This window comes from Notamacropus eugenii, chromosome 5 (assembly GCF_028372415.1).
Source record: "Notamacropus eugenii isolate mMacEug1 chromosome 5, mMacEug1.pri_v2, whole genome shotgun sequence".
Lineage (NCBI taxonomy): Eukaryota > Metazoa > Chordata > Mammalia > Diprotodontia > Macropodidae > Notamacropus > Notamacropus eugenii.
The window spans coordinates 452,782,353-452,926,531 of NC_092876.1; the positions used below are offsets into that span (position 1 = coordinate 452,782,353).

The following is a 144,179-nucleotide window of genomic DNA, read 5'->3' on the forward strand; positions in this document are numbered from 1 at the left end:
GGCCAATTCATTGATTTGCTCTTTCTCTCTTTTATTGATGTAGAGATATAAATTTTCCCCTAAGTACTGCTTTGTCTATATTCCGTGAATTCTTGGATGCTGTCCCATTTTCATAATTATCTTTAATGAAATGATTGCTTCTATGATTTTTTCTTTGACTCACTCATTCTTTAGGGTTAAGTTATTTAGTTTCCTATTGGTTTTTATTCTGTGTTTAAATAGACTCTTTATTGAATATATTTTTCTTGCATCATTGTCAGAAAAATATATTTATTACTTTTATTTTTCTGCATTTGTGAAATTGTTGTGCCCTAATACATGATTAATTTTTGTGAAGGTGTCATTCACAGATAAGAAATAGGTATTCTCATTTCTATTCCCATGTAATATTCTCCAGAGGCCTATCACATCTAACTTTTCTAAAATTCTATTCATTTTCTTAACTTTTTTTTTGTTTAGTTTATGTTTAGATTCATCTAGGTCTGAGTGGGATAACTGAGATCCCCCACTACTATAGTTTTATTGTCTATATCCTTCTGTAACTCATTTAACTTTCCCTTTAAGAATTTAGATGCTATGCCATTTGGTTCCTATTCAGTAATGATATTAATTCATTATCTATGGTATCTTTGAGTAAAATGTGGTTTTCCTATTTCTCTTTTTTAATTAGGTCTATTTTTGGTTTTGCTTAGTCTGAGCAACCCCTGCCTTTTTTAGTTTTGCCCTCCAAAATGGTGGCTTCTAAATCTTGTGTGATTCTGACTATGACTCCATGGTACCTGAATTGTCTTTTTAGTTGCTTGCAATGTTTCTTCTTTGACTTAGGAGTTCTGAATTTTGGCTATAACATTCCTGGAAGTTTTCACTTGGGGATTTCTTTCAAGAGATGACTGGTAAATTCTTTCAATTTCTACTTTGCTCTCTGGTTCTAAGATACCTGGGTAGTTTTTCTTCACAATTTCTCAAAATATGAGCCTAGTCTAGGTTCTTTTTGTTTGTTTGTTTATGTCTTTCAGAGAGACCAATAAATCTTACATAAGCTCCTCTCAATCTTTGTTCCAGATGACTTGGTTTTTTCTCTCAGATATTTCATATTTTCCTCTACTTTTTTCAGTCTTTTAAATTTGTTTGATTATTTCTTGACGTCTCAAGAAGATATCAGCTTTCAATTGGCCAATCCTAATTTTTGAGGAGCTTTTCTTCTTCAGTAAGGTTTTGTATTTTTGTATTTGTTATCTCCTTTCATAACTTTCTTGGTTAGTTCTCATTTCTTTTCCTAGTTTTTTTCTACCACTTTTACTTGGTTTTTTTTTTCTTTTTGCTCTCTTTTAAATCTCTTTTTTAGCTCTTGCTTTAGCTCTTCTAGGGAGTCTTGCTGGGCTTGTGTCCAATTTGCATTGTTCTTTGAGGCTTTGCTTATAGTTTACAAGTCACTATCTTCTACTGAGTTTCTGTCTTAAGTTTCTCTATCACCATAATAGCTCTTTAGGGCCCCATTCCTTTTCTTCTTCATTGTTCCAGTTTGCTTCTTGACTTTGGAATGCATATTAGTGTTGGGCTCTGATCTTTTCTGGTTAGGGGATGGGGAAAATGTCTGGCCTGAGCTTCTGTATTCACAGCTCAGTCTGAGTTCCTGAAAGTTTTCTGTGCTTTCAAAGTTGTGTGATCCAAGGAGAGGTCTATTTACAGCTCTTCTGGTCTTAGAGCTGCATGTTCCTGATACAGATTTAGGTCTATTAGCCTTATGTGTAATTGAATTTCCATAGACTGTTGTTAGACTCAGTCATTAGCCCTTAGTGTTTGGTAGCTTATCTTACTAAGTAATCTTCAGGATCTTCCTGAGACAATTCAAATGGTATAGTGGTTTGGTTTTCTGGCTTGGAGCTGATAGACTGTCCAGGTTTCACAGGTATACAACAGTATAATCAGCATGATGGCCCTATTAGACCTTCAGTTTGGTATGTATCCAGATACCACTTTTCTCCCATACTTTCTTTCCAAACGCTGAGTTAGTTCCGACAGTATGTTCTTTCCCCTCATCATCTATGTGGACAGCCCTGAAGAGTGTACTGCCAGAATAAATGAACTTATCCACAGCATTTAAAATCTCTCTAGTTACTGAGACCAATGGTTCTACCTACAGATGGTGTGGTGCTGGCTGGTAGAGAACCTGTTATCTTGGTATTGATTGTCAAGCCAAAATTAGCTCAGACAGCAGAGAATCAATCCCTACTCTGCTGCATCTCAGCTTCAGATGCTATACCGGGTGCACTATCACCTTTGAACAAAAAAGTAAAGAATTGACAAGAGTCCCACCTCACCCCCCATTGCTTCATAAAAAGAGAAGAGACCACACTGTAGTAGAAGACCAGCAGATGGTAGCAGAGAGCAGCAGCTGCCCCAGAAATTCCCAGCTGATGGATGCAGCTGAGACACAGCTCAGAGCAGTCAACATGGCAAAGTGACTACAGCAGCAGAGCACCCCAGTTAGACAGAGAAAATAGCTCACTTGGTGATGTGAAAAGACATTAACAACTTCTTGGTGAGACAGGTAAGTATTTGACCAGGTTACATATTGTTTCCTTAGCCATACATATCCCCTGAAGGAATGAAGCATGGCAGAGGGAGCTGTAACTGGAATCAGAGAGCTGGGTTTCTATATTGGTTCTTCCACTTACTACCTATAGGATCTTGGAAAGTTATTTAACCTCTCGAGGGCTTAGTAAGTTTCCCTTCCAATTCTAAATCTATGGTTCATTACTTATATCATCTTTCACAGTGGAAGGGTGGTAGGTAGACTGAGGGAAAGTTATACCCCTTAGTGTATGAGGGAAATCTTTGTAATTTTTTTAAATGCTGATTGATTTAAATATCTTTTGCCCTGAACTAATGTGTCCTCTGATTGGCTAGTAAAAAAACACACACACATCAATGGGAGCTCATAAGTGATGCTCTCCCACATCTATAATGTGGCTTGAACCTGGAGTAGTTTTTAGGGCAGATCATATTGCAAGAGAGAGTTTCAGATGTCACATATGCTATGACAAACTTTAGATTGTCTTTTTTCACATAAGCTATGTATACACTGATAATAGGAGTATAGTATAAGTGCTGTTAAAATGGGTTAATAGAGGAAGAAAGAGGGGAAAGAAGACACAGAATAGGGGCAGAAGACATATGGAAGGGATGTCATTAAGGTAGAAATGAAAGAACTTAACAATTGATTGGATATTGGGGGTGAGAGAGTGAGGAACTGAAGATGTCACTTAGGTTGTGAGCCTGGGTGACTAGGATAGTGGTACTGTCTATAGTAATAGGGAAGGTAATGGTGGCAGGGAGAAGATAAGGACCTCAATTTTGAACATGTTGTCTATGGGACAAAAAAGTCTGAGATGTCCAAAAGGCAGCTAGAAATTCAAAGCTAGACATCAGGAAAGAGGTTGGGGCTGGACAAATAGACTGAGAATCAACTGCATAGAGATGACAATTGAACACATGGGAAGGTGAAAAAGCAGGGAAGCTATCAAAAGGGGAAAATAAAGACAACGGAAAATGGAAGGAGGAAAGAGAAAAGGAAAAGAGTTGAGAAAGTCAAAGTGTTAGATTAAAGTTTTTGTGAAACTTCTGTCTCCTGGTTTTCCTCTTACCTGTACGATAACACTTCCTCTCTCTCCTTTCCTGGATCTTCATCCAGGTCATGTTTGCAAATCATGAGTGTCCCCTAAAACTCTGTCCTGGACCCTTTTTTCTTCTCGTGCTATACTATTTCACTCGTTAATCTCATCGGCTCCCATGGATCCAATTATCATCATATGGCATACAAGTTCCAATGTGCTCTAGTTTTGAAGCACTTCTTGGCTGTGATTCTCAGGACAGAGACTAGATTTCCTGGTCACTGGTGACAGAAATAAATCAGAAAATGAAATTTGAGTCCTGGCACTTACTAGCTTAGAACATGAGCAAGGAATTTAACTTCTCTGATTCTCTGTATCTTCAATGGTTCAATGAGAAAAATAGTATGTATAATTGTAGTGTACTTGTAGTAAGAAATATAATACGAATGAGTGCCAGTTTTTTCATGTGTAATTCAGAGATACTGGTGACTCTTCTGAGAGGAACAGAGGCCAGTCAGCTCTCTAATCCTCCAGCAGGAAAAGAGTGCATGACCCTGAGAGCCAAGATCAGTCTGAACAACACACATGCCTCTTTGGGCTGAATTTTTTCAGGTCCAAAGCTTATGCTAACAACACTATCACCTGTGACACAGTATACACAAAATGGGAAAGGGGGAAAAGTAGAGAAATAATGATACTTTAAAAATAAAATGAAGTAATAAGTGAATTCTATAGGCATTCATCATGCCTTTTTTCCTTTAATACTTATTTTTTTTAACCACTAAAAAAGCGTACCTTCTTTTGCAGATATTTTCTTTTGCTTTCAGTCCTGGGATCTCAGGCAAATAAATGTATGCTATCCCCATGTAACAGAGAATAAATGGAATGACTCATTTGTTGCCTTCTCACAGGCTAGTGTTCCAAGAAGAAAAAATACTAGTACCACCTACTTCAATGCAAATAAGTACAAAAAACACTTCATAGACCTTTAAATGCTATAATGTATCTCCCCTAAAGGCTCACTGCAATGATTCTAGGCTTTTTTTGGGTGATGATGATAAAACATGAACTCTGCCAAGTCCTCCCAATCTGAAAAAGACTTTTATGGACCAGTGATGGATTATATGCCAGCCACCTGAGGCCCAAGCTAGCAAACTGTGGAGAAGCTCATCAGCCTTGTTTTCAGGTGGAATTTTTTGGTCACGGTCACTTTAGAAGGCGGTGTAAGTTACAATGAACATCAGAGGCAAGTGACAGTGCAATGGATAGAGTGTTGGGCCTTGAGTTGAGAAGTTCTGATTTCAAATCTAGCCTTAGACACTTTCTAGAGGTTCGACTCTGGGAAAGTCACTTAATCTGTTTCCTTATCTGTAAAACGGGGATAATAATGCATTCACTTCCTAGGGTTGTTATGAGAATCAAATGAGATCTTTTAAAAGTTCTAAGTATAACGCCTAGCACATTGTCGATGCTATATACCTATTCTCTTTCTTTCCCCTTCCCCAGATCAACTGAAATAGGCATTGGTGGAGGAACGTTCTTGAATTGTAAAGGTATTAGCATTACCAACCTCACAATCATTCTGACTGCTGCCTCGGTGCCATTTGGTTGGATGCATGGTGAAAGTCATTTGAGAAAAGCTGGTAATCAGCAAAGTAAAAACGATGCCTTCATTCTCTTCAGCCAAAGAGTGAAGGTGAGAGAAAAGTGCAGCAAATAGGAATTAAGGGGGAAACACGTTTAAAGCAACTAGAACCAAAGTCATGGCTCAGAAGAAAAATGTCACTGAATTCTACCTATGAGAAATCATACATATGTAAACATTAATATTTATGTTCCTGGCTTGAAGAAGGAAACATTTGAAAGTCTCAGTCTTTTATTTAATAATATTGCCCTTGTAAGATTATTTTTAGAACATGAATTCAAACATATATAGTCCATCTGGCAGAGTGGATTAAAGCAGCTGCAGTCAGGAAGACTTCAGTTCAAGTCTCAGTTGTGACACACACTGGCTCTGTGATCCTGGGAAAAGGGACTTAACATTTTAGTTCTCAGCCCCCATCCCCAAGAATCCCTAAGATTCTAAATTGCAGAACAATTGCCCATCTTTGCTGATGGTTCATTCAACAGTTTATTCAACCTGTACCAATGAAATCACAGGTTTCAATTCAAGCACACTGCATTCCATGTTGCAGGCTATATCTTTCTAAATCCATACAACTGAAGTCTTCCCCTAAGGTGTAGTCTCATTCCGACAGTCTTCCCTCAAAAACGTTCAGCAGCTCCCCATACCTACAGATTAAAACACAAACTCCTTACTTACCTCATGTTATTCTCCTTTGCGAATTCAATATTCTAGAAAAACTGTACCAGCTGTCCCTTGAACTCAACATTCTATCTCCACCACCTTGACATCTATACATGCCTAGAAAGTATTTTTACCTCATTCATCTCCACATCTTACAATTCTTGTCTTCTGTCAAGGCTCAGCTCACATACTACCTACTGCACTGAAACCTTCTGAGTCCCCCAACTGTTAGAGCTCCCCTTCCCTCCTCAGTTTTTTTTGTATTGCACTTGAAAACACGCTGTATCCACAGCTCCTTCCTTTTTGCTCCCTCCTTCCCCCTACTATAAAATTTCTTGGGCCAAAGGCTGTCATCTCCATATTCCCAGGTGCTTAGAATGTTTATTTTTGGTTTTCACCTGTGATTTCATTTGTGTGGAACTCCTGATCAAGAAACTTTCTCCACTAATGTGACTGCCATTTGTCTTCGAGGCCAGGGAGCACTCTGCTGGTAGGTGATTTGGACTTGGTGCTACTATTTCAAAGGCAGGACTTGGACCCAAATATTCTTTACCCCAAGTTCTATCCATTACATCATACTGCCTCTTTCTGTAGACACTTAAATATTTAACTGAATTCGTACTGACCATCTATAGAGGGAGGAGAAAAGTAAAGCTGAGATGTGACAAAAGGGGGAAGAATTCCAATGAATGCTGGTGGTCAGACCACTTATTGTGCCCCTACCATAGGAATTCATCATCCTAGAACCTTTTAATGCTTCAGATTTTCTGCCCTTAAAGATTTGGGGGTGAATAGAAAATCCAACAGTATTAGTTTTTCAGAACAAGCAAATGAAAATATGGAAAGTAGACTCTACACTTTGAACAAAAACACAGAGAAAGCAATTAGCAAATATCGAAAAGAATAAGACCAAGGTATATTTAAATGAAGAATTCTGCAAATGTTGAATACAGGACTACAAAACTTCAAGGATCAGCAATCCCAGCACGGGTAATCACTGCACTTACAACGATCACTCCTCCTCTGTCACTTAATAAGGTTATTATGTTTGAAAAATTCATCACCAGCAGGCCAACCTGGTGAAAAGCCTTCTTTGAAATTAGGTGGGTCCTCCTCAGATAGCTTTCATTACTGGAACCATGGATGTATTAACTACACAATTAAAGGCCATTTGGAATATTTAAGCTAAGTCTCCAGATTCTCTACACTTGACGAGAACTTTTCCAACCAGTTTCTTAGGTCATCACAATGTAAAGGCCTGTATTTGACAAGGTTCATCTCCCATCTCAATTTGTCTACCTGATACATAGGAAAAACTAGGAGGCTAAGTGGATAGGAAAGGTCATTGAGAGGATTCTATAATTTTGGAGATCTGCCCTCAAATTAAAAAATTAAGTAATTTGCTATACACCTACACTTCGTGGGCATGTTGTGGAAACTAAAATTCTATGTTGTATATGCAAAGTACAAAAGATGTCTTAGTGCTGTCACACAATACTTACTGGATTATTAAAATGGTTCATTTTTACCAAGTTAGGAATGGAACCCTTACCCTCTCAGCTTTGGAGTTAAGAACCAAATTACTTCACTTTGTTTGATCAGACACAAATACGTCTTTACCCACAGCCAACACTCTACTAGAATAGCTTAAAACAAAATAGGAATTTATTTACAAACAATAGCAAAGCTGTCAAAAGAACAAGAACAATATGTAACAAATTCAAGAATGACTTTATAAACAAAACAGACGATATATACATGATGGAACACAAAGTAACATAAACCAAAAGGGCAACCTTTACCTTGACTTTACCTAAACAATTCCAAGAGGTGGAAAGCATGTCTTATTTAAGTACCCCTATGGCAGTAAAAAAATAAAACACAAAAGCTTTGTCTCTTTTACTTAGTTGACCTTTAAGGAATGTAACATATTGGGGGGGGAGGGGGGGTAGGTAAAATTTATGAAATGAAAGAGATGATAAACTTTTGATGGACATCTTATTGGACTTTTACCATTCAAATCATACAGGGTAAGCATGTGGTTTAAACTTGGCAAGGTATGTATGTTTCACCTCTACTTCCTCATTCTAATGTTTTGCAATACTTTCCCTTCTAGATCCCACACAATGAAATGTCAGGCTAGTGATCCTAATTTTCTACCAGTGCTCTAATGTTGCTTTTCCTTTCAAAATTAAGGGGGAAAATAACAGCTGTTAATGATACCCAAAGGACAAAGAGAGAAATAGACAACGTACAGACTCAAGAGATGGCTAGATCCATTTGTCAGCTGCCTTATTAAAATCAATTAGCTGAATCCTGGATTGCTATGGTTTTTATATTTGATTCACAACTTCAAATAAGTTAACAATGACTATATTTTGTTCCATTTAACTGTTTCAGATGGTAGTTTCGATTATAAAACAGGTTTTTTACCTGAAGAATTATTTTCTCCATCATCAGACAGATAATGGGTCAGATAAACAAGATTCAATGACTACTTTATATCAAAAAATGACTACATTTATTTACTAAACTAGTCATTGACTAATTCTGTCACCTTAAGCCTATCCCATCAAGGTTGCTATTGGGACTCCTGCTTCAAACTGGACAATGACCAGTTAGTCCTCTATTTAGACTAGTCATTTGAAAGAGTGAAAAACATGTTGTGGAATGTTTTTCAGCCATGGACGTAATGAAGGCTCATGAAATTAGACACTGATTCAATATGTTGTGAATTTATGACCAAAAAAAAAAAAAAAAGATTCTAAATGCTCTTGAACACAGCTTTATGGACACTGTGGCACTAGGTCTATACGATATTTTTCTTCTCTTTATCTTTTCCTCTCAATGGCTGCTAATGAAACAAAAAGACTCACAAATGAATTTCAAGGACATACTCATTAAAGATCTCACCAATTACCTCAAATTTTATAAAATGTAACTTGCAAAATCACAGAACTCAGGGATTCTCAGTATTTGCATTTGTGTCAAAAATTCAAAGCAATGACATTTTGCATTCCAGTACTGCACAAAATGAGTTAAGAAATGGGGAAATGAAAATAATCCACTGTATTTTGTTTATTAGGTTTACAAAATCTGTACATTTTTCTTAAGAAAAAGCATTAACTTAGTACTGGTATCAAATAGACTAAACATTCATTAACAGGAAAATATTCTGATTTTTATTTTTGCACGTTATTCTCAAGTACACAATTACAATAATGTCACACTTCCCTATATGATTTTCTTTTTATGTATTTTACTTTTTTACAAAGTGTACAGAGGGAGGGACATACAATATTTAATAGGATATTTCTACAGAACAATAACTTATATTATGTCCTTGTAAAAATCTGTACCTCTTTAAAACATTAACTGAAACATCCATTTTATAGCATTTGCTAAGCAAATTGTTTTAAGAATTAAAACTATCCTGTAACTAATGTCAGTACATAACAATAACTACAATTTCATTTTCTCTTTATACAGACGAATACATTTTACAAAATCCACTTGACCAAACCCTTAATTACCTTTTAAAGGTTTCAATATTGTGCTTTAAAAAAAAAATTGTGTATGATTCCAGACTATGTAAGAGAAATACAAAGTGTGTAAAGTGTTGTGTTCTTTATCTTTCAGTTTATTTAAAAAAATATAGTTAAAATGGCTACTTTTATACTAATTTCATTTTTACAGCATGTTCTTTCAGTTCTTTTATAATGTTTAAAAGAAAGTCAAGATTAACAGGGGAAACTTTAAAAAAAGATTGTAATGAAAATATTAACATTTAGTTTTCAAGGACAATACTAGACATCAATGGACTGCACAACCATATGTAACCAATGAAATGTATTATGTGGGGCAATGTATTATGAAGGACATTAAAGTACCAGAAAACATATCTTAGCTTTGATTACCATCAGTCCAACTTCATAGCAGCCTGAAGCACGTAACTTACAAGTAAACATATCTAACATCCTGGGGATTTGTCAAATACTTTGAAAAATGTAGTATTCTACACAATTCTGAATCCAAATACTGGGGCTAAGAGGAAGGATGATAAAAGGTGAAAATCAGAAAGCAAAGACAGGACAGAGCAGTATGACAGTAACAGGCAGCACTGGTATCCGACTTAAGAGTGTAGCAGGCAAAGCAATGGGAAGAGGCATTTGAAACTTCCAAGAAAATGCCAGAAACAGAAGGGAATTAAAATAAATGGCAGTAGCCATTTCTGGGTACTTTTATGTATTTCCCTCCCCCACCTCAAAAATCCATATTAATTTCAAGCAAATTTAGGATAAAAATGTCTGGAATCTACTATCTATTCTATCCTTGCTTACTTAGATTGATTTAGACTGGTTTAAAAACTTCAGTGGCGAGGAAAGACAAAACAACGAAAGGCTTGCTAATCGATACAAGGCCTTAGTTTCTCTTTCTGTATACTTAAAAATGCTGTAATCTCCAAATCTGTGCTGACTAAGGTGTTGAACCATTTACACTTTCACCCACTGCGGTTGTTTAAGGTACAATAACTTGAACTTGCTACATTTGTATAGTAATCACTTATAGAGATCTATAGCTCCTCCTGCCTACTCTTCATACTCTCAGCTTGGTGAGACAGATACATAGTGTTCTCTCAAGCTGCTTATATCACAGAACTGAATTTAGTCATGTATGGATAATAATGACTTTTCTGGAATAATATGAAGCTGAAATATCATGAAAACATTCTATTTAGAAATGTATCATTTCTATTTCACAATTATTAAAGATATTTTAATGAAAATACCTTTATTCTTTCAAAAATACTACTGTATGTATTTTCTTTCTACTCCTTTACCTGAGGTCTCTTCTCTAAATAGTATGTTTTACAAAATGGTCTATCAAGTACATCCCTGGATTTTTCACAAATTAAAGTGAATTAAGTACTTTTTAGTGAGAAATTTTAAACAGCCATTGTCTAAGGATGTGTGTGTATAAACGTGTAAAATAAATAATACACAGAGATATACGCATACATAAACTTTGGGGTACACTTACAGGTAGTTGCAGACTATTCTATGAGCCATAGGAATGATCTCTCTCAAATTCCAAAAGTCTCTCAGTACTGTTTCATTTGAAGTACACAACCATTCCAAGACAAAACAAGCACAGGTGGAGTAGCAGACATAATAGTAATGAGCAAAAATCCTCAGTATGTCTTTTTAAAAGTTTGTTGTGCTGACAAAAGATGTAAATGCTCCAAAAGAGCCCCAAACAATTGTTCTGCTAGAAATGAAAGTTTAAAAACAACCGCAGCTTTTTCATTCAGTAATGTTACAGACTTAAAAGCTTAAATGTAAAGTTCTGTTGTCACGTGATCTTAAGAGAGTAAACAAGACAAGTAAATGAGTTCTGTATTATGACAGCTAGATCTGACAATAAAATCTCCCATATATATTTATATATGTATATATATATATTAGATGTGTCTATGACAATTTCATCATGAGAAAATGCAAATTACCTTTAAAATCTGTGACACAAATGAGTCAACATGAACATTTTGCGAGTTACCAATCTTAAATTATCTTTAGTTAAATGGTATTAGGTGAGTACCAACAAGGTAAGCCAGGTAAATATTTAAATAAATATAAAAACTGCTAGGATTGAAAGATTCAGTATAGAGGCAGGGATTACTTTATTAAATGCAACTTTATTGTTGCCATCTTTTCCTCATTTATTAAACAAACTGAAGAGAATCCAGAACACGCTATTGAACAAAATGTAAAAAAAAAAAAAAAAACAAAACCAACTAGAAGCAATAATCCTATTTGTATACAGCATAAATCAATGCACAGTATTTTTTTGTAATCACAACTGATTGGCTTTAAAATGAATTGACTGTCTCAAGGCCAATATTCTTTACAGTTCCACTCTACAGAAGTCAGTGAAATAATTTTTATGGCAGTCCAACATCTTTATGATGTCGCATGATGTGCTGGTTCTTTTCTGAGGGTCTTCGAAACCCTTTCTTGCAGTACTCACACCGATGGGGATAGTCTTTTGTATGAATGGAAATAACATGCCGCTTAAAGCCTGAGGCATCTGTAGTGCTATACTCGCAGTACTCACACTGGTAAACCTTCCTGCCGCTATGCGTCTTCATATGTTTTTTGAGCTCATTTTGCTGCCTGAACCCCTTCCTACATCTCTTACACCTAAACGGAAGATCCTTTGTGTGAACAGAGAGAATGTGGCGACTGAGCACGAATGGGTCTGCAATCTTAAAGTCACAATGTCTACACTGGTGCATTTTTTTACCCTTGTGGGCAGCCACATGTTTCTTGAGTTCTGAAGGCCGATGGAAGCCTTTATCACACATGTCACACTTGTGGGGGTAGTCCTTTGTGTGAACTGAAATTATGTGTCGTTTCAAATCACTTGAGTTCGAGCTCTTGTGGTCACAATGCAAACACTGATGTGTTTTGCTTTCTTGGTGGATAAGAGCATGCTGCTGCACTTCTTTGGTATCTGAGAAAGTCAGAAGACAAATCTCACACTTGAATGGCATCTCTTTACTATGTTTAGTCTTTACATGAGTTTTCAAGTTAGAAGAGTCAGCAGACCTATATTCGCAGTACTGGCACTGGTATGGCTTCTCACCAGTATGGATACGCATGTGTTTCTTGAGCTCTGACGGGTGACGGAAACCTTTGCCACATTCCACACAAATATGAGGGAAGTTCTTGCTGTGGACAGCCAGAAGATGACGGTTCAATAACCCTTGTTCAGCTGTCTCATAATCGCAAAATTTACACTTGTGCATTTTGTTGGCTCCCTTTTCCTTATGCACCATTTTGTGAGTAAACAAAGCTCCGGCATGAGAGAAATGCTTCCCACATTCGTCGCATTCAATCGCCTTTTCGGTTTTGTTGGTCAGCTTGTGGCTCTCCAGGTGGTTGTGTAAACTAATTTTTTTATTAGTAGTGTAATCACAGTCTGTGCATCGATATTTTTTCTTGGTAAGGTGCTCTGGATGGTTTTTCATATGCCTCTTCAAGAATCCTCTAGATTTAAACTTCTTTCCACAAATCATGCAAGGATAGACAGTCAACGGATGACCATCAGGGCCAATAATTATTGCTAAGGAGGAAGAAAAAAGAAAAGAAAATATGATGAACACCAAAACAAAGATTTCTTTGAGAGCATTTAAATTATATGTTCTACAGATTATTAGACAAGTAAATGTAAATTACATTTAATATATCTTTTCTACAACTCTTCAACACTCAGACGTCCTCATCAGAAGAGTCATGTCTGTATCCATGCACACCATCCTTTCTTCCACTGAGTATTATTCCATACTACTTCACCAAATATTGCCCTACTATCTCCCAAAGATAAATGTCATCAGCTCAAAATAGCAAACGAAGCTATCTTAATGCTGAGATCTACAATATCAGATCAAATCACAAAAGAAAAAAATAACATACTCTTTTCCCACAAAAATGTCACTTAAACTGGACTTAACATAGAGCTGAAATAAAGACAAAATATTTCTGTAAAGAAATTATACTGAATGTCACTACGATACTTAAAAGACTGTCACAACGTGGCTTCTCGTTTTTTCTTTTAAATAGACTATGTTATAAACTTGGCCCAGAAGAGAAGAGAAAATGCAGCTCTCCCCATCCCTCTTTATAGAACTGTGGAACTATGGGTGGCACAGTTTTACTACACTGTGTTCCCCCTTCACTTAAAAAAAAAAAGAAACCTCTACTATAAAGGATATGCCTGCTAGATATGTGACCAGAAATATACATGATATAAAAACAAAAAAATTATCAATAAGTTTCTTAAAAATAGTGGTATCATGGTGGGGATGGGGGAAAAGTTTTCATCTGAATTAGAATCAGTCAAGTTAATAATCCTCATTTCTCTCCACATCTTGAAGTTATCTTGCATTTTCAAATTTAACAGGCCTTGTGGCACCCCAGCTTAAAAAGTATCGCAACATAGTACTAAGTTCTACATCACACCCTTCCTTTCACCCAAGGCATGACTGTCAAATCCCCAGAGAGTGAACACTGCACTAATGATGCTAACTCCTCACCTGTTTGGTACTGCCTGGAATCAGGTCTTCTCCTCTTCTTTGGTTTTTGTTTTGCCAGTCTGCCAAGTCCAGCAGACTCATCTATGTGCAAGAGGGCACTTGCAGTGCCATTCCGGTTTTCAATTCCATCAGTATTATTACCTAACAATGCGCATTAAAAACAAAATTATACAGTATTATCACTTTGAAGACTATTTGCATTATGGATTCTTTATTAATAACAACATTGCAAAAACAGCCATGATCCTCATGAATGACAGAAATTCCCCATCCTAAGCAATGAGTTTTAGAAAAAAATTTTTTTTGGTGATGGGGGTCTAGGAAACTCCTAGTTGTCAATTTAAAAAAACACATTACAGCATTTTGCCCCATGGAATCCCTTGTTGTCTCCCAAAATTGTAAAGCCACGGGGCAGATATTATCAAGATGGAAATTTTCAGCTTGGAAGTCTGTGTACTTCTTGCAGTACTTCCTTCTACGTAATATAGACATGAAGGAAATTCCTGTTAAAAATAGAGACAAAAAGTAGACTTTATAATCTTCCTCTATTCTTGCTGAAATTAAACAACCTTTATAGGCACTGGTATTTTAGCTTTCTGGGACTTACACCACAAAGAGGATTCTTTGAATGTGCAGATGTTTTAGAAAAAGCACCAGCTTTTTGTTGTTCCCAAGACTTGAAAAGTTTTCCTGTGACTTACCATAGGCCGCTGCCCACGCTATTGGCATGAAAGTTTTTATTTCAGTGTCATCAATTTGTTGTTCATGGGCCACTGCTGCATCTTCCTCACCAACAATCACTTCCATATAAACTTCATCAGCAATTTCTGCAACGTCTAAAAAATAAAGACACATGTATTAATAACATTTTTCCATAGGCAGATCTCTAAATATCTATAGCAAGGCAGGCTAAATATGGGACAAGAATAAGCACTGGAATGAAAATCTGAAGGCACAGGTTCTACTTCTCAATCACCGCCAACAGCTTGTCCTGTGCCTGAAGTGAAGTCACTTTGCTTCTCCAGACCTCAAGGAGCTGGACCGGATGACTACAGAGATCCTTTAGCTAGTATTAACACTGTATGAGGGTGACCATAACTAATGTCTCTTTCCTCCTCTATCAGTCTATGTGTCTAAATCAAAGATAATGACATTTTTTTTTCATTTTAATAGTTACTACATCCATAAAGAAAAAAAGTCAAATGACAATCATCACCTGGTCTTTTTATAGGTCTGCTACCCTCCGTAAAACCTTAGGCACACAAAGAAGTTTCATAGGGCACCTTTATTTTCTAGCTTTTAAAGTCACATAAGTTTTTCTACAACTACTGTTGCCATTACTATCAAATATCAAATGAATTTTAAAAGTCCTACAAATTATATAAAATTTTCTCCCACAAAAAGGCCACCTACTTACTTAGATCTTCATCTTCTTGCTGGGAGTCATTGACAGTCATGTAAACCATCTTTTCTCTTGGAACACGAATACTGCTACTCTGATCAAGTAGTCCAACTCCATGATCATTCTCAGGTTCGCTCTCCACAATATCCACTGTACCACCTAGTGGAAATGATCAGAGAACAAACAATTTATTTTCAAATTTCACATCTAATTAGTTATAGTATTACACTGGAATGTTTTGTTCAAAGCACTGTCCTTTCACTGAAACTATTTCATAGAAAAAAACATACAAAGACAGACAAGATTTAAGAAGTTGGGTTAAGATATATAGCATAAGGTAAGCATTTCATCTCACCTAAATCATCTTCTCCGGGATCAGCCTTAAAAATATAAACTTTGATGACTTCAGGACAAGTGCCATCTACTTTACACGGGTCGATTTCAGATTCAGCGTCCATGGTGATTTCAGAAGAGACATCGTGTTCTATCTTCCCAGCATCATCCACTACAAAGTACAATTGTAAAACAGGACAAGTAAAAAGTAGGTTTCAGTGAAACTGGTAATAAGAGAATCACAAATGGAAAAGATGTGGCTCTGTGGAAAACTGAAAATGGAAAAAAATACCTAGCCTACACACACACACACACACACACACACACACACACACACAAAATGGTAAATGTAACAAAAAAACTACTTTTGTAATAGTTAACACTAATACTACATACCCATCACAACTTGTTCATTTCTACAGAAAGAATGCAGCAATGAAGTGAGGAAAAACAAAACTATTTCCCTAAGTCTTATTCATAACCATTTGGTAAAACTTGCTTTTGACTATTATTAACAGGGCCTGAATAAAACATACTGTGGAAAATTAAATTGTTTACAATATTAAACAGTTAAACAAAATTCAGTTTATTAGAGTACAAGTAACATTAATATCATCATATAATATGGTACCAAAATTCTTTAGAGTCTTAACAAAAACCATGACAAAAGCACATTTATTTAGGTAAATTCTTGTTGTACTTAATATAAACCAAGTAAATAAAGACTGATCTTGTACAACATCTAAATAAAACATGAGAAAAAATATTCTTATGCATCACCATGGTATAAAGGGGACCATCAGTCTTCAAGGAGATCCTAGTGAATCATAGTCTAGAAAGGTTTCATGTATGGAGAAGAGATTGAGAATTTATACTCTGAAAAACACTAGCAAAATTCATAAATGCTATTCACCAGAAGACTGGCCATTAGGTGATAATTTGGCTTTAGGATTACAGGAATTCATAAAAAGCACGTGTGTTTTTCCTCAGTTATGAAGGATGTATGATCTCTGTTGTTGGAAGAAGAACTCACCCCAGTGAAATCAATGGCTCTTTGGAACTATTTAAGCAAATACGTTAGCTATAGTTATATAGTTAGTTACATATGCCAGAGGGAAAATCTGCTCAATTTTTAAAAAAATCATTGCCTTAGAGGCATATTGAACAAAGCTAAATATCATTTCCTAATTTGATGCGTTTGCCCACTTACTTTTAACTGATCTGAGATCTTTCCAATACCAGTGCTACAACTCCTTCCATCAGTACAAATCCATCCCTACCTTTGTATCCTACGAGATTCTCGTCCATGATCTTACCTAAATCCACTGCAGTCTTTTAATATTTTGTAGGTATCAGCAAAACCATTGAGAACAATCTGCTTGCTCCTGCCACTAGACTAAGCCATCTGTTTTTCCAGTCATATGTGTGGCGATTGTTTTCTACATCCTTTTGGCATGCAAGTCTCTGTTAGTGACAGGATGTAGCCTATTTATATACCTACCATGCGCTTCTCCACTGCCCTCTGCATCAGTTGCAATTCTGATTCCTTGCAGACAATAGTGCTCTATGATTTGCAGCTACATAGCAACAGCAGAAGAATACAGGTGCTCAAAATGTAAGCTTTTGCAACAAGAAGCAGCTTAAAATCACTGGAAACACCAAGCAATTTCCCAAATGCAATTCAACCTGTTTTCCTCTCTAACTCTAGACTCAGCTTACTCTTCTTCAGTTCCTGCCCAAGATGAATATAATGATAGAATTCAAGGGATATTTATCCAACTTCATATATAATCTGAGGAACATCGTTTCTTTATGAACCAATGGGCCAATTTCTTCTCATTGAAGAGAGAAGACCTACCGTATTCTGCGGCCTGATCAATCAGTATAGTGTCATCTTCTAACAAAAAGCACCTAGAAGACCTCGACAGGAGCACAGACTCTTCTCTTTGACCTCTACAAAGACAGAGCCAATATCTCTAGGGAATGTCTCCATCTTATGCCTCAGAGGGCCTTTAAGGTTGGCTTTTGCACTAGTTAAATGATCCACAATTAATACTAGTATTTTCTTTTTACTGTTATATGTGCGCACAATGACATTGCATGGTCGATGTGACCACCAAAATGATATGCTGTCAAGAGAGATCCCAGAACCCCATTGCCAACGCAGGCAATCTTGTGCAGTCAGCCGATATTCACGACCACTACCGCAGCTCCCAAAGAAGACTCACGGTGTGTCCGCACGCAGGAGCCTGGGAGTCTGAATGCAGATGGAAACAGACTATTTGCTCTCTTTTTCTTTTGTCGTTTTACTTCTTCTTTCTCGTGGTTCCTCCCATTGTTTCTAATTCTTCTTTATACCATGACTAATCTGAAAATATGTTTAATATGAATGAGCCTGCATCAGATTGCATGCCATCTTGGAGAAGGGGAAGGAAGGCAAGGGGGGGAAATTTAAAACTCAAAATCTTATGTAAGTAAATGTTGAAAACTAAAAAGAAATAATTTTTTTTTTTAAATTAACTTTGTAACAACTGGAATTATATTTTCAAAAAAAAAAACTGGAGGTGCACCCCCAGGTACTCAAAGTGTTCAGGGGAGACTCGATGACCTCTTAGGCCCCCAACTCTGGAATTCTATGAACCTAGGAAACAATACAAACAGATCTTGTACCTTCAGTCAGCTGCGTGAGACTATGAAGATGTGATCTTCGTAGATTTCTCCTATGTGTTATTTGGTTGGGTTGCGGCTTTACTTTAGGTTTCTTTATTGAGTTATATTAAGGTCCAAATGTGGTGAGGGGGACCACCCAACCTACAAAAGCACAGAGCTTGTCAATCTGTTTCATTTCAAGCCTATTTCCTGTCCTTCATCTAGTTTTGGTTTATAAACGTTTTGGTGATTATATGACTTTATATCTCACAACAAAAGCTTTTGGTAGGCTCATTTTCTCCTCTGCTACTTTCCATTCTTTTGTGAGATAAAACTCTTTAAAATCTCTCATCATTCTATTGATTCACTGATCCTACAGGATTACAGATCTAGAGCTAGGGCATTTTGCAGATGAGAAAAATGAGACTTAGGGGGCTTAATAACTTGTCCAGTGTCACACACAAGAGCAGTCCTACCCTCCTAATTGCTTTGTAATTGGGCTAGCCCCTCAAACCAAGCTAATGTGTCTCTCTAGTAAAGATATCAAATTATATGGCTGGCTGAGGTCGTTTCCAAGCCCTCCTGGCTTTCTTATGGCAACTACTTTATACCAACTGAGCTTCTCTGAGAAACAGAGAGATCACAGTTACTGTCCTTATTTTAATACATCTCCCATTTTTCAGAATCAACAACTTGCATATAAGAATAGTCAGAATTCTTCTATACAATGCTCCTTCCCTGTTCATTTCCCCCTCTAGTCTGTTCTAACTTTTATCTCTTCTCTAGCCAGCTGACAATCCAACAAAACACTGCCAGTTGATTCTGAAATGACCGTGTCAGTAACCAGTCATTCCCTTTCTGTTAAAATATAGCCAATTTCATTTTTTAAATGACAGTATTTAGTGCCTCTCATATACAGGGCCAGGAAATTATAATTTTCTTGAAAAAATTATCGAGGGTACACTGAAGCGTCTGAGAAACCCAGGCCTCGTGAATTTCAGGATTAAGAAAGACCAAAACATTTCCTAACACAGTTGTTGATGTCATAGAGTCCACCCTCATAACGAAGTCATCACGTGGGCATGCACGAGGTGACTTGGTCTGGAGGATCTTGCCAAGTTCTGCACGTATTTTTTCTCCCTCTCCGACCCCCAATAGCAGATACTGGTGTATAAGCTATAATTATTGCTGTCATCTTCTTATTACATTCATCATGAACAAATCAATTGGTGATATAACCAAGCACCTCATGAACATATTTCTTGGTGCCTTTGAGCATATGGTGAAAGTAATGCTTCATCACCTATCCAAGGAAAATTTGAAAAGTCCTTCCATTTAGTTCTAACTTCCCTGGGTCTTCTGGATTTGTTTAGAGCAAGAACATCAAAATGGATATATTTTAGTTCCTTTAACAGTTTATCAATTTGTTGGTTAGTGACAAAGATGCCATACTCAGCAGCATCAACTCTTAAATTAACGTTTGCAGACAGTCTAAAAACTTTATACCCCATAGGAGGTGGCACTTGAACTTACAAGGAAGCTAAGGATTCTACAGAATGAATTAAAGTTGAGGAGGGAATGCATTTCAGGAATGGGGGGATAGTCTGTACAAAGGAAGGGAGAGAGGAGATGAAATGCTAAATTTTGGAAACAGTAAGTGAACCAATATGGACAGAGCATAGCATTTGAAGGAAAGTAAATATGCACTAATGAGACTGGAAGGGTACCAGTATAAAGTCAAACAGAGGCTATGCCTCTGCCCAAATAGTAAAAATGATAATACTACAAAAGTTATTATAACTTTAATGCTATATCAATCAAATTACTTAAGAGATACTTTACAGAACTCAATAAAATAAAATTCATTTTGAAAAACAAAGTCTGGAATATCAAGGGAAATAATGAGAAGTAGAAATGAAGCAGGGAACAGCACTTTCAGACCTCAAACCATATTATAAAGCAGTAGTCATCAAAAAATTTTGTATTGGTTTAAAAATATGTCAAAAGAACAAACCAGACAAAGGAAAATCAGAAATAATGGAAATCAATGTTTGATAAACTGGAAAATGTAAATTACTTAGGAAAGAAAAATCTACTTGATAAATAAAACTCCTGGGGCAACTGGAGGTATTCTGGCAGAAATTAGGCTTCAATCAACAGCTTAAACCAAATTCTAAATGGCCACATGAACTTAATATTAAAAATTATACCATAGAAACTCGGAAGAGAAGCAGTTCATTTGCTTTCACAGCTATGGGTAAAAGATGTATTCTTAACCAAACAAGAAACAGAAAATTTAAAAAGAGAAGTTACATAAAAAGGGTGCCCCCCCACCCCTCACATACACACAGCCATTCCTTAATAGTTAAGTTGTTAAAGGATATATACATTTCAAGAGAAGAATTTCAAACTATTAACCATATAAAAGAACATTCAAAATCACTAATAAAAGAAATGTAAATCCAAACAACCTGAGGTTTTGACCTTACATGCACAGCAAACTGACAAAAATGGGAATTTTGCTCCATGTTGGAATTTGTTTTTTTATGTTCCTAGAGGCTATATGATGCTCCAGATGCATAGAAGTAAAGTTAGTTAGACTTATCCTTACAAATATCAATGAGAGTTATGTGGAAGATAAATGGAAAGACTGAAAAAACAATTACGTAGCTATTCCAAGTACGATCCACTGGACAGCTCCCTCCAAGTCAGCATCATTCATTCATGACTATGCTTTGAGTACAGCCATACAGCCAGTTTTGAATCCACCTAATTGCACATCAGGCCACATTTGCACAAAATCACACATTTTGTCCACAAAGAGATCAGGAAAGACTAGCTAATGCTTTCCTAAAACTTTCATAAACTAACTAACCTACAGAATGTGTGGTAAACCTGTCAAAAAAGGAAATCAGATTAGTATGGCATGATCTGATATGGATGAAATCATGATCACTACTTCCTTTTCGAGTCTGATAACATTCAAATTTTTGTCAGGAATCAGTTATCTTTACCAGTTTCTCATTTATGGACTCATTTGGGGGGAGGGAAGAAAATGGAGACAATCTTTATCCTCTCCAGTCTGTAACTCTATAATCAAAGATCATGCAGTGGTGGCTCAGCAATTACACCTTCTAGTTCTCTCAGGTTACTACCCTTAAAAGTACTCAGACCTGGGTAGGGCTAACTAGTATTAGCCCTAAGCTATCTGCTAGCCCTGCTGGTGAACTCGTACTTCAAAGTAGCTTTACAAGGAAAACTTTTTTCAACTGAAAAACATAATTATCCTAGAATTTTCAGAGCCTACTTACAGATGGACAAAGTCATTTTTTTCCTAATTTTTCCAAAATAATTTTTATACCTTCAGTGAAAGAGTATTTGCAAATCAGAGGCTTACCTGAGGATAGTAAAGCTCCTCTCTCACCAGACAACGACTAAGGGCTTGATCTAAGAACATCGGGTAATATTTTCCTCATCTTTTGTTCCTGCCAAAGTCAATCCACTCACTGAAGCAGGGTTTTATCCAGAATGCCAACGTTATCACAAAGGGCGTGTCACAGATGCTACATTAAATACTGCTTCTGCTGAAATTCTCACAAAACACAAACATGAGGGGGAAATCATGACTCTTGCCCGGGGACCAGAGTTCAAGTACTACCACCAGTACAGCCTTCTGCAAGTCTCAGTTTCCCAAAGCATCCATCTCCTCATCGATGAGGCAAAGGATATGATGGTGGGGTCTGAGGTCCCTTTTGGGTCACATCTATGCTTCTATGGATAGTCTTGGGAAAACTGTTGCCTAGTATTCTCTCTAAAGAAGTATAATTTTTCTAATTGTAATTGAGAGAATTCATATGTGGCAGCTTATGCCTTCACAAAATACACACTCACATATACTTAGAACTCACACCACATCAACAAAAGTAATGTAGCATTTATAGTTTGATGCTAACTAGAAGGTTAAGGTGGAATATCACTGTATTAACAACACAGAAATAACATAATATTTTAATGATTCTAAGAAGTCAATGGACACTAAAAATGAGAACCCATTCAAGTCCTCTGTTTCACACCATCTATAACAAGATTCCTGTCAATAGCTACTACTATATTAACAAATAATTCCTGTCCCTAATAATAAGATCTTAAGTCTGCAAAAAAGGATAAAAATTATAAAATATACTCTGTATCCTAAGGCAAATTAGCATGCTTTAGAAAGATTTCCATCAAGAACCATTATAATTGAGAGATTTAGGTTAATTAAAATATTAAATAATGTTCAGTTTTCTGGATGTCTCATTTATACAGAACACCCCAGCAGTCCTACTTTCTGAAAAATAAGGTATCATTTTAATAGGAATGAGCTGCTTAGATCTCTTCTTATCCTAAAAGTCTAAATTACAATACAGTTTGAAGTTCTGAAGGTACTTCTCCACATTGCTAAGTAAGTAAATACATTTACTAGGAACTACATAGATTAAAAAAATAAACAAACCTTGTTATCTTCAAGGGAACAAATCTCAATTATTAACTCAGTATATCTGTGGAAAACACACTAACTAGAATCAGAGGTAAACTACAGAATTTATTTCTTTTCCTACTGAATGGGCGTTACAGGGAAAATTTCCTAAAAGCTAAAGGGTCAGGGAATCCTTTACCTAAATGGCGCCTAATACTCCTTCCAAATCTATCTTAGGCTATGAAACGATTCACTTAACCGTATTATGCCAACAGATTAAAGAGTTTTATCCATTAAGTTCCAAATTATTCCATTTTATTATTCCAATATTATTATTCCATCCATGAATTTTCAAGCTTATCACTTTAATGCCAAATATCCACTATATTTTACATTAATTTGATTTACACACATATATCCTAATAGGAGAACACATTTCAATTTACATGAGACCACATTACAATTTAGTTTCAGGACAACTTCTACCAAATCAAATCTGGATTTATAATCACAATTGGTAACAGTCAAAATCTCAACTTTCCCAATTTTCCCAAATTCCCAATTCTCCATTAGCTGCTAAGCATCTCAAACTAGAGCTCAATGCTTTCAGTTAACTCACTTTCAAAAATTCATAGTGACACTGTCACATTCACATTCTACTCTTTTGGGTCCCATGAAGTTCTAAAAATTGGAGAGTACCCTTCTAATAGTCTTTTAAGGACTTAGTACATGACATTCTGGAACTTTTTACAAGTCCTCGAAATTAGTGACTTAATGTCTGACACCTCCTGTCCAATCCCTTTGTGCAAGGTTAAAAACCTCCAATTAATGTCACTGAAGAAATGAAAACTGCCTAGATCTTTATAAATTGCTTCATTAACAACAATACAACTTTTCTGCAGTCCCTAATTAATTTATCCCACAGAATGCAGAAGTATACTGCATTAATAAAAGCATGGCCTTAAAAATTACAGGAATAAGTTATCTATATTGTCTGGAGAAATTAAAAAAACCTTCAGAAACTATGCAAAAACAAGTTATCAATAAAGAACTTTTTCAAAAACTCAAAAACCTCACAAATTCTGGGAAAAGGAAAAGCATGGGAAAGAAAATTTAGTTCAAGTAAACGACAATAAAAGTTCTATATAACTTGAAGTATCAACTTGCCCTAGGAAAGTACTGTTAAGACAAATTCTCACAAATTGATCTAGGAAGATTAGGCTCTTCCCTGTGAGAAACTTCACACAAAACACAATATTCCTAAAAACAAGGTTCCATTTTCATCTCACATTTCTGAAACTGATAAAGATAACAAAAGGGGGAAATGAAGTCAATTGTGGGAGAGGTTTTGAGATGAAAGGCACAAAGGTGATATACTTAGCAGAGGTGCCTGGGCAGTATGTAGATTTATTTTTTGTTTCACTATACTTATTTGTTCTAGAGAAAGGTTTTTTGGGGAGTGGGTAGGGTGGGAATAGGTGGGTAGTTATAGAGATGCCAAAGGAAGCTAAATTGATCTCCCAAAAAACTCTGAAGTAACTTCCAATCAATGAAGTTACAGAATTTTGGGGTATCCTCCAATAAGCACATACTATTCTTCCTAAATGTACTCATAAAGTTTTCAGTTCATTTATAGCAACTTATTTATACTAATAAGAATTCTTATTCCTGTTCTCAAATCCAAAAAAAGAAACAAATGGCAGACTGATCATGAATGACATGTAGGTAGGTATCCTTTTCAAAAACTTTCTGGAATAAAACCACTGGCTGCCAATAAGCAGAATCAAGGGTCTTACTAATTTGTTTGACTGTGTTTTGATAAACATTGAACAACTTCATGATACTAAAACCTCTATATACCAAATATAGTTTTATTTATGAAAAAAATCTTGATTTCTTATGCATGGTAAACTACAGAATTTATTTCTTTTCCTACTGAATGGGCGTTACAGGGAAAATTTCCTAAAAGCTAAAGGGTCAGGGAATCCTTTACCTAAATGGCGCCTAATACTCCTTCCAAATCTATCTTAGGCTATGAAACGATTCACTTAACCGTATTATGCCAACAGATTAAAGAGTTTTATCCATTAAGTTCCAAAACTAACAGAGAAACAAGACTGAAGTACCAAAAGCTATTGAGAATTAAAGATCAATCAGAGGTGAGCATAAAGCGGTTCTGAAGTTAAAAAGAGGGGATATGGGATGTGACTTACATACCATTTTCCAGGTATCCTATAAAGAAAAATATGCTACCAGAATCCCCAGGATCCTTCTATTAGCGCTGATAATGGAATGAGATCTGTCATAAACCTTCTTTGCTAAAAACTATCCACAAATCCTTTTAATTTTTTAATTAACTTTTGTCAAATGTTTTAGAAAATGCCCCAGTCTGTTTTGTGATAATACTAAAAGACAAAAGTGGCATACTAATAAAAAGTGTTTTTATTTCCAGGCATAGCTGCCCCGCCCCCCCTTTACGTAAATCAAATCTATAAAACCTTGGCTTCGCAAAACATAAACTAGAATGTCATGATTTCTTTTATAAAAAGATTCATGACACTATTTCCTTAAATAAATGTCTTCCATTTTAAATATAAAAATTCAACTTACATATACCTTTTTGGAAACAATTGTATTTGACTGCAGTCTTCTCCATATATATCTATATCTATCTGTATATATTTATATGTGTATATGCACACACACATAGCTAGAATTTAAGGTGTGCAAAGTTCTTTAACATATTTTATCTCATTTTGATCCTTACAAAAACCCTGTGAAGTAGGCATTACTATTATTAGCCAGCCTCCCTCCACTCCCATTTTACAGATGAGGAAACTGGGTGAGAGAAATTCATAATTTGTCCAGGATCACACAGTTAGTAAAATGTCTGGTGTGGGATTCAAAATCAGGTCTTCTTAGCTCTAAACCCAGTGCTCTATCAATTCACCAAGATGTCTTTATATAGTTCTTAAAGTGACAATTTTGGGAGAAGAAAGTAATGCACTGGTTTGATAGAAATTAGATTTAGAATGCATTTTACCCACACACAACACAAAATAATCCAAATGAATTATTTGTCCTAAAAAAAGAAAAGATGACATAATAAAGAAATTAGGGAACAAAAGAGGTATGTACGCTTTACTACCATGGCTATGGGAGTATATTCTTCAACAAAGGGCAGAAGTGATCAAAAAGGTGAAAATAAGACAATTTTGATTAAATAAAATTTAAAAGCCTTTTTGCATGAACAAAATCAATTTGCTAGAAGAGATGTTGTGGGGAGGGAAATCTCTGCATTAGATACCTGGGAAAAGTCATATAAAGAGCTGACACAGAGAGATATACAGAGAACTGATATAAATGTGCAAGATCAAGTGCCATTCTCCAATAAATGTGGCCAGTAATTATGAACGGCTTCAAATGAAAAAATGCAAATTATCAACAACCATATGAAAGTCTGCTCCAAATCCCAAATAACACAAAACACAAGTAACACAAAAACAACTGAGTTTTACTTCAGACCCATAAAAATGGTCAAAATAATTAAGACCAGGAATAATGATGTTGAAGGGGCTATAGGAAGACAGACACACTAATATATTGCTGGTAGATTTGAACTGATTGAACCATTCTGGAAAGCAATTTGGAATTATCTGAGGAAAGTCACTAACTAAATAACTGACTTTTGGTCTATCGAACACTACTGTATAAACGTCACAAGCAGCTCAATATTATAAACAACAAAATATTCATAGCTGCACTCTTGGTGGTAACAAAAATATTACAACTAAAATGAGACTAATCATTTGGGAAATGACTTTAAAAAGTGGCATAAAAATGTGTGTTAATATTTTAAAAATTCAAAGAAGAGACTCGAAGTGATACAGACTAAAGAAGAGCAAGAGAATAAAGTAATATTATAATAATGTTAAATTGTAACACTAAAAAAAGTTGAACTTAAGTGAACTGTAATAAACAATCCTAGAAAAATGATACAAAAATATCATTTTCCTCCTTTCCCTAGAGAGGTAGAGACTGTCACACCCAGTTGCTAGGTAGAATATTCTTTGTTAGAAGGAAGGAAGGATTCAATGGGGCTGAGAGGACAGATATAAAAAGAATAACTGGATTAAAAACAAAACAGCAAGCATTTTATATTTTTAAAAAGTGGTCAGAGGCATTTAAAATACATGAAGTTATTCTGTTTTAGAATGTCATTTCATTTATTACAACCTTTTCTATAGAATATGGTTATTAATAATTTTGTAAAGTTTCAGTAAAGGGGGGGAGGGAAGGCAGTATTTTAACAATACATGCACTAACAGTGGCTGCATGCCCAAATCTCAAAATACATATATTTGTGAGAATGGCAGAAGATATTTAAATGGAAATGGAACAATCCATCTTTTCTTCTATATTTATTTGTGAAACCTAAGTTTTAATTACCAAGGCCCAGAAAACAATAAAATGGTTTTCCAAATGAAATCCAAGAATTTTAGAATTGTTCAATTTGAAAAATGTCACCAGAAGTAGTTATTAAATGAATATTATAGCTATTGCCTATATCCAGAGTATAAGCTACTTTATACTTCACGGAGAGAAGAAATAGGTTAACAAGTTTCTCCTAAAGACAAATACCATCCATTAGGAAACCATAAAAAATATTTTAAAGTATTATTTGAACAAAATAGGATAAAATTTATAAGTCATTCTATTTGAGAATAATGGCCATGTCTACTGATAGCTACACATCTACAAACCATCAAGAATCAAGTTTGAAACAAGAGAACCACTCAGAAAGAAAATGAAATATATGACTCAGATTTGGAAAAACTAACCTAACACTTTAAACAACAGAAAATAGTATAATATTTTCCTAAGGATGTTAGCATTAGTTTAGAAACTAGCAATATACTTCATATAGCAATTACCGAGCACCTCCAGTCCAAACCTAATTAACCTTGGCAGTTTTCTGATGTGGTCACAGCAGTCGCGCTGTAAAATGGAATTCAATGGTGGTTAAAATCTACTCTATGATCTTGTCCTCAGATTCAGAAATTTCCTAGGGTACACCACAGCATAAATACCTGAAGTCTTCCCTAATGCAGACATATACCTACTACTACCAACAGGAATGAAATAAAATCAGATCAACCTTTACAGAGTTGTGAGTAGGTATGTTTGTTGGGGGAAGAAGATGAGGATGATGATGATAAAGCACTGTTTATTCAGGCTGAAGTACACTAGCAGTAGGTTGACACAGCTGGGGAGAGACTGCTGAGGATGTGCCTGTAATTCTACTCCAGAATTAAGAATGGTGTTCAGGGAATTTAACTGAGGACACTGTATGGCTGCTAGTATCCCAACAGTTTGAGTATTACTTTGGAGCATGAGATGAAGGGAGAACTCGTGGCTCTGGAACATGCCTGGAGCTAGGCATGTCACCTTGAAGGATTCAGGTGCTGATCAAATTTCCAGGAGAAGTGTGTATTCTACTTGTAGGGAACAGTAGCTAAGAAATGATTCTGGTCTCTTTTTTTTTTCCTCTTCAGAAGCACCAGAAGTTGCTAGTGCAAACCATCAGAGGAGGAAACCCTGACTATGGTACAAGCCTCCACATCTGATGACGCCATGCTTTTATCCGGGATTAGAAACCTGTTTCCAATGCAAGAGATAAAACAGAAGGCATTAGCCCCCAACAAGGGTATTTCATAACATCAGTCACCTCTGACAAAAATGGGAAGGAGTTATCTGAACGGTAGTCATGTCTCTCCTCCCAGCTCTGCCGATTACCAGCACGGAAATTAAATGAACAGATGACTGGACAAGCAACTAAGAAAACAAATTTGGCTCTTTGTTTACACAAACTGCTAAGAGATAATTGGTTAGTCAATGTCATACTTCCACCTCTGCCCAAAAAAACCATTGTTTTAGTAATCAGGTTAATTTTCCATGGAAATTAAAGAAATCCAAAAAGAAAAGCTTGAAAAAAATGAATTCTGAATATTCACACTGATGCAATCTCCTAGGAAACTAATCTGTTCCAAGAAACCTATTCTAATTTAACAGCTGACAGATAAAATAACGATTGCCAGTGGCAACGATTCTTTTCAAAGGGAGAGCTACACTTGAATATTTCTTCTGATCAATATAATGCTTAAAATTTTTTTCAAAGTAATTACTGCACCCTTTCCATTTAAAAGAACAGGATCCAGAAAGAGATTTACTCCAAAAGTATTCCAAAATTTCAAAGAATACGGGATTAAAGTCAAGAATACAAATACCAATTAAGATTACAGAAGGAAAAAGAAAACAGCGTCATCAAATAATAAAAAGGAGCCAGGAAACAAAATAAAATCAAGATATAAAGAGATTTGGTTGGATACCTGAAGTGATTTTTCTCAGTTTAACTATGAATGAAAATAGGCATCTTTTCAAAACACACAGTTCTAAGAGGCAAACTAGGTAATTGAGAATTTAAGTTGTTATACTGAATACATATAAATGGATATAGCACAATTACCAATACCTGTACTTCAAGAACCCATAAATCGTTGGTGTGGGTATTATCTTCAATGACTCCAATCATAACCCTTCTGAAAATGTCATATACAGTACAGGAAAGCTGCTATGGCCAAAAAAAATTCACTGCCCTGTGACTACCATGGCGACAAGTCTCTCTAAACTTACCAACACTGTTCCTGTAACAGAAAACATACACAATCCATCACCAGGCCCACACTGAAAGGCTTTAGTAACCACCACAGCCTCTACTATTCTAGCACAGCCCTTGAGAATCCAGGGTGATCATGGGAGAATAACTTTAACAGGCCAGAAACTTCAAGTATCAAGTTGGATAATGTGGGCTCAAATCCTAGTTCTATGACTTACTATTATTTTCTGTAATTCAGTCATTTTTCAGACATGTCCAACCCTGCAGGACCACATTTGGGTTTTTCTTGGCAAAGTTGCTGGAGTGGTTTGCCATTTCCTTCTCCAGCTCTTTTAACAGTTGAAGAAACTGAGGCAAACAGGATTGAGTGACTTGCCCAGGGTCACACAGCTAAAAAAGTGAGGTCAGAAGAGTATTCCTGACTCCAGGCTCGGTACTCCATCCACTCTGCCACCTAGCTGCCCACTTACCACTACTACACGTAAGATAATCGGAAGTCATTTACTTCACCATGATCTTTAAGTTTCCTTCCAAGGCATAACAACAAAGTAAAAAAAGCAATTTTTTTAAAGCAAAGGAAAATAAATTATCTATGGATTCTATTTAGGAAATTATGTTGATAAGTATTCTTAAAGAGATAAAAAAAAGGGAGGAGGATAGTGTGGATAGGAGGATAGCAGAAAGAATACTGGCTTGGCCATTTCCCATTTTTGTGATGTCATTTAACTTTCATGGGCCCTGGTGTGCCTCTAGAGGGGCCTCTAAAGTCCTCTTCCAGCCGGAGGTTAGTTATTTAGAACTTTACAGTATATTTTTGACAAAGTTCCTTCCATACCGACGGCTTAGGGGAAAAAATACCATGGGATTGTTTTGTTCTGTCACTTAACAGGGAACTGGTTTAAAGACAGGAAAACAAGGAAGAGTTAAGTGGGCATGTCTCTGGAAGAAGCGTTAACAGTGAGGTCTCCTAGGGATTGGTGGCAAACCTAGCTGAACATTTTTTATAAATAATCTGAAAGACAGGGTTAGGTACCCTGTGAACTCACCAAAGTCAGAGGCCTGAAAGAATCAAATCAATAGATTTAAAAAGCTGGAAGACTTTTAAAAAATCTCCATGTCAAGAAAAAAGGAAGCAAATGAGTATGTACATAGTTTTAGGGGAAAATAGCCTGCTATGCTTTGGATATGGACTTTTAGTTATCCTTTATGACCAACAGATGGTATCTCCAAAAAAAGCTATTCCTGTAGACATCAGTCAAGCAACATTTTGACTCCACAGGTTTAAGAAATATGCTACTACAGGCTTAAGAAAAATCAACAAAATCATGGGGATCACTAGGAGAGGCAATGGAAACCAAATAAAAATAAATCTGCAACATTTTGTTCAAATTTTTATGACCCACACTTGCATTACCAGATCACAAAATATAGGATTTGAGAGAGTTGATATGGTAGAAGAAAGAAAACTGAAATGATAAAAAAATGGTTTTGGGAAAGGGAAGTTCTCATGAGAAAAGATTAAAAATTTGGGTTTTTCACTCTGGAAAGATAAGACTGACCTGGATTATTACGGGGGGCAATAAAATCCTGAATACTATTTATTAATCTAACTGAAACAGCTGGATGATATTACAGAGGGCTGGGTTTAGAGTCAGGCGCATCACTACATGTCTGGCCCTGGGCATACCATACCATCTCGCTCAGCCTCAGTTTCTCCATCTATTAAGTGGAGATAATAATAGCCTGGTTATCTTGAGGATTAAATAAGAAAATAGATGCAAAACCATTTGTAAAGCTTAACGCACTACAAAAATAGCTATCATTAATATGGTAAAAATGGATTCAATGTTTGTCAAATTCTAGTTTCCCGGAATTAGGAAGTACATCATCCAGCTTTAAAAAGGTCAATCTAACACATAAAAAAGGAAGCCTCTGATCTTTTGCTCTTTACCTATTTCTTATTTGGAAATTACATTCACTAACATTGCTTCAACTACCACCTGAAAAGAAGTAACTTTCAATTCTCTTTTGAGAACTGACATTTCTTCTGAGCTCTAGACCAACACTGCCAACAGCTTATGTGCAACAGCTCTGTTTAACTGCCCCACTGCCACCCTAAACAAGGCCATAAACACTCTCCTTTGTTGAACTTTAATTTAGCAATTTTTTTGATACCCGTAAAGTACTGTGCTAAGGTGTTAGGAATATAGAAACTGAAATAATTTATTCTCAAGGAGCTTACATACTATTAGAAATCTGGGGTTGAATACTTTGTACCCAAAATTAGTAAAACACAAGGAAGACTGAGGAAAGTGAGAGTACCAACAACTGGGGAAGTCCAGAGAAGTCTTCATGGAAGTGATGAGTTTATTAATTCTGTCTGCAGCACTGCTATTTTTATCCACGTTTCCATATTCAAACCCTTGGAACTCATCCATCTTCACCACTTCTCATATATATAATCAGTTCCCAAGTCCTGCCAATTACACCTCTGCACTCAAATTTCCATCTGTCTCCTCTCCATCCTCACTACCACCACCTCAGTCCTGGCTCTTATTACAACTAATAGCCTAACAGTTCCTTGTCAACTCTCCTCCTCTTCCAATACCGTATTTTATTGCCATACTAATGATCATGCAGAGTTCATAATCATGTCACTGTGTACTAAGAAAAATCTTCAGTGGTTCCCTGCTGCCTATGGGACAAAATTCTAACCCCATAGCCTACTACAATGGCTAAACCACTCTACTCAAGAATTAGAATTTGAGGGTCTGAGTTCTGGCTCTGGTACTTTCTAGCTGCTTGTGGCCAAGGCACTTAATACCTCTCAACATCATAACATCTATAATATGTAAATAATATTTATACTACCGCCACCACAGAGCTGTTTTAGAAAAAGCACTTCGTAAATGTTAACATTTCTTGAACTGTATAGTTTATAAAAATGCAAGTAATTACAGGATTATAGACTTAGAGTTGGAAAAAGACCTACGATCTTCATCTGGTCCAACTCTCTCATTTTATAGATGAAGAAACAAAGGTTTAGATAGGAGAAGAGAAAGGATCCTAAAACTGTAGTCAGACAAAAAAATCTAAAGGCTACAGCTGTCACCATGATGCTGGCCCTAAGGATTTTGTGGCCTGACTGTGATATGTATTTAAAGCCGTACATTCTACTAACAATGGACTATCTGCCCGCTGAACATTCTGTGCATGACCCAAATCTCTCTCTTTGCTCATACTCCTTCCTGTGCCCACCACCCACAACCCCACTTTTACCTGTTGAATTCCTACCTGTCCTTTAAATCCCAACTCAAGTATCACCTCCTCTGTGAAACTGTGTTTGATTCTGTCAGTGACAACCTTCCTTTCCAATAAAAAATCAGACTGCACATTGCCATCTTTTTGTTATTTTCTGGTAAACAGACCACATAATCTTGTTTTGTAGTTACCATAATTCGTATATTTCTCTTTCTCCACTATCCCACAAACCCTTTGTAGGGCAAAGACCAAGTCATAATTAAAACTTTCCTTTGTTCCATGTAGCACTTTGTACACAGTAGGCAATTAGATATTTGTTAAATGAATTAATGTAATAAAAGCCATTATTTCTCATAATGGGTATAAAGCATATGGATCTAGTTGTTCCAAGATATGACACAGAAATAGAATATTTATTAATGTAGAAATAGCTTCAAAAACTGTCCAGCCACATTCACAGAAAACAGATCCACAATTGGTTATAAGGAAAAATGGTAAGTTTAAGCAGTCTGTCACTAACTTTTTAATAATGAGGTGAAGAAAAATAAAACAGGCCTTTCCACAAACTATTCTTTGGTTTATCAAGAGATAAACCACTAAACTTGCTGTACACTAAGCCTAAGGCAATTCTTCCCTTATTGTTTAATCCGAATTTTAATCTCTGCTCTAGAAGTATATAAATACAATTTGTTTAAGAATAAGAAGTAAGTCTAACACAATTCAACATATATAAACAGGCTGGAGTAGGCACAACTTATCCTCCTAAAACTGCAAAAACATTTTGGCTAAGAAGGCAGGTGGTACATATTTTCTTTGTATTCTCCAAAAATAAGACTGCATCCTTCATCTGTTGACTTTTTTTTTAACAATAAGATCATCACAATAATATAGTGTTAAAAGATATAAACAAATTAGCAAACAATTACCATAAGAATAATTTGTCAAACTTGTATATGCTAACACTATTTATTGCTCAGTAATGATATGCTTTCTGCCAGAGTTTAGCAACAACATACCAATGTAGCTTTTAATCACTCAAAAATATTTGAGTGGCTACTATATGCAAATGGTCTTTCCTATTAAATAAAGGGTAAGGGCAATGATCTATTCAAGTTCAATCTTTGTCTCTACATATTTTCCTTAACATCTCTAAAGGTGAGGGTCAAAACCCTAACATATAGTTGTGTCCCCCTAGAACCCAATACAGATCTAGTATTCATTTATCTAAAACTGCTTTTAAATCAAAATTTTATTTTGATTTAAAGCCTGCATGACCTCTTTAATGAGCTTCCTTGGACAGTAAGCCACTTGAGGGCTGAAACTATACTTTGCCTCTCTTTCTATCCTTGCCACTTAACATAACACAGTGCCTGGCAAATAGCAGGTACATAATAAAGGTTTATTGAATGACTGATTGAGCTTCAAAGGGTCACTCTTTATTCTTTTATTACCAGATTTGGAGAATAAAATCTTTGCTGACTTTACCAGTATCTTTTATGATTTTGTAGACTTCAAATCCCATCTCTGCTTAGCCTTCATCTACCCACGCTACAATTTTATTCTTCTAAGCTGTCTTCATACAGTAAGCCCTTCATCTCGATTATTTCAGATGTTCTTTTTTAGATCTTTCCCAAGTCCATAACATTTTCTGGAGGCTTCGGGGTAATCATGAAGCGTACTTGAGCAATAAATCTAAATAGCACCTTAATCAAGTTTGTGCCCACATTAAAAAAGATTAGACAATTAAAAATAATGCAGACAAAAGTGAGCACCTGCCTCTTGTTACTTCACAGTCTGGAACATCCTAATTTGAAACTAAAGCCAATAGTTAACTATTATTACAAGAAATTGGATTTTTTTTAAAATCAAAATTAGAATGAAACTCTAGTCACAAAAAAGGTTTTTCACAATCTCAGAATATTTTACTAAGCAGCAATTTGATCATAACATCCTTCCCTAGATAACTTGGAAAAACAGCTGACTCATGATGAGAAGTGACGCCACTGCCACTAGGAAGCAGAATGGAAAAGCCACTCACCTACTCAGAAAACCTCCAGCTGTCACTCCTCAGCTCAGCTGTTTCCATAGAAACTAGGGCAGGGATAGCATCAAGGACAAGAGGGAGTCAGGGACCAGCTATTGTTTATTATAAAAAGAGATATGGGAGCAGATTTTGAGCCCCTGTATAAAACCTCTGCTATTCTATTCAATCAGCAATGAAAATAAGTGCACAAAAAATGAAGAAGGCATGAAGAAAGGGGGATAGAAAAGACAGAAAGAATAAAGAAAAGGGAAATGAGAAGAGCAATAAACAAAGTCGTTATGATACTGTTTGGATAACTGGCAAATTTTATTTGAAAATGTTTATTTTCCTTTTTAATAATTCTCTCTTTTCTGTTACTAAAATTGGCAGAAGTAGAATCAATGAAACATAAATGGAATCTCCGCTGGGGAACCACTAAGCAAACATGAAGGCAGTGAAAAATTATTGCACCTTAAGAAACAATGAATCTGAAGGATTAAGAGAAGCATGGAAGGTTTAAAGGAAATCAGTGCAGACTCCAAGAAGCAGAACCAAAACACCAATGAAAAGGAAACGCTGTGTAATGACAGTGACCAAGCCAAGCCCGGACCTCCCTCCCTTCTTCGCAGAGATAAGGAGCTGGGAGGACTTAATATTATACACACTAGCAGATACACGTCATGTCTGTTGGTTTGGCTGCATGTTTTTCTCTTTCCTACAAGGAATGGCTCTGTAGGGTAGGGTAGAGGGAGTGACGGAGGTGAAAATTAAGATTTCAATAAACAAAACATTTCAATATTAAGATTTTTTTTAAAAAATTAAATACATATAAATGGATGAAAACTATCCATTTCCAAAGTATGACAAATATAGAAGGCATCTAATAAACATTTGTGAATGAACTTAAATCCTTCTGATAGTCAAATTAGAGCCTAGTAGCCAAAGTAAAACCAGAGAAAACTAGAAGTCTAAGAAATTCTTTTCTCACTTAGCACAAAGACTTACTAAGATGTTAAAAACACCACGTAAAAGCATTTGGGATAAAGGAGGATTTCACACTTGTGGCAATAATAACGGCTAGAAAGACAAGTAAGTAAACCTTCACGGACTGAAAAGCTAAATTAAAATTTAATGCATTACTTCACAACCTACCGAAAGACAGTGTGGTTTTGTGGAAGAGGATTGGATTTAGAGTCAAAGGGCCTGGGTTCAGATTTTGGCTCTTGCACTACAAATGGCTCTACAAACATGATCTTTTTGCAAGCTATCTTTACACCCTCTACTGGTTGGTCCCCTTATCAGTAAAATCAGGGAAATTATCTCTAAGGTTCCTTCTAGTTCTAAATCTTATAGTTCCATGCAATAAAATGACATGATGGTTATAACCCAAGTTCTAAACATCAACAGATATCCTAAAACACTTAATTTCCTAGAGTTGTGTAAAGGAAGTGTGCATAAACTGAGTATCACCTGATCTGCTCCTAACTTTTCCACAATATAATTATCATAAAGTGACAACCTGTTTAAAAGCAACGTACTGCTCCTAAAAAATGAAGATTCATTTAAGGAGCTTTGTGACAACTCAATAGCAATCTAAAATCATGAACTATATTTCCTAAGTGGGTAACTCCAGTGAAACATAAGCATGGGAATTATGAAATATCACCGCTGTAGCGTTTTTGTTTTTTTTTTTTTTAACAAGACCCTCAAGGTATTAGTTGCGGGAAAGAGAGAAATGTATCTGTCAATCCCTTCTAGCTTTTTGTTCCAGAAACAAGAAGATCAATTTCTGCAGAAATTAAAGGGTAAGATTTATTCCACAAATATTTAATGAGTACACACTGTATACTAAACACTGTGAAGGACTAAAAAAATAAGAGATAAATCAAAGAAATATTCAAAAAACGCACAGAAGTGAGCAGAGGGAAGTTCTGAAGAAGTCACAAATTTGGTCAGGTTTGGGGGTACTTTTTGCTATTGTTTAAAAGAACTACATAAAAGTTCAGTTTTACATACAATCTTTTCTGTTCTTTATTGAAATGTTCAAATCTAAGCGTAAAATAAAAATATAATCATAAAAATTCAAAGATACCCTCTTCTAAGCTGATCTACAAATTATTGATCAAGTCATGAAGCACATGTGGACAACGCAAACACCAAAATGATACTGATTTATCCATGTGCCCTCAAACAAAAGATGCATATATAATTCCTTACAGGGTATATAAGTGTCCATATACACTACCATGGCATAGATAGAGTTCATCTTAAGCACAGATGAAACTTCCTGCTGAAAAGAATCAGTCAAGGCAGAGGAATAAGAAATTTTTTAAGCATTTGGAAAAACTCAGTTATGCAGCTCCTGAGCATTGCTGAGATGTGGTCTTGCACCACTGTCTGTCACTGCTAAGATTCCTGCTAAAGGTTTTATGGACTACTATACTGAATACAAAACAATACTAATCCTAAATTGTGGCAATGCAAAACAAAGGAAAATAATTCTGTTGTGAGACAGAGTACAAGAACTACATGATGTAAGTAGAAAGAGTCCTGGAACTTATGAGAATTGATGCAAAGCATGAAGAAAGCAGAGCCAAAATAATAACAGATGGAACTGCAACAATGTAAATCAATGAACAGTAAGAGGTAGCCAAACCTGGGATCAAATACAATGGCCAAGGTAGGATCAGGCTACTAATGTTAAGGTACAACTTTCCTTTTTGTTACTAATACAATCAACAACCAATAAACATTAGTGATAACCCTGTCATTAGGTGATTCTGCTTAATTATTTCAGGGAATTGTACTTTGGAAAAGGGGTAGGGGGCACTGTTTCTGTGTTTGGTGGTTTAAGTGTCTGTTGCATCAAAATAAAATGAACTATTAAATTTAGAGAAACAAAGAAAGCCTATTGGACTTGGTGTCAGAAAACCTGGGCTTAAGTCCCAGTTTTTGTGTATCTCTAACATTTCAAGTTTCCTTTTGGTAAAATGAAAGTAGCAGCAGCTCCACACCTGCCTCCAAGATCTGATGAGAATCAAGTGAAATGAAATAAGTCCATGTGCATTGTTAAACTTTCAGGCGCTAGGGAGGATCACAGACTTAAAGCTGCGATTTCTTTACGTGCTACTTTAACCAACATTTTCTATCTTTGCATCCATTTTTGGTACCTGTCCTAGATTCTAGCCCAGAGAAGGTGCACAGTACTGTTTACTGAACTGAGGCCTGGGATTCATTAAGGAAATCTGAATGACTAAAGAAATCTATTAAAACCCTATGCCTATTTCATGATGCTACTGCCAGTCACAATGGAAATGACACTCATTTCCCATCATTAAGTAAGAAAGCAAGATAAAGCTAGTTTTATTCAAATAACTTGTCAAGAACATCAAAAGCATATGTGTGTACATTCACATACATCTTCCACGAGGACAGTACCCTGATTTCCCATTATGGAAATGAAGTGAACCTAGGCCCCCAAAGGACAGCTAGGTGGAACAGTGGATAGAATGCTGTGCCTGTAAATCAGGAAGACCTGAGTTCAAATGCAGGCTCAGACACTAGCTGTGTGGTCCTGAGCAAGTCACTTAACCCCAATGCCCCAGTTTCCTCATCTAGAAAATGAGCTGAAGAAGGAAATGCAAACTACTCCAATATCTTTGCCAAGAAAAATACATGGAGTCACGAAGAGTCAGACATGACTGAACCACAAAAATAATGTATAAGCAAATCTCTTGGCAAGTGCTACCCAACTGAAAAGCTTTTAAATATTGGTCATGGGAATAGAAGGTTATGTCTATCATCCAAGGACAGACAAGTTTTGAAAGGTTCATCCACATATCTCTCACAAGGTGAGGAAATTTCTCAGGATACAACAATTTCTGAAGACTATACACTAAATTGTAAAAAGGAATTGTAATCTGTATCAATAAGAAAAGCAACCACACCAATAAAGGCACAGATCCTTGATGTATTCACATATATGCAAATGTTAAAAGGTAGTCAAGAAAACTATCCTTCCAAAAAACTATAAAGCAACCAGTCAAAATTATTTGGCAATAGATAAAAGATAAGCAAACCAATGAAACCAAACAAAATAAGTTAAAAAGGAGATCCAAACCTATTTTAGAGTTTAAAGGCAAACCAAAATAAAACAAAAAAGAAATGAATAATTATTTCATAAATACCAGTGGATAAGCTGGGTATAAATAAGAAAAAGAAATACACAACTACAGCTGGATTAAGAATTTACATTTAACAAAACAAACCACTTAAAGAGTAATAATAATGTACATATTCCAATTTTGAAGGGAGATAATTTCTTGACTATTAAAAGAGAAGTAATTACCAATAAAAGGAACACAGTTAATATTGCATAAACATAAAACATTTCTGCACAACAAAACAAAATTTAAAAATAGGAATATATGTGTATATATTCACAATTAAAATTATGGATATTTTGATTCCCAAAATATAGAGGCAACTGACTGATACATAATCTCCAAAGGACAAAATAATGCTCATATAAAAAGAAATACAAATACTAAGTAACTATGGGAATGGGTTTCAGTAATAATTAAAGACAAGCATATTAAAAGTACCATCATACCCATTAAAGTAACAAAAATAAATGAAAATGAAAAAGCACAATGTTAATGAGGTTGTAGAAGAAAAAGACACAGATTGTTGATGACATAAAAAAACTTTTTGGAATACATCCTGCTAATGGGTAAAAAGAGTAATAAGAATAATCGCATCCTTTGACTCAGTAATGCCACTGTGGGCACGACATTCCCAGAAAATAAGAGGAAAAAACTTTACTGCATCTGCAGAGAGAGAGTGTGTGTGTGTGTGTGTGTGTGTGTGTGTGTGTGTGTGTGTGAGTGCACGTGTGTGCATGTGTGTGCAAATGCTCAGCACTAATGTTATGTAAATGTGTATGCTAATCTATTCATTTGCCTTTGGGAATGAATCAATCAATCACATTTATTAAGCACCTACTAGGTGCCAGGCACAATAATTAGTGCTAAATGAAGACTATATAAAAGCAGGGAAGAGTCAGGAATAAGAAGACAAAAGAGAACTCAGAATGAAATCATTCTGACATCTTGATGACAAACTTTATAATGTTATGTCTAAATAAACACAGATTAGAAGACAGAGTTGGGTGTATTTGTTTTCTACTTTACATAGCTGCTGTTTTGACACTTCTGGTTAATTTTATTTTTAGAATTGAACATATATCCAGTTTTAGTTAAATTTTTCAGCCACATTCAATGCTTAGAATGAGGGCTAAAACGTGGAAATCTTTTAACACGACAGTTTATGGAGAACAATATCCAAATTCTGAAACTGCTGTTTTCAGAAGACTTTAATTTTCAAGTGTATATGGGGATTATGGACAGCTCTGTAGAGCTGGTTTAGCATTGACAGACTGAAAATAAGCCTAAAGAATGAGGTACCAGATTGCACCAGGAAAATTCCACAGTCTACAAACAAATACTACTTGTAGTATACTTATATATAAGTATGTGTGTGTATGTGTGTGTGTGTGTATATATATATATTTAAGCAAGACAACCAGAAGAGAAGTAATGTCCTCTGGAAGCTTTTGCAAGTGTAATACCCACCCACATGGCAACAAAGTCCTCACCATTTTCAATCTTTCATGGAACTGGGCAAATTAGAGGCTGCTCGTTATTTCACCAGCTATGGCACCCCAACTGGCTGAATTCAGAGAGGATACAGAAGTTAATTGTAGAATACAAACACATAAGAGTTGACAGGGAAGAAAGAGTGTAAGGACTGCAAAAGACAGAGAGAATGAAACCATACTTTTTCCATGGAAAGTGTTGGTAACTGGAACTTCTGCTAACCTTCCTATCCAAGGATCCATAGCCACTTTTACAACTGTAGTAGTCCTTTACATTCATCCCATCACAGCTTTCCTTGGGTACTACCCTCAATTTGTAGTCAGGCACTGCTGACAATTTCAAAGCCGCCCAAATCATTGATAGAATGTAAGCTCCCTGAGAGCCAGGGCTGTTTCATTTCTGTCTTTGTGTTCCCAGTACCTGGCACATAAGAAGTACTTAATATTTAATTAAAAAAAGAAAAGAAAGCCAGTACTCAAAAATCAACATCACAGAATCACGGTTTTAAAAAAAATTAATGCAACCATCTCCAATGGCTTTTCTTAATGTTTATCAAATGTGGAATTGAAGGGTAAAGAACAAGTGTTTCTCCTTTGCTGTCGGTTTATATCGGGTTATTAGAGGACAATTAGACACAAACACAAAATCTTATAGGAGTAAGCCCTCAGTACTAATTGGAATTTCAGTTCAAATTACAAAGGAAGTAGTTTTATTTTCAAATGGCTGATACTAAAATATACTATACAGTAGAGAAGGAAGTGTGGTATAGTAGAAAGAGAATGGACTGGGAGTCAGGAAGACTTGGCCTCAATTCCCTTCTTAGTTGTGTAATTCTAGGGAAACAATGTAACCTCTCTCAACCCAATTCTTCATCTGTAAAATGGGGATAGTAGCACTTACCTCATTAGATTATTCTGAGAATCAAATGAGATTGCATATAGGTGCAGAACATTTGCAAAAGTTAAAGTGCTGTAAAAATGTTAATTAATACCATTACTAATAGCTAGATTATGGAAACTTTCACTCTGAAAGTTTTAGACTAGTGGGGGTATTTTTAAGCTAAAAAATGCCATTCCTTCTTTAATATTTATTTATTCAGAAACAAGGGGGCGAGGTCTTCTTTAAATTAGACCCAGGGCCTAAAAGAAGGCTAAATAAAAATATTAATAAAAAAAATTACACAGTAAAGTACAAATGATTTACTACACCAGCTCTCCCTTCACCCTCCCAAGAAAAGACTGTTTTTCATGAGCCCCTTAAAAAGATGTGAAAAGTGGAGGTGTTTGGTGTTAGGCTATATGCTACTAAAAAAATGCTGACTCCAAATACTGTACTCTAGGGAAAACTAGATTTGTTTGTTTTCTTTGAAACGAGGAAAAATAGGGATCCAGAACTGGCCAAGAGCACTAGAGGAACTCCTTTCCCAACCTGGCTACCACACATCGTATCTCTGTTACTCTTTATTACCTAGATTACGGTATCTGCTATATTCCTCAGGTCCTTTGATCCCTCTTGCTAATGAATCCATTGTATATACTAGTGCCAATTTAATCTCCCAAATACAGATCTGTTCATGGCACTCTGTTGCTCAAAATCCTTCCAAGATTCTCTAATTGCTGAGTACAACCTCTGGTCATTCAAAGTCCTGGTTCCAGACAATCCTTCTAGCCTTATTTTCTATTTCTTTCTTTCATTTACTCTATGTTCAGCTAAACTGGACTAACTGTTGTTACCTGAACACATCTGCCACTTTTGTGCTTCCATTCCTCTGCTTGTCCCCTACCCTCCATGAAATTTCTACCTCTCCTGTATCTGCCTATTGAAATTCTATCCCTCCTGGAAAGACCAGCTCAAATCACCCCTCCTTCCTCCACAAAACTTTTCCTGATCCTTTCCAGTTGGAAATGACTGCATGCTTAGAACTGTCCTAGAACTTTATTTGTACCTTTTATAAACTGAGTGTACTTTTCTGGGAGTACCATCGTTATTTTTCTGTCTTCTCTCCCCTGCAAGTTCCAAAAGGTGAGGACCACACTTTATCAATCTTTGCATCTTTCTTAGCATCTAACACTTTGCACAGAATAAAGACAGTAAATGTTTTCAAAATTACATTGAACATATGCCCCTTAAATATCATAGGCTTCCTATACATTATATTATTTAACAAAGCTCTGTGTTGAAAAGAAGTAGTCATATAAGACTTCAGAGAAACAAATGTTTGTAATCATTTTCTATACAAATTCATTCTAAAGCCACTGAAATGTTCAGACTATGATTAGAACTGTGATACATCCAGTCTTATACTCTGTTTCTGACAGCAGGACTAAGAAACATTTTGTTCAAGGGTATAGCTTGCCAGTCAAGCTGAAAAGATAGGAAAGCAACAAAGTATCATTTCATTCACTCACCAGTATGTCCAAACACTTTTGAAGGTGCTTACACTTTTCTCTGTATTCATCTCTTATCTGTTGTATTGTACATTTCCTTTCATTCTTCCTAAATTACTCCACTTGAAATTTCAGGCATGGCCCCCTAGTTCTAGTTTATCAAGATTAGGTGGTCCAACTTCAACTACCCTTCATGATTTAAGGAATCAATTAAATTCCCTTCCAATGTCTCTTTCTGAGCTGAAAAGTGCTAATCTGTTTAACAATACCTATCAGTATTCCCTTAAGCACTTTAATTTTCTTATGGTTCTAACTTAATAGGATCCAACTGAAACACAAATACAGGTAGGTTTATGAGATTTACTTTAATTTTATGGAAGTTTCAAGTAAAGTAAATATCATCCCTGATATCATTTAGAGAAGACATCTTTCAAAATATATCTTTGACAATAGAGCTTTACCCCAAAACTTACAGGAAATCATAAGGTAATCCTCACAGTTGCTTTTATCATCATCTTGTTGTTCCACAGGGATTCCATTGGCATCTATAACAGCTTCTGAGGCACAGTCTGCTACCAATACTTCTTCTGAAACTACATCAGTTGTCAGAGGATCTGTGACAATTTCTGCTTCTACAACATTGTCATGAACAACATGTTCCACATGTCCAACATCAGGTACATGCATAGAGTCACTTGTCAATACGTGTTCTGGTATGGACATAGTAGCTGTAGTTATGTCCGAGGCTAAAACATCATCAGGAACAGTGCAATGTGCTAATGAGACTTCTTCAGTGACATCTGTGTCCAGCACTTGCTCCGGAATAATGACTGTTTCAGACACATCCGCTTCTTCCATGATATCTGGGCACTGAACATCCTCTATAACAACGTCCTCAATAACATCTTGGATTACTACAGAGTCTGGGTCGTCAGGGACAAAGTTATGCACGGTTATGTCTGAATCCACCACATCTGAAACAAAAACAGTTTCTTGTACTTCCACAACAATCTGATCACCATCCATGTGTGTAGCATCAGCTCCTTAAAAAAATAAAAACAAAAATGAACAACTTGCAGGTACACAAGCCTATTTCAAATGATAGATTACTTTTTAAAAAAAATTTCCACAGGGAATACTTCTGACTTGAAAGTTTTCTCTTATATTGATCTACACTAACACAAAAAATGTGTGATTTATTTCTACTTTTGGGAGGAGGTTGGGAGAATACAAACTTATAACACTGATCACTTTTTGACCCATCACAAGTGAAATTATGTTTTTTTTAAATGTTTTATTTTCAGTTTCAAATTCTCTCGCTCCCCTCTACCATCCATTGAGAAGGAAAAACATATGATACCCTTCATACATATGAAGTCATGCAAAACATCCAAATAATATTTGAAAAAATGTAGAGAAATCAATGACCAGAGGCAATCACAAAGTACATTCATAATAAAAATTCTTCCGGAAACAAAAGGACAAAAAGTTTTAACAGTATTAATATTAGTAATGTCATCCACGTATTTATAGATGACTATAAAATTAAAATTAAGTACCAGATGATTCTATCCACAAAACACTTTTCCTCCCTCCTTCACCATACACGCAATCTTTCTTCTTTTTTCCTCACAAAACATTCACCTTCTTCTGATTTCTCCTTTCTACTTCTTTTACTAGAATACTCTTCCCCTTATCACTTCAGATTTGTTCCCTACTGTTCTGACAATGAACTGGAGTATAGCGCTAAGTATGGGCACGCATATTATATATTTAAGTTGAAAAAAAGAGACATCTTAATTTATAGTATTAGTATTTGTAATATATATAACATAATAATAATATGATATATAAATACTATACATAATGTAAATTATATATCGCATTTATATAATAAATATAGTATAAATAACCATGACGTAAGTAAGTTCAGCATAAGAGAGAAGCAGGAGAGATGCTAAGTACGGTCTTGAAAATAAAGGGATGTTTTGGGAGAAATAAGGTTCCGGAAGCAAATAAGGCAACATCCTTTGGTATTTAAGGAGTAGCATAAGAGGGGAGGAAATAAAATTTTAAGTTGGAACAATCACTAGAGGGTGAGCTTATCATCTACTCCAATACCCATTCTTACCTCTAAACATAAAAGTGACTAACTTAATGTCATACAAAGCCAAATGAAGCAGATGACCTGGAAACAGAGGTCAGGTGTTTTGACTCTCAGACCCAATGATCTTGTCACTACAAGAAAAATAACTTTACTTTCTTAACTGAAAGACCACTCCCCTTAACTACCTTACTACTTTTCCATCAACTTTGCAGACACATAAAATTAATCACTACATCACTGCTCGGATATGCAGAGAGAAATTTTTGGTGAATTTCTTTCAACACACTATTCTGAAGAATACTTCAAAAATGATAACTCTTTCAACACACTATTCTGAAGAATATGATAAAAGAAGAAAAATGATAAATCTTATTTGTTAAAAACTACTTTAAATGATCAAAACTAGTAAATTTATCAATTTAGAAGATATTTTAAGTTCTTTGAATTTCTTTTGTAAAATACTTTCAAACCATTTCTATTTTCCATTACACTTATATGCACTGTTCTTATTAAATCAATCCCACAATTCTAATTTTAAATATATTTATTTACATGTTGAAGTACAAAAACTATTAGATTAATGTCTAAGGACCTGGATTCTAGTCCTAGACCCTGACACCCAACTTTACAGTTATACAACCTCTCTCACTCTGGACTTTCATTTGTAAAATGAGGATAACAGCTCCTATGCCTACCTCACATGGTTTGAGGTATCTAATGAGAGAGGAAGAGAGATAGGAATAGATCTGTGATTTCACTAACTCACTTCCAGATGAGGAAACTTCCCCTATCAATGCAGCTCAACACCTTCTCTGCAGATTAAAAGACTTGCCCAAGTTCACACAGCTAGCATGTGTCAGAGGCAGGACTTACACCCAGGTCTTCCTGGCTTTGAGGTCAGCTCTCTATCCATTATGCCATGCTAGTAAATGAAAAAATGCAGACTGAAGTCCTATGCAACTATAAGATGATATTACTATTCAATATTATAATTATTTTATACATTAAAATTTATATATACCCAAATTTAGTAATTTACTCAAAAGCAGACAAATACTTTGAGTACTTGGAAGTTTGAGAGCCCTGAATATCTTTTCCATTCTCTGAACTACATGGACTTGTTTTATTATTCCTATCAATTTCTCCAAAGAAACTACTGTGATTTAAAGATATAATTTAACCACTCCTTACATATTGCAATGAAGTAGGCAAGAAAATGTACTTATCAATCCTGTTTTGCAATATCCTCAAGCTGGATTATAAGCATTAGTTAAAAAAAAACTTACAAATGATATAAATTTGTCAAATTAGAAAACTGGAAAGAAGGTACGATGTAACTGTGATGAGAGCTTTAAGTATTTGGAAATCTGCTAAAGGACTCCTTCTGCCAACAGCTACACGTCTTACAAATTCCTAACTGTTTATAATTTATTTCAGAAGGCAGAAAAAGCATCTAGGGAAAACGCTACTCCAAACCTGATTCTGAATAACAGGGGAAGAGTGGTAAACTAGAAGAATAACCTTGAGAGAAAATAGTCATATCCTTTTAGAACCTTTGATAGCTAAGGGGAAGAAAGCTGGTATAATTTGTTATGTACCCTAGAATTTAGGAGAATATAACTGACAAATAACAGGAAAAAACGAGGTTATAATGATGGATGGCAAATCTAAAACAAAAGGCTGTACAACAGTGGAAAGAGCACTGGTTCTGAAGTCCATTCATATCTTGCCTCCAGGGATGCCTGTCAAATGGGAATGGTTGAAACAAGTTGGGGCACATGACTGCAATGGAAAAATACGACTGTGCTCTACGAAATGACAATTAGGATGATTTCTGATTAAAGACTCACGTAAACTGATGCAAAACAAAGTGAGCAGAACCAGGAGAACATGGCAGAGAGTAACAGTAAGACTATCTGATGATCTCAGCTCTTCTCAGCCACACAATACTATCCACATCCAGAGAAAGAACTGATGGAGTCTGAATCAGATGGAAGCACACAACTTTTAACTTCCTTATTTTCTCATGGGTTTTTTGTTGTTGTTTTCTGTGTTTTTTGTCACCACATGACTAACAAGGAAATGTTTTACATGACTGCACATGTATAACCTATATCAAACTATTTACCATCACAGGGAGGGGGTTAGGGAAGATGGGAGAGAATTTGGAACTCAAAATGTTTTAAAATGAGTGTTAAAAATGGTTTTTATATGTAACTGGGGAATATATATGTATATATAATATCTATGTGTATATATAGAGATAGATATAGATATATACATATGCAAATATTTTTTAAATCCTGCCTCTGACACCACCTGTGTAATGTTAGGCATATCACTTAACTTCTCTGGACATCAAATTTCCTTATCTGTAAAAAGAAGTTGGACTAGATGACTTCTCAAGTCCCTCCCAGCTATAGATCTATGATCCTATGATCAAGAACAGTGAAAAAAGACTCTTAAGAACAACAAATGAATGAAAGAATGAATTAATGGATAGATGGATTGATGGATGGATGAATGAATGAATCCCAAAGAGGTACCTAAACAGAACTTTCTGAAGAGCACAAATTTTTAAAAGATATTTACAAAATACGGTTCAGTCTTGGGAAACGAAAGAGGCCAAAGGCTTTTAGACTCACACCTTTATATCATTGATATTTTCTTCTGAATCAGTTTTCTGTGGGCAAATGGATCACTGACTAGCTAGAGCAAAGATCAACACTTATGAAGAACATTATTAAAGATGAGACATCATCCTTTGAATAGTTACAACTTCAACCTTATCTATTCAAATTATCCATGAAATATTTCCATTTTGCTATTTCCTGCAAAGAGTTAACTAGTATACAACAACTAACAAAGGGAAGAAGCCTAAAGAGCTCAGGAACTACAATAACAAGTAAACATTTGATCTTCCTGCTAAGTAGAGGACAACACTGATTTAGACTATAAATCCATTTATAAAGCGATGGAGAAGGACAGCAAACAACAAAATCTCATAAAAGAGTAAAAAGCAACAGAAACAAAAGCAAGTCAAAGGACAGTCTGGCATGTGACCCAAATGAGCCACATCATTCCAAGAGTAAGTTGATGTGAAATGGAGCAAATTTATTAACATTTTTATAACAATTTTCATCCTCACTGATAAAGGAACCACCACATTTGGACTCTAATACCTACAGCCAATGTAATCCAAAGAATTAGAAATGGCATACAAGAACATGAAGTCAGCAAGAACAGATAAACCAAATCAAATACATCTTGGAATCCATGCTGGAGGCAATTCAATGTAAGCAATGGAAAAAAAAACCTCACAACATATTTCAGGGAGGTAAAAACATCACAAGAATGGGGGGAAAAATCATAGACCCTATTAATAACTACTCTTCTCAAAGGCAAATGAGAGACCTTCAATAACTACCAACCCACTTTCTCAACTTTATGAAATTTTTGTGCAAATTGATCTACATATATATCCAGGGTATCCTTGAGGAAAATATCAGAGGGAAAAGTTTTGCCAACGATCCTCTATAGCTAACCAAGGGAAAGAGATGACAAGATAGCATAGATTTTGTCTTTACTGATTACAAAAAAGCATTCAGTAAAGCCTTAAAAGGTCTCTTCTCACAAAGTTTCTCATGTGTGTGTTAAGTTCCTAAAAGATTCTTGGTAAATGCAAATACAATGAAAACTATTCAAAAGCCTTGTGATTAACACCAAGCAAGGCACAGAACCAAGAAATCTATGTACACAAGGGGGCTCATCACTGACCCCGTATGCCAGGTGTAAATCGAAGAGAGAGGGAGTGAGGCTTTTCCAAATGCTTCTTTTTTCATGGATGATTAATGAGGTAATTTCATCAAGCATCTGAATGTTATAAAGTCTACTCAAATAGATTCACAATCATTGAGAAAAGATCAGGCTGTTAACGTATGGAGAAATACTAAAGGGAAAAAAATATTTATTGCCTAGATTGTAACATGAGGCTGGAGGACTACAATAAGTTGTGTATGTGTGTTATGTACGTGTATATAATTGTACCTACATATGTATTATACATGCATACACACCTCTAACAGTAACATTCATGCAGCACCACGCGTCACATATGCATCTATGTATCTGATAACATATACACACATCATACTAACAGCAGCTGTACAGACGCTGACTCAGCACTTCATACACTGGGCTCATCTGATTATTATTACACCCATTTCTCGGATGAGTAAGCTCAGTGACTCGCCTGGGGTCACAGCGAGCATCTGGATTTGAACTCACACCTTCTGGATTCTAGGCCCAGAGCTCTACTCACCGCACCATCTAACTGCCTGGTATATTTGTGCACACGCACATTCACACGCACGCGCACACACACATGCACGTGCGCACACACACATGCACGCACGCGCACACACGCACGCGCACACACACACACTCTAGGGCTGGCACTACAGAAAGGCAATGACTCCGGTTTATTGCTGACGCTGGTGTTCTTTCCAACAAGGCAGGCTGCACGCTATCCTCCATGCCTCTTGTCCATGCCCTCCCGTAAGGGCATCCCAGGCTCACCCAGTATAGTAACAACTTTCCATGAATTCTCATGGCAACATGAGCATGCTGGTTTTTCACTGCTAATCCTCTTGTCTTGCCACAAGGTTAGCTCATCGTATCTTTTATGACATCTTTAACACCACTTCTTCATAATTACTTGTTTGTGGTATGGTGCAAACCTACTATGTGTCTCTTGATTCTCCTTTGGGTGACCTTTCACTTCAGTTCCTGGGAGTTATCTCATAACTCACAACCATCCTAATATTATAAGCACGGGCCTTTGTTTCACAGAAGGTTGGGGCCATTCAAAGAAATCTGCAGTTTCCCAGAGACAACCCAGCTCATGGGTCTCTTGTTGAAGTATGATCACAACTCTCTAGTCGCAGCATCTGACAAACGCTAAAGGTTGTCCATCCAACTATATACAATCTGGAACTTTTGACTTCTGCCAGGTAAGAATGGTGTAAGAATGGTCTTTACATTTCAAAATAGGTTTGTTGTATTTTAAAAGTAAAAACCATTTTTAGCTCACAGGCCATACAAAAGTCAGCTGAGGCCTTCTGGTCATAGTTTGCTCACCTTGGCTAGACAAAAGACATCCGTCATCTATTCTGTCTTGTGTGAGTGGTTTAAAGCTGTTTTGAATTATCATTAATTTAACTTAGGAAACTATGCAATGTTCTAGGGCTTAATGTAATGACTTTAATTTTCATCCTGGCACAAATATTCATCTTTTAAACACAAATATTCTTCTAGCAATGCTGCCTGGTTGCAAATATGTAAATATCACAATTTCTAAGGAATCAAAGTTGTAGGTGATCCATAAGGTAAGCACAAATTGGAAATAGCATAAGTTTTATCATTAAATCAATGTATGGTGAGAAAAGCAAGCGGGTCAGTCATATGTTGAGAGCAAAGAATAATATTGGACAGCCCAAGTATTCCACTAGGGCCCACAAAATATAAAAAGACTGAAAGGAAGGCCCCCAGGAGTTCAGGTAAATCCTAAGGAGATGTATAAAAAAATATGGCCAAGAATCTAATGGAAAGAACAACCATATTGACTAACATCTCAGATTCACTGAAATATTAATATCTATGTTCAAAATATGGCATTAGGAACATTTAACCAGGGAAGAATAAAAATAAATCTACAAATGATAAGCTCTTTGAAGAATGCTGTCAGGAAGGCGAGAGCCCTAAATAAGATGAAGCTTGTGAAAAATTTTAATGATTACAAAAACCTCTTTTTAGTTACACTGGAGGGAAAAATAAGAATAAAGAAGGTCCAACATTTGGGATCAAAATGATAAGCTAACAGATAACAGAGAGAAAAACCAAACTACCCAAATACTTCTGGGTTTATTATACTAAGGAAAATTATTTCAGAGTAAAAAGTAAAGCAAAAATGATTAAAATAAAATGAAAATCCAAGACAAATGAGGAAGTAAAGAGATCACCTGGCTGTTCTAATTAAATGAGTTCAAGTCACTTGGAATTGGAGAATTCCGAGGCTGCTTAAACAGATGACAGCTCAATCACTGTTTATCTGTGAGGAACCGTGGAGTACAGAAGAGGTGCCATGACTAAAGAATAAAAAAATGTTTCAATTTTCAGAAAATGAGAGGATGTAAATTTGTTCAATTATTGACCAGACTTGATGTTCATGATCAACAAATTTCTAGAATTATAAAATGTTAGCATTTGTGAAGGATATTGGTGACCATTAGGAACCACAAGAAATTACGTGGAAATGATGTCAGATTAAACCCATTTTCTCTTTTAATAGTGTTATTAGGCAGGTATTCAACATAAACACAGAACATCAAGATTTCAGAAAGGTATATCATTATGGTCAGGAGCTAGTAATGCTGCCTGTATCACAAAATTAAGTGCATTCAGCACCCACTGAAAAACTGGATTCAAAGAGTGTTAATGAATTTATATTAAACTGAACTGAAAATAATTTTTTCTCCAGTTTCACAAGTTTTTATGGCCAAAAAAATTAACCCCCTAAGGTCCAATCTTCCAGTGTTACCTGTGTTCCAAAAATACACAGAAGACATCATAAAGAACATTTATGACCAGAAATGACCAGGCACGCACCAAAAACAAGGAGGAGGAAGGTGAATGCTACCAATGGAACAAAGATATTAAAAACACATCAGATGAACTGAGTGGATCTTCGATGGCAGACATATAGAAAAAGATACAGATAAACATCACACAGGATAAGAAAGCACAGAGGAATTACAATGCAAGTTAAGTGAGCATCTGCCGAAGAATTGGGAATGGTAGCCTAACCACTTGAGGCAGACAAGGTAACTGCCTTCAATATTTTCGGGCTATCATGGATAAGGGATCATCAGACTTATTCTACTTGTCTCCAGAGAAAATAACAAGAGTCAATCGGTAGAAATTTGAAGGAAACAGGTCTTAGTCTTACCAGTATAAGGAATATTCCAGCAATTAGAGCTATCTGAAAGCAGAATGAATTGTTTCAAGAAGTAAAGAGTTCTCTACTACTTACAAAGAGCCTGGATTGTCATTTGCCAGGGGTAATGTTGAAGGGATTTGCCATTCAAGCAGGTAGACGACCAAAAAAACCTTCTAAAACTCCTTCCAACTCCAGGATTCTACGGCTCTTAAACTGTGAGTCACAACAGTTTAAGACATGCGGATGGGGTTACAAGTGGAAAAAGTTTAAGAATCTAGAGGACCATAACATTTGTAACTGGAAGGAACCATGATGATCATGTAGTCCAGACCTTTCATTTTATAGAAAACTGAACCCCACAAAAGTTAACTAATTTGTCCCAGGTCCCACTGACACTTAAGAAGTTTGATCACACACAGGTCTGAGGACTCCAAATCCAAAACTCCTCGCATGTACCATGATGCAACTCTGATTTTAACTTCTTTAAAAGAAAATTAAATGAGCTGTCAAACTTCTTGGTTGTACAAATGGTTTTTTTATAATTTTAACAACAATATAAAATTTAACTCAAAAAAGCCTACAAAATTGAGTCTACATTTTAAAATGTGCCTCTTTGCAACACTGGTGTTTTGGATAGAATACTTAATTCTTTGCTACAGGGTTAGAATATTATATTAAGGGTTTTTGGACATAGTGGTTACATTTCCAAATTCATAATATCCTATGAATAAATTACAAATATTTTTCTTTCAAAATTTACTTGAGAGGTATTTACTGAAGATCTGTTTTGTTTTTAACTCTTAGAAGCTGTGAAAAAAATAAAAGAATCATAAAACAGTCTCTTCCCTTAAGGAGTTCATACTTTAGCTGGAAAGATAAGATTTAACACACATGAACTAATCACATGCTATTGGCACAAATAATAAATGCTTAGACACCAAAGGAAGTTAAGACCTATATGGGCTGGAAAGAAGAGGCAGACTGAGCTGGGTTTTGATACTAAATATATCATACTTATATATTGCTTTACAACCTGAAGAATAAAAGATTTAAACAGTCAGAAGACATTTCAAATAAATAAAAGAAAGAATTGGTGAGGCATGTTGAAAGCAAGGTAGACAAAAGATTCCCTGGCCTGGCAGAAAACATTCCTACTGAGACGAGGTACAGAAAGCAAAAGATTAGATTGCAGAGAGCCAAGACTGCTAGACCGGAGGGAGTGGGGAGTTACTGAAAAGTCAAAGACCAGGAATGGAACGATAGACGCAGCTTTAAGAGGATCAGTCTGATGGCAATGAAAACTCTTGAAGGGAAGAGAAACTAGAAGTAAGGAAAACAAGAGGTGATTATAACACAGGAGGAAGGAAAAGAACAGGAAAAGTAGCTGAATTTGATCAGCAACTTCAGGAATTTGGTACAGTTTGGGGACTGGGAAAAAAAGCATACAAGCAATAGTAAAAATTGGCTCTAAGACCCCTAAGAGAGAAAAGGGCAGTTGAGAGGGAATGCCAATTTAGGAAAAGATTACAAGATTTAGGACTTGAAAGGGCCCTAGATTTCATGCTCTTTTGTTTTACAAATGAAGAAACTGAGGCACAGAGAGGGTTAAATTACTTGCCTAAGTTTTGGTACATATATTGACTCTAAGGTAATAATAGCTCAAACACCCAAATGTGTGATCAAAAGTGTCACTCATTAACAATTTATCCTCTTTTTAATCACCTTAATATCTATCAGTGATTAAGTTAAACCCAAAAGTCTGCTGTGATACCTGTTGCATCAAAAAACGAGTTTGGCTCTTGTGGCTGCAATTCAAGTCCATCTTCATCCATGGCCTTTAATTCTCATCAGTCACTGATCCTGAGCCAGGAAAAAAACCAAATCCCATATTAATCTTTTCACAATAAGTCAAAGTTATAGGCTTATAAATCATGAAGTTATTTTCCTTGCCTCAGAATGAGTATTTATTTTTCTTAGATACATACTATCAAAATTTCAGTCCAAATTAAAAAGAAGCTCACACTCTAAAATATGGGTTTATGTTTGAAAAATAAGCAGGAAAACCAGATAGATCAATAAGTAACTCCAACTATTTCCAATCTAAAGCTCTAAATCTAACTTTTATTTCCTTTTATAAGTTTAATTTTAACCCATTCTTTAATCTGAGAATTCCCACAATCAATAGATACTTATTAAGTACCCACTATGTGCCATAAATTTTGCAAGGTGCTACAGATACATATGCATAAAAACAATCCCTACTTGAAAAGCACTTAACATTCTAACCCAAGACTTCCAAATTTGCAAGCCTAAAGCTAACATACTTTCTAATACTGCTACAACAAATCCTTAGGATAAAAATTCTAAATATGGGTAATAATAGCATAAAAGCAGAAATCAGCAATTTTGGTTTACTCCCATTGGGGACAAGAAGAAGCTTATGCTCATAAAACTTAAAAACTCCGTACTGTAAATGTAGGAAAATGTTGTAAAATTTTAGCTCTTCTGAAAAAATGTGTTAAGTACAAAGTGGCAGGATATTTCTACCAAAAGATAGTTACATCTAGTATAACATTAATAAAAGGATTGTCATCTTATGATATTGATATAATGAAAAGTGCAAAGTAAAAATACTGTTATACACATCCCTAAGTAAATATGATTTTTTATCCAGGAAAAAGTATCAAAAATATAATGAACATGCGAACCAAACAGAGAATGAATTCAAGGTAGTTTAACAAGACAATAATAATTCTGCTTAATGAAGAAAAATGTTGTCAAATAAACTGATAATCCCTAAAGAGGAAAAATGCTGACATTTTATATAATGTGGTTTCTTAAGGCTATGTGCCCACAGTCACAATCTCCTTCTGAAATTTTATCTCACACTCCCGAAAACTCACATAACTTTACCCCCGAGAATTCCTTTAATGATATAAAATCACAATCTCTGGATATACCTCAATTACAACTCAAATTAGTTCCTTTTACATGATTAGAAGCAGCCTATAATGCTATGGCAATTGTTGAAAAAGCAATGTTATCCAATGCTACTTGTAATTACACAAGTAGCACTTCAGTCTGGATACAACTGAAATAATCCTAAAAAGAGGAACAAATCTGAACACACACACGCACACACACACACACACACACACAGAGTACAAAATAATATTTACACAAAGATCTTTACTCAAACAAGGGGCTATTCAATCAAAAGCTGAATAACCACCTTTTAGGAAACTGTGAGATATTCTATTTGGTTAAATAATATTGGCCTTAACTCTAAGGTCTACGCTAACTTAAAATTCATTATTTCAAATCAATTTCATGAATAATGTAAGAAAACATTTCAAACCAGTTATTCCTCTCACTTTTTTATTGAAAAGAATGCATGTTAGCTAAAACAATAGCCAAAAGAAAAACACCCTGGAATTTTCAATCAGTGTAACACAGTATAAAAGAGAGAAAGTTGGAGGCCCTTCGTTTTAATCTGCCTCTGCTACCATAAGGATGACCTTAGATAAGTCCATTAACCTCCCCAGATCTGATTCCTCCTCTTTCAAACGAAGAATTGAACTAACTCACAGGATCAAAGATTTAGGCTCTACCTCTTTTGCCTTCATTGAGGAGGCAGAGGACTGCTCACTGGAGAGACATGGAATACTGGATATATTGTCCAATACTGTGAGTAGGTTAACTGGTTTTGTTGACCTGGTTTTTATTTCTTAAAAACTGTTACAAGAAATAGATTAATGGGGAAGGAAGGAAAAGTTTAATATAAAGCAGGTGATTAGGACTAGGACATCAGGTCAGTGAGCTCAACCCCCTCATTTCACAGATGAGAAAACTGAGCACCACAGAGGTTAATTTACTTACCCGACATCACATGAAGTAGCGACTTGAACCCAGGTTTTGACTTAAATTTGCTAGTCTTTCTACTGCACCAGGATGCAACATGTAGGTACTCCTCCACATAAACAATCTCTTCTTTTAGTCCTTTCCTCCGTATTGAAACCCTCTTCATACTTGGGTTTTTGTGGCACTAACTCAATTTGGTTATACTCCTACCTCTCTGATGGCTCCCACTTATGTTCTTCCTCCTATTCACTTGTTCCCTATCACTCTTTAAAATATGGATAATGTTTCCCTCAAAGGTCATGGGATTTCTTTTCTCTACATCCCCTCTCAGAGATCTAATCCTTTCTCATAGCTCTTGCTACCACCTCATCTCGGGAAGACTCCTAAAATATTTCTCTACAGATGGGCCTGACTTTGCTCCACAGCTGCCATGCCACATTTTTAAAAAAAATTCTTATATCTTTTGTTATTACATCACCTAAAACTTCCCTGTATACTTCCCCATCTGCCTAAAAATTCATCTCATAAAAAAACATTATTTTTAAAAAGAGAATAGTCAGAAAAACTAACCAATACACTGAAAAAGTCTATACACGTTTGTCATATTATAACACAGTAATATTTAATTACTTTCATATTCTACATTTGTTTGGTCATTCCTCAATCAATGAAAATTTACTTTGTTTCCAGTTCTTTGCTCCTACAAAATGCTACCAAAAAAAAAAATGCTTCTACAAATATTTTGGTATACATGGGGACTTGCTCCTCAGTGGTGACCTCCTTATGGTAATATGCCTAACAGAGGAATCGCTGGGTCAAACAGTTAGGAACATTTTAGTCACCTTATTTGCATAATGTCAGATTGCTTTCCAAAATGACTGCACTTCTACAGTTCCATCAACAGTGCACTCACTGCTGCGCCTGTCTTCCCACAATCCCTCCAACATAGACCATTTCCCGTCTTTTTACATCTTTTCAATTTGCAAGGTATAAGATGAAACTCAGGGTTTTTTTTGGTTTGCATTTCTCTTATTATTAGCGATTTGGGGCATCCTTTCATAGGATTAATAGCTTGCATTTCTTTTTAAGAATTGTTCATTTGTATTCTTCAATTTCTTATCTACTGGGAAAAGGCTTCTGTTAATATGTATTCTGTTTAACATATGTATTTATGGCTGTGTTTGCTTGTGCATGTGTATGTTTTTGTACATGGTTTATTTTATTTTGAGGCATGGAGTAAATAGGGAGTCACCCTAGAAGCCAGGAAAACCTAGGTTCAAGTACCACAGTGTCTCAGATCCATAATGATGGTGTCACCCCAATAAGTCATGTAACCTCTCGGTGTTTTGTCCAGGCAACTTCCTAAGACAATAAGGTAAGTTTCATAGAAGGTGCTAGCCTGCACTGGTAGTGGAAGTTTTGCAAGGACAATTAATTCCCTATACCACCAAAATCACTGGTCATGCCCCTATCACTACTACTTACGATTTTGAAATTGAATTAACTGTTAATTACGTAGACATAGTAATAAAATGAACAATTAATAAGATCAGTTTTCTTCTCCCTAAATATTGGGGAGAGGAGAAAGTAACTTACCTTGATAACTAACCCTATATTAATAAACTATAGCAGGATCCCATATTGTGGGAATGCTCCTTCCATATATATACAGGCAATCTGGCTGAAAATGAGTTCCAAAAAGGCCTAGCAAAAAACCACTGAATCTGAAATCAGAGGCCCTGTACAAGTAACTTTACCATTCTAGGCCTCAGTTTCCCCAGGTGTAAACAACAACTCTAAATAACCACTAAGGTCCCTTCAAATTCCTGGCTGGTCCTCTCCTATACAGCAACAGAGTGATTCGGAACAAAATTTGTTATCAAATTTCTAAGTAGCATTTACATGGTTTAATAAAGAGAAAAGACCTCACTAAGAGTGACACTTCCTGAATAAACAAGTTCCCATGTCTCACTTCAGTTTCAATTATTTTTTTCATGGGTCCAACCTGGACCATCATTTAGTCAAACAACCCAATTTTCTAGTTTTATTAAGACAGCATGATATAGTTGAAGGAAAGCCAGACTTGGAAGTGAAGAAGACTGGGTTACAAATCCTGCCTCTCATACACACTGACTGTACGATGCTTGGCAAGTCACACAGAGGCAGCGAAATAAAAATGATACTGGGAAAGATGGAAGGCAAAGGGAAAAGGAGATGAATAGAGAGTGACACCAAAGCAATGAATGGGAAGACAAAGAAGGAGAGAAGAGCCTGGCATTCTAAAACTCATGGAGTCATGAAGAGTCACACACAACTGAATGACCATACAGCAATAGTAACAAATGAAGATGAACGCAAAAGAGTAGCAACCTCTTATAAAAAAAAGTCACCAGCACCAAAGCATCAAGATACTCAGGCTTTTCATGAATGCTAAGAACCAAGAGAAAACTTTTTTCAAGATTTACTCTGGATGCAGAAGGAAGATGACAGGTACGCCCTCACATGATGGGTCACCCAGGTTTGCAGCTGGAAGTCATTCTCAATCCTTGACTCTCCCTCTCTGTCTGCCCCCATATGATTTTATTTATACTGTATGTAGCTCATCTGTACGAGTTTATACTTGTTATCTCCCCATCAGACTGTGAGGTCCTTGAAGGTAAGTCCTGTCTCTTTTTGTAACCCAGAACGTAGGACAGTACCTAGCGTAAGGCAGGCACTTAAAGGTTTACTGACTGACTTCAGTCTGACATGGGCCCTGGGCTTTGGGCCTCTGGCTAACATGCCCTGGGTGATCTTAATAAGTATGACTTTGGAATTGCAGCCCCAGGAGACATGCAGTCCTGAATGAAGAGTCAACTAGCATGAATGGCTCACCACATCTGGATGGCTTCGGACTATTCACGTGACCATATGACCAGCAATAATCTCATTTCCTTTCTATCTGCTCACCCTCCTGGCTCTACCATAAAACACAAACTCCTTAACCTGACATTGAAGGTCCTATACCATCTGGCTCAAACGTACCATTCTAGAATTACTTGTACTCCTCCCCTAGTCTCAAGTCAAACTAGCTATTGCCCTCCACTTGACAAGCCATTTCCCATCTCTGTGGCTTTCTAAAGACTGTCCTCTGTGTCTGGAATGAACTTTTTCTTCCCCTCCACCTTGTAGAATCCCTAGCTTTCCCGCTGCACCACGTTTCCTCTCCTCTCTTCCCCTCCCCCCTTCCATCCTCCTTTCCCCTTCCTCCTTCTTCTATCCTGTCCTCTTCCACACTCCTTTCATTCTTTCCCTCTCTCATACTTCCTCCTCTTCCTTTTCCCATTCGTTGTTCTACTTATCCTTTTCACTTCTCTCCTCTTCCCTTGCTCCCTCTAAGTGGCCCCAAATACTCTGTAACGTGTATGCCAAATATTCATATCACACTAATCATTCTATTCCTTCTTCCACTCTTTGCTTATTAGTCACCTCTGCATTTGTGCATATAAACATATATATATAAAACACGTCCTGTTATATAATGGGGGCGGGGGGGGGGCCGTTGGATGGGGAAGCAGTCCAGATCTACAATCTCAACGGTGCAGGAAGAGGCCCAGCAGGGACAGTCTTTCGGCTACCCCGCAGCTCCTCACCTTAAGAGAATGTCTGGGGCACTGGGTGGCTACATGACTTGCTCAGATAACACAAGCCAGGAGGTGTCAAACCCAACATTTCCTGGCTTTAGGACTGGCCTCTACTGACTTCGGCAGGCTATCAAAGTAACAGGCAGACATCAACTAATTGGTCTTCTGATTCTCCTTTCTTTACTTTGCATTATTTCATGTCTTTCCACATTACTTCACATTCTTTATACTTGTCATTCTAAACTGCACTATAATGACCAATCTATAGCCATAGTTTCTTAAATAATTTTCTACTTCAAATTCAACATATCCAAAAATAAAGAGTCTTCAAACAACTTCTCTTCTAATCCAGTTTTCCATCTAAATTTTTCCATTTTGTTCAAAAGCAGAATTCTCCAGGGCACTGAAGTCTAAATTGTGTTTCATGCGCTACATTAATCTGCCAGTAAATCTTCTTCTGCTACTTTTCTCAGAGTTTCTCCTTTCTTTCCATAACCAGTGATACTACCTAAATCATCTCACATCTAAGTCATCTCACTATCGCCAATCATATATTGGTAGAGCTAGGAAGGACACAGCCCAACTCTCTCATTTTAAAGATGAATGTCACACAACTAGTTAGTGGCAGAAACTGAAGTTGAACTCAAGTTTCCTGACTCTCCGGGTCCTGTGATAGATAGAAGAACACAGTAAATGAAGTTTACCCCAATTTTAACAAAGTTTTTGATAAACTATATTATCAGGCTAATCTTCAAAGCATCACCTTTATCACATTACATTATAAATTCAAGAACTTATGACAGATTCGACACTGCCGATCATGCACATAACACTTAATATTTGTGGAAATGAAGTGAATAACCAATGCCAATATATAGTAAGTCATGTAACAATAAGCTGAATATTTGCATTAATCTGAAAGTAACAACTTCCAGGTTTATCCACGAAATTTACCTTGGGATTAAGAATTCTTATATAAATAATAAACCACTGAAGACAGGAGGGTTAAAATGACTGCAAGCAGTCAATCATCTAGCATTTATTAAGTAACTATGATGTGTCAAGTACTGTGCTAAGTCCTGGAGACACAAAGAAAGGCAAAGCAGTCCTTGATCTAAAGAAGCTGACAATGTAAGGAAAGAGACAACATGCAAACAACTACGTACAAACAATACATAGATGGAAAAACTGGAGGACAGTCTCAGAAGGGAAAGCACTAACATTAAGGAAGATTGAGAAAGAGACTTTCTGCAGAAGGTAGGATTTTAGCAAGACTTGAAGGAAGCCAAGGATGCCAGGAAGTGGAGATGAGGAGGGAGCATTCCAGGAATGGGAAACAGTCAGGAGACGGGAGTACCTTGTACAAGAATAGCGAGGAAGCCAGTGTCATTGGATCACGGGGCACACGGAGAAGAGAAAAGATTGGAAAGGTAGGAAGGGAATGGGTTATGAAGGACTTCAAAAGTAAAGCCAAAGTTTGCAATAAGAGGTGCTCAAAGAAAAATAACAAACTAAAAGTAAGAACAACCACTGCAGAAATTCCTACTTACACACAAACAAGGAAAAACACAAGTTCCAACATGAATTGCAAATGAGCAGATGTGAAATCAAAGTTCATTTTACTAAAATAACCTGATATTTTTGAAGTTCATTAGGATTATTTTTGTGCATTAATAGTTAGATCCTAGGCTTTTAAAAAAGCCAACACAAACATCTTCAAATTCTCAATATCCTTCTCAAATCATTCTTCATAATTATGTAGTGCCATGTTGGAAACTCATGAGCCCAAGACTATTTTTTATAGTAACCATTTTAATATTAGGTTTTCCTTAATTCCAATATTCAATTAATTAAAACTGGTTCTGAATTCAACTTTACCTTTTGATGATTAAAAAAAAAAAGAATTTACTAGGATATTTTGAAAGATAGGCCAAAAAAGAGAAGAATTTGACATAAAAGGTAAATTTGAATTAAAAATTGAAATTTTTCTGGATAAAGAACCAAACAATAAGTGTGGGCCTTCATTCTGAATGAATTAGTAATAAAATGCACAAAAACACCAATAGAAAGCTTGCATGGTGAAGTTGTGTTCTGCCTAGATAATTGTCAACAAGCTCACAAAATATATTTTAAATTAATTTATGTATTATAAAAAGTCTTTAATCAATCCAAAATGTTCCTGGTCAGAAATTACTTTCTCCATTCAGCCCATCATCATTGAGATATATCTATCCTATTTAGCATCACTATACAAAATTTCCTATTCTCCTGATGCAAATTAAGTATACATTGAATTTTTAAGAAATAAGATTTCATTTTCGCCCTTTCATATAATTTCTAAACCTTTTTTCTTCATCTTGGATGTATGCTTAATTACTGGCACACCTCTCCAAATACCTGAGCTTTGAGTTTCTGTTCTCACCACTCATGGATTTAAGGATTCATTGACAAATATTTATTAAGAACCTACATCTAACAAAGCACCATTCTAGGAGGGTGACAGGCACTAGGCTTATATACTTCATGTACCATATGCTTTGTTTTGTAATGTGAACTACTGAAACACTCTAATATATACATCTCTGCAAATTCAGATTTTGCTATATCGTCTCCACAATATGACATAAAGTGATTCAACAAGCTAGTTCTCTTCCCTCACTTAAAACTCACAAATCCTATGTCCTTCAGAAAATACGTATGCTCAAGACATGTATGTTTCCATTCACATCACAGGATAGATAAATATTAAAATTAGAAAAACAATTAAGATTAAAAATCAAAATAACTTTGGGGACAGTAGTTTAGGAAGAAAATAAAATACGTTTGGCTAGATGAAAGCATTCAACAATCATTCTTAGGATCATAAGATTATAGGATCTAGAATTGGATGTGACTTTAAGGGCTAATTTAGTCCAATTCTTTCATTTTACAGATGAGGAAACTGAGGTCTCTAAAAGTTAAGTTGTATAGATATGAAGTGGCAAAGACAGGATTCAAACACAAATCCTCAGACTCCAAACCTATTGCTCTTCTGTATAGCAAATTTGAAGGCTGAGGGTAAACCATTAAAGAAAGTTATTCTCCAAAATATTTTTAAGAAGAAAAGCAGAATTTTTACTTGAGTATCTGAAGTCATGAAAAGTTTTTTAATTCAACAATTATTATTTAAGCTCCTATTTACATGCAAAGGGAATAAAAAAGATGAGTAAACCAGAGTGAGTCTTCAAAGTGCTTACAATACAATCTACTGAGGTAGAATCCAACTTACAAAAGCTTTTTCTGCCAGTGAAGAGGCCACAGGGTTTGATGAAGAAAGCACTGGATGTCTACTAAGGCCTGGATCCAAATTCCAGCTTAGCCACACCATGTGGTGGTCAATAAGTCACTTCACCTCTCTGGGCTTCAGTCCACACATCTATGAAAGAAGGATTGAGATTAAGATCATCTAATGTCTCAGTTCTTCTTTGATACTATGTACAAAAAATATTTTCTTCTTTGAAATAATTTATTCTGAACTGAAAAACAATTTAGAAACTTCCAAAGTAAGTTAAGTCCATCTTATTTTTCTAATCTACAAATAAACTAAAAAAAGACAACAATGGAGTTCGTTCCCTAACTCTGAACCTTAAGTGTTTATTTCCAAATCTATCTGCTGTCCAAAACCGTCAAATTATAAGAGCAAAAATCAAAATAACAAAGAGAACAAGGAGATAGCATATTAAATTAGACTAGCTCCAACCTGGCCTATCCAAAGACATCACTGAAGCCAATAATTGGGCAATGAATGAAAGAAGAAGTAACAAATAATATACTCTTTTGCTAAGGAAGTGAACGTATGAATTCCTTAAAACATGTAAGAAGGCCAAAAAAACTTAGAAACCATCTCAAGAAACAAACATATGATCTCCTTGAAAGGGAGAGTTATACGGCAAACAAAGATAACACTAGCTTAATAGAAGATGATGGTAAAAGATTATGAATATCTCATTTTGAAAAAGAGCAATAAGCAGGGTAAGAAAAAAATAAGCTTATAAAAAAATGATAGGAGACTCAATAGTGAGGTAATTCCTAGAGCATTTAAGGCTGAACTTCAAATACACTAAACAAGTAGATAAAGTGCCCCAACGCCTACTTTTTTGTCTCTACGTAAGCTAGACATTCAGTGCATCCTCCATGAGGATGCAAGGTTCACAAACTACACCCTTCAGATGCTCCTCTTTGTGGATGACATTGCGCTGATTTCATCTAGCAATAAAACACTGCAGATGCCAGAGGAAATTTGTGATCTCCTACTAGAGATCAGCCCAACCAGTCACACATGGAAAAAAAGTGGATGAAAAATGTCTTTTGTCTGGACTATGGATGGAGAGCCCACAAGGCTGATTCATATCTATTAAGATATCTTTCTACAGATATAGATATAAACATCTAGGTTTATGTTATACTGACACATAGAGAGAGAGAGAGATTCATAAATACACACTGCTCTATCTCTATGTTTATCCTTCTATATACAGATAAAAAGGAAAGTAATCTATAGACAGATATTGAACAAAAAATGCTGATAAACACTGAACTAGGCTCAGAATTAAATGGAAGGAATAGAGCAGGCTGAACTGTATACATTACATATGCTTTCAACATCCTAATTCTCCTCGAAACAAAGTTCTGTCTTAATAAACAAAAAATACATAAAAACCAAAAGAAAACAAACGGACACCCTAGATTTTCCACACTGGCATCCAGGTAATGTCAAAAGTCGTAGAAGACAGACCTAGCATATTGAGTAACTGTCAACAACCTCTCCTTCCTCCCCTTCCCTTCCCCCATCTCCCATCAGCTCCCAACTTCACACCATAATGACATGAACAAGAGTTGTCCAAGAACAATAAAAACTTTGTGATCTGTTAGAGAAGGTACCCATGACAACGAGATCAAAGATCTACTTAAGTATCTACTGACCTAATGTTATGTTAAGTCTGCTTATATTCACTTGAACTTTTTTCCCCAAGAAACACATTTTATTCAAGTACAGTACTTAAAAATTCAAGAGAAAAACTGTTAAAACTCGTGTACCTTTATTTTGTTTCTTTTCATATTCTTGTTGAAGAAAAAAACATTAATTTAGGATATGTTTCTTAAATATGGGAGGAATTTACGATTTGGGGAGCTCAGGAAGTGAGGGAAAATTCCTTCCACAAGCAGGCAGCTGAAAACTCATATACGGCTTAGTAAATAACTCATAGGAAATTACCTGTGTCACGTAGAGATTCTATGACTTGCCCAAGGTCATACAGCTAATCAAATATTAGAATGGTATTTGAACCCAAGTACCCTTGACTACGAGTCCAGAACTCTATGTACTATACTAGCTCCCTTTCTTTTAAAAACATGTTTCACTTAAATAAAAACTGCACTCTTATTCACAGTGAGTGATGCTAGTTGTCCTAATAATAATGTGTCAGAAAACATCCCCTAAAAACATAATTAATCTACTGAATAGGAGGTGGCTCCTTTTCCAGTGACTTCAAAAGCAATTATTCTAACTAGCAAAGTAAATAAAATAATCCAATCAGTTTTCTCAGTTGCAAAATGTAACTCTCCCACTACCCTATATTACACTGCTTGAAGAGTATAGGGCTAAAAGGGGTTTTCAACTTTGGTTTTTTGCAAAGGGAAAATCTAACAACATATTCTCTAGAAAGGGAGGAGGAAGCTCACAGGAGGGCTGGAAGAGAAAATAGATAACTGATCAAGAGGAGATCCAAAGAGGTATAGAGTTCAATACTGAAAAGACAAGAGGATGAGTGGAGAAATTTTTTAAGGTGAGAAGAGGGAAATTACAGGCTCTCTCATCACACGGCAATCTTTCAGGAATTCTCAGAATTCTCCAGGTAACTGAAGTTCATTCCTTTCAGCTCCAAAAGAACACTGGATTAGAAGTAAGAGGACCAAGGTTCTAGACCAGGCCCCACTACCTTAGACATACATGTTGTTAGACAAGTCACAGTGTTTCTGAATATTACATTTCAATCTATAAAATAAGAAAAATATTTGCCCTTGACCTCACAGGGCTGTTTTGAGCATTAAATAAGATCATTCATATGAAAGTGCTCTAAACTATATAGAGCATAAAAGAAATTTCTTATAAAACTCTTTTGCATAACTGCATATTTCCTTTAAAATTCTTAATGATATGTTTTTACATCAACTAAAATAACCAAAATATCCCTCCATCCTCTCTAGACTAGAGCCATTTCTTAAAAGGTGTGGGAAGAAGGGGGAGGGGGGAAACAGTTTGGCAAAACAAAACAACATCCAACATTATATATAGTGCTCCACAACCTTAGTTCCCCATACATGCAGATGCAGAAAATGTCCTGCCTTTCTAAATAGCATAATTTAATCCCTCCTGGATGATTCCATCATTATCAACATGCATTATTGTAACAGGATAAACAACTATCATCTATATTTTTAGCTGTTCTGCCTTCCTCTCTACAGGTCAGGCCATCAGCTGTCAGTTTTGCCATAACTGTGTCTTCCTCTAACTTATACACCTCTCTGGAGACTTTCTCATTAACATAACACAGGCTGCTTTCATCTCTCCTAGTCTGGTGTCTCTGATCTGTTGGAAACCTGAAAACCACATTTAAGATATCTTTAATGCGGTCAATTGCAAGCATATTAATAAAGCCCAGTAGCAGTCTAACAAATATGGACTGCTTAGTTTTAACTCTCGGGATAAGTGAGGCATATATGTATATGTAAACATATATATGTGTGTGTGCATATACATATATGTGTGTGTACATATATATATACATAAACATGGAACAGAACAATTGCCCTATAGTTTATCCCCAGAATAGCTGTCATTTCCCCCCATACATCTCATACTAATTTTCATTTTTAAAAGAAAACACACCTACACAAATGAAAAGTTAACTGTGTCCAACTTTAATCACTCATCAATTTGTTATTCTAAGTCTGGGTTCTCTTATTCATTTTATAAGTTACCACAGATCTCTTTTGTGCATCTCCAAAACACTTAAAATGATTCAATTTACAGAAATGATTCATACATCCCCTCAAAAACATATCTACTTCATAAAAATTGAGGAACCCATCTCTTTTTCAAAAACGAGGCAACTCGGAAGAGCAGAAATCTCTAGCAGAGATCCCCTTACTTAACGCTGGTAGACCATTGGTATACTAGCAGTCACTCTGCCAAAAGCAGTTTATTACACCACTGCCACAATTTTGGGTTAGAATTATCTTCTACTATGTAACTGTCACATAGATTTAGGTCCAAAATTCCAGAATCCAGGGATTTTATTCATCCCCTAGTTTTTAGGACAGTCACACATTCATCATATAAACATTAGTTTAGCCAAAGGGCCAGATGAACAAACTGAATTACCCTTTCAAACAAAAGGATGATTAATTCCTTCATAACCAAGTTGAAACACATTGGTTGCATGATGCAAACTCTAAAGTAAGAGCCTTTTTTTAAAAAAGGACTTGTCTACACAATAAAAGAATTACAAGACTTATCAAATTTTACTAGAATTTTCATAGGACTGATTGCCCACCGTGTGAATTTGACCTGTAGCATCATCATTCCTTCGAGTTCATGATAGATAATAGCTTCTGAGCAAAGGTTATTTGGGGTGAGCAAAGGCTCGATTGGAAAAAAGCAACAGGCAACAACCCACCAAGAGGCATCAACTTTTGGCAAGGTCTTCCAATTTCATTACACCACACATCTCTTTACTGTCCTAAAACTAACTGATGCAAAATTCTTTAATGGCTTTCTGGTGACAACACTTCAACCCAACTAATGTTTCAGGAACTTCATTTTACTGAGAAATGTTGCCAAGGTTTTTAAAATAATACGAAAGTATCCTTAAAAATGTTACAAACACGTAAGAGAAAGAAACCCATATATACACGTTCTTAGGCAACAAACCCTGCATTACATCACTGTTCTCATCCGATTAGAAATTTTTCAAAAACTTCCATCTCGTCTGTATTCTAGACGTTGGAAAATGCACCAAGGAAAAATGATCTACAAAAAGGTATTTTATCTCTAGATTTCATTTTTTATTTTTAAGACAAGAATTTCTTAAATGGATACTTTAAATCTGGGTGACGTTTGTATTGGTCTGCGTGACTTTTTCTGCACGGACAAAAATGAGAAGGGATTCTTTCCTAGCTACTTAGTTTCCTTCTGATTCTGCAGCACCCAAAGCAACAATGTTTCTTGTTGTATAACCGAGTCAAGGGCACAGGACCGTCCGCACGTGCCGGTCAAATTCAGCTACAGTTTCCTTCCAGTCTCCTTTCTCTCTGATTCCGTGAGATCTTTGTTTCCTCGACAAGACCATCTTGGAACGGTTCAGTAAGTTAGAGGAGCACAGCGGGACCCGGGGGGTGGGGGTGGGGGCAGGGAGGGACCCCGCGGGAATGGACCCCCGCTCCCCCACCCCCACCCCCCGCGGCTCCGGCCCGACCCCAGGCCCACATCGGGGCTCCAGCTTCTCGGAGGAGGGCAAGAGGTGGGTGCGATCCGTGGGAGGCACGCAAGCGCTGGAGGGAGGCGGTGGCGGCCGCCTGAGGCTGCACAGTTAAAATTCCGCGGAAGCTGCAGTCACGGGTGCCAGAGGAAGAGCAGGAAGGTGGCGCTAACGCCAAGAAAGTGGAGGCAAAGCGCTAATGATGGCGGCGCCGGCTCCGGCAGTCCCAGGCAGAGGAGAGAGCACGCCCCCGTCCGCGCAGACTCCGCAGCGCCGTTTCTCCCGAGCTCCTAGCGGGGGCAGTCCTCGCCTACCCTCCCCCCACCCCTCTCACGGTCTGTAGCGGAATTTTCTATCCCGACGACTAATCCAAGATGGCGGCTCCCCCGCTTCAACCCCCCCCTCAACCGCCCTCCTGCAGCAGACAGCGAGCCGCCGCCATCTTGTCCCCCAACCCCCCCCCCGCGGATATTTACATAGCGAAAATCTCCATCTACCCCCAGCCCGCCTGCGGCCTTCCCCCAACCCCTGCAGCCTTCGCCTCGTCCCCGGTTCTGCCCCGTGCACGACACCCCCCGGCCCCGGTGTAGCACCGACCTTGTGCCCCCCCCACCCCGCCTCTCACACTAACCCTCCCCCCCACCCCCCTCCCGCTTACGGAGCGCGCCTCCGCCAGCCCCGCCGCCGCCGCCGCCGCTCTGGGCACACGGGCTCCTCCCCGGGCCTAGCTGCGGCCTCCTCGGGGCCTGCACCGCGCCGCGCGCCATGCCGCCCGGCCTAGTGCGCGGGAGGGGGGCCTTGCGGCCGGCCAGGCCACGACCAGGCCGCCCTCCCGCGCACTAGGCCGGGCGGCCGCCGCCGCGCCGGGGACTCACCGTGCAGGCGTGTAGGGATGTCGGCGGCGGTCGCGGGTGCTGCAGGCCGGGCTCTCTCTGGAGCACTGGGCCGGGCTCCGGCTGGTTGGGGCGGGCGGAGGGAGGGAGGAGGGGCCGAGCTCGGAGCTGACAAAAAGCGGCCCAGATCCCCGGCACGGGCCCGCCGTCAGCACGTCACGTCACCGCCCGGGAGAGAGACCCAGGAAAATGCGGAAGGGGAGATGGTCTCTCACCTCCCCTCCGGGTCTCTCCGCCGCCCCGGCCCCGCCGCAGCCCGCTCCCCTCCGCCGGGGGAACCCACTTCCCTCGCTGCTGCGGGGTCCCCGGCGGCACCGGAGTCTCCGTGACAACGCTCCCCCCCCTCCCCGCTTCTTTCCAGCACCGACGCCGCCGCCACCTCCTCCTCCTCCTCCTCCTTCTCCCGCCCGCCCGACACACACGCACCGCCACTGCCGCCGCCGCCGCCGCCGCCCTAGCTCGGCCGTAAAAACCCGCTCGGGGCTGCGACTCGCTCGTCTCCCACCCGCTGAGACCCGGGGAGGCTCTGCCAGGAGGCTCCCCTCCGAGCCCCCCCCCTTCCTCTCTCCGCCGAAAAGGATACCCCGGTGCAGCCCCCGCACCCCCTTTCCCCCGGAGAGTCAGCCCTGTCCCTTCACGTAGGACTCACCAGCAGCCCAGCTCCTCGGCGGGATCGAGGGTTTCACCTCCATTTGTGGAAGGCCTCAGCACCCCCCCCAAAAGCGGATTTATTCACCCTCCGTGGCACAGGAGGATAAATTTGGCATCTCCCCCCTCCCGATAACATTAATTTCTTTTTTAAAAATAGTATTGCTCTGATTTTAAAATGAAAACGAACTTACCATTGGAAATGGAGGGGGGAGGGGGGAGGAGGAAGGGAGGGGAGGAAGGCCAGCCTAGTGCAACTGCAAAACAAATTAAGTTAAATATTTTAAATTGTTCATTGATCCATAAGACCCAACTGCTTCTGTTATTTTGCAAAAAAAAGAGAAAAGGGGGGGAGGGAAATGACTACATTTTTAAAATGGCTTTGCACATGTGCAGAAATACATGTAATAAACATTTTTAAATTGTATATTTTTCTACATGCATATTATTTTTTTCTATATTGTAGTGATAGTAGCATGGAAATGCCCAAGTATTAAGCTCATAGTTTTAGGAGCTCAAAGGGGCCTCAAGTCCATCTCCCTCATTTTACAGATGAAAAAACTGAGGACCACAAAGGTAACTTATCCAAGGTCACATAGCTGCTAACCAAGAATCTGAACTTAAGTCCTTTACCTGAGTGTTCCAAAAAATTATTTTCCCGAGTGTTTAAAATATAAAAAACTTTCTTGGTTGCGGTACTGAGGTGTATATACGTTAAAATAAAAAAGCATTTCTATCTTCTAGTTTTAAATAATTTTCTAAGAAAAAAATTTTATACTGTAAAATAAAGCAACATTAACAAAAATAATCTCCCTTTTCCTTTTTTTAAAACCTTTGTTTCCTTTTTTAGGTGCATCATTTTTTCCATTCTATATACCTATGCCAAACCATGTGAATGTCAACGATTGAGCTCTTATTTTACTATAATTCTGATTGGCTACCTTTTATGTGCTCTTTCAATCCAAGTTTAAGTCTGTGATCAAGTACAAAAGACCAAAATTATAAAACAAAAAACTAATAAAGCTCAATCACTTTGTATTCCACAGTCTGGTTTGGTTGTTTCAGCATTGCTCTCCTTTTGCCAGTATCCTGAGGTATAAAATATATGTACATGAATGAAGTTTTTGGCCTCAAAGCTCTCAACATGCACTAAAGCATTAAAACACAGCCTTAAGGTTACGAGAAAGCAGTATTTTTAAATTAAATCTATAAGTGAAATGGTAATATGTCAGTACCTATTTCAGTAAGATTTCATGGCGCTTTAAGTGATACAATTTTCCCAGCATTTTTTTATTCCTAAGGCTATAAATTTGTTTCAAGGAAAAGTCAAATAATACCAAGCATTAGTTTTCAGATGGAAGCTTAAATAGTTTTGAAGTGCTAGCTTTTTTTAAAATAAATTTTTAAAAGATCTGTTTTCAAGAGATTAGAGACCTCAGACTTAAAAGTATTGATTGGAATTCAAGAAAAATGGAAATTGTAACCCTCAGGTAGCCTGGTAACTAGTTAGGACAGAGCGGCCACAGAACCGAACTCAAAAAACTTTCCTTGCCTGACTAGCTTTGTTATTGTCGTTATTGTTGCCATCATTGCTCTATGATCACTGCAAGACTTAAGGAAACTATTAACTGCATGAAGAAGCAAAAACATTGTACCTACTATCAATAATCTTATTAAAAGGCCAGAAACTTAGTTTGAGTTTTGTTACTCTTAAATACGTGTTTCTTATTTGTATCTTTATCTCCATTAAAATACTTAATATCAGTAGGAAAAGCAAGGAGGAATGGTTATGATTGTATACTAAATAATTCAAGTCAACAAACATGTATTAAGTATCCACTTTGAGAAGAACACTATGCAAACTGCTGAGGATACATAGACGAAAGAAAACCCGAGAGCCAGAAAGCTCAGTTTGACTGGGATGAAGAATTCGTGAAGGAGATATATTACAAGTATAAGAAGGTAGTTTGTAGCCAGGTTCTGAAGGATTCTCCAAGAAGAGCTTGAATTTTATCCTAGAGGGGCCAATGAGCCACTAAGGATTTCTTAATATGGGAGTGTAATGGCCAGATTGGTTCCTTAGAACAGTTATTTAACTCTAAAGGATCAGTTAGAAGACATGTTGGAATCAAGAAGACTAACTAGAAGGCTACTAGAACAAGGCAAGTAGTGATCAAGAACTAAACAGTTTTCAACAGATGGTGGCCGCTCAGGGACTACTGAGAAGGGGACAGATACACAAGATATGGAGAGAGATGGCAGAATTTGAAATCTGATTGGATATGATGAGTACAGGAGAGGAAAGAGTCCATCAAAGTGACTTAAGATCATGAACTTGGATGACTGGGAAGATGGCAGTACCTGTAACAGAAACAGCAAAGTTAGGATAAGGGGCATATTGGGGAGGAAAGACAGTAAATTTGGTCTCTAAACATGTTCAATTTGAGATGCCAATGGTCTATCCAAGTGGAGATGTGAAACAAGTCAGTTGGAAAGGGCAAAGATTAGGGATGGATACAATGTAACTTTATAAGTAGTAATATAACCTAATGTGAAAACAGTAAATATCCTGTGGTCTATTACTGTATAGATAATTATAGTCAGTGATTTTTTTTTGGTCTTTGGAATAGGAAAGGATAAAAGTCATTTAGAAGACTATAAAACAAGATACACTAACATCACAAAAACACTTTAATGTATATTATAAAATATAAAATGGATTTCATAATGATATTAATTGATTAAGGAAAATTCAAAGGAAATCATTTTAAGTAAAATTGTAGCCATCACAACTCATTGGTTTGTTATTACAATGATATAACAAAGTGCATTTTATGAAAGTAATGACTCATTCTAAGATAGACAGGCTAACACCTATACTTCTTAGTTAATTGAAGATTCTTGGTTGTCTCATGCCATAGTGTATACAAATGCGCTAAGTGCTACTTGTTGTTGTATCATTGTTAAAGTTAATAAGTCCCTATAGAGTTCTAGGCACTATACATAGTAACAAAGGTGTGGTACTTGCCCTTGAGGAAATAAATGTACAATAAAAGTAAAAACACTAGAATATAATAATTCTAAAGTGCCATGATTTTCACTACAAAAGCACACAAAGATGCTTGCTTATTTAGACCATAGAGAATGTACAGCTAAAAAGCATACACAATACAAAAATAGCTAGTTTCACAGCAGTCAAAAGAATTTATTATATACTAAAATACATATATTTATTCCTTCAAAGATGTTAGTGTGTATCAGATAGTTACAAGCATCTACTGACATTCTTGACAGCTTTTTAATAACTAAACACTTTTTTTTAAAAAATCCTTGACATGTTTATAGATCCTTCAGCAAGTAACAATACAATATCCTATGATTTTTTTTTAACTTGGATTAGAAACTGTTCAATTTTCCTGGTAACTAGACTGACAAAAATCCAAATTGTAAAGGAATAAAAAAAAAATCCATTAGCTTATGGGGAAATATTGACTTTCTCAAGTGAGATTTTTGACTATTTATTATTTTATATCCCAAAGGTTATAAAATAATTACCTTCTCCTAGAAAGCCCAGAATAATTTATTGAACTAAATATGTCTCATAAAATAAACTTATCTGCCTCTCACACTGTACTATGGACAAGTTCCATATCCCACGGTAAATATTACATTGTAGCACATTAAGAAGTGTTAACTTATAACTCCAAGAAACCTAAAAGAAAAGTAAGTTTAAAATCCCTAGTCAGTGAAAATCATTTTCTTGCAGTACTCTGCAGATCAGTGAAATACTGTTTAATAAAGTCACTGGTAGCCATATTCTGCTTCATAACAGGACACAAAATTGAGGCACCAGCCACCACAAATAAGAGCAAAGTGCTCCAGCATCCATTGTGAAGGAATTCTCAAACACACATTTTTTAAAGGAGAGCAGTTTTTCCTTTTCTCAATTATCTAGAAGACTTGTTCTATGTAATTTCAGAATAACTAGGTGCTCCCTCCCTTCCCCAACACACACATATGTAGACGTTCACTCATGACCAAGAAGTTTATTTATGTGTTTTGTAAATGGAAAGTACAACCTCATTTTAAATTGGTCATATATTTACAATGTTATTCTCTGTATTCAAGCAGCTCTGGAATTGCAGAATGTCATTATTATATTAAGGATAATTACATATGTAATAGAGAAGGAACCTGGGCCCCATACTGGGAGCTGTAAGGTAAAGGTAGCTAACTTCTTGACTCTGTCCTCCCTTCAGGGATCATAGATTTAGACCCTGAAAGGACCTTAGAAGTCATCTAATACAACTCATTTTATAGATGAGGAAACTGAGGCCTAGAGAGGTTAAGTGATCTGTCCAAGGTCATAGGCAGCAAATAAACAAAGGTGGGGTTTAAATCCCAATCTTCTTATTCAAAATCCAGTGTTCTTTCCACTTAACAATTTCCCTTAGATTTTTAAAAAATTCAAGCTAATTTGCATAGTGCTAGTTCTAGAGGGCAGGAGTAGCCTGGAGACCAAGTAGACAGATCACTTGAAATTGGGGTCAAAAACCAAGTCTGATCCATGTTCCAGAGACTGACTAATCAGGTGTGTAAACTCAGTAAACAAATTAACAAAAGAACTGAAAATATTGGCCAGGCAGTCTCACAAAAGGAGGATAACAGCAGGATTAGATTAATGTGATTAATGTAAGGAAATTAAAAGGGATCAAATTAATATTAAGAAAACTAGCAGAAGAGAATGGTTGAATCTATTGGAAAACAACACCCAAGCCTATGCTACATACAAAATCTACACTTGTATGGTATCGATAATATCTGATTTTGAGCCAACAGTCTACCTCTCCATTGAGCAGAACATCGAGACAACAGCCAAGTACTGAGGCAGAAGACAGCGCCTAATGATCTCAGTCACTATTCAAATTAGCAATGGCAGCAGCATCTAAACAAGAGAGGGTAGAAAATCAAACAAGGTTTGCCCAATCCAGCAAAGCATTCAAGGGGTACTGATTCAAGCAGAATATCCCAGACTCTAAGAATTGTGACTGAAAATATAAGTAAACAAAAGCAAGCAAAGAGCATCATGAAGAAATAATACAGGTTAAGAGAAGCTCAAGACATAAAGTCAGAGAAAGAGAGTAATCCACAACAATACAAAAAAATTCAGACAGAAGAAAAATGGTTTGTCCACAACAACTACAAGAGTGACTGGAAGAAATTAAACTGGAGAGAAAAAAGAAATTATAAATGAAGAGTTTGTAGGGAAAAAGTCGAAAGGAGAACAAATACCTTAGAACAAAAAGTAGAAACTCTTACTCTAATAGTTGACCCCTTTAAAAACAGAATACAATGCAAAGTGTGAGAAATATTAAAAACAAAATTAAGTTTTAAAAATAGAAGAAAATGTAAGGCATCTCTACATATTCAACAACAACAGTAAATCTGACCTGGAAAACAGAGTGAGGGGAGACAATTTAATAACCATAGAACTCCCTGAAAACAATGACGAAAATAAAAAAATTAGAGAACATATTTCAAGAAATCATAAGAAGAAAACTGCGAAGATCTATTAGCGTTAGAAAGAATCTCCAAATTGAAAACACCCAGGAATGCCAAAGACAAAATACAGACATTCCAAGTCACAGAAAAATAGCATTCCAAGTAAGCAAAGTGGTCAAGTACCAAGAAATCAAATTCAGACTCAAACAACACTATGTAGCAACTACTTTGAAGAAGAGAAAATGCTGGAATAATATTTCAGAGGGCAAAAAGTAAATGATTACAATCAAGAATAATTTAGCCTACAAATTTTAGTATAATCCACATGAAAAAGTGTAGTAGAATAAATAACTTCTGAGTATTTCTGATGAAAATGCTGGAGCGAAGTAGAAACTTTAAAAGCATGGGAGTTGATCAATCAGTCAATATATCAACAAATATTTATTAAACGCCTACTATTTGCCAAGCACTGAGCAAGGTGCTGGTATGCAAATACAAAGAATGAAACATACCTTATGAAGGAATTTATGTTTTAATAGTCTCCCTTGATGGCTCTTCATCTACATTATGTTCTTTTAATTGCATATATTCCCCAAAGTTCTGCTCTATGCCCTTTTCTCCCTGTAACTTCATCAGCAATATGGAAACTCATGGTATCAAACTATCATCTCTATCTAGATGACTTCCAGATTTACGTATCCAGCCCTATTCCCTCCCCTGAGCTTCAGTACCATATCACTAAATGCCTAGTGAGTGTTTCAAACACAACGTCCCAGATTTATTAAACTAAAACTGAACTTACCATCTTTCCTGCAAACCCTCTCCCCTTTTGACTTTCCCTATTTCAGAAGACTCTAGTATCTTTCTGGTATCTCAGGTTTGTAATCTTAGTAATATCTTTTGAGATTTTCACCTCATATATCTGATCAGTTACCAAATCTTGCTGTATCTATCTTCATAACCCCTCTCTCCTGCCCTCTTCTCTCCACTCACACAGCTAATAGCTTAGCTCAGTTCCTCATAATTTCTAGCCTAGATAATTGCAAAAGCTTCCTATTTGGTATCCTTGACTTAAGTCTTTCAATGCTCCAGTCACTTTCCTTCAGTATATATCTGACAATTTCATTACCTTAGACAACCAATCCCAGGGGCTTCCTATTGTTTCTACAATAAAATGATAGTTTTTAAAGCCCTGTATAACCTGGATCCAATCCATCTTTCTAGACTCTTTGGACATTACTCCCTCTCCTGTATTCTCTGATCCAGTAACACTGGCCTCTCTGTTCCTCACACATAGCCCTATCTTGGTATCTTTGCCCTGACAAAGATTCCAAACCTAGAATGTACTCCCTCTTATAGAATTCATCTTTTCCTTTAAGATACAGCTCAATCAATACCTTCTGAATGAAGCCTTTCCTGATCCCAAATTTGAGAACTCTCCATTTCAAACTACCTTGTATTTATCTACTTTGTCTAAATGTACATACATATTGGGTATATATTAGGGTGTTAACTTTATATTTACATAATGTTTATTTAATTTTACATTTACATTTTTTTTTATCTGTACTTGGATTCTCCCCCATTAGAATGCAATCTCTTCATGAGTATGGATGACTTTATTCTGTATATTTGTTTCCCAGGGACTAGCACAGTGCCCAGCACATAGTAGGTACTTAATAAATACTTATTGATTGAAGGTAGATTGGAGAGAGGACATTAAGAATTGGGGATGGAGGGATCAGGGAAATTATCATGTAGAAGGTAGTGCTTGAGCCCAATCGTGAAAGGAGAGACTCTAAAAGGAGGGGGTGAGGATAGAATGAGTTCCTAAGCATGGGTATGAGTAAGTACAAAGCACAGAAATGAGAGATGGAGTTTCCTCTATAAAGAACAGAGAGAAAGCCAATTTGTCTGGATCATGGAGCCCAAAACAAGAAGTTCTTAACTCTCCCTCACCCCACATATATAGTCAGTTGCCAAATCTTGCCAAGTGAGAATACATATTGATTGTTCATTAAATGTGACTAATACTCAAAGGATTTTTTAAAAGAGGAAAAGGACCCATATGTATAAAAATACTTATAGTAGCATCTTTTGTTATAATAAATAACTAGAAATAAAGTGGATGCCTAACAGTTGGGGAAATGCAGAACAATTCATGGTGTATAAATTTCATGATGTATTACTGTGCTATAATAAATTATGAAGGGAACATATTACAAAAGACTGAGAACAATTTGTACACATTCATACAGAGTGAACTAGGTGAAAAATTTATGCAATAACCACAAAATTATAAAGGAACCCAACTTTGTAAGACTTCAAAACTCTGACCAGTACAGTCATTGCAATTTTGACTTGAGATGACTTATGATGAAGCCTACTTTCCAGCTCTCAATGGAGAGGTAGAGTGTTGGCTCAAAATCAGATATGATTAATACCATACAAGTGTGTTTTGTTTGATTATATTTATTAATTACAAAGGGGGGCTTTTATTTAGGGAGGGAGTAATGGGAGATATTTGGAAGGTAAATGGTAGTACTATTATGTGTGTTTGTTCTTCATTGCCGAGGAAGACCACACCATCAGAGAAATAATGACATGACTTGCACTTGACTTTGTTTTGAGTGAGGGAGGGCTGTGCAGGTCACCAGTCTCACTTCTCCTCCAGAGCCATCTGAATCCAGTGACCAGATATTCATCAGAATGACTAGAGATGACTCAGGATGAGGTAATTGGGGCTAAGTGACTTGCCCAAGGTCACACAGCTAGTGAGTGTCAAGTGTCTGAGGTGAGATTTGAACTCAGATCCTCCTGACTCCTGCACTGGTGCTCTATCCACTGCACCACCTAGCTGCCCTGATAGTACTATAATAAAAAATTTAAAAAAAGAATGTTAATGAAAATTTTAAAATAAGTAAGAGTACAAGAAAGTTCATAAGAGAACACAAATAAGCAAGGTAGAGTTGGTACTACCATCTTAAATATAATAAATATATTTTTTAAAACCAGTTATACATAACAAATTCATATTTTCATATGTGATCTTTTTAATGCACTTTTTTATTTACAGAAATGTTCATGTTTGCTAATTACTGTCAATTAGTAAGAAAAACATTTTATTCAAATGTCTCTGATAAAAGACTGATATTCAAGATATATAAGGAATTGATGCAAATATATAACCAAACTCCATTATCCCCTAGACAAATGATTAGAGGGTATGAAGTATTCCAAAAAAAAGAAATGAAAAATATCATCAATGTTTTTTTTTTTAAATATCTCTTGTCACTAATTAGGAAAAATACAAATCAAAGGAACTTTGAAGTGTTCCCTAAGTCTATTGAATTGAAGATGATAAAAGATGGAAATAGTTATTGTTGGAAAATATATATTCCACTGCTAGTAGAGCTATAAAGTGGTCCAATCATTCTGGGAAACATTTTGAAATTAGGTGAGAAAAGTTACTAAATGGTTTCTATCCTTTGAACCAGTGAATTGACTACTGGATATATACTCTGAAGAAATCAAAACCAGGAAACTTTCATAGATACCAAAATATTCAAAGCAACACTTTTAATTGTGGAAGAAAACTAGAAATAGATTGAGAGGAGTAGAGCCAAGACAATGCAGTGAAGTTAGCAATTTTTCTGAGTTCTCCCAACCTACTCCTCTAAATAACTTCAAAAAGCATATCAAACAAAATTCTTAGTGGGACACCAACAAAAAGTCACAATGAGTCACTTTTCCAACCTAGGGCAGCTTAGGAGGATAGAAAAAAAGGGTTTATGAACATTGAGACAGGAGCCAGAGCACAACCCAATAGAAGGGTCACCAGCTATGGACTTTGGAAACAGTTAGGCAGTAGAATAGCAGAACTGGACATAACCAACACCTAGGTTTGGAACAGAGACTGAAACCTTGATCAGAAAGAAATTCTAGGTGGAACCATGTACTAAAACTGGTAGTAGGATCAGGCTTCATTTGACATCATAACCTAGTACCCAGTTTCCCATGGAGGTTCCAAGGTAGAGCAGAACAATCTCAAGAGAACAGGGGCCCTACCTAAGTAAACACCAGAGGGAAGACCAGAAAGGAAGTGTCCAGACCACCTCCCAAATCATACCACTTTGGAATCATCTAAAACTTAAAAGGTTTCAGACGTGGGTATGAAAACAGCAGGACATAAAAGTCTGAAGCTCAGGCTAATCATCCCTCCAGAAGTGAGCAGAGCCAACTCTAACATAAAGTTCATAGTCAAGAAATAGACTGGGAAAATCAGCAAACAAAGAACCCCTGAACAAAGCTACTATAGTGACAGGGAAATTCAAGACACAAACTCAGAAGAAGTCATGGCTTGAAAACATCTATAAGCAAAACCTCAGAGAAAAATGTAGATTGGGTACAAGCTAAACAAGAATTCCTATAAAAGTTTAAAAGATTTTTAAAAATCAAATAGTAGTGGTAGAAGGAAAAATAGTCAGGAAGGAGAATAAGAACAATACAAGAAAATAATAAGAAGAAAATTAACAGCTTGGAAAAAGGAGCACAAAAATATTGAAGAAAATAATTCCTTAAAAATCATAAATGGCCAAATGGTAAAAGTAGTAAAAAACAAAAACTGTAAGGAAAATAACTCCTTAAAATCAGAATTGATCAAGAAGAAGCTAATGATTCCATTGTATATTAAGAAACAAAAACAAAAGTCAAAAGACTGAAAAAGTAGAAGAAAATGTAAAATATCTCACAGGAAAAATAACTGACCTGGAAAATAGACCAATGAGAAATAATGCAAGATTATTGGGCCACATGAAAGTCATAATAAACAAATTCTAACCTTAGATATAATATTTCAAGAAATTATGAAGGAAAACTTCCCATGTATCTTAGAAGCATTTAGCAGATATTGGGTATGTTTTTTAAAAAAGTAGAAATTGAAGGTATCCACCAATTGCCTTCTGAAAGAGATCCCAAAATTAAAACTCCCAGAAAAATTCCAGAGCTCCCAGGTTAAAGAGAAAATATACTTCAAGCAACTAGAAAAAATAATTCAAATACCACAGAGCCACAGTCAGAATCACACAAGATTCAGCACTATCAGAAAACAGAGCAAGAAGCTTGGAATATGATGTTCCAGAAGGCAAAGGAGCTAGGACTACAAACAAGAATAACCTGCCCAGACTATCTGAGTATAATCCTATAGGAGGAAAATTGAGATTTAATGAAATAGAGGACATTCAAGTAGTCCTGATGAAAAGATCAGAGCCAAATAGAAAATTTGACATTTAAACATAAGACTCTGGAGAAGCATAAAAAGTAAACATGAGTGAGAAAACATAAAGGATGTAATAAATTTAAATAGTCTACATTCCTACATAGGAAGATTATACATGAAATGCCTAAGAACTTTCTCATCACTAGGGTAGTTAGAAGGAGTCTATTTAAGACAGAGAGGCATGGATGCAAGTGTATTTTATTGGGATGATCTCAGAAGAAAAATGAAAGAGTGAGAAGGAAGGATGTACTGGAAGAAAGATAAAGGGAAAAGAAGACTGAGGAAAACAGTCACATAAAAGAGGCAAGCAAGGAAGAGTTTTCAAGGTGAAAATGGTAGGGGGGGGTAGGCAATACTTGAATTTCAGTCTCATCTGAACTTGTTCAAAGAGAGAAGAATATAAATAATACACAGTTGGCTACAGAAATATAGCTTACTCAAGAGGGAAATAGGAGGGGAAGGGGAGAAGTGATATGAAGGAGACAGTGATAAGAAGAAAAGTAGACTTTTGAGAAGGAGCCAGGGTGAAAAAAAAGAGAACAATAAATAGAAGAGAATAGGATGAAGGGAAATACAGCTGGCCACCATAACTGTAAGTGTGAGTGGAAATGAACTCACCCATAAAATGGAAGAGGATAGCAGAATGGATTAGAAACCTAAATGCAATAGTATGTTGATAATAGAAATACACTTGAAACAGAAAGATACATACCGACTTAGAATGAGAGTCTGGAGGAGAATGTATTCTGCTTTGACTGAAGCAAAAAAGATAGGAGTAGCAATCATTAAGCAAAAATAGATCTAATTAAAAGAGATGAGGTGAACTACATTTTACTAAAGGCACCATAGATAATGAATTAATATCAATAGTATGCACCAAGTGGCATTATCATTAAAATTCTTGAAGGAACAGTTAATGGCTTTATAAGAGGAAGGAGACAGTAAAACTATGCTAGTAGGACACTTCAATTTACTCCTCTCAGACATAGATAAATCTAACCATATCTCCTTAGCCAGGTTAAGGAGATATGCATCTATGACATAAATATGAATAGAACTTTGTAATAGTAGATATGATAGACATCTGCATAATATTGAATGGGAATAACAAAGAGTATTCCTATGTCTCAGCTATGCATGACACCTTGACAAAAATTAACCATGCATTAGAGCACAAAAACCTCACAACCATACGGAAAAGAAGAAATATTAAATGTTCCCTTTCTGGACTATAATGAGATAAGAATTACTTTAATTAATTACTTTCAAATTACTTTACTTTTTTCCAAAGAACAAAACAGAATCAATAATTTGAGCAAATAAAATGACAAAAATGAGGCAACTACTAAAATTTGTGGGATACAACAAAGCAGTATCTAGGAGAAATATTCTATCTCTAAATATATTCATCAATAAAAGGAAGAGCAGATCAATTAATTGGTCATGCAAATAAAAAAAACTAGAAGAACAAATTTAATATCCCCAACTAAACACCAAAATAAAAATTCTGAAAATCAGGGATTAATGAAATTGAAAGAAAAAATATAACACATTGAATTGATGAATAAAAACCAGGAACTGATTTAATGGGATAAAAAAGCCAACAAAATAGACAAACCATTGGCTAATTTGATTTAAAAAAAAAAAAAACAAGCCAAATTACCTGTATCAAAAATGAAAAAATGAATACATGACCAATGAAGATGAAATTAAAGCACTTATTAGGAGCTATTTTGCCCAACTATATGCCAATGAAACTCACAATCTAAATGAAATGGATGAATATTTACAGAAATGTAAATTTCCTAAATTAACAGAATAACAGAATACCATAATAACCCATTTTAGAAAAGGAATTAACAAGCCAAAAATGACCTCCCTAAGGAAAAAAATAGGATCAAATGGTTTTTTAAGTGAATTATACCAAACATTTAAAGAACTATTAGTTACAATATTTTAGAAACTAATGGGAAGAAAACAGAGGAGTCCTTCTATGACATGAATATGGTTTTGAGACTCAAATCAGGGACATCAAAAAAACAGAGAAAGAAAGCTGTAGGTCAATTTCCCTAATGAATGTAGAAGTAAAAATATTTTTAAATAAAATTCTATTAAGGAGATTATAAAAACGTATTCCAAACATCATACACTATGACCAAGTGGAATTTATATTAGGAATATATTAGGAATAGTTCAATATTAGGAAAAATAGAAGCATAATGACTAATAAAAGCAATAAAAATCACATGATTTTTCAATAGATGCAGAAAAAGCTTTTGACAAAATATATCAGCCATTCCTATTTAAAAACAGTAGAAAGCACAGGAATAAATGGAACTTTAAAAAAATAAGTCATATTCTATCTAAAACCAAGAGCAAGCACTACCTGCAATTGGCATAAACTAGAATCCTTTCCAATCAGATTAGGGATGAGACAAAGATGTTCATTATCACCATTATTATTCAATATTGCACTAGAAATGGCAGTAATAGCAATAAGACAAGAAAAAGAAATGAAAGGAATAAGAATATGAAATGAGGAAACAAAACTGTTGCTTTTGATAAATGATATGATAGCATACCTCAAGAACCCTAGAGAGTCAACTAAAAAACAATGAAGAATTTTGTCCAAGTTGTAGGATATAAAATAAACCCACACAAATCATCAACATGTCTACATATTATCAACAATACTCAGAAGGAAGAGATAAAAAAGAAGTTTCATTTAAAATTACTGCAGACAATATAAACTACTTGGGAATCTACTTACTAAGACACACAGGAATGTGACCATATTTACATAAACTTTCACATAAATAAAAATCACTAAACAATTAAAGAAATATTAATTGCTCATGGGTAGGTGCAACCAAAAAAATAAAAATGATAATACTACCTAGATTTATTTATTTATTTAATGCTTTACTAAGCAAACTACCAACGAATTATTTTATAAAAGGCAGAAAATATAATAACAAAATCCACCTGGAAGATCAAAAGGTCAAGAATATTGAGGGAATTAATGAAAATTTGGGAAGGAAGGGGACTCAGCAGTACCAGAACTCAAACTATACTATAAAGTAGTAATCATCAAACAAATTGGTACTTGATAAGAAATGGAATGGTTGGTCAGTGGAATAGATTGAGTACACAACATACAGAAACAAATGACCAAGGTAGTGTTTGATAAATCCAACGAACCCCATTTGGGGCAAGAACTCACTATTTGATAAAAACTGATGGGAGAAGTGGAAAGTAGTCTTCCAGAAACTAGACACAGACCAATATCTTATATCATATACCAAAATAAGTTCAAAACTGGGTATATGATGTAGAGATAAAGAACAATATCATAAGTAAAATAAATAAGCATGAAAGAAATTGTCTGACCTATGGACAGGGGAAAAATTCATGACTAAGAAAGAAATAGTGAGGTTTACAGGAAGTAAAAATGAATAATTTTGATTACATAAAGTTTAAAAGGTTTTGCACACACAAAATCAATGCAACCAAAATTAAAAGAAAGATAGGAAACCAGGGGAGAATTTTGCAGCAACTTTCTCTGATAAAAGTTTCAATCATAAATATATAGAGAACTGAGCCAAACTTATAAAAATATGAGTCATTCCCCAACTGATAAAGGGTCAAAGGATATAAACAGGTAGTTTTTAGAGGAAGAAATCGAAGCTATAAAAAAAAGTTCCAAAACACTAATAATTAGAGAAATGTAAATTAAAACATCTCTAAGGTACCACCTCACATCCTTCAGGTTGACTAAGATGTCACAAAAAGGAAAATGACAAATCCTAGAGGAGATTTAGGAGAAATAAGTACGCTAAAGTATTGATTTCTTTGTAGAGCTGTGAACTAGCCAATGTGAACTAGTCTCTAGTTTTTCTGATTCTTTGAAAACCAGCCTGCTCTTCTGTTAATTCTGAGTTCACATATTGTTGAAGCCTAGCTTGCAGAAGAATCTTAAGTATAACCTTACTGGTGTGTGAAATGAGCACAATTATTTGGTAATTTGAACATTCCTTGGCATTGCCTTTTTTAGGATTGGGGCACAAACTGATCTTTTCCAATATGGTGGCTACTGTTGTATTTTCCAAATTTGCTGCATGTTGAGAGCAGCACTTTAATAGCATTATCTTTCTGGATTTTAAATACTTCAGTTGGAATTCCATCACCTCCACTATCCTTATTGCTAGCAATGCTTCCTAAGACTCCCTTGACTTCTTTCTCCAGAATGTCTGGCTCTAGATCAGTAGCTATACCATCCTGATTATCTGTGATGTTGAGAAGGTTTTGGTGTAGTTCTTTTGTGTGTTCTTGCCACCTCTTCTTAAGTTATTCTGCTTCTGTTAAATCCCTACCATTTTTGGCTTTTATCATGCTGACTTTTGCATGAAACTTTTCCTTCAAAAACTCCTTCTGCTATAAGAGTAAAATTTGCAAGTATGTCTTTTTGTTGGTTTTGCTTGTTTTGCTTTCTGCAAATATACTCACTTTTTGGAATTTATCAAATAAACAAGCAGTGGGAGGCAAATTACAGAGACAACCAGATATAAGGGTTGTTTCCATTCAAATTGCATTAGTACTTTGTAGAAAATAATCCCCTTCTCAGACTGAATAAATTAATTCTAGATCTTGTAAAGGTTGAGAGGGGGAGCTAGATGGCACAGTAGAGACAATGCCAGTCCTGGAGTCAGGAGGACCTGAGTTCAAATCAAACCTCAGACACTTATTAGCTGTCTGATCCTGGGCAAGTCACATAACCCTGTCTGCTTCAGTTCCCTCATCTGTGAAATGAATGGGAGAAGGAAATGGCAAACTACTCCAGTATCTTTGCCAAGAAAACCTCAAATGGAGTCAAGAAGAGCCCAACAAGACTGAGCAACAAAGTAAAAAGGTTGAGGGGCACGAATGGATTTGCCTTCAGGGCATAGCTTGTCTCCAATTTTGTTTAGACACTCCTTTACATAGATCAATGGAAGAACCTTAGAATTTAGAAATCTGGTAAATCCTGAATTGATATTAGCAAATTTTAGTTAAAATTAAATTGAAATGATTTCTCCCATTCATTTTAATTCTTTTATGCAGCATGACAAAGGTGAAAATGTTTTTAATAGGAATGTATGTGTACAATCTATATAAAACTGTATGCCATCTCATACAGGTGGGGAGGGGGAGGATAAAAATCTAAGATATATGGAAGTGATTGTAGAACACTGAAAATAAAAGAAAAAAATTTTAAAATTAAAAAAATAAATAAAATAAAATTGAATTGGAAATTTCTCTGAAATATTATGGTTGTATTGGAAAGCAAATTGATGGACAATGTGGACTTGTGACCTATTAATTTTTTTCTAGAGGCTTATTATTCTTTGAGAGTATTTCTTCCACTTTCCATGGAAACAGGGATTTGAGCTGCTAAAATTATATTGAAGAGGTAAATTATGTTAGAGATTTACTGGCTATCACATTCCTACATAAGTGAAATAATGCCACAAAGATCATTCAATATATTTAGCAAGCATATCATAAATAAATTCCCTTCTATAAATGGTAATAGTATATAATATTGAAAAGGAATAAAATTAGTGTTGTAGAAAGAGGAATGGAAAAGGAACTAAAAGTCCTCATTTACTATATGACTACACTCTCATTTAATATATGACTACTATATTACTATTGTTTACCCTAAGTTCTCTTATTTGTAAAAATGTAGCTATTAATATACAGAGGAATTTATATGCAAACTGTTTGACAATATGTCAATCTTATTGCTCTATTAAAGTAGCCCATTTTTTTCCGGCATTGATTCGAGTTCAGTTTCATAAATGCAACATCAATAAACATGAATGAATTGACACCATGGGTTTGGGTTTTTTAAATCAATTTTTATTAATACTTTTTGTCTTATACTGCCTAAATTTTGCACTGTGTCCCTACCTTCACCTCTCCCAGAGAGCCATCTCTTATGACAAAAATTAAAAAGAAAGAAAAAAGAAGAGAAAAACACCGGAAAAATCAGTCAATACTGTACACTGAAAGAACACTAATAATATTCTCAGTGTTCTACACCAATGGACTTCCCATCTCAGAAAAAAAGAAGTAGCAGGTGACATTTTATTGTCTTTTTTGGGAGTCAAGCTTATTCTTTGTAACTTTCCACATTCTTTTTCAATTGTTTTGTAGTTATTTTTCTTTCCATTTATATTGTTGTACTCACTGTGAATACTGCTTTCTTGATTTTACTTTATTTACTTTGCATTGTTTCATGGAACTTTTTCCATGCACCTTGGAATTCACCATATTAGTCATTTCTTACATCACAGAAACATTCCATTACATTTAAGTATCACAATTTACTTAGTCATTTCCAAATCAATGAACATCTACTTTGTTTCCAGTTCTTTCATACCATACACACAAAAAAATAGGTTCCTTTGAATATTTTGGTGTATATGGAACCTTTCTTTTTATTAATGATCTCCTTGGGGTATATGCCTAAGCAGTAGAATTTCTCAAAGGATATGGACATTTTAGCCACTTTATTTGCACAATTTCCATTTGCTTTGCAGAATGGTTGTACTAATCACAGTTTCACCAACAATATAATAATTTGCCTCCAATACTTACTTTTTGTCATAATTTGTAATCTTTGTCAATTTTCTGGGTAGGAAGTAAAGCTGAAGGGTTGTTTTGATTTGACTTTCACTGCTTACAAATGATAGTATTAGAGATTTGAGGCATTCTTTTATATGGCTTTTAACACTTTTAAATTCTTCTTTTGGGAAATATTTGCTCATGTCCATTGTGTTTTTACTGAGGGAATGGGGAGTTTTACATATTTCTGTTTTTTGCCTATATATTTTGGCTGTATGGTCTTGGTTTTTTAAGAGAGAGGTCAACTTGAGAGAATTGGAACAAACATGAATTTGGTTCCCTGGGTTCCATGACTCCCTGGAGAGAGCCCTACTCAATCACCACTTCATTGGAGAGACTCAGAGGAAGAAACATGAGGCCAATGCAACTGAGAGACTCTCCTGGAGGAGATCTGGCACTAGAGAAAAAGACCAAAGACAAATTAGGCACAAAAGCAGAAAATAGTCAATCACTAAAAAGAGATGAGGAATTGTTGCTAGATGGAAGTATAAAGAGGAATTATTCTCACAGTGTAATGGGGATTCAAGACTATGAGAATGAACCTGGACCTTGACTGGTATTGTGAGTCATGTGAACTGCATAGGACTAAATAAATGTAGATAGTAATTAGAGAAATAATAGATTAGAGAGAGAGGGAGATAAACAGATAGGCAGAAATCATAAATTGAACATTTATTAAGCCCTTACTTTTTGACAGACACTGTGCTAAGTTATAGGGTAAAAATACAAGCAAACAAAACATTCACCCCAGGATTAAAGGATTTATAATCCAAATATATAATTTGAATCACCCTGCTACCTTACAAAATTGCTGTGAGAAATAAATAAAATAATAGAGCATATGTGTGTGTGTGTGTGTATACACATACACACACACACACACACATATATATATATATTGCAAAATTATTTTTTTTAAACACAGAAATGGGGGTGGGGAAGAACTTTTATTGTGAGAGCTCAAACTATGTAATAAAGCAAAAGCTATGAAAATTTTCTGGATCATATTATTGAGAAACAAGAAATCCACACTGTCAATAATCACATGAAAAAGCGTATCAAATTCTCCAAAAACTAGAAAAAATGCAAGTCCTGAGATACTACCATATGGCTATTGAATGAACAGATCCTTAAAAATGGGAAAATTCAATGCTGATGCAGTTATGAAAAAGAAGGTATACTCTCACACTGCTAGTCAAGCTTCAATCTCTGGAAAGCCATTGTGCTGGAGCAGAGAATGCTGGACTCACTCAGGAAAGGCTGGGTTTGAGTTTTGTCTTTCACCTTTATTCTCTCAGTGAATATGAACAAGTCATTTCTCTGAATCTCAGTTTTCTCATAGCTACTCAAAAACATTAACAAGCATTTATTAAATCACTACTGTGTACCAGGAACTATTAAATAAAGATAAGGTTACCTGTAGTTATCATATAACTAATATTTATGTAGCGCTTTAAGTTTTGCAAAGCACTCTATATAAATCACCTTATTTGATCCTCATTACATCCCTATGAGGTAAGTGTTACAGAAATTACTAACTCCAGAAGATCACAGAGTAAGCAGTAAATCGCCATAACTCTCCCATATTCATCTCCAAACAACCATAAAATAGCATCCCAAAACAAATCCTGGAACAGCAGGACCAGCAAAAATATGGAGTGGAACAATCTTTAAGGCCAAGAAACTTGAAAGATCAGGAGGAAAGATCTGTCTCACTCAGGTAAAAGGAGAGCTCAGAGCAGAACAGGAAGTGTCCTAGCAAGCCAGCAGCAAGCCCCTCCTCAGCAAACCATCGGGAGATCCTGAGCCACAGTGCAGTGGATCAGGCAAAGGCCAATACTAGGACACACACACCCATACACACACCCATGTGCCTCAGCATAGCAGGAGAATGGGGAGATTCCAGCTCCAAGAACTACAATGTACTTCAGCATATCCCTGGGGCATCAGGCAGCCTCCAGCAGCCAGATCTCCACATGCTTCAGTATAGCCCCAGGGAAATGCAGAAATACCCTACCAGCCTCAGCACATGCCAGACTCCAGCACTAGGACCCGTGTCATCAACAGGTAAGCTGCCAGATACCTACAGACTCCAGCAACTCCAGCTACCAACTCCTCATCCCCTCAGTCCAGCAACAAACAAGAAGGTCCCCAGTGGGCCTCAGGGCAACATCAGTGCAGAACCAGGTAACCAGTCAGGGCCTGCAACCCCTAGCACAAGAAGCCTGAGACAGGGCCCCTTCCACCCTGGGAGCAGTGCTTAAAGTTAAAAGAAAGGAAAAAGATCAAAAAAGACAAGCAAAATCAACCAAAAAAGAATCTGAGCAAAGAAAGTTGTTATGGTGACAGGGAATATAAAGACACAAATTCAGAAGAGGACAGTAGTGTCAAAACATCTGTGGGCAAAGTCTCTCACAGGAACAGGAATTGGTCACAAACCCAGAAAGAATTCATGCAGCAACTCAAAAAGGAGCTTAAAAATCATGTGAGAGAGATAGAAGAAAAATTGGGAAAAGAAATGAGAGTGATGCAAGAGAATTATGGAAAAAAAAACTCAACAGCTTAGAAAAAGAAAACAACTACTCAAAAAATAGAATCGGCCAAATGGAAAAGGAGATATACAAAATCCACTGAAGAATGCAACTGCTTAATAGATATGATTGGCCAAATGGAAAGGGGAGTACAAAAGCTAACTTAGGAAAACAGTTCCTTAAAAGTTAGAATTGGGCAAGTGGAAGCTAATGACTCTATGAGACATCAAGAACCAATCAAACAAATTCAAAAGAATGAAAAAAATAGGAGAAAATTTAAAATCACTCATTGAAAAAACAACCTAACTAGAAAATAGATCCAGGAGAGACAATGTCAGAATCATTGGACTACCTGAATGTCATAATCAAAAAGAGGCCTTAGACATCATCTTTCAAGAAATCATCATGGATAACTACCCTGATATCCTGGAACCAGAGGGCAAAATAGGCATTGAAAGAATCCATCAATCTCCTCAAGAAAGATATCCCCAAATAAAAATTCCAAGGAACATCATAGCCAAATTTCAGAACTCTCAGGTCAAGGAAAAATTTCTCCAAGTGGACAGAAAAAAACAATTCAAATATCAGGGATCCACAATCAGAATCAAACAGGACCTAGCAGTTATAACATTAAAGGATCAGAGATCATAGAACATGATATTCCAGAAGGCAAAGGAACTAGGACAACAACCAAAAGTCACCTACCCTGTGAAATTAAGCATAAAGCTTCAAGGAGGGGAGGGGAGAGAGAGAGAGAATGGTCATTCAATGAAATAAAAGGATTTCAAGCTTTCATAAGAAAAAGACCAGAATTGAACAAAAACTTTATCTCCAATATCAAGACCCCAAGAGAAGCCTAAAAAAAGGTAAAAAGAAGAAAGAAAATATAAGGGACATGGAAAGATGATAACTGTAATTCTTAAAAATTGTACCACTAATACTACAACTAGAAGGAATATACAAGGACAGAGGGTATAGGGATAAGATGAATTTGAGGGAATGACATAAAAAATGTTTAAAGAATGAGAAAGAGGAGTACACTGGGTGCAGAAGGAAGGGAGAGGTGGAATGGGGTAAATTTTTGCACATGAAGAGGAGAAAAAACCTATTATAGTGGAGGGCAAGATGGGAAGGTGGGCAATGGTCATCTCTTGAATCAGTTCTAAGAAGGAATAACATACACAATCAGTTGACTATAGAAATCTAGCTTACCTGACAAGAAAGTAGGAGAGAAGGAGATTAAGTAAAAGTAGCGGGGAGGGACTGACAGAAAAGAGGACAGACTGGGAGAGGTAGTAGACAGAAGTAAAACACTGTCAAGGAAGGATAGAGTGAAAGGAGAGGACAAAGCAGAGGAAAAAATAGGATGGAGTTAGTAATCATAACTGTGAATGTGAATTGGATGAACTCTCCCATATAAAGGAAGCAGATAACAGAAAAACTAGAATCCTACAATATGTTGTTAACAAGAAACACATTTGAAGCAGAGAGACACACACAGAGTAAAGGTAATGGACTGGAGCAGAATCTGTTATGCTTCAGCTGAGGTGAAAAAAAAAGCAGGAATAGCAATACTGATCTCAGACAAAACAAAAGAAGAAAGAGACCTAATTAAAAAAAAGATAAGGTAGGAAATTAAATCTTGCTAAAAGGTACAATAGAAGTAATATCAATAATAAACATATATGCACCAAGTGGTATAGCATCCAAATTTTTAAAGGAGAAATTAAGTGAGTTATAGGCACACACTAGGTATAGTACAACATCTCACACCACATTATCTAGAGAAGGTCAAAATAAGTACATGATTTTGACATAAAGAATGACACCATATGCAAATAACAAGATCATGGAATAGCCTACCTGTTAGATCTATAGAGAAGGGAAGAATTTGTGACCAAACAAGAGACGGTATAACAAAATGTAAAATAGATAATTTTTATTATATTAAATCAAAAGTCTTTTGCATAAACAAAACCAATGCAACCAAGAATAGGAAGAAAATAGAAAGCTGGAAAGCAATTTTGTACAGCAAATATCTCTGATAAAGTACTCATTTCTCAAATACATAGAGAATCAAGTCAAATTTATAATATAAAGTAATTCCCCAATTGATAAATGATCAAAGTATATGAACAGGTAGTTTTCAGATGAAGAAATCAAAGCTGTCTACAGATATATGAAGATCTGTTCTAAATCACTTTGGATTAGAGAAATGCAAATTAAAACAACTCTGAGGTACCACTTCACACCTATCAGATTAGTTAATATGACAAAAAAAAGAAAAATGATTACTTTTGGGGAGGATGTGGGAAAATTGGGAAACTAATGCACTGTTGGTGGAGTTGTGAACTGATGCAACCATTCTGGAGAACAGTTTGGAAGTATGCCCAAAGGACAACCAAAGTGTACATATCATTTGATCCAACAATACCACTACTAGGTCTATAGCCCAAAAAGATGATAAAAAAGAGAAAAGGATCTACATGTGTAAAGATATATATAGCACCCCTTTTTGTGGTAGCAAGATATTGAAAATTAAGTGGATGCACATCAGTTGGAAAATGGCTGAATAAGACGTAGTATATGAACATAATGGAATACTGTTGTACAATAAGAAATGATAAATAGATTTCAGAAAAACAGGGAAAGACTTGTATGAACTGATGCAAAGTGAAATGAGCAGAACCAGGAAAACACTGTACATGGTATCAGCAACATTATGTGATGATCAGCTATGAATGACTCAGCTCTTCTCAGCAACACAATGATCCAAGACAAGTACAAAGGACACATGAAGAAAAATTCTCTCCACATCCAGATAAAGAACTGGTGGACTCTGAATGCAAATCAAAGCATACTTTTTTCATTTTCTTTATCCTTTTTTGTGTTTTTTTCCTTTTGATCTGTTTCTTCTTTCATGACTGTCACTAATATGGAAATATGTTTTACATGATAGCACATATATAACCTCTATTAAATTGCCTACCATTTTAGAAAAAGAGGAGGTGAGGGAGGGAGAAAAATTTCTAAATCAAAATTGTAAAAATGATTGCTAAAAATTATCTTGATATGCAATTGGAAAAAATACTATTAAAGAGACAAAAAAATTATTAACTCCTATTTCAACAATCAACTTTGAAAGACTTAGTAGCTCTGATCAATGCAATGACCCACCACAGTTCCAAAGGACTCTTGATGAAACATGCTTCCTCACCCCCCAGATTAAGAACTGATGGATTCAGAGTATAGATTTTTTTAAAATTTATTTGTTTTCAGTTTTCTACAATAACTCCCATAAGTCTTCAGAGTATAGATTGAAGCATATTTTTTCTATTTCTTTCTTTTTCTTATCTTTTTTGGGGAGAAGGGAAGAGTTTATGGCTAGTTCTGAAATTTATTTTGTCTAACCATACATATATGTATAGGCTAAGTACTGTTTATTGGTTGAATGATTCTTATCTGAGTAAAATCAGGGTATGCTACATTCTAACATTGATTTTGGCTTCTGTGGGGAACTAACTTTATTATGCCATGGTTATGTAACCTAAAACCAGTCAAAAAGAATTGGGTATAGCCAGTGTTAGTTAACTCTATTAACTCTATTAGATTCTAATTGGTATATCCACAAATTCACATACTCCTGCACAAGGGGTACCATCAGCTCATAGAGATAATGCTGAAAGATTGAAGAACTCTGAATATCTGGTCACTTAGGAAGCCCAAAGGTTACTTTGCACTACCACTCCAACAAAGCATGGAACTCCCTAGCTAGTGGCCATTAGTGCCACCTGGTGGGAAAGCATGTATAACATTTTGCGAACATTAAAATAATTGTTGAGTGGTTTTTCAGTCATGTCCAACTCCTCATGATCCCATTTGGGTTTTCTTGGCAGAGATATTGAAGTGGTTTGTCATTTTCTTCTCCAGCTCATTTTACAAATGAGGAAACTGAGGCAAGCCATATTAAGTCTTGACCAAGGTCCCACAGCTAGCAAGTGTCTGAGGACAGATTAGAATTCATGAAGAGGAGTCTCCCTCTTCCTGACTCTAGGCCTGGAGCTCTTTCCACTGTACCACCTATGCATAAATGTTAATTATTGTTTCTGGAAAACAATACGAAATTAGACAGTAAAAGTTATAAAAACTGTTCATACCCTCTGATCCAAGTCCCAGTACTAGGATAATATGCCAAAGATATAACTGACATGGAAACAAGATCTATCTGTACAAAAATATTCTTAGTAACATTATTTGTAACAGCAAAAAGTTGTAAACGATTGCATAGAATGTGGGAGATGAAGAAATTGTAGTCTATAATGTTCTGTAAAAAAAAGTGACATAAAAATGATACTTCTTGAAGCCTTTCCTGATTCCCCTAATTATTAACATCTACTCTTGCCACTCCCACCAAAAAAAACCCATTTGTATATTTATCTTGAATATATCTTATATTTATTAATTTGTGAATATGCTGCATCCCCCAAAAGAACATAATCTTTTTGAGGTAAGGGACTTTCTCACTTTTGTATTTGTACTTCAAGGACCTTGCAGAGTTGAAGTAAAGCAATGAAGAAAGTTGTTGTTGAGTTTGTCCTTTGTTCTCAAAGAGGACCATGATGTCAAGATAATGACAAAACTTGCAGTGGACTTTGATTTGAGTGAGGGAGGGCTATGTAAGGTCACCAACCTCACATTCTTCTCCAGATCCATCTGGATCCAGTGACCTGATAATCATCAGGAAGACTGGAGATGACCCAGGAAGCAATGTGAGACCTTGGCCCTTTTAGGCTGAGGTCTTATCACATTCTCAATTTGAGTGAGATACACCCATTAAAAGAATAGACTTCTTTAAGTAGTAACTCATGGGATGGCCCCTTTAATCAAAAATAAATAAATAAATCAAACTGGGAGGGAAAGACCCTCAGGGTTCTGGCTAAAAGAAACAGTTACTATTTAGTATTTACATTCATTCTGTGCTGGATGAGTGGGGACCTGTTGTCCAGTCTATGAGTTTCAGAGTCGATTGGGTTTAAGGCTTGGTCTTTGAGCAAGAAATCCAGTCATTAAATCCAAAGGAAAAAGGAAGCTTTTGACCATGGAAGTGTACCTTCCCCTGAATAGAGCATCTCAGGACAGAACTGAAGGAATAATAAACACATTGACTATAATTGTATAAATAATAAGAACAAGAGTTAGAAAAGCACATGAAAACAAAAAAAAAAAACTCAGGAACGTGAAAAAACAGTGATTTTGTTACTACCTTGTTAAAGTTAATTTACAGTTTTTAAAAATGGAAATTCTACATAGTAGATGTGGTTTAATGTAAAATATTTTGGTCTTATTCACATATTTGAATATTTTTCTTTGTTGGTGGTTGTTAAGTTGATAATTTTACAAATTCAGAAAGCCAAAAAAAGTATTTTGAAAACTACAAAATGATAATCAAATCTGAACAATTATTTATAATGCTATACTTCTCCAGTAAAGTCCACCTTTGATGATTCATCTTATCATGGAGGTGGCCCTGTGTTCTCAAAGCCTATCAATGGAACATAAACTCTATCAGACTGGAAGGACATTGATGCCTCATGGATGGAATAAAATTCTTCTGTCTGAATATGACCCTAAGCTAAAATTTAAAAGACTTATTGCCATAAATTTGGCAACCACATGTTGATTTTCTTTTTTTAGGTGTAGCAACTCAAGGATAATCTGCCAAAGTTGCAGCAATGACCACACCAATTAAATCACAGGTGTTCGAATTGTTTCAAGGTTTTGACAGATCTGTCTTCTGTTAGATAAAGGTATTACCTTCAGTGTAGCATAAAACACAACCCAACTCTCTTTCCATCAACCTCTCTGCTGGCCTCAAATCTTGCATCTCCAGCTGCCTTTCAGACATCTCAAACTGGATGTCCAATACATATCTTAAACCTAACATGTCTGAAACAGAACTCATTATCTTTTTTCCTAAACTTACTGGTTCCCCTTCCCCATTACTGTAGACAGCAACTCCTAGTCCTTCAGGAGGGCAACCTCAACTCCTTACTATCTATTTCACATCTCTCCCGACCCCCATCCAATTTGTTGCCAAGGTCTATTGATTTCAAATCTTCAGTATCTCTGCAATATACTACTTTCTCTTCTCTAGCACTGATACCACTCTAGTGTAGGCCCTCATCATCTCATGTCTAGAATATTGCAATAGCCTACTGGTAGGTCTGCCTGCCTTAAGTCTCTCCCTACTCCAATCCAGCCTCTTCCATTCAGCCAACAAAATGATTTTCCTAAAGCTTAGTTCCAACCAGGTCACTCCTCTTTTCAGTAAGTATCAGAGGCTCCCAGTTGCCTTCAGGAGCAAATACAAATTGCTGTGTTTGGTATTCAAAGTCCTTCATAACCTAGCCTCTCCTACTTTTCCAGTTTTCGTATACTTTACTCCCTGCCATGTGTCTTTGACAATAACACTGTAACAATAAAACAGTAACAGTAACACTGGCCTCCCAACTGCTCCAGGAATAAGACACTCCACCTCTTAATTCTGGGAATTTTCTCTGGCTGTCCTCCATGCCTGAAATGCTCTCCCTCCTCAACTCCACCTATGGCAACCCCAACTTCCTTTAAGTCCCAACTAAAATCTTATTTTTTTTTAGAGGAAGATTTTCCTAACCCTTCTTAATTCTAGTGACTTCTGTCTGTTAATTATTTCTCATTTCTCTTTTATATAGTTTGTTTTGCATATATTTACTTGCATATTGTCTTCCTCATTAGATTATAAGTTCCTCAAGGAAAACAACTCTTTTTCTCTTTATCCCAAGCACCTTACACAGTGTCTGGAACATAGTAGGTATTTAATAAATGTTTATTGATTGATTGATTATCATAAATTCTTCACAATGGGTCATTCCGTGTCAATCACAGAACCAAAGAATTTGAGAGTTGCAAGAGACTTCAGTAGCCATCTAGTCTAAACTCATTCAAGTAGGAATCTCTACTATACCATACCCAGAAATCAGTTATCCAGCCGCTGGTTAACGAAAAGGGAGGAAGGGTATGGAGCCAAGATGGCAGGGTAGAAGCAGGAACCTGCTTGAGCTCTCACTCCAAACCCCTCACAAAACATGTAAAAAATGACTCTAAACAAATTCTAGAGCAGCAGAAGCCACAAAATGACCAAATGAAGCAAATTTCCAGCCCAAGACAACGTGAAAGGTTGACAGGAATGATCTATTGCACCAGGTAAGCAGTGAAGCACAGTTCGGTGTGTGCCATGCTGGTGTGGAAGGAGATGGAGAAGTTCTTAGGGGACTGAATCACTGGCAGCTGCTGTGCTTTTCAGACTTCTCAACCCACAAATGGCAAATACAGCTTCAAAGGTCACTGGGAGGGGTTTCTCACCCAACTAAAGGAAGAGCATTGTCCAGCCCTAGCCTAAGCCCAGCCCTGGCCCCAGCCCCAGCCTGGCCCCAGCCCTAACTAGCCCCAGTCCCAGAGCAGCACCAGCCACTGCTAAATGAGAGGCTGCTTCTGGAGCCCTCCACTTAACAAACAAACACAAAAGTCAAGCAATTGGCTGGGAAATGAGCAAACAGGGAAAAATAAATAGACTATAGATTCTTATTTTCTCAGTGAAGAGGTATTTTCTTATTTCATTGATGATAAGGAAGATCAAAACATACAACCAGAAGAAGACAACAAAGCCAAAGCTCCTGCATCCATAGCCTCCAAGAAAAGTATGAATTGGTCTCAGGCCATGAAAGAGCTTAAAAAGGATTTTGAAAATTGAGTAAGAGAAGTAGAAGAAAAATTGGGAAAAGAAATGAGAGCAATGCAAGAAAATCATGAAAAACAAGTCAACAGCTTGCTAAAGAAGACCCCAAAAATGCTGAAGAAAATAACACCTTTAAAATTACACTAACCCAAATGGCAAAAGAGGTCCAAAACAAAGAGCCTTAGACACCATTTTTCAAGAAGTTATCAAGGAAAACTGCCCTGATATTGTAGAACCAGAAAGAATCCACCAATCACCTCCTGAAAGAGATCTCAAAAGGAAAACTCCTAGGAATATTATAACCAAATTCCAGAATTCCCAGGCCAAGGAGAAAATATTACAAGCTGCCAGAAAGAAACAATTCAAGTATTGTGGAAACACAATCAGGATAACACAAGATTTAAGCAACTTCTACAATAAAGGATTAGAGGGCTTGGAATATGATATTACAGAGGTCAAAGGACATAGGATTAAAACCAAGAATCACCTACTCAGCAAAAATGAGTGTAATACCTCATGGGGGAAAATGGAATTTCAATGAAATAGAAGATTTCCAAGCATTCTTATTGAAAAGACCAGAACTGAAAAGAAAATTTCACTTTCAAATACAAGAATCAAGAGAAGCATGCAAAGGTAAACAGGAAACAGAAAGCATGAGGGACTTATTAAAGTTGAATTATTTACATTCCTACATGGAAAGATGATATTTGTAATTATGAGACCTATCTCAGAATGAGGGTAGTTGGAGGGAATATGTGTGTGTGTGTGTGTGTGTGTGTGTGTGTGTGTGTGTGTGTGTGTGTGTGTGTGTGTGTGTGTAGAGAGAGAGAGAGACAGAGGGCACAAATTGAGCTGAATATGAAGGGATAATATCTAAAAAAGAAAATTAAGTGTTGAGAGGAATGTACTAGGAGAAAGAAAGGGAGAGGTAGAAGGTAGTAAATCATCTCACATAAAAGAGGCAAGAAAGAGTTTTTACAATGGAGGGGAAGAAGGCAAAGGTGAGAGGGAATAAGTGAGCTTTACTTTCATCAGATTTGGCTTCAGGAGGGAATAACATACACACTTAATTAGGTATGGAAGTTTATCTTACACTACAGGAAAGCAACAGGGAAGGGAATAAGAGAGAGGGGATAATAGAAGGGGTGGCAGATTGGGGGAAGGAGGTAATTGGAAGCAAACACTTCTGTCGAGGAACAGGTCAAAGGAGAGAATACAGTAAATGGAGGGCAGAACAGGATGGAGGAAAGTACATTTAGTCTTTCAAAATATGACTTGTGGAAGTGTTTCGCACAATTACACATGTATAGCCTATACAAAATTGCTTGCCTTCTCAGTGGAAGTGGATGGGGAGGGGGGATGGGAGAGAATGTGGAATTCAAGGATTTAAAAATCAATGTTAAAAATTATTTCTACATGCAACTAGAAAATTAGATATATAGGCAATAGGGTATGGAAATCTATCTTGCCCTACAGAAAAATGGAAGGAAAGGGGATAAGGCAGGTGGGGTGACAGAGGGGAGGGCAGATTTAAAGAGGGAGTAATTAGAATGCATGCTGTCCTGGGGTGGGAGGAGGGAGGAAGGAGGAGATGGGGAGAAAATTTGGAATTCAAAATTTGGTGTGAGCATTGAAAACTGAAAATAAATTAATTAGGAAAAAAAAGGAAAGAGGGGAAATCATCACCTCTCAAAAGGCTGCCCATTTTATTTTTAAGAAAGGCTTCAATGATTACAATGTTTTCTAGTGTTTTTCAATTGGAATAAGTAAATGTATTTCATCAAAAGCTTTTTTTTAACCTATTGATATGACTATATGATTTTTGTTGTTTTTGTTATTGATGTGATCAGGCATGCATCTAATTTTCTTAATACTAAATCAGTACTGCATTCCTAGTATAAATCCCAACTGGTCATAGTATATGATATTTGTGATATATTGTTGTAATCTCCTTGCTAGTATTTTATTTAAAATTTTTGCATCAATACTCATTAAAGAAATTGGTCTACAGTTTTCTTTCTCTATTTTTGCTCTCCCTAGTTTAGGGAACCATACCTATCATAAAAGGAATTTGGTAGGACTTCTTTATCTATTTTTTAAAAATAGTTTCCACAGTATTGGTTTTAAGTGTTCCTTGAATGCTTAGTAGAATTCACTTATAAATCCATCTGGTCCTGGGGATTTTTTCTTAGGGAGCTCATTTGTTATTTATTTAATTTCTTTTTCTAAGATAGTGTTGTTATATTAATATTATATTACTTTAGGAACTTTATATTTTTGTAAATACTCATCCATTTCACTTGGACTGCCAGTTTAACTGGCATGTAATTGGGCAAAATCATTCCTAATAATTACTTAAAGTTCATCTCACTGTTAACATCTCACTGCGATGATATAATGGAAGAACTCTTGACAGAAGTAATCCTGGCAATGGTCATGGACATTCTTCCATGCAGCTTGGTAGCAATACACAACCCCATAACATTAGGCTCACAACACTCCTACTGTGGCTGAGGGCTACCTGAACCAGATTTACATGTATTTCCTATCTGGTTGTAATATGATGATGTAATTTTAAAAAGAAATATATGAATATGTATGTTTTTCTAAGTCAATGTGTGGCCCATAGGGATCCCTGTGTATAGTTTAGTGTCTTCCATTTCTAATTGAGTTTGACACCACTGTTTTACCTTATGCCATATCAGTGAAGGTGCTGGGAGAATGAAGGGGAATACTGATTGACCACAGCTGTAGATCTTGCCTCAGGATGAATATATAATCATCATTGATGACATGGTCAAGAATGTTGGAATTAGCCATGTTGTAGCTGCTAGAGTAGTGCTGGAGTATAATTGATACAGGGTGCTTGAACTTCTGAAAACTATCTATTATCCTAAGGCATCTCCTCTTACAAGATTATTTGAAATATCTATATCATATGACATAATTTGTAAAATCCAAATTTTTACCTGAAGGACTCTACCCTTCAGAAAATTTTATCATCAAAGAGTCTCAAGTAGTCTCTAATTTCATCTGATAAACCACAAATGTGTCTTTACTACAATTTGTGTAAAAAAAGACAAAAAAAAGAGCAATTTCTATTGTCTTTTAAAAATAGGGCTTTAAAAAATAACAAAGTCACCATCCTCTATTTCATTTTTAAAGCCCTTCATAACATAGTCCCTTATTACCTATCTAATCTTACACTTTACTCCCCTCTGAGTACTTAGTTCCAGTGACTCCATCTTTCCTCCTATTCTTTTCACCAAACACCCGATCTCTCCCCATACTCTGCATTTTTCCTGGTCACCCCCATTCCTGAGATACTCTTCTTTCTCACCTCTATCTTCTTGCTTCCTTGGTTTCTTTTAACTCTCAGCAAAAGTTCTCAGCTTCTTCAAAAAGCCTTTCTTGGTTCCTCTGAATCTTTATATCTTCCCCTGAAACTATATCTAATTTATCCAATATACACCTTTTTCATATATAGTTGTTTGCATGTGGTCTCCTCCACTAAACTTTGAGTTCCTCAAGAGCAGGAACTAGGAGTTTTGGGCCTTTCTTTGTATCCCTAGCATTTAGCACAGTGCTTGACACATAGTAAGTATATAAATACATGCCTATTGACTTGAATTAATAACACTATGCCAGAACCTACAGCAAGCTGGAAAGTCTTCAAATACAGAGTCAGTGACTATCCAAATGCCAGGCCAAGTTTAGAAAGGTTTATTATGAGAAGTTTGGCCACAAAATGATAAAAATTTTTGGCCATAGCCACTTATGAAGACCATCTGTGCCATGGTGGGGGTTATAATCTGCCTCAGTTGTGAGAGAATACACATAGAAAGTCATAGAACTTTGAAGTACTGACCAAAGTATGGACTCCACAGGCCATCTTTTACAACTGGTATTATGATGGTATTCTTAACACAACATAGTAGTAAAAATTACAGTCCTTTTTGACCTATATATTCCTATCATATGTGGGCTACCCGGTCTTGTATTATACTGCTCTCTCTCCTTTAAAGATGCAAATCCAGACAGGCTCACATAAGTTCATTCAGCTTGGGGTAAAATAGAATTGAAGACTGAACCAGTATTAGGCTTGAATACCAAAGGACTCTGACCCATTAATGCTGGGTTGGTTATGGTATAAATTTGACTTCCACAATCCTCAACTCCCAGATTTCCAGACTCCCAAATGGCTCACTCTCCCGACTTTTCAAAACTCACAAAGTCATAATCTCTAATCCTTTTCACCAAAAAAGAAAGAACTCTAAGGCTGGCAAAGAAAAGAGTATATTCAGAGTCCACGTGTTGGACTTGGATGAGAAGAAGGTTCAAAGCTTTTACTCTTACAGCTTATCTCTCACACAGACCTCATCAAATAGAAAGAAATCAGCTAAAGAGAAGTCAAACTATTTATGAACATACACACACACACACACACACACACACACACACACACACATCTGCACATACCCACCCAAATGGAATAGTTTCTAAGATCCGAAAGAAAAACCTAATAGCTTCCAAAAATAGACAATAGCCAATAATTATTGATTGTAAATTTTCTATTTAAGAGCTGCACAATTATAACAAAAAAAATTAAGCAAGATGGGAAATAAAGAATTGAAGAGACTGTTTACATGCTGTTTTTGAAAGACATGGTAGCAAATGAATGGGAATAGTGAAGAATACACATATTTCTCATATCACACAATACTTTTACAAGAATTGATCATATAACAATTTGTAAAAATGCAGAAATATTAAGTGCAACATTTTTAGACCATACTCAACAAAAACAGAATTTAATAAATGCAACATAAAAAAATAGATCAAACAGGGACTGATATCTTGAGTAATGAGATCGATCAATAATGAGTGGGTCAAGGATGCATAAAAATAATGAAAATGTTCAAGAGAATTACAAAAATGAGACAATATATTGACATATATAGGATGCAGCAATTGTAAATCTAAGAGAAATTTGTTAAAAATATTTATTAAAAATAAATAACAAAATAGACAATTAATAAACTGGGAATGCAGTTTTTAGATGTTTTTTTGAAATTCTAAAACCATTACATAACTAAGAACATTTGACAATTTGAGGAGGAATAGGTAAATTTAAAATAGAAAGTACCCCTGTGGTAATCTCTGAGGAGAAAAGGGATCTCACAAAAAGTCCAAGTAAAACCTCAGGGGGAAAAAACTCTTGGCCACAAGAATTACAAGAGCATCTGGAAGAAATGAAACAAGAGATGCAAAAAGGAATATAGCTTGGAAGGAAAAAAATCACAAGGGAAATTTAGAATTTAGAACAGATGGTGAAAAACCTCACCCAACAACTGAATTCCCTGAAAATTATAATGAACAAGGTGAGAAACAACTCAATGAAATAACAAAAAAATCACAAAATTGAAAAAAAGAAGAAAATTTAAGAAATAAAATATAGAAATTGATCTAGAAAGTTGCTCAAAGAGAAATAATCTAACACTTATAGAGCTATCTGAAAATCATGACCAAAAAGAGTATTTGATTACTATTTTTTCAAGAAATTATGAAAGAAAACTGCTCAGAACACTTAGAACCAGAAAACAAAGTGAAAATAGAAAGAATTGATGTCAGCTCCTGAAAGAATCCCCTAAATGAAAATGAAAAATGAAAGAAAACCCCCAAAACTCCTATAGTCAAAATCCAGAGCTTCCAGGTAGAAAAAAATAGTATAAGCATTCAAAAAGAAAAAGGATCAAATCCAAAGGTTGCAAAGAAAAATTTCACAAGACATGACATTTGAAAGTAAAGAAGAGGAGAGTTTGGAATCTGATTTTCCAAAAGGCAAAAGAGAAAAGCTTACCACTAAGAACAACCTATCTGGGGAAGAAAAACAAATCTATAAAATAATCTAAGGGGGGGAGATGAAACTTAAATGAAATAGTGAATGTCTAAGCATTCCTGATAAGGTCAGAAATGAGTAGACATTTTGAATTGGAAATACATAACTGAAGAGAAACATAGAAAGGTACAGATATTTGTTTAAGTCAAAGGCCATATATGGGGATAAATTGTTTACATACTAATAGTAGAATAAAAAATAAATGTCTTCTCAAAACTGTAATATCTTTAAGGGTCATAGAGAAAAATAAATTTGACAGAAGGTCTCCATGTTGTTCCGTTCTTATGATCTCAGGAGAAGACAAAATAAGGGAGAGATAAGCAACTATACTGGAAAACAAAGGAGATGGAAAGGGATGAAAATTACTACTGCATAATATAAGTCCTTAAGATGAAGACTACCTATCCCTGGAGGAAGTTGGGGGTGGGGGAGGGGAAGCATTCTGTAAACTTTACTTTCACACGAAACAGATAAAAAAGGATCAAACATATTACATACACACATTTCATTTAAAGATCTTGATATAAAAAATATATTGAACTCAAAAAGGAAATAAAACTTTGGGCCAAGGGAGAGGGAATATAACTTGAGAGGGAAGATAGGATACATAAGGAAATAATTATAACCAAAACAAATTTGAATAGAGGAATATGAAGTGAGAATTGAAAGGAAAAGATGAAAGAATTCAAAACCTGGGATCCGGGGTGGGTTAAGGGGAGGACAAGAACTGCAGTAGAGAGGAGAATGACAATTTCATTCATACATCACAAGGGTCAGGCCAACTTCGTATATTTTTACACCATCTTAGTTCTGATGAGGGAAGAGGGAGAAAAGAAAGGAAAAATACAAGAGGACAGGATGAAAAGAAATATAAAATTAACACTCATAACTATTAATATGAATGGGATGAATTCATACACACAATGGATAAGGACAGCAGAATGGATTAGAAAACAGAATCCAATAATATGTTTCTTTTTTGGTGGGGAGGAGTGAATTAAGGTTAAGGGACCAGCCCTGGGTCACATGATTAGTAAGTATCTGAGACAAGATTTGAACTCACTTTCCTGACTCTTGACCCAGTGCTCTCTATGCACTCTGTTGCCTAGCTGCCCCAGTTACCCTTACTACACATCAAGCACTATGTAAATTTTGGCTATGGTGATTTTGGGCGCTCCATTCATTTGATTAACACTTTTTGTGAAAACACTCTAGGACTTGAGATGAGTCACACCCTGCCAGCTCCAGATCAAACTCCTTAGAGATTTTTGCCTGAGCCAAAAAGCAAAAATAAATCAGTTCTCCACCTGGAATCTTAGAGTAAAGAATTTTAGAAGCAGTGGCTTATAATGCTTAACCCAGTATACTTTGAGCCAAATAATAACAATTATGAAAATAAATTTTTGTAAAGCTATATATGTATTTCCTAGTGCTGTTAATGAAAAATTAAATGCATGCTTGTATTGTGAAACTTGATAAAAGGAGGAAGTTTCACCTATGTAATTTTCTATGTAATGTAATTTGAAAATGCATTCAACTGAATTAAAATTACCTGACTGGGTAATGAGTTTTGTTTCAAGTTTCAAATTCATATTATTGTTTATAATATTCTGCAACTGTGCTGTTAGAAATACAGCTTCTCTTCTAATCTAAATGTTGCTAGATTAGGAACTGAACTGTTAAGAGAAAGGAAAATGTTTGAAAACCATTAATATTCTAAAATACTGCAGATTAAGAAACTGGAAACTTCCAGGTGTGTTTTTAGTAAAGAAGAAGTTTTATTTGAAATTATTTGGCTATCACTTATAAAAATTGTGCAACTCTGAAAGAGTTTGTACATTGCTCCACTTAGAAAACTGAATCCTCTCCCCCACTGCAAACATCCCTTGATGAGAGGGAGGAATAAGTAGTTATTTGTTTATAGTATAGGACTGTTGATTGTGAATTACAAAAGTTATATCTAGGACAGTCTATTATGACATTACATCTTTAACCAACTTGGTCTTAATAGACCATGGTCTTAGAAATGTATTTTTAAAAATCTAACTGGAGGTGGCAGAGCCAAGATGGCAGAGTAGAAAGACAGACCTGCTCTAGCTCTCCCCTCATAACCCATAAAATTCCTGTAAAAAATGACTCTAAACAAATTCTAGAGCAGCAGAAGTCACAAAATGACAGAGTAAATCAGATTTCCAGCCCAAGACAGCCTGGAAGGCCGATAGGAAAGGTCTATCACACTGGGCTCAGAGCAGAGCTCAGCCCATCCAGGGTCATGCAGCATAGACAGGACCAAGGTGGGTTTCCAGGTGTAGAATCACAGGCAGTAGGTGAACTTCCCAGATCTCTCAATCCACAAATGGCAAAGACAGCTTCAGAGGTCAGTAAGAAAGTTCTTTTACTTGAGTGAGGGGAGTAAGGTCTGGCCCTAGCCTGGCCCCAGGGTAGCAGCAGTATCCACTTTTGGAGCCCTGGCTTAAAGACCCTGGGGGAATAGAGCAGCTGATCTGGGTCTCAGTCCTGAGTGGCAGTTCTGGGGTAAGGAGGAAAACGTGGTGGGGTTGGTAGTGACTGTGGAGAGGGAATCCTACTCACAGAAAAGAGTGTTTGTGGTTGCCAAAAGACCAGACTGCAGGCCAGGAGAGGAGTAAACTCTGCTCCCTTGATTGTGCCACTTTGGAGGAACTGAGAACTTACAGGTCCCTAGAGATAACTCAGAGAACAGCAGCACAAAACCTCTAGTATACCCTGTACTTGACAAAGGACTCAAAAGTCAAGTAACTGACTGGGAAAATGCCCAAAAAAGGGGGGGGAAATTAAGACTATAGAAGGTTAATTTCATGGTGAAAAGGTATTTTCTTCCATTCTTTTAGATTAGGAAGAACATAGCATGCCATCAGAGGAAGGCATAAAAGTCAAACCTTCTACATCCAAAGCCTCCAAAAAGAATATGCAATGGTCTCAGGCCATAGAAGAGCTCAAAAAGGATTTTGAAATCAAGTAAGAGAGGTGGAGGAAAAATTGGGAAGAGAAATGAGAGCAATGAAAGAAAATCATGAAAAGTGAGTCAACAGCTTGCTAAAGAAGATCCTAGAAATGCTGAAGAAAATAACACCTTTAAAAATAGACTAACCCAAATGGCAAAAGAGGTCCAAAAAGCCAATGAGGAGGATAACGTTTTAAAAAGCAGAATTAGTCAAATGGAAAAGGAGGTTCAAAAGCTCACTGAAGAAAATAGTTCTTTAAAAATTAGAATGGAGCAGATGGAAGCTAATGACTTTATGAGAAACCAAGAAATTACAAAACAAAACCAAAAGAATGAAAAAGTAGAAGACAAAGTAAAATATCTCACTGGAGAAACAATTGACCTGGAAAATGGATCCAGGAGAGATCATTTAAAAATTATTAGTCTACCTGAAAACCATGATCAAAAAACAGAGCCTAGACATCATCTTCCAAGAAATTATCAAGGAAAACTGCCCTGATATTCTAGACCCAGAGGGTAAAATAGAAATGAAAAGAAAAAGCCTAATTGGATAATTGAGAGTTTTACAAATTAAAGTAGAAATCAGTTTAGAAATAACTTTTGAATTGGTAATGTTTTGAACTTAAAATTTTGCTGTAAATTTGAGACCCATTTTTATAACAAATTGCATATTTGGACTTTTGGGAATTGGCTTTCTTCTTGCCCTCAAAAAGATAAGATTTAAGAAAGCAACTTGAAATTTACATGGAATTTATTTGGATAATTGCTTTTTGTTATTCTCTGAATGATATACCAGAACTTAGTTGCCATTTGAATAAAACAAGTTTTTGAAAGCTATTAAAGTCTTTTTCGTAATTGATAACATCTTAAAGGATTTTTGGTGCTTCTATCTCTTAAGGAAGGACATGATTATAACTGATTGGCCTCTAAGTAAAGCAAAAGTCTTTAGTAAGTCACCAGTTTGTTTAACAACAATGTAGGAATGTAATAAAGTAAAGATTAGAGAACAATAGCCTGAAATACTATTAGAATAAAAAAAAAAATGTGAGTTTTCAGACCACAGGAGAGATGTATATATAAGACAAGACATTAAAAGAAAGGTTTGAGGGAAGTTTTGGCTTTAAGTGGGAAGGTTGTGTGGAACTATAGAAACTACAGTAATAGCAATTGCAACTCGATTTGAAAGTAAATAGAGAAAAGTTTGTGAAATACATAATACTAAATAATTGAAATTACAACTTGAAATTATGTGTGATACCCTTTGGGAACTAGATCCAGGTGTAATTGAATTTATTCTGGTCTCATTTCAAGTGAAATATGTTGCTCCTACAATGCTGCTTTTAATAAGACAAAGTAATTTTTTTAAATGCATGAACCTGGAAATTTGTTAATTTAAAACAGTCTTCATAACCATTGTTCTGAGAGAAATCAGTATTATACTATTACATTAATAAAGACTATTCATTGTGATCCACCCTTTATCCTTCTAATTTCTGTAAAGGTCCCACTCTGGTTAAAGTCAGTCAGTCTCTGAAGGGCATGGCCAATTGATGAGACTGCTCCTAGCCCTCAAGGCACATGCTTCTCTATTTTGGATGGAACCCCACCCAACTAGGAGACCTGATTTCTGTTCAATGCATAAATAAAAAGCAGTCTCAAGTGAGCCTTTACTGTGGGGAAAGGAACCCCAGCCATTTGTCCTCTCCATTAGAGTTTAGGGTGATCCAGCTGGTAAAGGAGAAAACCAACCAGAGAGGTCTGGATAGAAATGGCTTCACTTGCCCAGATTGCTGGAGGCTGCTGAGTCTTGTGATCAAGCCAAGTTCTCAGCAGGTGGAATGGAAACCCACCTTTAGATCACTTTATTCCACTTCCTCATTAAGTGTCTATCAATCAAAGCTGATTTTCACCTGTCAGGGGAATTCCCTTTCAGAAGATATTTAAGGCATCTCAAAGTCTCCCTTGGCATTCTTATGAGAGAAATCACTGATCATCAATGTATTCATTATTTGCTAGCCTAATTAATAAATTTATTGTTAATTACTCAGAAATTCTGTCTCTGGGAGATTTCAATCATCACAGTTTCAACTGGACTGTGATTAGTGACACTTTGCTGTCTAAGGTAAAACCTTTTGGGACCATGAATTTTCTTTTTGAGCTTCATTTTCAGGTTTGCTGCATCCCTGAGCAAACGTTTTACCACTTCAAAGAAAATGCCAGCAGCTCAGTGGCAGTAAGGACCATGGCCTACAGCCAGTAGATATCTGTCCCTGAGACAAAGGTTGAGATGGTGATCTTGGGTAGGTTAAAGTAGAACCCTCTTGACTCAGCTTCCCATACAAGAAATCTTCCCACCCAGTTAATTCTGAACCTAGCAGTAGTATCCCTTCGTACACTTGAGTGCTTATGCTATCTTCACCTGAAACCAGTTGTAATTAAGGATGTTTTGGTAGTTCTGTGTCCCTGGGCTATTATACTTGTACAAGAAGCTGTTATAGTGGCCCCAAACTGCTTCTTCCTCTCATAGCAAAATTTCCTATAACCTTCTTCATATAATTTTTGTTGCAATATCTTAGCACCTCCTGCCGTTTTCAATCTGAGATTCTGTACTGGAAAACTAAACAAATGAGTATTTGGCCTTGTCATCTGCCTGTTTATAACTATAAACATGTATAAGATAAGGTCCTTACATTTTTCAAAATGTTATGGAAACAACTAATTTTTATATGTTGATTCATGAAAAAGCCATTGGCAATGTTTTCATCATTTGAATTCATGTCTTTTGTTGTACTCTTATATTGTTTAAGCATAGGATATTAATCTAATAGATCATTGTTGTTGCAATACTGCACATTTACTAATTGCATTAATATTTGTGTATTAATATATGCACACATAGAGTAATTCCTAGAAAAGAGGGAACTAAGTTCATTGAACTCTCTTGCTTTTGCAGTTGAAAAGCCTACCAATTTCTTAGTGGTAGGAGTAGACCCTTATCTTAAGAATAAAGAAATCTTAAGGATATTGGGCAGAAAAATGAAAAGACTGGGAGAGGATAAAATTAAGAAGGCAGGTCAGACAACTCAGTATGTTTTCCTAGTCGTGTGTGAGGTTTTTAACCACCGAAATATACCTGAGGAATTGATAGTAAGGAGATATCCCTGGGAATTTCAGACTTGTCCACTCTCTGAAGATGAGAAATTGCTTAAATTGCCCTTCTCATCAAAGGAGGCATGAATGTCAAAGGAAAGAGTGAATGTCACAATGAAGTCTAGGAATTCTATTTACCTATGAATAAAGATGGGGCCACAGGCCCCAAATTTTCTCTCAACATAAACCAGGAGAAGAATCTTGGGAGATTTGCAGTAGGAAGGCAAGAGTGCATCTGGGACACTGCAATGAGACTGACAAATAGCCGAAGGAAAATAGCTATTATGGCAGTAATAACCTCATAAAGGCAAGGTCTGATGTTACCTGGTATGACTGTATAAAAGGTTTAGCTGACATATTTGAGGGAGCAGATCAGAAGACCCCTATGCTAATTTTGTCTCTAATGCTGTGCAGCACAAAGGAGAAAAACCTATTGAGTTCCTCTTCAGGGTGGAGCGACTGGTGCAGAGACAGATACAAATAGTCTCTGTGGATCCTGAAAACACAAGAAGCAGAGACTGTTCTAGGGCTTGGTATGTAACCTTCATGCACCTGATGTGTTCAGATCCATGCATCGCCAATAACATCCAAATTGAGGTAGGTACTCCTAAGCTTCAAAGCTCATCATAACCCACAGGACTCAAGACTCAAGACTCAGGCCTTAGAAACTGTGAACCACGAGAGAAAAGCAGAACAGCAGCACCACGAGTGCTGAGTTAGAGTCACAGAACTTGAGAAAATCAGGGGAGAAATGGAGCAGTGCATAACCCTGTTCTCCATGGAGAGGTCGAGGACCAAGAGAATGGAGGGGACAAAAATCTGAAATAAGAACACCTCTATCTGGTAAACATCAGAGTAATGGATCCACCTTTTGTCATAATTGCAGATTAGATGACCATATTTACATCGAATGTACTAGCAAAGAGAAGTCATGAAGAAGTTATAATCTTCTGATCTAGCAGGACTAGAGAAGCAGGTTATCATGGGCTCCAAGGACAGTCATATGGACATTTTCATCAATGAGTCTTTTCCACCCGGACTCACATGCAGAAGTCAAATAGCACATGGCCAAGCACAGATCTCTGGATCACTTGATTAGAAACTTCTTTATAAATTGACTCTGAGAAAGTGAAAGGTAGCATGAGGTAAATTATCTCACATAAAAGAGGCAAGAAAAAGCTTTTACAGGAGGGGAGGGGGGGATTAAGGAGGAGTGAGTGAATCTCACTCTCATCAGAGTTGGTTCAAAGAGGGAATAACATACACAGGCAATTGGGTCAATCTATCTTACCCTACAGGAAAGCAGGAGGGGAAGGAAATAAAAGTGGGGGTGGGGATAGAAGGTAGGGCAGATTGAGAGAGGAGGTAGTCAGGAGCAAAACACTTCTAAGTAGGCACAAGGTGAAAGGAGAGAGAGAAGAGAATAAACGGGGTGGGTGGATAGGAAGAACGCAAATACAGTTAGCAAAAGTGACTGAAAAAATTTTGAAGGAAGTTTCTCTGATGAAGGGCTCATTTCTCAACCATATAGAGAACTGATTCAAATTTATAAAAATAAGAGCCATTCCCCAATTAATAAATGATCAAAAGATATAATCTGTTTTCAGATGAAGTAATCAAAGCTATCTATAAGTATATGAAAAAATATTCTAATTCACTATTGATTGGAAAAATGCAAATTAGAACAATTCTGAGGTATTGCCTTATACTGTTAGATTGTCTCATAAGACAGAAAATGTAAATGACAAATGTTGGAGGGGATATGGGGAAAATGAGACATTAATACACTGCTGGTAGAATTGTGAACTGATTCAACCATTTTTAGAACAATTTGGAACTATGCCCAAAGGGCTATAGAACCATGAATACTCTTTGACCTAGCAAGGCCTACTACTACGTCTGCATCGTAAAAGAGATTAAAAAACAAAAAGGAAGAGGACGTATATGTACAAAAACGTTTATAGTAGCTCTTTTCTGGGGGTAAAGAATTAGAAATTGAGAGGATTCTCATCAATTGGGGAATGGCTGAACAAGTTGTGGTATGTGATTATGGTGGAATTTTTTTGATGTAAGTAAGAAAGATAAGAAATAATGAGCAGGATACTTCAGAAAAGTCTGGAAAGACTTACATGGCCTGATGCAAAGTGAGATGTACTGGGTACAAAGTAACAGCAATACTGTGGGATGATCAGTTGTGAATGACTTAGCTGTTCTCAACAATACAATGAGCCTAGAAAGCTCTGAAAGACTTGATAAAAAATGTTCTCCATCCCCAGAGAACGAACTCATGGCGTCTGAATACGGATTGAAGCATAGGTGGGTTTTTTTACTTCATTTTTCTTGAGGGTTTTTTTGTGTTTTCTTTTACAATGTGACTATCATAGATATGTTTTGCATAACCACGCGTGTATAGCTTATATCGAATTGCTTGTCCCCAATGGGGAGTAGGGACGGAGGAAAGGAGAGAATTTGGAACTCAAAGTTTTAAAAACAAATGTTAAAAATTGTTTTGACATGTCATTGGGGGAAAACAAAATATTAAATAAATACAAAATAATAAACTGATTCTGACACATCAATGAACGTTCTTTGGATCTAGTCAGTAAACTATTTCCAAATTTATCTAACTGTACTACTGAGCCATTTCTTTTCAAGAATAACATAAAAGAATTCATCGGATGCATAATCTAGGTAAATTCTATCTACGGCATTCTTCTGATGTGCCAGTTTAGGAACACTATCAAAAGAAAACCTAAGTTTCGTTTGCCAGGACCTTTTCTTGATGAAACTATATTGCATCCTTGTGAACATCATTTCCTTTCCTAGATGCTAATTAGTTATCTCTTTAATAATACATCCTAGAATTTTTCAGTCTTTGAAGTCAAACTTACTGGCCTAGAACTTGGAGATTCAAGTCTTTTTTTTTTAAATTGGAAAGTCTCCCTTCTCAAGTCCTATATAGTCTCTCCCATTCTCGACGAGTTTTCAGATGTCATTGGTAGCTCAGTAGCCACACCTGGAAATAATTTCAATGTCCTAAAGATGTAGTTCCATCTGGACCAAATGACTTGAACTCAGCAAGGACATCCAGGTTCCTTCTTAATATTTTTGTGATTTCGATCCCTTACCCTCTTGAGATAAGCCTATAGAGATAGCTGGCATCATGTGTTTAGTCCTGGTTCTGATGACCCAATTACTTATTGTTCCATATGTCCAACCTGAACTACTTCCTACTTCCACCCCCTTGACTCCTGGTTCTTGAGAAGAGAACATGGAGAACACTCCCTGAACAATAACAATATAATGTATGCAACAAACCAAAAACTAGAGGCTCCAACTAATATGCTTTCCCTTTCTATAGTAGCAAACTCCTGCTTCCTGCTTCATAAATCTCCACTCAGAATTACAATTTGTAGTGGTAAAAACCTTCCACTTTGACCTCATCCTCCACTCTTACTCCTTATTTAGTTGCTTTCCCCAGTTTCTACCATTCTCTAACTTCCTTTCACTGTGTCTATGGAACCTCTGCTCTATCATTAACCAACTGTTTTCATCCTTGACCTCTTCCTTACTTTTGTCTTGGGTTCGCAGGAACCTGACTCTCTTCCGAAAGTATCTCAGCCTTTCCACTCTCTCCAATACTGATTGCTCATTCATTCACCTGTCTTACTGAGTCAGGAGACAAAAATTGATATATTCCTTACTCCCTCCCCTCACCACCACTTCCATATTTTCTGCCACCATCACTTTGTAATGTCTCCTTCTTTGGAGTCCATCTGCATCATCTATTCCAAATTATTGTTACAGTGTCCTGTGGCATTGAGGTCATTCTTTCCTTTCTCCAGGATTTCAGTACTTAGCTTATAGCCTTTCTCTCCAATCAAACCCATTCATTCCATCATATCTGGAGACTTCATTAGCTTCTTCAAACCCCATATTTCCATAATATTCATTCCATCTCAGCCACTCACATGGGTTATCATTCCTTAGCTCTCACCATCAAACTTGGTTGTACCATAGCCATCCCTTTGAATTCTGATAATTCCCCTCACTGCTCATAACTCTCCTACTATCTGCCCATTTCTTGATCTTTCTCATTCCTTTAAATCTCTTCTTTGTCCTTTCTGTGACCTCTAGTGTTTCATGCCTCTCTGCTCTTCCAAGCATACCTGCTTTGATCTCACTTTGTGCCCTTCCTAGGCTTGACCCCATATGGAATCAGCAGGACAAAAATGGACTGTCTTCCACCATTGATAAACTTGTTTTCTTTGACCTTCCATCATCATTCATGTCCTTCCATCATTTATGCTCTGCCAGTTTTCAATCTTGGTTACTTCCCTAACCCCACTGTAGAGCTGCTGAACATTCCTGGAGGAAGGCATACAATGATGCCAGCAATATCCTGTTATTTAATCTCCACTGGGTATTCTCAGCTACGCATCTTATTCTTATTCTGCCCTGATGGACATTCTTTTAAAAATAATTGCTATTGATTCAGAAAGAAGGTAGTAAGGAGTTTTTTTACATCACAAGAATAATCAAAGAAGCATAAAGGAGTGTTTAGGACTTATCCTATAACCCTAAAATAAGCCTTAAAGAAGTTCCCCAATGAACCTAGACGATTAGAAGGTCCAGGTCTTTGGCTAGTAGCCACTGACACAGTCTAGTGACTGAAAGGATCAATCACACTCCCTGGGCTTATATATTAAAAAAGCAAGTCATGAAGCAATTTGAAAGTGGAAGTCAACAAAGGACCAGAAAATTTATTGAGTGAGATCCCTGAAGAAGAAGAGATTTCTTCTCTTCTCCCTTAACATCAGCCGCGGAGTCTAGAAATGAATTTAATCTCCCAGAGGGAGACATCCAACAGTAGGAAGAGAGAGAGTTCAAGAGACATGCCTCCCTATGTGGAGTGGCAGAGAGATATACATCCCAGAGAGATGCAGCCACAGAGAGAGAATCCTTAGAAGGAGGAAGAAGCTTCAAGGAGCACAACTCCTAGAAGCAGAAAAGAGAACTAGATATAGATGGAAAATAGATAATGACAACTGTTAGGAAGATTTGAGGTTAAAATTCAACTTCAGACACTAGCTGTGTGACCCTGAGCAAGTCACTTAACCTCAGTTTGTCTCAGTTTCCTCATTTATAAAATGGAGATAACAAAAACACCCAGCTCTTAGGGTTGAGATAATCGTAAAGCCCTTAGCATAGGTCCTGACTTATTATATAATAAGAATTATATAAATATTAGTTATGAATAAACGAAAGTTATTGGCCACAGAAAATGACTATATGAGAAGAAAAGGACTGCTAGGCTCTGCAATTCTAGCATTATTACGTTGTCTTGACATGTACATTCCCTATATCACTATACCCTATGCCCACTCTTCTCCTGGACACTGTGTGGGGGTTTACATCAGCTTTTTGTAGCTACTCTCCTCATTGTATCCTCTTAGTAAATGCTTTTGCTAAGATCTTTTTTGTGTCCACTGCCTGATTTTGAGTCAGAAGAATTCTGGGCCTTTTGAGTTATAATGGTAGGAGCACAATTCCACAGGGTTACCCCTAGAATCTGAGGGGAGCAGCCACATTCTGGGGATACAACCTATGAGTATAAGTACAAGTTTAGGAAAAGAAACTAGAGTTGGAAGCTAAAGATGACTTTTTTTTTATATTATAGTCATCCCCTGATATAATCTCCCTCTCACCAAATCATGATTTGTAACAAGAAAAACATTAAAACAAAATCAACCAACATGTATTTGAAGAGATATGTCAGGTTTCATATCCTTATTCCCCTACCTTTCTACTGAAAGTGTTTTATTATATCTTCTCTGGACCAAGAATGATCATTGCAATTATAGGATTAAATATGTCACACTCCCTCTTTGCTTTCCTCTAACCACTTTTAACATTTCCACGCCCCTTCATACCCAATCTCTCTTTTTCTTATTCCTACTTTGCTAAAAAGAATTGACACCATTTATCATAAAGTCTTTCATCTGCCCATCATTATACCTCAAAACCCCTCAACACCATAGCCTTTGTTCCAAACTCTTGAGAAAGAGGTAAGAGTCCTTCACCTGGATGGGACCAGACCTTCTACTGTGTCCTTGTTCCCATGCATCCTCATGTTATCATTCTCCTTCTTTCTCTCTTATTTTTATTCTCTCCAATTTATTGTAAATAATCATCCAAATTTCACTCCATAATCCCCTTCCACCCAGTTCGTCATTCTCATCCTTCTTGACTCTCCCACCTCAAGGTTTCATCCTAAATCCACTCAACCCTTTCCACTGTGCCCTCTGGAATGCCTGTTCCATAGGCTTCCTTCCTCTTAAATCTATTCCACTCCCACTCCTTCTACCTATTACCTCTTGCTGAAACCTAATTTTCCCTGATGCTAAAGCTTCCCTAGCTACCCTTTTCAGTACTGGCTGCACCTTTGCTCATTCTCTTCAGCTCACTGGTCAAGGTGGGGGAGTTGGAATACTCCTTGCTCTCTATTACCACTTCTAGATTCCCCCCTTTCCTCCATCACTCAGTAAGCTCTCTTCCTTTGAGGTTCACATTATTGATATCTACCACCCAATCAAAATCCTGATAGCTATTGTCCACAAACCCCCAGGTCACTCCCCTTCCTTCCCAAATGAGTTTGACACCTAGGTCATAATTTTCCTCTCCTACCATACTCCTGCTTTTATACCAGGGGACTTCAACATACATATAGATTCTTCCTCAAATATCCTTATTGCTTAGTTCCTCAACATACTCACCTCCCATCATCTACTTCTCCACCTCACCTTAGCTTTCACACAAACACAATACCTTGATCTTGTCATCACCCACAAATGTACCAAATCCACGTTCAAGGATCCTGAAATTTCCTTATAAATGACAATAATCTATTGGATTTCCACCTCTCCCTCTGCTTTTTTTTTTTTTACATAGCTCTATTCTCCATCTGTGCCATGACTCCAATCCCTTGATCCCTCAGTTCTCTCCCTAGCCATCTCCCCTGCACTCTCTCTTCTCCCCATCTTGACTTTTCAGTGAACCAATTTACCTCTATGTTATCTTCTTCTTTTGAATCTCTAGCCCTCTTTTCTTATCACTGATTTCACCCAGACAAGCCTCAGCTTTGTATCATGCCCACCATGTGTTAACTTTGTGCTTGCACAAACACTATTAAACAAAGGTGTAGAAAATCAAGCAACTATTCTGAGTCCACTACAAATTTATGTTACATAACCCCAACTGACCTCTCGCTGCTTCTAGGCAATCCTACTATGCTGGTCTTATCAATTCACTATCCCACATTTCACAGCAGCTCTTCCAAACCTTTTCATCCCTCCTCAAACCTCCTATGTCTCCTTCTCCCTGTCCCCCCACTTTCTCAGCTGAGAGCCTTGCCTTATATTTTACAAGAAAATAATGAGGCCTTGCACCAAATCTTCCCTCCTCTTCCTCATCTCATATTACTCAGATGCCTTCTGCTACTTTCTCCTCCTTCACCATTTCACGTGATGACGTAGCCTTCCTCCTTCCAAAGTTAACCTTTCAACTTGCTCACATGATCCTGTTCCACTCCATCTCCTCCAACAGATTGTCCCCTCTGTCATCCCCACTCTTTCACTTATTTTCAATCTCTCCCTCTCTACTGGCTCATTTCCTATTGCCTTCAAACATGCTCATGGCTCTCCTATTAAAAAAAAACAAAACTAACTCTTGTTCTGTATCTCTTCTGCCCTCTGTACCTAAACTGCTTGGAAAGGACATCTGCAGTAGGTGCCTCCACTTTCTCTCCTCTCACTCCCTTCTTAATGCTTTACAATCTGGCTTTCACTTTATTCCACCAAAACTGCTCTCTCCAGAGTTACTAACGAGAGTTACTAACGATCTCTTACTTGCCAAATCCAGTGGCCTTTTCTCAACCCTCATTCTCCTTGACCTCGCTGCAATCTTGATCACTCTTTCCTCCTTCTCTTTGGGGTTTTGGGATGCCACTCTATCTCCTGGTTTTCATCCTACCCATCTGATTGCTCCTTCTTTGTCTCTTTTTCTGGATCCTCCTCCAGATCCTACCCTCTAAGGGTAGGTGTACCTCAGGGTTCTGTCATGGGTGCTATTTTCTTCTCCCTCTAAACCACTTTACTTGGTGATCTCCTCAGTTACCACGGATTTAATTATCATTTCTATGCTGATGATTCCCGCCCCCATCTCTCTGCTGTCCTCAAATCTTGGATCTCCAATTGCCTTTTAGATATCTCAAGCTTAATGTCCTATTGACATCTTAAACTTGATATGTCCAAAACAGAACTCATTATCTTTCTCCCTAATCCCCCTCCCCTACCTTCCCTATTACTGTAGAGGAAAACACTGTCCTTCCAGCTCCTCAGGCTGCAATATAGGAGGCATATTGGATTCCTCACTTTCTCTCACTTCTCATATTCAAAATGTTGCCAAGGCCTGCTGATTTCTTCTTTGCAATATCTCTCTAATATGCTTCCTTCTCTCTTCTGACATTACCACCACTCTAGTGCAGGCCTCATCCCCTCACCTCATCATTATTACAATAACCTGCTGATGAATCGACCTGCTTCAAGGCTCTCTCCACTCCAGTCCATTCTCTACTCGACCACTAAAGTGATTTTCCTAAAGTACATGTCAGATCATGTCACTCCCTTACTCAATAAACTCCCCAAACCATAACCTGATAACCAATCTGTTGTTGCATGCTTATAATTTTTAGCTAACTTTTCTAACTAGAAAAATCTTTTCCATCTGTTGTCTTCTTGATATTCAAAGTTAACTACGGTTATCATAAGCCCTCACCAGCAGTTCCCCAAATTATTTTACTAGACTCCTAATTAGCCTCAATGACTCTGGTTTCTCCCATCTCTAATCCAGCTATCATTAAGTTGCCAAAATAATCTTACAAATGCACAAGTATGAGCAGATTTCTCCCTGATCAAAAGGTTGTAGTAATCCCCTATTGCTCATTATTAAGGAACAGCTTGAAAATCAGTTTCCTCATATTGCAGCAGATATGAAAGAAAGTAGTTATTTAGGATCTCTAAGACGGTTTGGTAAAGGGAGCTAGGTAGCACAGTGAATAGATGGTCAGGTCCAAAGTCAAGAGGATCTGAGTTCAAAGCTGGTCTCAGACATTTTTTAGCTATGTGACCCTGGACAAGTCACTAAACCCTGTTTGCTTCAGTTTCCTCATTTGTAAAATGAGCAGCAGGAGATGGCTACCACTCCAGTATCTTTGCCAAGAAAATCCCAAATGGAGCCATGAAGAGTCAGTCATGACTGAAATGACTAAACAATAAATATAGTCTGGAGACATCTTAAGGGATATCAAATATCTAGCTAAGGAGTTGATGCTTTATCTTACCAGAAATAGGGGGTCTCTGAGGTTTGTAGTGCAGGGAAATTGCATGGTCAGATTTGTGCATTGGGCAGATTATTTTGATAGTTGTGGGAAGAACAGATTTTTAAAAAGAGAGATTAGAGCTAGTAAGGCCAGTTAGGAAGCTATTTATAATAGAAAAAAATAGTGACAATGGATGCTTGAATTGGTGACAGTTTGAATGGACAAAGGGGGATAAATATATTACCAAGGTATAATAGTCAGGACTTGGTAACTGATTGAATGTAAGGGTAAGGGAGGTGAGAGGACTCAGATCTTGAGCCAGGGTGATTGAGAAGGTGCTGATAGTATCATAAGAAATGGGAGGGGGGGGGAAGAGAGAGAGAGAGAGAAATAGAAAATCTAGGGAAAGAAGTTTGGAGAGAAGGATAATGTTCAACTTTGACCACATTGAGTTTGAAGGATCAGTAAAACAGTCACGTAGAAGTCCCACGTACATTTGGAAATAAATACTAGATCTCAGGAAAGATATTGTGTCTTCAACTACAGAAATGGGAGTTATCTTCACAGAGATAAAATGGAAATCATTGGAGTATATACATGAACCTTAGTAGATACCTACCCTTAGTGAGTGGAAAGAGAAAGGTGAAAGAAGACTGTGAAGGAATCATAGACTGATAGGTGGTGAAGTTGATATATTAGGAGCAGGGAGAAGAGATTCCAGAATTAGGGACTGATTAACAATGTCAAATATTAGAGAGAAGTTGATCGGGATGAAAGCCGGGGGTGAAGAGTGGGGAGGGGGGAAAAGAGCTTTGTGTTTGGTATCATTGGCCATACAAAAGCCTAATTCTTCGTTCACTTTCTTCCCCCAAATTCTAGTTTATCTATTAATCCCAATTTTCTTCTTCTTATCACCTGTCTGGCACCTCCACGCCATCATGGCTCCTTTCTACCTTCTCTACAAATCCAGGCTCTTTATTAATTTGTCACCTCCATACTATAATAATAGGTAGTATTTATAGGGTACTTTATACTTTTTAAAGTGTTTTACAAATATCATCTTATGTTATCTTTACAACAATCATGCTAGGTAGGTACTATACTATTCCCTTTTACAGTTAAAGAAACTGAGGCTTATGGAGATTAAATGGCTTGCCCAGGGTCACACAGCCATTAAGTATCTGAGGCTATATTTCAACTTAGGTCCTCCTGATTCCAGGTCCAGTACTCTCTCTACTGCACTTACCTAGCTGCCTCATCTCTGAATAAGGGGGGTGAGACAAGGAATGAAGACAGCAGGATGGGTTGCTAAGATCACTAAGGTATGATAAAATTACTTTCCTAACCGTGGGGTAAGGATAAATATCAGCTCAAGTTTTCTAAAGTACAGTATAGATTATCTGAATAGTTCCCTCTCTTTGTGATCTAAAAATTCTTATTGAGGAAATAGAATTTAGATATGTATACAAATTTTCTCATGAGGAACAAAGCTGCATTGGGCACCAGGGGACATTGTAACTTATTTGAATAAACCTCACATTTACAATAAGAACAAATATTAAATTCATACTATGAAGGAAAGATAAACACCTAGGGCATGTATGTAGGTTATCTTTATTAATACATAAGTAGGCAAATTTCAATAAAATTAGATGTGCCTAATTCATGGCTATATAAAATATTGAGATTTTTCAATAACACTGAAAAAACAATGTCCCTAAATAACTGATTACATCAATCAACCTGGAAAAGCAAGCTATAACTCAATTCCTCTTACGCTTAAGGGAGGCAGTTCTCCAATCCAATTTTAACTAAAGCAATAAGTCTCTCCATGACATAATTTATTTACATCTACAGGTAAACGCTCCTTTCTTATGTCATGACCAGCTCTGGTCATCTCCTTCATGAATACTCGAAATTTAGAAGCACCAGTAGATCACTCTAGGGTCTGAAGGTGCCATAGGAAACAGCATCCTCCTAGAACCCAATTACCAGAAGCTCTCCTGAATGGCAGTCATAGAACCATAGAATCATAGAATGTTAGAGATGGAAAAGACCTTAGTCCCAACCTCTCGTTTTATAGATGACGAAATTGAATCCCAGAGAGATGAGATGCCTTGCCCCAAGGTCACACAGCCACTCAGCAGCCAGGACAGAATAAGATCTTAGGACTTGACTTCCATTCTCATTCTCTTCTTTAAACTTATTACATAAATGAACTATTTTCTCTTTTCAGTGAATAGATCTAATCATGAAACATTTATTTTTTGGTTGAGGTTTTTTGAAATTATTCCCTATTTCCTTCTTATATTTTTCACAGAATTTCATAGAAATAAAATAAGACTCACAAAACTTGTTACTCGTCCTCACGAAACCATCAGTCGCTTTGTTGTTCCCTTGACATGAACTTTTCATTAGCCAAAGGGGTCTGACTTGCCCTGCAGCAGTTGTACTCAACTGTCAAGTCACAACTCACATTCTCAACTGCCATGATTCCAACATTCCAACATGAGCAAATTCCAAATCTGCTCAAAATTCCACTTGCTCTTTAGACAAAAGTAAAAGAAAATACAATTTTCTTGGTAGGTTCATGATCCAGACGCATGACGCAGTTTCTACTGGTCTCTAAGTTCTGGACAGAAGTAAAAAGTAGACCTGTGGCTTTTGACTTCCAATGCCTCAATTAAAACTTAAAGAAAAGTAAGGAAGAAAGACAGGGAGGGTAGAAGGAGTAAGGAAAGAAAGAAGAAGAAAAGGAGAGTCAGGGTTTGTTATTCACTTATTTTCTGCTTTTCTGCAGACTACTGCATTTTGTGGATAGAAAATGACAGTTATTAAAATGAAAAATGTGTTTTTCTCCCCAAGAGTTCAAACTCCCTCCATTCTTCCAGATCACAGTCTAATGAAAATTAATACCTTTAAGATAAGACACAGCGAATGACCTGAGGCCCCCAGGAATTCACACTGACAGTGTCACCTGTGAGATTTGAACCTCAAGTGTTTCTGACATCAAATCTAGCACTTTATCCACTGCAGCACACTATCTCTTATTAATAGTATTTAAGGTGGTCAGAAATTTGATAACTTCAAAGAGCCTATGTTGTATATGTACATACATGTGCATATGTATATAGATCTGCCCTAATTTGTCATTTAAGTATTTTGAGCATAGTAAGTCACCTCCAATGTTACTTCATCTCCAAATGACAAGACCTAAAAAGAACAAGGGCATAGAGACTTAAATGGGGAAGCAAGAACTATTAGTGAAAACAAAAAGAATTTAACTAGAAGGGACCTGAATTTCGAAGTCTCCTTAGAAAGGCTGAAGAGGGGAGTAAATAATCATCTCTACTAAGTATAGTATTTACTAGGATTCTAGCATTAGCAGAATTAAATTGGAAGGGAAGTGATCAAAGTTTTTCTATATTTAATTCTAAAGATTCTTTAACAAAACAGAAAAGAGGAAACTAAATTGATGGCCAAAGTCATAAGTGGGTGGAAAGAGTGGTAGGCCTATACAATTTATTTAAAGTTTTTTGTATTTGAGAGTCTATTTTTTTTTGCTTTTTAGCTTTTATAAACAGGATCTATGAAAAAGGTAATGCTCTTATCTATGTAAGAAAAAGTATTTTATCAAGATGAACTAGAGATACAGAAAAATGGACCACCAAATTTAATATCACCAATTGGTACTCTTCCTGAATCAAATGCTTAATGTCTGGTGACAGACATCAAGACCAATGAATCAAATGTTTAATGTTGTTTTGCAGATTGTAGGATACAAATAAACATGAGATAAGATTCCCGGACTCTAAAGAGTTTACAATATGACTGGAAAGGGAAGACATACACCTGATTTTGAGCAAATCCCTTAATTTCTTTGGGCCTCATACTTAAAATGAGACTGTTGGACTAAATTATTTCTAAGGTCCCTTTTAGGTCTTGAACTCAAGGAACAATTAGTTAAAAGATAAAAGGAGGGTTATATGATATTATATAATGATACATACATCTACGGAACATCTTTATCTAAATACACATACACCTATACATATAAACATACATATGGCCATGTGAGAGGGTGGACACAGGGTCAGCCTTGGAATCAGAAAGATCTAAGTTCAAGTCCTACCTCTAATAATAGTGACTATGTGACTCTAGAAAAGCTATTTACTATCTCAGTTGTTCCCAGCAGCTTTTTATGATTCTAAAGGGCAGGTTAGTTGCTGATCCCTTTTGGAGGAGGAATTCTACATTAGAAATTCTTCATGCAACAAAAAAATGACAGGTCTGGACCAAAACCAATGACAACAAAACACATGCACAGGTACATACACATGAACGTGAACACATGTTTTAGAAACTACTAAACTGTGCAATCCATAGTGTTAGAGACTTTTTGTTGTTGTTCAGTCATTTTGCAGTCATGTCTGATTCTTCATGACAGCATGTGGAGTTTTCTTGGCAAAGATATTGGAATGATTCATCATTTTCTTCCCCAGTTCATTTTACAGATGAGGAAACTGAGGCAAACAGTCTTAAGTGACTTTCCCAGGGTCATACAGCTAGGAAGTGTCTGAGGCCAAATTTGAACTCAGGAAGATGTCTTCCTGATTGCAATCCACCATGCCACCTAGCTGACCTATTAGAGACTATAATATCGAAAAAGGCAATCCCAATTGTTTAATACAGAACAGAGAAGCAGGCCAAAGCAAAGCATCAGAGAAGGGAAAGCTAAGAACACTTTGGGGTCATCACAGATCCCTGGGTCTCACATGTAATCTGTAAGTAAGACATAGATCATAGGAACACAAGGAACACAAATAATGTGGATCTGGGGAGCTGCCCAGTCTGTTAGAGGAAAAAGGAGCTGAAGTCTATTCGAGTTGCAAATGTAATAAAAAACTGTAGGAATGACTTTAAAGGGATTTCACAGAATCACAGATTTTGAGCTGAAAGGGACCTTCCAGGTCATTAAGCTTACCCCTCCCTTCCCCAAGGAAACAGAGGCACTGAGATGTTAACTCTGAAGTTAAATATCTAAGGCAGGATGTGAACACAAGTCTTCCTGACTCAAGTCCAGTGCCCTCTGGACTCCAGGAGAAGGACAAATACTAAATTCACAATAAAAAGAAAAGAGAAGTATTCTACAGCATGTTAGTAAGATTGTCTTTATTAGTTATATAGCTAGGCAAATTTAAGTAAAATTAGATTACTTAATTCATGTTTATTATATAAAAAATATTGATATTTTATATAATATTCCACACTCAATTTAGTCTAAGTTCCACCAGAAGTCAATATTTCTGGGAAGTCATCCTTTGCTTTAAATTGTCCATTAATGAAGAAATAAATTCTTCACAAAGCAGCTAATTCTATTTTTACTATTCTTGGAGCCAGAAAGACTGAGAAAGACCAAATCCCATTCTGCTTGGGGCCTTCTACACTAGCCTGAATGCCAAAAGGATGAGAGCTTTAGATACCAGGCTTCCAAAGATCCAACTGCATGCCCCATATGTGAGCTATTTGGGGGGAGAGGGGGCATATCTCAGCTTTCTTCTCTCCTCCCCCAGTCCCCACTTTGGAAAATAGCTACTGAGCAGGTATCCTAAGAGAGTTCCTAGTCTAGTCCAGTATAGTCCCTGGGTATCTACTACTACTCACATAAGTTTCCTGGTCTTTAGAGAGGTGATACTGTATCCCCACCACTTCCATCATCACGGACCCTAAAAGGTAGAGGCTTTAACTAACTGGCACACATCTAATGCAGGCATGGCCAGGCACCTCTTCCTTTTTTTTTTTTCCAGCTTTTTCTTCTTGGGCTGGGCTGGATCATTCAATCCACTGTGGTACCCAGCTGCCCTCCTGAGCCTCCACTAACGTGCTTCCCAAACAAGCTGAGATGACACCATTAGCTCATTAAACATGAAATATTTACTAACAGAAGGCAAAGTGATAAAAACCACAACATAACAATCCATTCATAAACCTGGGTCACACTCTTCCACCAATGCACCCCATGTCCATGGGAAGAATGGACATAAACCTACAGGAATTGTGCAGCGAGGCAGGTGACTCCTTGTGCCTGGAGCAACTCACAACAGCTGACTGGAGAGTTCTATGTCCTGGGTCTCCTTAGGTCTGCACTACAAATCACCTCTGGAAAGAATGAGTCTTCCTCTGGGTTTTTCTGCTCTCTGACTAGATGGAATCATTTCTTTGGTACTCTCAGGGTACTGAGTCAGCATTGTGACATTTAAAAAGTTTCAAAAGACATAATTTCTTGATAATTTAATCATTTTATTAATAATGCCAGCATTTAAATAAAAGGATGGTAATTTGGCCATCTAGCTCTTAGACCAAAAACAATCATGGCTGCCAGTTCACACTCATGCCCGCCTGAAAAGGGGTGTTCCAGAAGGTGGCAATCAACTCTGATTGGTTAGCAATTAATGAGAGAACGAATATTACAATGAGGTGCTAAACCTATTCAAATGAACTTTGATTACAGTCACTTACTTCTAACTTATCCCCAGCCTTGGGCAATCTATTCAAAGAATTTATTCCTACCCAAATTTGAATAGAGCACAATGGCTGCCCCATCTGGGTGGGGTCTGGATAAAGGACAAGGTTAGCTCAACCTTCAGAGACTGAGGCCTTGAAATGAGGATAAAGAAAAAGGGGAAATCTGAATCTCCCCAAATCATTAGCTGTTTTAAATAATTATTTCTCAGTATTAAGCCTTCTTTTTTCTTCTTTTTTTAGCAAACAACAGCCTTAAACTTGGGATCTGCACAATCTTGTTTCCTTGACTGGGTGCTGGAGAAGCATTATACTCTTTAAGTGAATATTATCAGTTCTCTTAAGCCTGGGTTCTGCATAATATTTAATTTTGCTCTTTGGGTTATGAGGAGTTTCCCCTTCTTGATCCAAAAAGGGAAGCTTAGGCAAGACTCTGAAGAGTTTTCATCTCTTGAGCCTTCGAGGGAAACTTGATAAGTTTTTAAGGGGTTTTTCCTTTCTCCAAATTTAGATAATGTTAGAGATGGTCCTCACAGGGGGCACACACGCTAGTTTTGGGACAGCTAGGTGGCACAGTGGATAGAGGGCAGGGGCCTAGAGTCAGTTATGCCTCAATCACCAGCTGTGTGACCCCGGGCAAGGCACTTCACCCTGTTTGCCTCAGTTGTTCATCTGTTGTTGTGTTTGTCCTTCGTTCTTGATGAGGACCATGACATCAAGATGATGACATGACTTGAAGCTGTCTTGGATTTGAGTGAGGTAGGGTTGTGCAAGGATAGAATGTTGGGTTCTGGTTTTCAATGTATAGTTTTTGTTATGTTATAAAGGCCATTCTGTGCCTCTGCTTTGTAATGTTTTTTGTTTGTTTGTTGCTTTATTTTTGCATAAGTATCATATGTTGTCAAAGGCCTTTTTTTGCCTCTGTTGATATAACTATGCAGATTTATATGGTCTCGTTTTTAGTAAGGTTAATTATGTTTGTTGTTTTCTTAATGTCAAATCATCCTTGCATTCCCAATATAAATCCAATACAATTGAACATTTTTCAGAATCTTATTTTAAATTTTTGAATATTTGAAATAAATATTCATGAATAGTATTCATCTACAATTCTGTTTCCTTATTTTATCCTTCCTATTTTATTAGGATTATATTTATATCATGATTGGAATTGGGTTGAGTGTCTTCTTTCTCAAATTTTACCAACCTCACTTTCTTCTCCTCAGCCATCTGGGTCCAGTGGCAGGATATTCATCAGGATGACTGGAGATGGCTCAGGATGCAATGGGAGACCCTGGCCCTTTCAGGCTAGGGTCTTATCACATTCTCACTTTGAATGAGATATAGGATCATGTTCGTCCTTCGTTGGTGAAGAAGACCACACCATCAGAGAAATGATGACATGACTTGCACTTGACTTTGTTTTGAGTGAAGGAGGGATGTACAGGTCACCAGCCTTACTTCTCCTGAGGAATATCAGGTCACTGGGTTCAGAGTGAGATATACCCATTCAATGAGCAGGCTTCTTTAAGTTACTCAAGGGATGGCCCCTTTAATAAAAAAAAAAAAATCAAACTGTGAGGGGAAGACCCTCAGGGTTCCTGCATAAACGAGAAACAATTACTATTTAGTTATTCATTCTAACCAATGAGGAAATACTAGCAACTTTCCCAGTAAATATAGAAGTATGGCAAAGGAGTTGCCAGGAGTTTTCCCGATGTGATTTGACATAGTACCACACATACAGAGAATGGCACAGTGAACAGACATCTGGTCTCAGTGGGGAAGAATCCTCCCTCTTACAGAAACAATGCGACCCTGAGCCATTCATTTAGTGTTCTCAATACCAATGAAATCATAAGTCTAATTAATCCTTACCCTAATCTTTGCAAGTCTACCAAGACATAACTATTCTTTATTTTACTGATAAAATAATTGTTGATGTGAAAAATCCAATTAATTGGATTGAATTAAGAAATAAAATAATTCAGATAGTTAACAGTTTCTGTAAGTCAACAGGATAAAATAAACATAAGAGTTAATAGCATTTCTATGCAACAATAAGAAAAAACAAGTAGAAAAAATAGCAAGGAAAGTATGATTAAAAATTGTTACAAAGGGCAAGTAAGTGCACAGTGGATAGAGAAGCAACCCTGGAGTCAGGAGGACCTGAGTTCAAATGTGGCCTCAGACACATTTGACTGTGTGTCTCTGGGCAAGTCATTTGACCCTGATGGAAGGAAGGAAGGAAGGAAGGAAGAAAAGAAAGAAAGAAAGAAAGAAAAAGAAAGAGAAAGATTAAAAGTGTTACAAAATTGATACATTAATCTACCACTCAAGATTGCTATATACACAATTTAAAAGGTTCTTTAAAGAAATAAAAGATACCAATAAAACCATCTTGGCAAACAGGTCAATCAAATGGAGCACAGCCAACAGGTCTCAAACTCATCAGTGAGTTAGGGGGATTATATCCCAAGTATATGAAGACTTCCCTCAATGGAATGGGCAGATGAGAACCATTTGTTCCAATGGCCATGAAAGTGGTAGAAGCAGGTGTTGTGGAGTGCTTAGAATCTGGTCAGAGACAGAAAACACCAGCATCATCCACGGCATCCCCAGCCATCGTCAGTCTTCTTGACTTATGTTTTTGCCCCTGGACTTCATTGATTCTGGAAGACAGAGTGAGACTGACCATTTTGTGCAACTCTGCCTCACTTAAATCCAATTCATGTACAAGTCAAGCCATCACTCTGTGACGTCACTGGTCCTCTTTGAAAAGAAAGGATGATCAACGAAAACAATCAAGTGTTTTACAAATATGTTCTCACACAGAGAAGACCAGTAAATATCGTTTATTTACTTATCTGTGAACATGTATTATACCTCCAAGAGCAAGTCAGCTCCTTTAGGAAAATGTCTGGCTGATTTTTGTATTTTGCATTTCTGTCCCCAGCATCTGGCACAGTGCCTGACCCAAACTTCATAACTGTTATTGATCGATGTATCTAGTCTAACCCTCTCATTTTAGAGCTAAGGAGATTGAGGCCTGAGAAGTTAAGTGAATAGCGAATCACCTAAGATTACACAAATTGTAAGGAGCTAAGCCAAAATTCAAATATAGGTCTTCTGGATCTTGATCCAATATCTTTTCATAATATGCTACCCATCTGTCATGCCTTTATTGAGTTGGGACAACCAAAAACACAGTATTTTACGTGCAATCGCACAAAACATTTGTCCAAAGACAGAGAAGTATTTTCAATTTTATATCCTATACCTTTAATTCAGTTCAGTTGTAATGCCTATTACACGCTTGCTGTGCAGAAAGCACTGAGTTAGGCACTAGAGAGATAAAAAAAGAACACTTTTTTGCCTATTGCTGTATAAGGAAATATTACTTTAGGAAACTTTTTGTAAAGACCACACATTTGAAAGCTCAACATTGAGTATATATCATGAATGCTATTTTTTTTCACAAAATCATTTATCATAGTATCCTTTCTATTAAACAAAGCACTTATTTTTCTAATAAGTCATCCACATGACCATATATAATTTGCCTGCAAATTGTCTCCATCAATTTGGTATTAAGTTACTGATAATAGTGTAAAGCAGACTGCAGATGTGTAGACTTTAACGTGCAATTCCTGGTCATATATTTGTAATAATGTGAGGAAGAGTACGGTGTGTCTGCCCTGTACAAACAAGTGCTTGTTTGTCTTTTTATGTATAGTGACAACACTTCTATCATCTCAGATTTGGGGTTTTTTTTTAAATTCTGAACTGCACAGATATCCAAATATGAACTTTTGCAAATATAAAACAAATCAAAAAAAGATTACACGTGAAACCCTATTACACATAGCTTGTGTTGTGTTTTGTAAAGAAAGGTGTTACTTTCTAAAAAGAAAAAATGAAAGAACAACTTGAATAACTAGAAGTATATTAGGGGCTCATGCCGACATAGTGGCACCTACAAGTAGGATACTTTATAGAGCTTAACAATATGATAACCAAATTCCTTTAGAAGAGTTAAACATGTAGAATCCTAAGGGAGACAAAAATAGGACAACACCAGTTATCCAGCTGGACACTGATTTAATTTGGAGAGTCTTACCAAGTTCTTCACAGAATATTCCTATTTTTTCATCCCCTATAACTCATGTTGGCACAAGAGCAACAGTTAACTTGGTGATGATCTGATCACTTGCACCAATCACAAGTATTGCCAGGTAAGATTAACAATTGTCCCATGAAGTGATTGTTCTTGTTTCCTTTTGGATGTAAGAAGAAACTAACTTCTCCCAATCCAAAGCTCATCCACAAGGAGGCAGAATTGCTTTCCTTCAAACTTAACCAACAATTCAGCATGGCCCTCAGAGAGACAGTGAGCCTTCACCCATCTGAAATATCTCTGCTGACTATGCTTTCCACGCTTTCTAAGTTAACCTCCTTTGGTTAACAAGCAAATGCTCTATGAGTCCAATTGTACTTAAAACTGAGCTTGAAGTCAGGAAACCAGGAAGACCTTGATTCAGTTCTGGCCTCAGATACACAGCCAAGTGGCACTGGAATAGAATACTGAGCCTGGAGTCAGGAAGACTTGAACTCAAATCCAGACTACAAGCTTGTGTGACTCGGGATGCTTCACTTAACCACTGCTTACCTCAGTTTCCTTATCTGTAAAATGGAGATGTGCGAATCAAATGTAACAATCACTGTAAAATGCTTAGCACAGCGTCTGGTACGCAGTAAGCGCTATCTCCATATAAGCTACCACATTTATTGTTGTTACGACTAGCTGGATGCCCAAGGACAAATCACTTAACCCTTCAGTGCACTAGACCCATGGTGTCAAACCCAAAGAGAAATGAGGACCATTAAACCATACACGAGGATCCCTGTGGGCCACAAATTGGCTTAGAAAATCATATATTGGCATTATCTATATTCTATTATACTTTTATCTAATGTGTTACATAATTCCTAACTACATGACTTTATGTTAGACACCCTCTGAACCAGACAACTCCCTAAGACTACAGGTTGTGGAAAAGAAACCAGCGTTCATTGGTAGAAGATATTTTCCCACTCACACCAGAGAAATTTCAGGTCCAGTCCCTGTTTCTATCCCTATCTGAATCTGAAGCACCAGACAAATCTACAATTAGCAATAGGTGGCAGTATCGGACTAGAGTGTCCTCACTGAAGTGGCGGAAAAGGATAGAACAGGAGGTGAGCCCTGGGCGATGCTAGGCCTCCCATTTCCCCTGGGGGATTACAGAGTAGTTGTGAGTGTGCTCGGGGCTTTAATAACTGTTCCCTGAAGAATAATAAATGCTATGTACTATTATTTGTTGAATTTGTAGTGGGGGTGGGGGGAGAATAGAGGGGAGTAGTGAATTACCAGTTATCTACAGGCCTGCTAGATAGGTTAGGCCTAGATCCTCCCTAAAGACTAGACTTGGGAATCTAATGCAGAAGGAACTGCTTGAGACTTTTCATATGGCATATGGATGACCCCTGAGAATTAATCATGCCACATAGACTTTGCTGCAAGATGCTGGAGAGGCACTTAAAAAAATCATCCCTAGAAGCCCAGAGAGCTTTCTGAAATTGGGGATATAGACAAATGTGCTAAACATACCCCGGTTAATTTGCTGAGAGATAGCTTTCCCTCTCTCATCAATGAACAGAAACTTTTTTTCTCTCTAGAATGTCTAGTGAGTGAGCATTGGGTAAAAGGCCCCCAAGAAGGGAGCCCTAACACAAATCCCAGCAATGTTCACCTGGGGACAGGAGGCCAATGCTCAGATCTCCACAGTGGCATCAATTGTTGTAGTGCTTGGCCCAACACTGGGATACAATACAAGGCCTTGACATGGGGAGACACCAACCCAGAACAGCAGGCAGCTGTCTCTTACCCACCTGCTCTGGAAGTCAGGATCATGGTAGGACCCATTGGCAGTGGGCAACAGGGCAGGCACAAGCAACAGCAGCAGCATGAGCAGCATCACAGTGATGCAGGCCCAGCAAAGCAGGTACTGGTGCCCATAGGAGCTCAAACAGGTCTATCATAGCCTGTGGCTTACTATAACAGGGACTAAGGCCTCTCCAAATTGTTGGCAATACAGTATCTAGTGGTCAATAGGCAAATCACCAGGAGGCAGCACAAGCCCTGGATTGAGAAGATCCCAGTCCAAATCCTACCTATGACACCTTCTACCTGTGTGACCTTGGGCAAATCACATAACCTCCCTCAGCCTTAGTTTCCACTTATAAAATGAAGGGGTTGAGCTAGATGGACTTTGAGGTCTCTTCCTGCTCTAGGTCCATCTCCTTCCTAAGGAACATCCTAGAGAACTTCAACTGGAATTGTAGGGAGATGAAACTATCTCCCCAGTCCTCCATGGAAGAAGGGGAGGAAGGGGGAGTCCCTCAGCAGAGACCTCTAAAAGGAAAGAGACTTGGTATTCCTCCCATGGGGATCCCAGGGAAGGTGTCCTGGCTAGTGGGCTAGGTCAGTATGAACTGACCCTGGTACCCAGATGAACAGCATGCAAGGAACTCTCCCTCAGACTTAACCAAAAGACCAACATGGCCAATACAGAAGCAGGGATCAGCTGTTAGAATGAATTAATGTTGTATCTTGACTGAGTATCTTTTCCATGCCACATCTAAATTAAACTTCTTTTTGTTAACATTAGATAGTCTACAGGGATGTATGGGTGTTAAGGGAGAACTAGAACCTCTGGTGTGAGAGCAACCAAGTCCTTTTTCAAGGCTGCTCATCCACCTTTAGTGTCCAGTTGTCACCCAACTCTCACCTATGACTCTAAGAAGCTGTAGCATTCACAGCAGCCATATTCCCATAAACCATTTTGGCACACAGGTTGAAGGTAGCCTACAGACCTCCAATCCATTGACAAGTTAGGAGATGTCTGCCCTAAGTATGTGAGGACTTCCCCAAGCAGAATGAACAAATGAGAATAATTTGTTCCAACAGCCACAAAGGTGTTTGAAGCAGGTGCTGAGGACAGCTGAAAGCTTGCTTAGACTTGGAAGACAACAAGGTCATCCACTACATCCTGAGACATCACCAGTCATCTTGACTTTTGATGCCAATGAACTTTGATGACTCTGGGAGAGAGAGTGAGGTTGACAACTTCAATCAATGCAGTCTCACTCAAATCCATTGTATGGAGGAGTCAAAAGACATCCCCCATACCCCATTACCATTTTTGGCTAACTCAAAGTCCTGTGGCAACAGGCAAATGACAAAGTAGCAGGTGCAGATGCACTGAAATTATAGTCACAAACGTGCACACCGGCAGTCCAGACCACAGGGTTATCTTCTCACTGGACTAAGGAACAGTCGTATTTGGCAGTCCCTGGAATGTCTGAACAGCATTTTTTAAAGGCCATGCTGCTCACCACCTGTTGTGAGGAAGGGGCGAGAATACATGCCCTAAAAATTGTTTGCTTCACCCAATCTTCCTCTGCAGTGGGGATCCCACCCTGCAGTTGAAACAAAAAAAAATGTATGAAAACTTTTGCAAAGATGATTCCACTTACCATTGATGGATAGAATGCACCCATAATTAGAGACAACATGAAATCCAGTAGACCTGAAAGACAAACAGTTCTTGATGCAAGAGAATTCAGTAGGTATCACATCCAAATACCAGCCCTGAGTTAAACAAGGCTGGCAAAGGAAGGTCAGCTTACCAAAGTCAGAGCTGGATCCATATTTGTGTGGAGTGGCTGCTGTGATGAGGAGGTTTCACAATCAAAATTTACCTAGTCAGCAAGTTTGTGTGCCTACCAAAAGGAGGGAAGGACAGGTTCATAATAATGCAACTGCCATGTGCAGGAAAGCAGCACACCTCCATCATCAGTGTGCGTGCTTCCACCATGATGAATGTTGATGAGGTCATACAAATACCTGGAGACCCTCATCATCAGTGTGCTGAAAGAGGACAAGCTTATCCATTCTGAGTGACTTTAACACCAGAGTAGTCAAAGATTATCAGACATGGTAGAGAGTACTTGGGAGGAAAGGGTCCAAAAGAGTAACAGCAACAGTCACTTACAACTGAAGACTTGTGTGTCTCATGACCTTCTCATCACCAACACTGTCTTCTGTTTACCTAAATGCAATAAAACATTGTGTATGTATCCTTACAGCAAATATTGGCATTTAATAAACTATATCATTGTAAGAAGAACATTCTGATAGAATATGAGAATGATGAAGATGTGTGACACAGAGTACTGGACCGATCATAGACTTATTCACTCCAGGTTAAACATTCACATTCATCAAAAATGAGGCTCTAAGTCAAGATGACCACCACAAGACAATGTCAATAGATGAAAGCACTTCTCCCCGTGTGAAGTTTGTTGCTAACTTAGAGAAAAAACTGACCCAACACAAATGGCAACAGTGGAGCAGAAAAGGAATGGGCAGCTTTCAGAGACGTGGTGTACAGCACTGCATTTATTCATCTGGTTCAGAACACAGACAAACCTCAAGACTAATTTGACAAAAATGATGGAGAAATTCAGAAGGTGCTAAATAAAAAATGAGAACACCACAGTAGGATAGTTCATCCATCTCTAATAAGGCAGCATTTAACTCCATTAAAAGCAAAGTGCATAGAACCCATATTAGATTGCATGCTGTTGTGGGAAGGGAGGCAGGAGGGAGGGAGAGAAAAATTTAAAACTTATGGAAGTGATTGTTGAAAACTAAAAACAAATAAATTAATTATTAACAAAAAGATTGTTTAAATCAAATAAATGTTAAAATAAAAAGTAAAGGCGAGTGAAGCTTAGAGAGACGGCAGATTCTTGGCTCAGCAAGAAGACAGACAAAATTCCATTTTACACTGATACTAACAATCCAAAGCACTTCTATGATGCCCTGAAGACTATTTATGGACCATAGTGCATCTCCACCAATCAGCACTAATGGTATTAAACTCACTAACCAAACTGAAGGTCTACAGAGCCATTATGCTGACCTCATTGCTGTATGACTGTGAAGCATGGACAGTCTACCAGCGCCATGCCAGGAAACTGAAATGCTTCCATTGTTTTAGGAAGATTCTGAGGATTACCTGGCAGGATAAGGTACCAGACACTGAGGTCCTTGCTCAAGCTGCACTGCCAAGCATTCAAACTATGCTTCAGAGAGCACAACTTCAATGGGCTGGCCACATTGTTCAAAGGCAAAATGTACACTTGCCAAAAAGACTATTTTATGGAGAACTCGTATGGGGCAGGCAATCACATGGTGATCAGAAGAAGCGATACAAGGACACTCTCAAGGTCTCTCTCAAGAACTTTGAATTTGACTGTGCAACATAGGAGACACTGGCACAGGACCACTCAGCATGGCATGCCCACATCAGAAACGGTTCTGTGTTCTATGAGCAAAGCAGAATTAAGGCACCACAAAGTAAACATAGGATGTGCACATTTGGAGTATCCATCCCAAATATTCACATGGACTATCTGTGCCCAACCTGTGGTAGAGCATTCCGAGCTCATGTTGGTCTGATCAGCCACAGTCGGACACGCTGAAATTTCACTTTATCATGGTGATGTTATTTTGGTCCTCTTCGAGAACAAAGGACAACAAACAAACAAACAACTAACTAATGGAATCACACTGATTAGGGAGGGTGTGATCCTGGAGAGATGGGCTGAATCCTTCCATAACACTCTCAACAGACCGTCATCAGCCAATGTTGAAACCAGCTCATGTTGAAGTCAACCCCCCTCTAGCCTAACTTCCAACTGAAGAAGAGGTTTTTAATGCCATTAGGCTCATTTCATGTGGCAAAGCACCTGGTGATGATTCTGTTCCAGCTGAGATTTATAAGACAGAGGGTCCCATAAATGCTGACTAAAATCTTCCATGTTATATGGCAAGAGGATGTTAACCCCAGGAGTTCAAGGATGCCTCCATTGTACACCTCTATAAAGGAAAGAGAAATAGGTTGCCATAAGACAATTACAGGGAAGGTCTCTCTCTTAGTCATCATTGGCAAGATTCTTGCTAGAGTTCTCTTTACTAGGATGATTCAACTAGAGGACAGTCATCTACCTGAGAGCCAGTGTGGCTTCGGAGAAGGCCAAGTAAAAGTCCATATAGTATTTGCTGCCTGACAACTCCAGGAGAAATGCGAGGAGAAGAATAGAGGTCTATACACAATGTCCATCATATGACCAAAGCCTTTGATACTTACTGTCACTCATGAGGACATGTGGAAGATTATGGCAAAATTTGGTTGCCCAGAGAAGTTGATCAGTATTGTATACCAGTTTCATGAAGGCATGCCTGCACAGTTTCCAGACAATGGGTGATAATCTCACGCTTTCTTAGTCACCAATGGAGTCGGGCAGTACTACGTGCTTATTCTTGTGCTTTTTAGCATGGTGTTTTCAGGGATGTTTTCAGATGCCCTCAATGAGGATGAAAATGGCATCAAAATCACCTAACACACTGAGGATAAACTATTTAACTTGAAAATGCTAAAAGTCAAGACTAAAGTAAAGGGAGAATTAGCGGTCAACTTTTTGTGTGCCAATGATTGTGTACTCAGTGCAGCCTCTGACGCTGAGAAGCACAGAATATGGATTGATTCTCTGCTGCTTGTGCTAATTTTGGCCTGACAGTTAACACCAAGAAAACAGGTTCTCCACCAACCAGCAGAAATCATCCATATATGGAACTATTGGTTACAGCAAGTGGAGAAATTGTGAATGTTGTGGATAAGTTTATTTGCCTTCTCAGTATACTTTCCAGGGATGTACACATAGATGATGAGGTTCATGCATACACTGCCAGAACTAGCTCAGTGTTTGGGAGTCTCCAAAGGAAAGCATGGGGGAAAAGCCTGCCAAATTGAAGGTCTGCAGAACTATTGTACTCACCTCATTGATGTGTGCCTGTGAAACCTGGATACTATACCAGCTCCATGCCAGGAAATTGAATCACTTCCATTGGAATTGTCATAGGAAGATTCAGATGATCACCTGGCAAAATAAAGTTCCTGAAATTAAAGTCCTTTCTTGAGCTGAAATGCTAAACATTCAAACTCTTGCAGAGAGCACAACTCCAATGGGCTGGCAACATTGTTTGAATACCAAATACACATTTGCCTACAAGACTATTTTTTGTTTTCTTTATTTTATTATCTATTCAGTATTTTATTTTACCCAATTACATGTAAAATCAATTTTTAACATTGGTTTTTAAAATTTGGAGTTCCAAATTCTCTCTCTCCCTCCCTACTCACTTCCCTTATTGAGAAGGCAGCCAATGTGAAGTAGGTTATATATGTGCAGTCATGAAAAACATATTTCCCTATTAGTCATGCTGTGAAAGAAAATACAAAGAAAGAAAAATAAGAGATAGAAAGAGGAAGAGAGAAAGAAAGAAAGAAAGAAAGAAAGAAAGAAAGAAAGAAAGAAAGAAAGAAAGAAAGAAAGAAGGAAAGAAAGAGGGAGAGAAAGAAAGAAAGAAAGAGAGAAAGAAAGAAAAGTTAGAAGTAGTATACTTTGATCAGCTTTCAGATTCAATCAGTTTCTTCTCTGGGGATGGATAGCATTTTTCATTATAAGTCTTTCAGAACTGTCTTGAATCATTATATTGCTGAGAATAGCTAAGTCATTGATAGTTGATCATCTCATTACAATATTGCTGTTACTGTTGTACCATGTTCTCCTGATTCTAGTTATTTCACTATGCACAAATTCATACAAGTCTTTCCAGGTTTGTTCTGAAACTACCCTGCTTATCATTTCTAATATCCAATAGTATTTCATCACAATCATATACCACAGCTTGTTCAGTCATCCCCTCAATTTCCAATTCTTTGCCACCAGAAAAGAGTTGCTATAAATAATTTGGTACATATATGTCCTTTTCCTTTTGTTTTTAAATCCCTTTTGGAATACAGACCCAGTAGTGGTAATGCTGGGTCAAAGGATATGCATGACTTTGTAGCCCTTTAGGCATAGTTCCAAATTGCTCTACAGAATGGTTGAATCAGTTCACAAATCCACCAACAGTGCATTGATGTCTCAATTTTCCAACATCCCCTTTAACATCTGTCATTTTCCTTTTCTATCTAATTGGCCAGCCTAATAGGTGTGAGGTAGTACCTTAGAACTGTTTTAATTTGCATTTCTTTAATCAATAGTGATTTAGATCATTCTTTCATATGGCTATAGATAACTTTGATGACATTATATGAAAAATTTACGGTTCATATCTTTTGACCACTTATCAATTGGGTAATGTATAGTTATAAATTTGACTCAGTCCTCCATATAGCTGAGAAATGAGGATTTTATCAAAGAAACTTGCCTTAAATTTTTTCACTTATTCTCTCCATCCTACTTCCTCCCTGTTTATTCTATTCTTTCTCCTTTCACCCTGTCTCTCCTCAATAGTGTTTTTCTTCTAACTACCTCTTCCCTCAACCCGCCCTCTCTTCTATCAGCCCCCTTCTCTTACTTTCTTGTAGAGTAAGATAGATTTCTATACTCAATTTAGTGTATATGTTATTCCTTCTTTGAGTCAATTCTGATAATAGTAAGGTTCAAGCACTCCCCACAACCTCCCCAGCATCCCCTCCACTATAAAAGCTTTTTCTTGTCTCTTTTATGTGAGATAATTTACCTCATTCTACCTCTCCCTTTCCCTTTCTCCAAGTGCATTCCTCTTTCTCACCCCTTAATTTTAGTTTTTTTAGATATCATCCCTTTATAATTCAATTTACACTGATCCCCTCTGCCTATATATACTCCTTCTAATTGCCTTAATAATGAAAAGTTATTAGGAGTTACAAGTATCATCTTCCCATAGAGGAATGTAAACAGTTTACCCTTATTAAGTCCCTTGTGATTTCCCTTACCTGTTTAAGTATTCATGTTTCTCTTGAGTCTTATATCTGAAAACCAGATTTTCTATTCAGTTCTGGTCTATTTTGGAATGTTTGAAAGTCCTCTATTTCATCGAATATACATTTTTCTCCCTGAAGGATTATACTCAGGTTTGCTGGGTAGATGATTCTTGGTTATTATCCTATCTCCTTTGCCTTCCAGAATATCATATTCCATGCCCTCTATCTTTTAAAGTACAAGCTTTCGAAGCTTGTGCTATCCTGACTGTGGTTCCACCATACTTGAATTGTTTCTTTCTGGGTGTTTGCAATATTTTCTCCTTGACCTTGACCTTGACCAAGAGTTTTCATCTTGGGATCTCTTTTAGGAGGTGATCAGTGGATTCTTTCAATTTCTGTTTCACCCTTTGGTTCTAGAATCTCAGGGCAGTTTTCCTTGACTATTTCTCAAAAAATGATGTCTAGGGTGGGAGAAGTACACAGCACATAGGCTGTACCAATGCAGACCCCACCATAGCAAAGCCGAGCATGAAGCCCTGGGTGGTCTGAAGATGCAGCTGTGTGGATTCTCAAACATACCAGCTCAGGACTGGAGTTCAGCAGAAGCGAGCAAGAGAGAACTGCAGAACCCCAGGTGACTGCAACAGTCACTCTTGAGACAACCTGCAGATTAAATGTCTGTAAGTCACCCACTTGAACTTCCAGGAGCCAAGATGGTGGAGTGATTGGTAAATGCTCTCTCCCTCCCCTTGTTGACCTTGAAAAACCCAGAGAATATCTCCCCAGGAAAAATCCTGGAATAATGGGATCAGCTGTTTACAGTCTCTTAGTCCATGAGGCTAGAAAAATTGCAAAGAGGGGTTCCTCTTGCTGTGGTTGAAGTGGACCAGTGCAGAATAGCCCCACCTCAGTGAACTGGAAGAAGATTCTGAGCCCCAGGGGGATGGAACTCACAATTGTCAACACCAAGACCCCAGGCATGGCTCAGCACAGCCGGGGAATCAGGAAGACACTAGTGCGGATGGGGTTTACCAACCACTGAGCTTGCCTATGCTCCAGCTCAGCAGAGGAGACCTCCTATGGCCAGACCACCCCTCCCCCACACTTAACACAGCTAGCTCCAGGGTAAGTCCAGGAAAACTCAAAAAGAATTCACCTGGCCTCTGCTTTCCAACATCAGTCAGCTCAGCACCAAGTAAGCTGCAGCATTTTAGCTTCTAGCTGAAAGAACCAGAAGCCACAATACATAAAGCCTCAAGTTCTAAGCACAAGAACCGTGGGACAGAGGCCCCTGTGCCCCAGAAGCAAAGATTCACTTTAAAATCCAGGAAAATGGTGATCATCATGAGCAAGAAGCATACCAGAAAAGACCATAGAATCTTTCTATGGGGACAAGGACCAAACACGAATACCAAAGAGGTCAGCATTGAGACTGTACTCCCATCTGAAACTTCAGAAGGGACTATGAACTGGTCTCAAGCCCAAAGGGCATTCTTGGAAGAGCTCAAGAAGGATTTTTAAAAGCCAAATTATAAAAGTAGAAGAAAAATTGGCCAATGATTTTAAAAATATGAGAAAAGAATTCACTGAAGAGAGCAGCAGCTTAAAAATGAAAATTGGACAAATGAAAAAGGAAGTATAAAAACTAACTGGAGATAATAATTCCTTAAAAGGAACAACTAGGCAAATGGAAAAGGAGATGCAAAAGTTAACGGTAGAAAACAATCTATTAAAAATTAGAATTGGCCAAGTAGAAGCTAATGACTCTATGAGACATGAAGAATCAGTCAAACAGAATCTAAAGAATGAAAAAATAGAAGAAAATGTAAAATATCTCATTGGAAAAACAACTGACCTGGAAAGTAGATCCAGGACAGAAAAATCTAAGAATTATTGGTCTACCAGAAAGCCATGATGAAAAAAAGAGCCTAGACAATATCTTCCAAGAAGTCATCAAGGAAAACTGCCCAGAAGTCCTAGATCCACAGGGCAAAATAGTCATCAAAAGAATTCATTGTTCACCTCCTGAAAGGGATTCCAAACTGAAAACACCAAGGAATATCATTGACAAAGTCCAGAACTATCAAGTTAAAGAGAAAATACTGCAGGCAGCCAGAAAGAAATAATTCAAATATCAAGGAGTTACAGTCAGGATCACACAGGACCTTGTAGCTTCTACAGTAAAAGATCAGAGGGATTGGAATTTGATATTCCATGAGACAAAGGAGCTCGGACTACAAGCAAGGATCAATTGCCAGCAAAACTGAGCATAATATTTCAGGCAAGGAGATGGGCATTCAATGAAATAAGGGATTTTCAGACCTTCCTGACGAAAAGGTCAGAGCTCAATAAAAAATTCGATCTTCACACACAAGTCTCAAGAGAGGCATCAAAAGGTAAACAGGGGAAAAATCTTATTATTCAATATGAGCAAACTGTTTAAAACATCTCTATAAGGGAAGATGATACTTGTTAATCTTGAGAATTGTATATTTATTGTAATATTTAAAAGGCATATACATAGGTAGAGGGAGTGGGTATAAATTAAATGATGTGATGATAAAAATGTGATTTAAAGGGTGTGAAGGGATTGTAATGGGAGATGTGAAAAGGAGGAGGTAGAAAAAGGTAAATTACATCACAAGAAAAGGTACAAAAACTTATTACAGTAGAGGAAAGAGGGGAGGGAGAGGAGCATTTGTTTGAGATTTACTGTCATTTCATCTGCTTCAAGAAGGAATCAACAAACTCAGTTAAGTATAGGAATCTAACTTGCCCTACAGGCAGTAGGAGAGGAAAGGGGAAAGAAAAGGGAGGGGAGGCCAAAAGGGATGGAATCAGTAGTAAGGGGAAAAGGGAGTAAAAGGGAGGGGGGCTGAAAGAAGGAAGGAAAGACTGAGGGAGGTGGTGGTCAAAAATTAAAACTCTGTTGTGGAGGGGAAGGGAGGAGGGAGAACTAAAAGCATAAATGGAGGGAGGATAGAGGGAAAAACACAGATAGTAATCATAACTGTGAATGTGAATGGGATGAACTTTCCCATAAAACAGAGGAGGATAGCAAAATGGATTAAAAACCATAATCCAAAAATAAGTTGTTTGCAAGAAACACATTTGAAACAGAGGGATACACACAAGGTAACAGTAAAAGGTTGGAGCAGAATATATCGTGCTTCAGCTGATGTAAAAAAAGCAGAGGTAGTAATCCTAATCTCAGACAAAGCAAAAGCAAAAGTAGATCCAATCAAAAGAGATAAGGAAGGAAACTATATCCTGCTAAAAGGCACCACAGACAATGAAGCATATCACTACTAAACATATATGCTCCAAGTGGTATAGCATCCAAATTCTTAAAGGAGAATTTAAGGGAGTTACAGGAATAAATAGCCACTAAAACTATACTAGTGGGGAACCTCAACCTCCCCTTTTCTGAACTTGATAAATCTAAACTTAAAATAAATAAGAAAGAAGTTAAGGAGATGAATAATACTCTGGATAAGGTAGATATGATAGATTTCTGTAGAAAATTGAATAGGGATAGAAAGGAATATAACTTTTTCTCAGCAGTACATGGCACATACACAAAAATTGACCATGTACTAGGCCATAAAAACCTCAGAATCCAGTGCAGAAAGGCAGAGGTAGTCAATGCATCCTTCTCGGATCATAATGCAATAAAACTTATATGTACTAAAAGGCCATGGAAAGATAAACCAAAATTAATTAGAAGCTAAATAATCTAATCCTAAAAAATGAGTGGGTTAAATCAAAGAAACAATCAACAATTTCATTCAAGAGAATGACAATAATGAGACAACCTATGAAAGCTTAAGGGATACAGCAAGCATTACATGCAATGGGGATACGCTAGATGCATTTCCAATAAGATCAGGGGTGAAACAAGGATGTCCATTATCACCACTGTTATTCAATATAGTACTAGAAATGTTAGCTTTAGCAATAAGAGAAAAGAAATTGAAGGAATTAGAATAGGAAAAAAAGAAACTAAATCATCACCCTTTGCAGATGCTATGATAATATGCTTAGAGAATCCCAGAGAATCAAGTAAAAAACTACTTGAAATAATAAACAACTTTGGCACAATTGTAGGTTACAAAATAAACCCAGATAAATCATCTGCATTTCTATATATTACTAACAAAGCTGAACAGCAAGAGGTAGATAAATTCCATTTAAATTTGTGGTAGACACTATAAAATATCTGGGAGTCTACCTGTCAAAACAAATCCAGAGACTATATGAACACAATTACAAAACACTTTTCGCACAAAAAAAGTCAGATCTAAGTAAGTGGAAAAGCATCAGTTGCTCGTGGGTAGGCTGAGCTAATATAATAAAAATGACAATTCTACTTAAATTCATTTACTTATTCAGTACCATACTAACCAAACTACCAGATAATTATTTTCTAGAGCTAGAAAAAATAATATCAAAATTCACCTGGAAGAATAAAAGGTTCAGAATATCAAAGGGACTAATGAAAAGAAACACTAGCGAAGGTGGCCTAGCCCAACCAGATCTCAAATTGTATTATAAAGTAGCAATCATCAAAACCACTTGGTACTGGCTAATAAATAGAGGGGTAGATCAGTGGAATAGGTTAGGTACTCAAGACACAGTAGTCAGTGATTACAGCAATCTACTGTTTGATAAAGCCAAGGACTCCAGCTTCTGGGATAAGAACTCACTGTTTGACAAAAACTGCTGGGAAAAGTGGATAACAGTGTGGTGGAAACCGGGCATAGACCAATGCCTGACACTACACACAAGAATAAAGCCCAAAAGGATACATGATCTAGGTATAAAGACTGATACTATAAACAAATTAGGGGAGAAAGGAATAATGTATTTGTCAGATTTATGGAGAATGGGGAAATTTTTGACCAAACAAGAGACAGAGAACATTATGAAGTGCAAAATAGAAAATTTTGATTACATTAAATTGAAAAAGGTTTTGCACAAACAAACTCAATGCAACCAAGATTAGGAAGGAATTAGAAAACTGGGAAAGAATTTTTGCAACTGGTGTCTGTAATTAAGCCCTCATTTCTAAAACATAGAGAACTGAGTCAAATGTGCAAGAATACAAGTCATTCTCCAATTGATAAATGGTCAAAGGTAGTTTTCAGAGGAAGATATTAAAGCTTATCTATAGTCATATGAAAAAATACTCTAAATCACTATTGATTAGAAGGATGCAAATCAAAACAATTCTGAGATACCACATCACACCTACCAGATTGGCTAACATGACAAAAACAGGAAGATGATAAATGTTGCAGAAGATGTGGAAAAGTTGGAACACTAATTCATTGTTGGTGGAGCTGTGAGCTCATCCAACCATTCTGGACAGCAATTTGGAACTGTGCCCAAAGGCCTACAAAAATGTGCATATCCTTTGGCCCAGCAGTAGGACTTTTAGGGCTGAATCCCAAAGAGATCATAAAAATGGTAAAAGGTCCCACATGTACAAAAATATTTATAGCAGTTCTTTTTGTGGTGGCCAAGAAGTGGAAATCAAAGGAATGCCCATCAACTGGGGAATGGCTGAACAAGTTGTGGTATATGAATGTAATGGAATGCTATTGTGCTATAAGAAATAATGAATAGGAAGACTTCAGAGAGGCCTTGAAGGACTTATATGAACGGATGCTGAGTAAAATGAGCAGAACCAGGAGAACATTATACATAGTAACAGTCACTGTGTGTGAGGACTGTTTCTGGTAGACTTAGCCCTTCATAGCAACGCAAGGACCTAAAAACATTTCCAAAGGACTCTTAAGGCAAAATGCCATCCACACTGAGAGAAAGAACTATAGAATCAGAGTGCAAAATGAAGCAGACTATTTTCTCTTTTGTTTTGTTTTGTTTTAGTTTTTCTCATGGTTTCTCCCATTCGTTTTAATTCTTCTATGCAACATACTACTGTGAAAATGTGTTTAATAAAAATGTATGTATAGAGCCCATATAAAACTGCATGCCTTCTTGGGGAGGAAGAGGCAGAAAATTTAAAACATGTGGAAGTAATTGTTGAAAACT

The 144,179-nt window shown here is 36.9% G+C and overlaps 1 protein-coding gene across 6 annotated transcripts; it reads right to left on the bottom strand.

Moving 5' to 3' along the window:
• Nucleotides 1-7,569: 7,569 nt before the first annotated feature.
• Nucleotides 7,570-121,170, bottom strand: ZFX (zinc finger protein X-linked). Of its 6 annotated transcripts, none has more exons than XM_072615245.1 (9): nt 121,026-121,170; nt 62,721-62,867; nt 53,740-53,828; nt 43,338-43,907; nt 15,775-15,924; nt 15,435-15,578; nt 14,719-14,853; nt 14,018-14,158; nt 7,570-13,047 (listed from the first exon to the last, which is right to left on the bottom strand). In XM_072615245.1, exons 3-9 carry the CDS (start codon nt 53,798-53,800, stop codon nt 11,864-11,866), a joined length of 2,385 nt encoding a protein of 794 aa, XP_072471346.1. In that variant the 5' UTR covers nt 53,801-53,828; nt 62,721-62,867; nt 121,026-121,170; the 3' UTR covers nt 7,570-11,863. The 6 variants fall into 6 exon arrangements, with proteins under 6 accessions (XP_072471346.1, XP_072471348.1, XP_072471345.1 ...); XM_072615247.1 differs by lacking the exon at nt 121,026-121,170 and adding an exon at nt 69,514-69,926; XM_072615244.1 differs by lacking the exon at nt 121,026-121,170 and adding an exon at nt 68,847-68,972.
• Between the last annotated feature and the right edge of the window lie 23,009 nt (nt 121,171-144,179).

What these genes read in the sequence shown, in the direction of transcription:
- ZFX (XM_072615245.1), bottom strand. Translation starts at nt 53,800, where the DNA reads ATGGATGAAGATGGACTTGAATTGCAGCCACAAGAGCCAAACTCGTTT. An exon ending in GGATTACCTTATGATTTCCT is followed by an intron (nt 15,925 to 43,337) that starts GTAAGTTTTGGG and finishes TGTACTTTGTAG; the next exon opens with TGGATGATGCTGGGAAGATA. An exon ending in AGCGTGGGCAGCGGCCTATG is followed by an intron (nt 14,159 to 14,718) that starts GTAAGTCACAGG and finishes GCGCATTGTTAG; the next exon opens with GTAATAATACTGATGGAATT.